General features: G+C 44.0%; 1 protein-coding gene across 3 annotated transcripts; it reads right to left on the reverse strand.

The window, feature by feature from the left end:
• Positions 1–19,128: 19,128 nt before the first annotated feature.
• On the reverse strand, positions 19,129–110,953 carry Kirrel1 (kirre like nephrin family adhesion molecule 1). 3 transcript variants are annotated; one of them, XM_038311755.2, is made up of 16 exons: positions 110,829–110,953; positions 77,960–78,105; positions 39,017–39,181; positions 37,189–37,338; positions 31,864–32,021; positions 30,307–30,457; positions 29,706–29,811; positions 29,397–29,545; positions 29,083–29,210; positions 28,334–28,508; positions 28,153–28,253; positions 26,550–26,748; positions 25,210–25,317; positions 24,946–25,085; positions 24,317–24,394; positions 19,129–24,104 (listed from the first exon to the last, which is right to left on the reverse strand). In XM_038311755.2, the coding sequence occupies exons 2-16, from the start codon at positions 78,090–78,092 to the stop codon at positions 23,628–23,630; spliced, it is 2,418 nt and encodes an 805-aa protein (XP_038167683.1). In that variant the 5' UTR covers positions 78,093–78,105; positions 110,829–110,953; the 3' UTR covers positions 19,129–23,627. The 3 variants fall into 3 exon arrangements, with proteins under 3 accessions (XP_038167683.1, XP_038167684.1, XP_038167682.1); XM_038311756.2 differs by having other exon boundaries at positions 28,334–28,460; positions 77,960–78,102; positions 110,829–110,944; XM_038311754.2 differs by having other exon boundaries at positions 77,960–78,102; positions 110,829–110,944.
• Positions 110,954–144,179: the final 33,226 nt, after the last annotated feature.

The following is a 144,179-nucleotide window of genomic DNA, read 5'->3' on the forward strand; positions in this document are numbered from 1 at the left end:
GGACTGGAAAGGGAGGGGGAGGGGAGTTAAGGGAGGAGGAGGAAAATGGGAGGTGGGGAGGAGGTGGAAATTTTTAATAATAAAAATAAAAAAAGGAAAAAAGAAAAAAGAAAACACGACAATTTTAAACATATAGAACCTGCTAGATGGCTCAGGGGTAGAAACACTTGACTACAGACCTCATGACCTGAGTTTTATCATTTGATCCCACAGTGACAGGAAAGAACCAACTCCCTAAGAGCTGTCTCCTGACCTCCATACAGGTTGTGGCACACACAGACAAATAAATAAAAATGACTACTTTGAACATCTATGTACTAACATGGATACACTATTTCATGAAACAAATACTAGATATAAAACCATAGAGTAATCCAACAGACAAATAGTGGGTGTCTTCAATAAGCCAGTCTCGCCAATAAAGAGGTGATTTTGTTGCTGTGATAAGCACCATAACCAAAGGGCACTTTGGGCAGGACAGGGTTATTTGGCTTACAGGTTAGAGTCCACCACTGAGGAAAGCCAAGACAGGAACAGAGTAATACTACTTCCTAACTTGTTCTCCACGGCTTGCACAGTTTTCTTCTTTTCTTCTTTCCTTCCTTTCTTCCTTGCTTGCTCTGGTCTCCCTCCCCCTCCCCCACCCCTTCCCCCTTCCCCTCCCTTTCCTCTCTCTCTCTGTCTCTCTCTCTCTCTCTCTCTCTCTCTCTCTCTCTCTCTCTCTCTCTCTCTCTCTCTCTCTCTCTCTCTCTCTCTCTCTCTCTCTCTCTCTCTCTCTCTCTCTCTCTCTCTGAAAAAACATTGAGTCTAGTTTTGTGTTAGTCAATTACTCCCGGGCATGAATCTTGCCCTGGAGTGTGGTCAATATACTAATTGTCACACCAATAAAGAAAAATGATTCTCCCACTCCCAGAAGCCATCAAATGCCAATAGCACCTTGGCTATGGGTGACAAGCCCTTCTCTATCAGGCCTTGTGCATGATGTCAGTCTCTTGTGAGTTCACATGTACATCTGCCTTGTCATGACTAGAAAATGTTGCTTCCTTAAAATCATCTACCTACCATGTCTGGCTCTTATAATTTTTCCACCTTTTTTCTTCAAATATCTTTGAGTCTTGAGGGGAGGGATATAATATAGATATCACATTCATGGCTGAGAACTCTGAATTCTCTTTTTCTCTGCATGTTGACAGTTCCAGGTTGCTGTGTTAATTGCCAAGTACTGCAAAAAAAAGATGCTCTGATGGAGGCGGAGGTTGTAGACAGAGACTGCTTGTGCATTTCCCAGCTGCCCAGACCTGAATAATCACAGAGAAACTATATTAATTACAATACGGTTTGGCCAATAGCTTAGAAATATCTCTAGCTAACTCTTACATCTTAAATTAACCCATTTCTATTCATCTGTGTATCACCACAATGCTGTGGCCTACCAGTAACTTCTGGCTGGCAGCAGGTATCTTTCTTCTTCGGCAGCTACATAGCATCTCTCTGAGTCTGCCTACTTTTTCTCTATATCTCTGTTTGTATTTCCAACAAGACTTTACTCTACTAAGTCATTAGTCAAAACAGCTTCTTTAATAACCAATAGTAATAAAACATATTCATAACATACAGAGCAGAATCTCGTATCATCTCCCCTTTTCTGTCTAAATAAAAAGGAAGGTTTTAACTTTAACAAAGTAAAATTACATATAACAAAACAGATATCAAGCAAGAATTACAGTTAAAATATTTATGTTACTTTATCTTTTATCACAACTAAAGAAAACTATAATTATAACTATCTATTCTTCAACTGTATCAAAGACTCCAGAAGAATATAATATTACATAAGTAAACAGGAAGAACATTGTAAGCAACTTCCAATACCAAGACTTTGTTTTATTTTTTTAAAACTATTTACTGGCATTGGATGGAGAAAATGACAGAGCCCCACATAGGAGCACCAGACTGAGCTCTCAAGGTCCTGATGAGGAGCAAAAGGAGGGAGATCAAGAGCAAGGAAGCCAGGACCGCAAGGAGTGCTTTTACCCATTGAGACGGTGGGACAGATCTAACGGGAGACCACCAAGTCCAGTCGGAATGGGACTGATGGAACAGGGGACCAAACCGGACTCTCTGAATGTGGCTGACGGTGGAGGAGGACTGAGAAACCAAGGACAATGGCAATGAACATGAACTCTACAGCATGGACGGGCTCACTGTGAGCCTTGTCAGTTTGGTTGCTCACCTTCCTGGACTTAGGGGGAGCTGGGAGGACCTTGGACTAAACATAGTGAAGGGAACCCTGATGGCTCTTTGTCTTTGGAGAGGGGTGGAGTGGGGGTATGGGTGGAAGGGAGTGGAGGGAAGGGGGAGGAGAAGGGGAGGAGATGGAAATCTTGAATAAAAAAAATGAGAAAAAAAATAGGCTAAAAAAATAAAACTATTTACTTCTTTTTATAGCTGTCTATATTCTTTTTCTCTCTCTCCCAAGCCTAGGCACATTTTTTAAACATGTTAAGTCTCATTCAAAGGTCTTTTATTGTCTGAATCCATCTTTATTATGTACCTGTAATCTTTTTCTGACCAGGAACACTTCTTAAAATGCTAAGCTGCTTGGCTAGGACTAAGGCTACGTTTCCTTTTGCCCAACCCAGTTCAACATGGCAGAGGTATGTTCACTGCTAGTTACACAGCTCACTGCCTACCCCAGCTCCAGGGATGCAAGGGGTCTATGTTGTCATTAAACAAGTTGTAGCACTATGCTCACAAACCCCATTTAAGTGTTCCTTAGCCAGACCTCCTGAAAAAGCCATAGCTGTTCATGCCAGTATGAACTAGGAAGACGTCTCTTAAAGGAACCATGCCTCTGCTCACTGCCAGCAAATAGAACCTATCTTTAAAAAAAGATACTACTATCAAGAAGTTGTGCTTAACTTTGTTCTTTTATATCTAGAATTTTTTTCAAGCTTTGTCGGGTTTTATGTGAATGTAGCTGCCCCACATTGGTGCACCATTTTGTAGCCAGGGAGTGCTCATTTCCTGGCCACCCAGACCTAAATAATAACACAGAAACTATATTAATTACAAATCTGTTTGGCTAATAGCTTAGGCATATTTCTAGCTATCTCTTACATCTTAAATTAACCACTTCTATTAATCTGTGTATATGCCCAAGAATATTATGGCTGGATCTTGTGGTAGATCAATTTTCAGCTTTTTTAGAAACTTTCAAACTGATTTCCCTTTTGTTCTATGTTAGTAGGACAAAGAAGGGACTCTTTGTACCCTTAAACTTTTGAAATGTGCCTTTTTATTCATCAACTTCATTTTGATATTTCTTCACTACACAATTTACTTCTTGTAAGCATGATCTTTATAAGCACATCGGGCTTTTAAAATTTAAAAAAAAAAGAAACCTTGAAGACCCCACCAGACAACTCTTAGGTTTAATAAACAAATTCAGCAAAGTAGCAGGACACAAAACCAACGTACAAAAATCAAAATGTCCATTTATACCAATAAGAAGTGCACTGAAAAAGAAATCAAGGAAATGATTCCATTAACAATTGTTTTTTTTTAAAAAAAAAAAAAAAATCCAGGGGCTGGAGAGATGGCTCAGCGGTTAAGAGCATTGCCTGCTCTTCCAAAGATCCTGAGTTCCTGATCAAAGATCCTGAGGAACTACATGGTGGCTCACAACCATCTGAAATGAGGTCTGATGCCCTCTTCTGGCCTTCAGGCAGACACACAGACAGAATATTGTATACATAATAAATAAATAAATATTAAAAAATTCTCACAGTTATCCTAACCAACGAAGTAAAAGACCACTACAATGAGAACTTTAAAAGAGATTGAAAAACACATTAGAAAGTAGAAAACCATGCTCACAAACTGGAAAAAAAATCAATGCTGTAAAAATGGCTCTTTTTAAAAAAGCAATCTACAAATCCAATGCAATCCCCATCAATATTCTTTTTATTATTATTTTATTACTTAAAAAAAATACCAACTGAAATTCCCACTCCCTCTCTTCCTTTTTCCTGAAGACAGCTCTTGTAGTATTGGAAGATGCATACAAGCTGCCAAGAGGGAACAAAAAAAAAAGCAACCAACAGTTCTAGCTAGCTGTAAAATCTGTGAACCACCACAATGGCTAGCCTGACCAGTTATCTGCAGTGGTACCGCAGTGGTACTTGAGTGACTACCAGCTATCTAACTGGCCTGAAGGCTACTCAATAGAAGAGATTCATGCCTGGTGCTGTAAACCTAGTCAAGCCCTGTGTCTAGAGTGGTCATCGATACCAGAGAAAAGCCTACCGTTGCCATTTCCTAAACCAATTACTTCTAAATATGTGTCCATATATCCACAGGTAAGAATAGCTCTCACTCCTCATCAAAGAAGCTGTCTTTACAGCAGACAGAAACCATTTCAGAGATCAACAATGGGTAAACCACAGGAACTCAGCAACCATGGGGTGCCCAGACCTAATTGATAAATCTACAATGCAACGCTTATATTAAGGCTCAGGGACGATAGAGGAAGAGGGGTACAGGCTGCTGCACTGGGCAGTTATCTCTTTTCAGACATATGCCTGCCCCAGAGCCCTCTCCTCTTTCTACACCAGTCTACCCAGCCCTGGCTCCTGGGTGGCTCTCCCCAGATTGCTCATGGAATCCCCATCCCAGAGAGCAGTCTTGGACTCATGAGATAATCTCAGTTTTCTGGAAGAATTCCCCTAACACAGAATCATACCTTAACATTTTATAGACCATCCAACTCCTTACTTTACTCATAAGAAAACTGACAGAGTGAATAAAAGTTCCAGGGAAAACTTCTATCTTCAGCTGAGCCTTCTACCAGATAATTAAATGGTTAGAACTTTAATGACTATAGAGACATTAACAAGTTACAGATCCATAGCCTAATTACAACTTATCTTTGGTGACTTTTAGCTCCCTAAAATTTTTGCCTGTCTCTATGCTGGACCTAAAATCTAGCAATTTTTTAAAAGAAGGTTTTTTTTTGGAATGTATTAACTTAATAAAAACCCTAGGTTTTGTCCATCAAAAGGCCAAGAATCCCATCAGACGGCATCTGAGACCTAAGATAGAGGATTCTCTACTTAGCTGTAACCTGCCTACTTAATGTTACAACCAATATACTTTTAAATGCCTTGAATTATGATTTTCTTTGTTCTGCTATTCTAAGAAAAAAATTCATTAAACTGTTGGAACATGGAATTTTTGGTAACCTAAGTCTGTGTTCTGCTGATGCTAAAACCACAGCATTCATCTTAAAGGAAATAAGAGGTTGTTTATTCAAGAGCCATTTGGAGTGACCACAGCCCAGGAATACAGCTTTGGGTTACCCAAATTTCATGTTCCAACAAAGAAGTTGTTTCATGAAGCTTAATGGCTTGCAGAACAAAGAAAAGTCAAGTTTAAAATACACTGGTGGGGAGATCAAAGAGGGGCTACTGCAAGGTGGGCAGAGTTTTCTGGTATACCTCAGATGCTCTCTAAAGACATTCTTAGCCTTTGGGTTGGTGGAGGCTGGTGATCTGCTGAGTTAATAGACTTCAAAGGTTTTTATCTATTAGTTACAGGATGTTAATTCTGACATGGAGGTAGGCAACGTATGTCTATTCCAGGAGCTAACATTAGCCCAAGACGAGGTAATTAGCCTCTGGGCCGGCAACATTCCAACCTCTCCATATCATTGCTGTTCTAATCAGTCAATTCTTTGCAGTCATTCTTTGCAGACATGAATTCTTTCCAAGAGCTCTCTTTCATGGTTCTAGGGCCTTGGTCACGTATATGTGGTTCTGGAATCAACACTGCTTAGCCTCCTTGAAGTGATGGCTGTAGTTTTGGTTTTTTGCCTTTATTTTGACAACAGTGAACACTTAAGTTACTCATCAGGGCATACAACACTTCATGGAATCATCCTGGGCAGAATGAAGATATTCTAAACAGAAATCTGAGCCCCTCCCTTTGTCTGCCAGAGTAATAAAACACAAAACACTAAGCAACTGGAGTTTTCAGTAGTCCTGCACGAGAAGGAAGAAAACTGGAGCCTGGTGCAGCCAGAAGGGGCTTGTTTGCTAGAAGGAGATCACATAGTTCTAACAACCTATCAGACACCTTACAGGGGGGACAGGAGCCAAGACAATAATGGAGAGAGCTACACCTTGACCAGGATTGCTTAGTTATGCATACTTCTTGCCATTTACTTAAACCTTAAACCTCATGTAAGGGCCCAGAAAAATGGGCTTTGGAGGATCACTGGTTTCCTTTGTTCCTCTTTCTAACATGATCACTTGAACAAATATTTACTACTTTTCACTGTTGTTTATTTGGCTTAGTGAGGGCAGGTTGCTGAGCTTGACTTTATTAAGGTTTCCAGGGTACAAGTAGTAACACTAACTGTTCCAATAGCAGGCACATGAATAGCAGGCAGGCATTGCCAGCTATCTAGGCATTTGCACAGAAATGAATGCATATTTCCCTCCAATACTTGGAGAGAGGGTTAAGGGTGGAGAAGATAAGCATGAGGCTACTGGATCTGATGGCCTCAGCCTCTCACAGTTTCTTCCAGAGTTATCCTGGATATTTGCGAAAGTGGAAGCAAGCAATGCTGTCATCTCTCACCCAGAAGGACCACCACGAGGAGGTATCAGCCTAGCAAGTCAGTCTAGGTTCCTCTCTCTCTCTCTCTCTCTCTCTCTCTCTCTCTCTCTCTCTCTCTCCTCCTCCTCCTCCTCCTCCTCCTCCTCCTCTTCCTCCTCCCCCTCCTCCTCCTCCTCCTCCTCCTCCTCCTCCTCCTCCCTCCTAGAAATCCTCTGGGCTTTAGTAAAGAACAAACTTCTGGGAGATGAGGCAGTACAGAGCAAGCACCCACAAAAGATTATTTACCCTTAAGATATGTTTAAGAGAATTCTCATCACCTAGAAACTATGGAGTACATTCTAGAGGTATTCATTCATATATGACAATAGTCAGGGTCAACCAGGAAACAATGAGGAGACAAAGGCAAAAGGAGAGATGATCCACTCTGAGCAGGAGCCAGCCAAAATCCCCTGTGTTCTATTTTATTTTAGTCATCCTTGTATGTCTCCTGACTCCTCCCTGAACACCAGCTCTCCAGCACAAAGAAGTGATAGGAAGGAACAGGGTGTGGATAAGTGAGAAGAAAAGACAAAGTTTCAACAGCTCAGAAGCAAAACGATGAGGGCAATGAAAAAGTAAAAACACAAGAAGCAAAGCTGGGGAACAGAACTTATGGGAGGGTATGACAGGGCTATGGAGTTGGCAGAGAGACGGGGACAAGTCTAGGAGCACCAGAAGATAGAGTGAGGGGGTTCAAGCATAGGAGTGAGGCCAGGCAAGCGGTAAACAGCATTCTTCTGGGTCTGCCATTAGATGGGTTCCAGTCTACCATGCTGCAGCCCAGCAGAACTTACCACAGACAGTATACTACCCAATTGTCTCCAAGATGGGTTCTCCAGGCAGAGAGCAAATTTCCTGCTTCTTGCATAATACACCAGGCATGTATGGAGATCTGTGCCCCTCCACCCAACCCCTGCTGAGTATTGCATCATGTCCAGGGGACTTGAGCAGTACTTTAAATTTAATTTCTGGTGTCTCCTGACATCCCAGTCCTTGTGCCCAGTCCATACGAAATGTGTGAGCTGCTTTCTGCCCCAGGAAAATCACACGGGGCATGTGTTGCATTGACTGTCTCTACACCATCTCGCTTTCCCTGTCCTTTTCCATGTGAAAAAGCTGCCACTGTTTTCATTTACTGGGTTCCTGTGCAGAAGAAAGCAACCTCCTTCCTTTGGATCTCCTATCCCAAATTTTAGCAGAAGTAATGGCTCTCGCTCACTGCTAAGCTGATTCTCCATTTTGACTTCAAGTACTCAGTGCTTGCATCTTTATTGTTTTCTGCATGCAGAAATATTGCTCTAGTTTTTGAGCCACACATTCTGCTATCTATATCCTCTGAACTCTAGAGGTGTCCAACAGTACTTCCTCTTTGTAATTCTTGTTCTTTCATGATCTATTTTATAGGGGTGAGAAGAAGAAATTGAGCACCCCTGTACAAAAAGAGGACACTGAAGAGGGCAAAGGGGTGTGTGCATAGAGATTTCCTTTCTGACACAAAGATGGGGACACCAAGCTGATGGGGACACCAGTCTTATGGGGAAGCCTGAACAACTGTGCCATGATCTCCAGTATGCTACATAAACCTCTTCAGGGCTGGAGAGCTAACTTAGCAGTTAAGAACACTGGTTGCTCTGGCAGAGACCCTGGGTTCAATTCCCAGCAGCCACATAGTAGTACACAACCAACCCTAACTTCAGTGCTAAGTGGGGATTTGATGCCTTCATCTGACCTCCATGGGCACCAAACATGCCTGTATTGCTTAGACATACATACAGACAAAACATTCACATATAAACTAAAAATGAATAAATCTAATAAAAAATATTTAAAAGATTCTCCAAGGATGACTTAATGATTAGAATGTCTGTGACTGTGGAGAGCTGGAATGTTATATGTCAGGAGCCAAATTATCTTGGACTATTTTTAGACCCCTTCAGCTACTCATTGCCCATCTCTGTGTTTGACCTACTATCCAGTGGCTACTAAATAAGTCCTTTCTGAACTTGGCAGACCACTGGCTTCCACCAATTCAAAAGCTGAGAATCTCACGAGGTAGCTTCTGAGGCCTACAGTGCAGACTTCCCTGCTTCGCTGGAACTTGCCTGCCTGATGTTTCCATCTATTTATTTTGTTGCTGTTATTTTTTTAAGACAGGGCATCAAGTAGCCCAGGTTGGCCTCTAATTTGCTATATAGCCAAAGATGACCTTGAACCTTGACCCTCCTGTGTCTGTCTCTACAGAGTGTGCCACCATGCCTTGGGAAACATTTGAGCAATGCCACCACACTGGAAATGTAACTGGCTTGGCAGAAACAAAGGTGCTCTAAAGAAACACCTGTGCTGAGTCTGACTATCAGATTACTGAAACAATGAACCTCAAAAAAAATGAGAATTTTCCCAAGAATCTCACACTGGGAGAAGGAAAAAAAAAACACCTCCAGAGGGAGAACTAGAAACAGATTCACACAGTTCTAATAACTTGTCAGAGCACCTTAGAGGATGGAACAGACAGAAGGATGGGATGACAGGTCAAAGGTGGTGGGACTCTTTAGATGGACATATCCTTGACTCTCTAATTAAGCTAAGGTCTCACTTTAGAACCCTGAAGATGGACTTTGGGGTTCCCTGGGTCTTTTCATCCTACCCCTTGAAAGGTCCACATTAAACATCCCCCCTTTCCCACATTTCACTCTTAACTTGGCTCTTTTAGTTGTCTTATCGAAGATGGATGGCTGTACCAAACCTGAGCACAGGTTGTAACCTAACCCCCATATTCAATAACAGAAAGAAGAACAAGGAATCCAGTGACAATTCCCCCTAAGTTCATTAAGAGGCCGGACATGACATACAGGTTTAAATAGAAAACAAGAGGTGCACATGGCTGAGCCATGCTAGTAAGGCATAGACCTCATCTTGATGCTAGTGTCTACTGCAGAGTGGTCCATCCAGTTGTCAGAAATGTATGACATCTCTTTCTGGAAGATAAGCTGTTCCAGCCTTTTCCATCTTCTCACATAAGATCCTGCTGGGAATTTGGGTTTCTTGGTGTCCATTGTCTCATTGGTCTGATAGTTGAACAGAAGGTCTGTGTCTCTAGACTGTCTTTGCTCCTGCCAGGTCAGTTAAAGAAGGAGCAAAGCCCAGTGTAGGTTTTTATAAAAGTGTTTGTGAATTAGTTAGGAAACACAAAGTTGAACAGACAAAAAGATTTCAAGGAGACATCTAACACTCGTTCATTCCAAATAGCTTCATAAGAAAGTGAAAATTAGTGTGCCTCTTGTAACAGGAAGATGCAAGTTGTTCTAAGGTCTAGGAAGAGGCTCAACCAATAATGGAGTTGCAGAAAAGGAATTCTGTTCATGGAGGCCCACAAAAAGCTGATTTCTGTGATTCATTTTGTCCCTGCCCTGACAGAAAGCACAGAGAATCCAAGAATGTTGTCACATCAGACTTGATTTTGAAGGATTCTTCCTGCAGCACTGCCATGGACAGTATCCAGCTGGAGGTGGAGAAAACTAGATAAGATATTCTGTCATTAATGTAGAGGAGAAAAAAATACAGCCTGAGTCAGGTAGACAGGAGGCAAAGAGAAACAGCCATAGTGGAGTTGAATATGGAGGCATGTGGGCATGCAAGGGTAAAGGAAAGAGAGTGGCCTTGCCTTTAAAGACCAGAGTTAAAGGGATTTGGGGGTAGATCCTGTCGTTTCTGAGGTTCTATACAGAGGAAGCAAATGTGGATGTTTGACCTTTACAGAAGCCATGCTAGAGGTTTTGGTATCATTCCTGCAAACTTGATGGCACAACAATAAAATAATAGATGAGACAACCCTCAAAAGTGTGGGAATCGAGAGAGAGAGACCAGTGTGAAACTGCAGAGCACCTATGTTAAAGGACAGATAAGGACAAAAGAGACCATTTATGCCAGGAAGAACTGGTCAGAGAGATGGGTGACGCTCTGAGGGGTCAACAGAGCAAAAGAAGGGTGATCTGAAGCTTTGCAAGCTGCAGGCTAGGCAAGAAAAATGGTCAGAAAAGACTTTTAAAGAACAACAAAAGTATCATTGAGTGTGTTAGCTTACCTTCAGGGTTGTCTTACATTGAGATACAACTTTGGAAATAACAAACAAACAAACAAAAAACCTGAAATGTGATGATTCCTGCTCACTGGGATGTGAATTAATTAGTCATATATAACAGAATGAAAAGGGAAGTATATTGTGGATATACCCTTTCTTTCTTTTTAGTTATGGTTTTGAATTTCGAGACAGGATTTCTCTGTGTAGCCCTGGTTGTCCTGGAAATCACTTTGCAGACCAGGCTGGTCTCAAACTCAGAGATCTGCTTCCCTCTTACCCCCAAGGTTCTGGGATTTTTTGCCTGCCAATAAACTTAGTTTTTATATTTGTAAATTTATTCACTTCAGAATTCCTATATAAATGTGGCACTTTGAATTTTTCTTTGAATCAGTTGAAATATCTTTCTATAAAAACTCCTCAGGTGTTGGTGATTAAACATAATTTGACACAAATTCATTTTTACATTTATATAAGTTATTTAAATTAAAAAAGTATTCTACAATAGAAGAAATAACTGAAAAGTCACTATTAGGTTTTATAACTACCAAGATAGCTGTTTGATTAGCTCACAGGAACAGGAAACAGTATAGTGTTGAGTGAATGAGTAAATAAAATCATACTTTTAAAACCTAGGCTGGAAGAGGAGAGAGGAAGTATTTTCCTGATGTCCAGAAGTATTTTCAACTTGTAGGAGGAATGAAGGGTTTGCTTTTTGCTTTTAAGGGCATGGTTTTATTTTGTATATTACAGTCAGTCCCTCCAACTGTCAGTACTTCAATAAACTCTACAGGGTATAAAAAACTATAAATAAGAATTCCGAGAAAGAATCTGATTGACTGAAAGAACAGCAGGGACGTGAAGAGGTTGGAACGGTGCTGATACGGAGCCTAATTATTTTGTTTTGAACTAGTTTCAGCCCTCTTAACAGCCATTCCTTGCCCACCTCTGTGTAGAAACTAATATCCCGTGACTAATGGATAAGGACCTTTTGGGATCTGGTGATACAGCAGGCTATTAGCTTCCACCAACCTCAGAGCTAAATTTGTCATCAGATAGCATGAAGATGTTCTATTTTTACTATACCTGCATCTCTCACCTTGATTCATCTCTCACCTTGATTTATGGTGGGGTTTTTTTGTTTTTGTTTTTCTGTTACTATAAAACTCTGAAAATTGCTTCCATGTGGCAACGTGGAACCTGGTGTTTCCCAGGATGTGATTACTCAAATTTGGTTCCAAAATAAATCATTTTTATTTTTATTTCTTTTGGGATTTATTATATATACAGTGTTCTGTCTGCATGTTTATTTGCATGCCAGAAGAAGGCACCAGATCTAATTACCGATGGTTGTGAGCCACCATGTGTTTGCTGGGAGTTGAACTCTGGAAGAGGAGCCAGTACTCTTAACCTCTAAGCCATTTCTCTAGTCCACAAGTTATTTCTTATTCTTTTAAAGATGATAGCTGTGTTTTTACACTGAAACCATGATAGTGTAACTCATGGAGGAAGGGGAGGGACTGCTGAGGTTGCAGAGGCAGAACACATAGTTTGGTATGGCGGCCTTTTGTGAACAAGTAGCTCCTGTCCTGAGTCTTTTTTTTTTTTTTTTTTTTTTTTTTTTGAGGATACAAAGGATCTCACTATGTAACGGAGACTCACTGTAGACTGGCCTGGAACTCACAGAGTTCCACTAGTCCCAAGTGTTAGGACTAGTCATAAGAGTGATCTACCTGTGTTTCTCTTTTCTATGATGATCTTGAAGACGAAGAAGCAGAGTGTGTGCTTAGAGTAACAGCTCACAGTAGAAGCGCATCATAGAGGGAAGGTCTTACAGTCAAAGATCTGCATGCTTCTATCGGGGGGCCTTGAGTACCAGCCTCAGTACCCCTTCTGGGCTCAGAACTGGATGTCTGTGGCAGGCAAGGATCTGAGGGTAAAACATTAACTTAAGTACATTAGCTCTGCATCTTCTTTATTTTTCTTGCGCAGGGGAAAAATGAAATGAAGAGGGCGTGGAGGAGAGGAAGAATAAGGGGAGAGTAAGGGGAAGAATAAGGAGCAGAAAGGAGAGTAAGTGGGAGAAACCGAAGTAGCGAGGAAAAGAAGAAGAGGAAGAGTAAGGGCTGATCTCCACGAGGTTTCCAGTTTTCACAGACATAGTCATAGGCAAGGACAATGATAATATGAGGGGGCAGGTAGAACCTGACAAAGCAGTACTCCAGAACAGGTGACCCAACCCAGGGAAGAGCCAGCATTCAAGGGGAAGTACTTGACATTCCAAACCATTAGATAAAGTTACTAAACATCCCCAAATCCTGAATTCACCCTTTCTCCTCATCTAATCTCTTTGGTGATAACCAGCTACGGGGACATCCAGATTTATTTGTTAGCAAAGGTGGGGCTTGCTGCCTTCCTGCTCAGTGCCTATCTTCTATAGAAATTTCTGTGTGGTCCGTTAGAGGGTAATTTTGTGGGGTTGATTCTATGTAAGTTTAACTGTTAAACAAAGAGTGAATACCATTGTTCCAAGGCCTCATGGTGTGGGGAATGGAGCAAGGTCACTCTGCTGCCTGTGTTGAAGTCACACTTCTGGGGCGTTCTGGGAATGAATCCCATTTTGAAGGGAAGAATTATGGCTTGACAAGGATTCCAGAGATATGACAGCAACTTTTCCAAAAGACAAGTGTTACTGCAGCTCTGCAAAATGTGGACATGAACGGATACACTTCGCGCAGATCTGCCTATTGGTCTGTCAGCTGTCCAACATGTTCTTCTTGCACTGATTTGCAAGGAATACTGTAGATACAGAAGCCATGTGACCAGGCCTGGAGTAGCTCAGTGGTAGAGCATGTGCTTAGCGTCTATGAGGCTCTGAGTTCAATCCTGCAGCCCCGTCACCCCAAAAGTCATGTGTTCTAAATAAAAATAAATGGTTTATAACATTTGAACTTGTTCTGAAAATCTAGTTTGTCATTATTCCAAACTAGAGGACGCCAGGATCACAGACTCCAGATACAGTGCTGCTCCCCTGAACTGAGAATTCTTCAGCGTTAGTGATATTCAGGTCTCAGTGCTAGACCTAGAGGGTCAAGTGATGGTCCTGCTAGTCTTGACAGTTTATTCTTTTCTAATCTCTACCACTGTTCCACTTTGAATAGAGTTTCCTTATTATTTTGTGAATTATGTACACTTTTATTTCATTTTTAATAAGATACTGAGAATCTAGAAATGTTCAACCTGGACTTTGACCACTATAACAATGTCTTCTATCTTTCTACCTCAGAGTAATTTTCAAAATCCCCACACAATCTTTTCTGCCCCACTCTTCTACCAGGCTGTCTTACTACTTTTCTCTTCAATGCTCCTCTCTGAGTCTTCTATACTCATTCCTGCCTCAGGCTCTTTGCAACTGCTAGTCCCTTTGTCTGGACTCATCTTCCCTCTAGACAAATGCCCAGCTTACCTCTCTTGTGAAAGACCTTACAGACCTTTTCTGGCCAAGCAGCATAAAACAGCCCACTCTCCTGTCTACCTCCTTTGCTTACAGCATTTTATCTTTGTGTCCTCAGCACTTCCTTCTTAGTGGCCATTTATTTATTGTCCATCCCCCACTATCTCAGTGCAGTTCTATGAGAGCAGGTTCTGTATTTTGTTCCTGATGTTATTCCAAGGGTCTGAAATTGGAACTAGCATATGGTAAACAGGCAATAAATAGTTGTAGCATCAATGAATAAACGGTTTTATCAAAGAGGAAACCTAGACTGGGGAAGGTCAAAGGTTTTCCCCCAAAGGCACAGGAACTGGAGAAAATGAGACAAACCCAAAGCATTCAGATTCCATACTTTATACAAAGCCTCACCATGTTCCCTGATGGCCCTGATGCTGAACCCATGTGTCTTCTCTGAGGCTAAGGGATTTTTGTTTAATTGGGTCAGATGGCCCCAGAAGCACTTCCTGTTTTGAGGTTCTGTGTTGCATTGTTAGGTATCTATTTTGATGAGAGGATCATGGGGCCTCTGAGAAAAAAACAGGTTTGGGGGACCCCTCAACCTCTCCTCTAGTGTTATTCTGAGAAGCCAGCCTCTGCTAGAGATGGTAAAAGGATGTTATTTGAAAGGGGGTCTTCACCAGTATGTCTTTGGGGAAAGGGGGACATTAATTTGACTCTCAAAATATTAACTGTGCCCCAGGCTGAACATCCCAGAGACCATCAGGAAAATAGGGCTTGTGCAAGGGAGGACAAGACAAAGCCCCCAGCCTGGTTCTGGCTTGGGCAGGTCCTGTTCTTCCCAGGAGGTTGCTTCTGTGCTGCTAATTACACTGAGTAAAGGAAATGGGAAAATGAGTGCTAATGAACTGATTTTTTTCTCTTTCTCCAGGTGCTTTCTTTGCAGAGAACTGATCCTTTGAATTTATAACCCTGGGGCCTGGCAAGATAGTACCTATTAAGCCCAGCTGAGCAAGCACATTCTACCACCAGGTAATGGCTACAGGAGCATTTGTATTAGGCAGTGGGCTGTGTGGTATAGGATGACGCTACCAAGATGGAATGTTCTAATGCTCTGGCCTTACGGGCCCCAGACAACTCATATTTGGATAGCATCCTGCAATTTACAAAAGACTTTTATATCTCTCATCTCACTGACTGCTCGCAGCATTTTCCAGATAAAGGCAAGGTAGCTCAGAAAGCTAGGGCCTGTCATGTATCACTCATAGCACTGCTTAGCTTTACCCTACTCCTCATTTTGAAGTTCATACTTCTCTTTGAACCCTGGACAATTGCTGATACTTTTCCTGCTATCGCTGAGACAGGAGCAAATGATGGTAGGCAGGTGCCTATCACACCTCCTTATAGTCTGAGAAAATTTAGCATGAAGGGGGTTTCAGATTCTAAAACTAAGCAGTTTGGGTAGAATGGAAACTATAAACAATCTATTTCACAGAAGAGGAGAGAGATGCAGAGACCTAATTTTCCTGAGAAACAAATGCAGGATTTTAGCACCATGTTAGCGAGGATAGGATATGTTGGCTCATAGTGAGGAGTAATCACAAAACATCAGAATCTTGGAAGCTAGGGATATTTGGGGGTAGAGCTCTGTTCAGCATACACAATGTCTTTGATTTGATCTCCAGACAACTCCCAATTCAATATCTTAGCAAAGTAAAGATTAATTTCTCCCTCAACTCCCACATTTTATCATGAATTGACAAAGGGACTCTGCTTTACCCAATCACTCAGGGGCCCAGGCAGAAACCATTGCAAAGGTCACCAATTGGAAATGAAAATAGGTACTTGGATGCTCTTTTTCTTAAAAGGCATCAATTCGTCAGCAAACACAGAACAAAGGCAGGCACTTCCACCTCCATTTGTCTGCTGTTTACCCCTATTTTTGATCACCTGTTAACCATCCAAAGAGTGTCTATCAAATCTATTTTATTCCCTTCAAGTTTGAAGGCAGAGACACATTATTATCTTAAACCTTCGGTCACCCTGAATTCACATGGAAATCCCCCAACCCCCATCAGATGAGGGAAACTATCCACAAACGGCAAGGAAGCACACTGGGGCAGAAGTGATCATCTTCAATGAATATGATCGATCCTTTTAAGTGGTGGCAATGATCCGAACTTCTTTGGACCACCTTACAGAACCAGAACTGAAAAAAATTATCAACCAGATCATACTTTACCAGGATTGCTTAATTAACCATATTTCTTGCCCATCTACCCCAATTCTTCCTCTATTTAACCTAAACCTCATGTTACTACTTTGTAAACTTGGGAGTCCCAGGGTCCCTTTATTTTTCTTCATAACTGGATGGCATTGAAAGGATCTCTCTTCTTTATCACTACCCATCTGGTATATTGGTATTGGCAAGAGTAGCTGAGCCTACCATGTTTGGACTGATGGAATCCAGGCTTTCACCCTAGAAATTCTGACAATACAGTTAAAGAGTTTCTGCCACTAGATCAGGAGCAAAAATGGGAGCAACAAAATGTTTTGACCTGGAAGTGACATATCACATCCCTATATAGCATATTGACCTAAAATAATCAAGTTGGCATTGTCTGTCAGTCAGACAATAAGCAGAGAAATCTCAGCATCAGCAAGCACTAGTCCTGGCTAAGGTTGGCCTTACCAGAGCCAAGGATCTTCATGGCCAACTTCACCCAACTTGAGTGCTGGTTAAATTCCCCTAGGTATGGTATTTCATGGATTTGACCCATCATTCCTTCTTGTCCTCCAGCACACACTGAACAACTCCACTGTACTGGGGGTAGGACACTAATTATTGTGGACTAGGTGTAGAGGCACTCACCTGTAATCCCAGCACTCAGGAGGCAGAGTCACAATTACTACAAGTTCCAGGACACCCTGCTCTGTATTGTGAGTTCCAGGCCATCTTGTACTATAGAGTGAGGGTATTTCAAAATAGACATACAAATATATGATAAAGAAATGCATTGCTTTTGCCTCCAACTGCAGTTCAAGGTTTATCAGACGTGTGACACATGCCTTTAATCCCAGCACTTGGGAAGAAGAGGCCAGCCAGGACTACATAGTGAGATCCTGTCTTAAAAATGAAACAAACCAAACAAAACCCTCTAAGCAGCAAAGAAGCAAAGTGCTAAAGTGTCATGTGCCAGTCACAAAACTCAAAGCAGATCAAAGCAGAAGTTAGACATGAGTAGACCAGCTTGAGGCTTCTCGGGGTGGAAACGAAGGTGATTAATAAGTACCTTTTTAGGGTAAGGCCTTTGAGGTGAGCTTTCAAATAAGCAAACTCTGGGAAAGAGGTCAATGGTCGCTCTAGGGATAGACAACAGCAGGGAAGCACAGGGCAAACAAGGCACAACCTATCTGACTGGGTTGAAAGGTGAGTGTGAGAAACAAACGTGAGTGATCTGACTCCTTGGGATAACTTGAAATCAAATCCTGGTGGATTTAGAGCTTTACTCTTTGATAAGAAAGTGTAGAAAGACATTATCTAAAGCTAGGCCAAGAGCTTATGTCCTGAGTCTGAAGACCTCACAAGGAGGGAGTGGCTTTTAAAGTGTCTTAAGGCTTGGTGATAAAGGCCATGTCTTTATTATTTGCCCTTGAGCCTTAGGTAACTTCCATGAAGGACTGGAGTCAGGATGAAACATAAGGCATAGAATTAAGTATAGTCCTTATGACCTTTTTGGGATTCAGTAAGTTTAGGCCTTTGGATCTCCAAGTGGGGTGCTATGCATAGTATTGTGTCACAGTAAAGCTGGCCCTGGGCAGGGTCCTGGCCCTCACAGCACAGAAAGCATCCTACCCAATACCATTTGGCTTATCACTTGGGCTTCCACCTCTATCAGTCTAACTTTGCATTTGGCCCCACCCCAGCCCCATCTTCTTTTTGTTTCTGGATCCAATCAATGCCACTGCTGCTGCTTTAAAAACAATCAGACATATAAACAAAACCCCCAAAACTGTGTTGATTCAAGTGGTCTCTAGATTCGCTCTGTATCTGGGTCTCATTTCTCCAAACTCCAGCCCCTGTGGCAGCTGCTCTCTTCTGGGATAAACCTTCTGTGGTGTAATCTGCAACCTTTTGGCAATGGCTTGCACCTGCTCCCCTGCCCCTCCTCAACCCTCTCCCGCACCCAGGGGCTGACACCTGATGGATGTAGGACATGAACTTTACCAACTGAGCTATATATCCAGCCTTGCATTCTTTCTTTTTTTTATGTCTCACATTCTGTTTCTAGTTGTGTTCTGCATTCTTGTATGTAAAATGTTCCAAGGAACAGTCTTGACTTTTCTTGGTCATTAACCAGAGGAGAGCATTTACATCGCTCTCATGACGTCCAGCTTCAAAATCATTACCTGCAAGCAGTTCTGCCAATCCTGAAACACTCCTGTGAGGTGAGCAGTATGAACCCCAGTCCATTAGGTAGCGTGTGCGCTGTGCCGTTGTGCGCTGTGCCATTGGCTCCTGCACTCTTTCACAACCAGCTTGCAAGGTCAGAGACCTGCAGATTGCTTTTACTCAGACCACAGCATCTGAATATACAAAACAACACAAATGTGCACTGACTCCCAGTCCCTGTGGGATTTGGGCTGCCTAGGCAGAGGCTCCTGTTTCTTCATCCTCACAGTCAAGCCCAACACTGAGCATTTGGATGTCACAAAAGCAGAGCGAGCCAGAATTGGCTAGAGCTGCCAGAATTGCCCTCAGGCTTCTCTAATGCTCACAAACTGAAGAATGAAATGTCTTCACATGGCCTTGAAGTAAAAGTATATAACTTTTACAATCTCAGTCTTCAACTTTCCTCCCCAAACCTGAACAATTTCACACAAAACTGAGCAGGGTTTTATAGTAAACAAATGCTCATATATTAAATAACACAACACATGGTACTTTTTAAAACATTTATATTTATATATATAAAATTAAATATATAATATATAGTGTGTTTGAGGCTAAAAATATAGTACACAATATTTTTTTTAAAAAAAGAAAAAATGTCAGAATAGGAAAAGGTGTGAAGGACACACAGATACATAATCTATGATGGTTTGTCCTAACAAAAATACTTTTTTCTCTTAGTTATCATCATGGATCCATTTATGATGAGAATTTTGGTAGCGAAAATTCAACTGGCATTAGAAATGGAGATTGCAATCCCAGGAATGACTGGGGTAGACAGTTTGATGCCCAAAGTGCTGGGCTGTTAAAAGTGGAGGCAGCACGGCCTTCTTGGTCACTTTTGCTAAAGAGCCTACCTTTGTTGTATTACCAAATTGAATGCTCTCTCCCAAGAGTCCTGGTGTTCTCAGGGGCCATGGACAGCTCCTGAAGCCAACAGAAGAACCTGACAACCAGTTTGCAAAGGCCAATGTTTGGGGATGGTAAACAGCTAAGATGGAGGGGTCTACTAAGACCAGTAAGTGGCATTCTATGCACACAAAACATTACAATTGTAAATGGCAGGTTTGCACCAGAACTTCCTGGTATAGCCTCTGTCTTCTGTGCAGCAATTATTTTCCTCTGGGAAAGGGCCCTGGGGTTCCCTCACTGATGCAGGACAAATTTAATGCTGTATCCTCCTCTCAAATCCATACTCTGCCAGGCCAGATGCCTCAGTCTTCTCCACTGGCCCAGTTGCCAAAGATTACCCAGCACTAGCCAGAAAGCACTGCCTTTACAAGAGAAGGAAAAATAGCAGGGGAGATGGGACAGATGCAGGGAGAAAGAGATGCTATGCTTAGGGGACAGTTTTATAGTCCTTTCACAACAGTCAACAGCTCACCAATGGAGCCTTGAGGTCTGTGAACCTCAGTGTTATATTACCAGCTATTCCCTTGGCTCTATAGGTGCACAGCGGGCCTGGCTTAGATTCCATATAAATAAAATAGGAGGGAAGCCAAGTTCTTCGGGGCCTGCAGTGGCCTTGGGAGGTCATGTAATTCATCCATAGGAACAGAACTGCTCACACAGCAGGATGAGGCAGTGAGTGAGCCAGTAGACTCCACATGTCCAAACAGGGTCTTTGACTTTAACAGGAGTTTCTATTAACCCCCATTGCCTAACATTGCTATGTAGTGGGCCAAGTGAAGTATACAGGGGCCACCAATTCCATCTTAGGGAACCCAGGAGCACCCACATGTGAACAGAACATAAGGGACAAAATACAGGTCTGTGTGCTCCCTCCCACAGGGCAGAAATTCCTGTCACGTAGGAGGAAAGCCATTGCCAGCATGAGGAAAGCCTATCACCCATAATCATGTGAACAGAGCTCATCTTTCTCATTCTGACCCAGACATTTTGTGAGTTGTGCACTGCTACCTTCCCTGACTATGTTCCTTTCTCTCATGGCAGGCTTTGTTTGCCTTGTGTGTATTCTGTGGTTAGACTATGGGAGTCCCAGGACTCAGTAATCAGGCTGGGCTCTCTAAAAAGAGTAAGGCCTAACCAGAGCCACAAGAACTTTTTGCATATGCAAAGTTTGTTAAAGTCACTAAACCCCTTCTTCTACCAGCTCCCCTTTCAGCCTACAGGAAGGTGTTAGCCACTCTCACTCCTGACTTCTGGGACCATAGGCTTCAGCTTGATAAGCAGGGAGCGCTGCCTTTGCCAGATGACCATCCCTGAAGACCATGTGGAAGGCAGCTTCATTATAGCCTATGTGCTGCTGCAGTCTGCATCCACAGCAGAGGAAACTGAGCCCTACCATGACCACAACAACCCAGATTGGTCCATTTCACTCAGGGTTAGGGTGAAGCTTGTGGTACAGGCAGGCCTCCCCTGCCCCAACCCTCACCTGGACTGCTTACTTTTCCTGAGTTCTTTGGATGGATGGGCAATCCCCAGATGAGCACAGCCAACACAGAATAGTTGTAGGTAAAGACCAGAAAATTGGAGGCAACAAGAACAGAGGTCAGATCATGGTTACTGAGCAAATGGCAGCTGCAGAATGGGATCATGGATCTCTTGACTCCTTATTCTCTCAAATAAAGCAATAACACTTGGGGTGCTTAACATCATCAAGTAACAGGGTACAAATATGCTGGTACCAACTGGCAGGTGGTAGAGTTCCGTGATTAAGGGGGCCTTCAACTACCTAGACATGCAATCCCACTGGCCATTCAGCCTGGCCCACCCCTGACTCCGATTGCAGAATATGAGTGGCAGGAGACGAGACTGTCTCCATTGCTGCTCCCTGTGCTTGATACCCACAGACTTCCGGCAGGGCTTGACTTTAGTGATGCTCTTGTTTGCATGGGAGGGATCTACTGCTTAAATCAGAGAGAAATATGAGAATCAAGCCAAACCCCAAACAAGATGATTGTTTTAGGGAGTATTGCTGCTTAAAATGCCACTCTACTTAGACTTTAAAGTGTTCAGATCACCCACAGTTTCAGGTGTCAATAAAATTTAAAAACTTGCATGAATTCATATTCACAAGAACCTACTCTGTAAACACATTGCCTTGCTGACTTCTCATGAAAAGGCTCTGCAAGTGTGAGTCTTCTGAACTGGAATACAGCGACAAGCCTGTCAACGCTACAGAACAGGACCACTCTGTGTGGATGTATTTATTGGAATAGAAGAGGAAGCAGAGGCTGTCTGCCAGGTTGGAAATGGAGCCCTTTACAACCCAGTCCTTCTCAGAAAGGAGATAGTCACTCGACAGCCCCATCTATAAGGTTAGTGATGGACCGTGGCTGATGAGCATGTAACTCATGAAAGTAAACATGACTGATGAGTGGTGACCAATGTGAAAAGGCAAGGAGAATTCTGAGAATACTCCCTTCCATCTTGTAGGTCTCTGTAGGAGGGTGGACAGTTGACTCCAGGATGGCAGTAGACTCCAGATGGACAGAAGTTTCTTGGGAAACTGAGGCTGAAACAGGAGTTACAGATTATCTTTGGTCAGAAGGTGGTAGACGAGAAGTGGTATGGAATGTGTGTGTGGTTATGTGTATGCTGCACGGGAAGGGAAAACATGGGTTATGGAATGCAATGCCTACAGTGTTCTTCTGCACTGGGGATTCCTTCTAGATCAGTAAAAAGTTTTTTGTAGAGCCTTATCTCTCCTTGGATGCTAACACAGGACAATCTGAAGCTCACAAGTTCCTGCTTTCTACTCAGGGACAGCATCACAAACCTGACGCTCAAGGCACTGAAAATGGAAAACATCTGATTGGCCTAGGGGTGGGGTAAGGATGAGACAAAACCAAAATTTGTCTGGATAAAGCATTTGCCATGCTACCTGCAAGGTGAACTCTAACTAGGGTGAGTCCCAAGGTAGGATAGCAGTGTTCAAGGTTCAGGACTGCTTAACTCTAACATCTAGGCAGGTCTGACCACTGGATGTAAAAAAATAAGATTCAAAGTGCTTGGAGACTCAGAATAATGCAAGGTGTTAGGAGCCTGCTGGAGGACAGGTGCCCCTTTTCGTTGCATAGGGACTTGTGCATGGAGGGGAAAACCCCTACAGCTTTTCTTTCCAAATGAGGGTTTTTATTGCCTTTGAAAAAAATAGCTCCATGACACCTCTGCCCTACCTTATTCTCCAAAGCTCAAAAGTTAATACCAAAAAGTGGGACGGATAACATGAAGTAGTAGAGCTGTGTGGTTCCACTACTGTTGGATCTGGGATCTGTCATGCAACACACAGTGGTCCCTGGCCAGCCGACCAGTACATGGTCCCGACCATTCTTCGCTCACATCCAGGACACATCTGGCTGGTCCACCACAAAGTTAAAAAGAAGGGGAGAAGTGCTACTGGGGATTTCTGGAGCCCTCTGCACTCAAAGAGTCACAGTAAATAACCACAGTAACTGGCATTTTGATCTCAACTGACCAAAGATTTGAACCCATTGTCCCATCTGCAATCCCCTGAGATGGGAAAGATGAACACAAGGTATGAATGAAATCAAGAGCGGGACTTGTGGACTGCCCTGCATTCCAGCTGTCTGGACTAGAGCCACCTCGGACAAAGCTTGCTCACTTCAGCATATCTCCATGCCCACTTATGGGTGATCAGAGGAGCAGGACAGAAAGGAAATGATAAAATTATGTGCTCTCTTCTCCTTTCTCCTCCTCTCCTATCCCCTTCTCCCCCAACCCCAACCTCCACTTCCCCGTGCCCATGCTTGGGTCAGGTATGAATCAAGGTCAGTAGAGACAGCCTCCTGAAAAAGAGCTCAGCAGGCCTGGGAGACTGGGGCATGCCCAGAGCACCGTCCTTGGAATGGGTGTTACTGGGAGACCTGCTCCTTATTTGTGACAGCAGGAGGAGGAAGGCTGGGTCCTAGAAAGGAGCAATGAGCAATGTCCCTGAATGTCAGGGAAGACCTGGGAAGCCTTCTCCTCTGCCCCGCAGAGATACCCCAGCCAGATTCCAGCCTCTACACATGAGTTTGCATGCGCTGCTGAAATCGCTGGCCATAGTCTGAGTGCTGAGAGGTGTAGGAGAATCGAGTGGCTGTGGCATACTTGCCAATAGGGTCATAAGCTTCATAGGGGGTCCTCTCCAGGCCAGAGGGTGGGGCCTGGGGGTAGCCTAGACGGTAGGTAGGATACCCGGCTGCCCCAGGGAAAGGATGGGAGTTGAATTTCTCATAGTTCTCATAGGACAGCTGGCTGGTTGTATCCGTGCCACCTGGAGCAGAAGGGCCAGAAGGTGAGGGCTCTGTGCCATAGTCAGAGGCAGGGGCCCGGCTATATGTATTGAGTTGGGCATAGCCACTGGAGTGGGAGAGGCGAGATGACGGGCGGCCATCAAAACGTGTAGGGCCAGGGGCACGGTAGTCCGCATACAGTACGGCCCTGGAGGACGGGCGATCTTCGTGGGCACGCACATTGTAATAACCATTGGTAGGATCCTGAGGGTGGGGAGGCAGTGAGAGAAGAGGATCAAAGTGTGAGTGTCCTCCAGTGTAATGAGATCTCAAATGGTCTTCTGCCCGTGCCCTCCCCACCCCATGTTCTTCTCCTCTTCTCACTCGGTATCACTCTTCTGTTCTATCTGCAGACCTCCCCCTGCAGATCCTCCTATCCCATTTCCCTTGTGCCTTGCTTTAATCCCTTTTCCCACCTTCATCTCATACTCTTCCCGTGTATCGATGGTGTCACAGCGCAGGTCCTGTTTCAGATCCACATCATCCTTAAAGGACTAAAGGACAGGAGTGTGTGTCAGGAGACAGACACTGCTTTTACCTCCTCCCCCACCTTTGCTAATTCCATGTCCAGAGACCATCTGCTAACGGATGCTCTGGGTTAGGGTAGACTTGTGTCTCATGTATAGATTGAAGTAGGAGGACACTAGAGACCTGGCTTCTAGCATTAATTTTGTTGCCAAAGTGTAATATGACATCTTGAGTATGCCATTGCTACTGTCAGGGAGCACATCTCAGCAATGAGGAAAGTGAACCAGAAATACCTACAAATTTTCTTCTATGTGAGGGAAGGATGAGGCAAAGGGAGTTGGAGGGGAGAGGAGAGTAGTTTTACATACGCACATGACAGTGTATATGAGTAAGTGTGTGTGAGGGTGCCAATGTAGTGTGTGAGTATGTCTATTGGTGAGCAGGCTGGTACATAGGAGTTGGGGTGGCGAGAGCAGGTTAAACTCACTGACAAAGAAGTGACAGAAGCTATGAAAAACTCATGGGGCTGTTTTTGGGACTATGAAGAGCCTAGGCCAGCAAGAAACATGATCCTCACCGAGTAGATGGCCTTCATGACCCGAGTTGCTGTGGAAATGCTGGCAGCATCATCTTCCCGGTCAGAATGCATTGTGAGTGGCTCCCGATTCACCGTCTCTACCTTGATGTCTAGCTTCCTCAAGGTCACATCCTTTCGACCTAGGACAGGGAGGTGTGGCTAGGCCAGGTGCTTTCTGTTGGTCTCTGTGGCATTGGCTTCTATCCCCCACCCTGTGATGTGACCCTGAAGGGTTTGTTGTGGCTGTGAAGCGCCTGTACTCACTGCCTTTGCGACGTCGGTAGAGGAAGAACACTAAGGCAACAAAGAAGAAGATGACCAGGATGCCTACACCAATGGTGGCCCCAGCAATGATGCCCACAGGTAACACCTCTATAGACAGGAGGAGAAAGAGTAGGAGTAAGGATGAGCCAAACAGTGACCTGAAGACTTAGCCACAAGATACAGTGACAATTCTAGATTATGTACAAAGCTAAATTTTGCCTGAGCTGGGCAGTGATGATATCTGTTGGATCACTGGACAAGATCTGGCTGAGCTTGGATCTGTGCTTTCATTTGATCAGAGTTGATGTCTGGGCAGTGTTCCACCCTGCATCAGTTTGCCTCATAGCCCTTTCTTCCTCTATTTGGCCCACCTACCCATGAAGCTTGGTCCCTCCCTCCTAAGTTGGGCTTTTGTCTAAAGTCAGCTCTCTCCAAATTCCAATCTGCCATGTCTGTTTCAACCTCCTCTGTGACCTTTCTTGCCTGCAAAACTGTCTATTCTATCTGCACTGCCCACTTGTGTCTCCAATGGTCCTCTTTAGTGCCTCTGCTTCCCTTAGGTGATAACAATCCCAAGAATTCTCCCTTTGGCCTTCTCTCCAGACTCCTGCAATGTGTCTGCCCCGTTGAGATCCTTACCACATTACTCTTCTCTGTTCCCTACATTCACCCTTCTGGTATCTTTAACTAAACCTGAACTATTGGCTTTCCTAGATATTTTCCAAGAATCCCTCAGGTTCTCCATATCTTCCTTTCCAATGACTAGTTCTCAAAAACAAGCAAGTGTTATTTTTCCTTCACCAAACATCTCTGCCAAAATCTAAATACCTCTTTCATCTTGCCAAGGGTACCCAGAGAGAATAGATCTCCTCTATAAAACTAAGGATGCTAAAAGGGTAGGGGAACAGTTCATTCCTCTCAGTAACTCACTGACATAGGTAACGTTAAACTGTTGCATATATTGGTTAATGTTTCTCCATCTGGATTCATTTGTTTCTACTATATAAGTTCCTTCACTTAGATGAAAATTTCTTTGTGGGCAGAGATGATGCCAGGCTCACACCTGCAATCCTTCCTTCAGAATTTGACATAAAGATGTTCAAGGAACATTCGCGAAGTAGATGAACTAGCTGAGCACTAAAGTCAGCTTCTGGTGGAGAGGACAGGGGGGGGGGGGATGAAGAGGGGGAGGGAGAGGGAGGGAGAGGGAGAGGGAGAGGGAGGGAGGGAGGGAGGGAGGGAGGGAGGGAGGGAGGGAGGGAGGGAGGGAGGGACTGAGTTATCTTGTTTTAAAAGAGAAGATGAAAGTCGAACTATCCTGAGTACTCCACATGGCTAACCTCTTTCTTCCAACTGGATGATGGCAGTGCCTGGCCCGAAGCTGTTCCAAGCAGTACAGTTGTAGTGGGTCTGGAAGTCAGCCTCCATGACGTTGTTGATGGTGAGTGTGGACAGCACACCACTTCCTGAGTTAGTCCTCTCCACAGTGTAGCGCTCCAGGGTCCCCACCTCTAGGAAGTTCTCCTTCCATGCCCAAGCCTGGGGTGGGGAAGGCAAAGGGCATTGGAAGAAGCATGTGCCCCCAAACACCTCATCCACCCTTGGGTAGCCTTACAGCAGCATATTTGTTATCCCCAGGCCCAACAAATCTTCACCCCGAAACAACATGTGTCTCACTGCCTACCACAAATCCTTGACACTGAACTTCCACTCCAGAAGCTAGGGTTCCCACACAATAGACATCAGATTTCTCTACAGAGACCCCCTAGTTGAGACTTACATACCAAGTGTGGATGTAGGGAGAGATCCAGGAACCTGCTTCTATGGTAGTCCCTGCTGTACGTATGACATTGCATGGTATTTTGTGATGTGGAGGCAGTTGAGCCAATATTTGGGTTTTGGCTGTTGCAGGAACTTGAGATCCTCCTAGTCCAGGGCAGCTATGTGGCCATGCTTTACCTGTGTAGGTCTCAGTTTCCTCAGCTCTGAAGTCGTTCATTCCAGCCAGCTTAGAGCAATGTTCAGGCTTGTGATTCTAACTGCGCACAAGTCTATCACACCAGCCTTAACATTAATCAACCCATAGAAACTTGTCTGGCTCTCTGGAGATGCATCTGCCTGCTCTTAATTATGAGCAGGGAGTCAAGAGGAGTGTCCCCAGGCCTTCCATCCCTGACCTCCCCAGCTGAGGCATTACCAACTGTGTGTTCTCACGGCAGAAGGGACGCTAAGGAAGAAGAATAGCTAAATGTTGGCTCCTTTCCAGGGATCACTCCCAGCTTCTATGAGGCAAACCTCCTGGGACCCAAACCGCCTTCTGCCTAGGCAACTGTGATAATGAAGTACCCCTGAGCAGCCCTGGAGCTAGCCAAATGGTCATTAAATGTGATAAGGGTTTTGATGGTTAGTGGCCACAGGAGGAATTAATTGTTTATAGAATAAGGAGTGAAGAAAAGAATGAGGAATGATCAGAGACTGGTGGAAGGAAGACAGGAAAAAAGAGAAAAGAGTGGGACAGGTGGGAGAGGGGAAAGTGATGGGAGGGAGGGGCAGGCTGGTGGGAGGGGGAAGAAGGAAGAGGAAGGCACAAAGAAAAGACTGGGAGGAGGATGAGGGAGGAGAAAGGACCTTCACCAGGAACGAGAGGGAACCTATCGTTCCCTGATTCCAAGGAACTGAGTTCTTTACAACTACTGCTTTAATGACATATATAGGGCTACAGTCTCCTCTTCACTGAGTAACAAACCACTAATCTGTCCAGGGTCACACAACTAAGGGAAGAGGTAGAATTTGTAACAGGTAAAATGATACAGAAACTAAAAAGGCAGAGGATTCCAAGATGAGAAAAGAGAGAGGAGATCAAAGATGCAAGTCAGAAGAGAGGAGGAGAAGCTGGGCAGGAGGGAACATCAGGGCTGCCTGCTAAGCCTGCCCAGCACTCACAATTCGATCCGGAGGTGGGGTACTCCCAATGAAGCACTCCACCTTGCCACCGTCACCTCGCACAGCAAACTGCACCGCCTCGCTGGAGATAATAGGGGGTCCTACAAGCAGGAAGACACAGTCAGCCCAGACAGAGGCTGTAGTGCTGGTCCATTGGGTCTCACCCACCCAGGGCACTCACCATTTACATAAAGTGGTACCTCTCGCTCAGCCACTCCGATTCGAGGCACGATGGCCCGGCAGGTATAGGTGCCAGCATCTGCCTGGGTCACTGACTTCAGCAACAGCTGATTGCTGTTACTCAGGACCTGGGCAGAGAGATTAGCCTCGAGTGGGGAGCCAGGAAGCCTGAGCCCCTAGGTTGGTGAGGGCCCCGCATCAGAGGCATGGGAAAGAAAGCACGAAGGGCCACAAGTGAATTCCCAGAAGGCAAACGAGCTCCTGAGTCTGCTTGATCTGTGCCCCTGACTCTAAGCAGGCTAGCAATAAGGCACCATCGATACAAGAGTGAGCAGATGTTGGCTACAACTGTAAAAGGATACAGTCCTCTCTAATGATCTGTCAGGGAAGACAGTTTACTCTGAAATTCCTCTATACAGTTCTGGCTCAAACTGCCTAATATGGGTCTTTAGACTTATGCACTTCAACTTTCTCCTCCAGCTTCGCTACTTCTCCGTGCACCATGCATGCAGTGAGTCTCTGACGACTGCCACAACACCACCTGCTCCCTTCATCCTCTTCACCCTGAGTTCTATGCAAAGTCCAGGAACGGGTACAACTGATTGCAAGTGTTCTCTCCCAAATCCCAAGACCCTAGAAATGTTTCAGTTTTGATCTGAAAAAGCAAGCTTAACCCCTCCCATTGTCTTAACTGCTCCAGGATGTCTGTGTCCCTTCCTCCCAGCACTCAGCAGGCAGGGAGAGGTTTACCATGTTTGAGTCCTTCTTGGTCCAAGTAAGGGTTAGTGGGGGGTTCCCAACCCAGACACAGGTGAGGGTCACATCAGAGCCAATGTCTGTGGTTGTGGGCTTTGGGTCAACTACAATCCGTGGGGCAACTGAAGAAGAGAGAAGTGGCCAGTCAGAGTCACAAGGGTCTGAGTGTCAACTCCAATCTGTTCTTTTTCCTTTCTTGTCTACTCTACCTCCCCGTGTTTATTTCTATCTCACCAGTTTAGTGAAACTTCCCCTCCCTTGTACCCAAGGACCCTTTATCCCCTGCCTCTGCCCTTCCAGCTACTCACAGTGAACATTCACCAAAGTGCTGACGTTGGTGCTCCCCACTTTGTTGTAGACCTCACAAGACACAGGCTCCGTGAAGAAGGAATAATCAACATTTGTCTCGTAACGACTCTCATGGGCATCTTCAATCAAGAACCCCCCTTTGGCCCACCTAGAGAATGAGGCAACACAGATGTGAGGTCAAAACTTGGGACTGTCTCAACTACACTCAGGGACAGTGGCCTCCCTAGTAACTCCACCACCACCACACCAGCCTCAAGGGCCTGTCCATTTATCACCGACATGGCACTCCCAAACCCCAACCCTTTCACCTGTAGCCCAGGATCTCAGGGTTGGCTGTGGCCTGGCATGTAAAGATGACTCGTTCGCCCTCCTGCACTGTCTGGGGTTCAATGGACAGAGTCACTGTAGGAGGATCTGCAAAGCAGGGCATAGAAAGTCAGGGTCATTTTGTCCCGAGTTTCTCTCTTTCCTTCGGTAACAAATGTATTCATACCACATTGATGTGATATATACCTTTACAAGGTATCACCCCCACCCTTTCTACACAGGGCTCTGGCCAAGAATGATACTGAAGAAACCAATTATCTAATGGATGTAATGACCAAATATGGCCACTAGGTGTCACTGCAGATTAGCTTAGCTTACTGTAAAGAGCATCGCTAACTAGAAGGGATGCATGGAACATTTGCCAGGGATGCTCTTGTGCCATAATTTCTTTAACATTCACAGTTTCAATAAGCAGATATAATGCTATACTCAGTGCTCCATCTACCAACCATTATTGCCCATGGATCAAACCAGGGACTAAGGGGATTGTTGGTCCTGGGTTTCTTGGATCTTCATTCTGAACTTATAAAATTGCCTAAATTCTGTCCCCACCTCATGCACCCTATCCAATACCCTACTCACGGTGTACATCGAGCTCAATGGATGTCTCCTTGCCATTGGGGATGGCCTCATTCATGCTGCGACAGGTGAACACGCGACCGATGTCCAGGTCTGTGGGGTGAATGAGCAGCTGGCTGATTGTAGTCTCCCTTTTCCCATCCTTCAGTAGTTCCTGGGGAGAGGGAAAGATAGAGCAAGACTAACGCCCCCTCCCCTGCTCTCTAGAAACCAACTAAAGACTCCCTTAACAGTGCAGTTTCTTCCCCCATTCTTTCTACTTTAAAGAAGTAGGCTATTTTAAAAAGCTCTCTGAAATTTGCAGAAAAATTGAACAGGAAGTAGTTTCCCTCTCCTCCACTGTGTGCCTCATTATTATACCTTACACTAGTGTGGACAACTTATAACAGACACGTTGGTACCTTGCTGCTAACTGAAGTATACGGTGCATGTAAGGGTTTACTCTCTGCAGTGTAATTTCCCTCTGTGCAATGTAGCCTTAATCCTGGAACCCTCTGAGCCCATGTTTAAGTTCTTCCTCTTCTAGGAAGCCTTCCCAGGATGGCCCAGCTCTGGGATCTCTCCTGATGGAACCGTTAGACTTAGAGTGTCCTGCATTTCACCTTAGGCACCAGTGCTGCAGTGGTGACTCAGAGTGTAGGGCCAGATACACCAGCCCAAAGACTCATGGGTCAGTGACATCCCAAGCCATTTTCCATATTGTCACCTACTTGAGGCAACCACACTATGGAAAAGAATAAGACATGCATATATCTTTGTGGGACCACAGCATCACCCAATCAAATCAAAACACAGTGATATTTTAAAACTCACAGTCTTAAGTGAATAAGCAAACTAGAGGAGTAGGCAATAAATGGCATTAACAAATCAGCTTGCCTGGCTGCCAAGACAATTTAAAAGAAGTAGCCTCTCCTCCTGGGAGAAAAACAACAGGTTTAATGGTAAAAATGTCAGGTCCCGTGGGGGGTCAAATAATCATTTATTAAATGGTACCACTGAGGCCAGAAAGAAGAGATGTGCCCAAGGCCACAGAGGTCACTAAGAGCTAAAGCCAGAATCTAAGCTCTCTGTCCTGGCTCTCCAGGAACACAGGGGGCAGTTTCTCATTGTGCCCAGCACAGGGATAGGTGCACAGACATGCTGGTCACAGCTGGCAGAATGGACAGAATGTTCCTCAAGTGCAGGTTCTGTATTCCACCAACATCAGCTTTGCCATGTGATTCCGGCTAAGTGACTAATGCCTTTCCCTGTCATGCCTTCCCCATCTGAGAAAGTGCATGAAAACCCGGGCTTCCACAGCTCTTTGTTGTGCTGAAGGAAGAGGGTAAAAGGGATCAACAGGGCAGTCGGGTACAGAATGCCAACTCTGCTGCTTGCTCTCTGTGTGACTTTGGACCAGGCACCCCTCTGTAAGTTGGAAGCAATGCCTACTTTATGGGACTCTTTTGAGTACCTAGCATACAGCGAGTACTTATGAAATGGCTGTAACCCTGGAAGTCCATTCCCTTTAGGAAAAGAAAGATAACTGGAGCTGGGCCCGGCGAGAGAGCAGGTTCTCACCGTGGTAGCCACAGCCCCCTCCTGCTGTGTCCCATCACGGAACCAAATGATGTTGGCAGCAGGCTTGGCATTAAAGGCTCGGCATGTGAGGTTGTGGGGGGTGCCTGCTTGCAGCAGAATCACAGGGCCGCCATCAATCTTTGTGTCCTCTGGAGGAACTGGAGGGAAGAGGAGAACAAAATTAGCTCAGGATGCAGCCAACGGTGCTCCTTGCTCTCAGCAGATCAATGCCACCCTAGCCCCATTCATAACCACTATATCCAATGCTTCCGCAGGGGCTTCACTCAGCCCACGAGCTTTCTCCGCTTGCTGGCTACTCTTTCACAGCTGCTCTTATTGTCTGATACTGTACACACCTCTATTACCCAAGGGTGTTTGCTTCGGATGGAGGCAAATCTCAGGTCTGGAGTACAGACCACACCTGGGGGAAGGAAAGGTGTTTCCCTTCTATCTCTCCCCTTTCATCTGATCCCCTGCCTGGAATGGCCAGATGGGGAACTCTGTCCATTGCAGCTTTAGCAGGTTACTTTCTCCATAGCAGTTAAGACTGTGCTGTTTTGCTCAAGCACCTCTAGAGGCTACAACTGTCTGTGGCGAGGATTCCAAACCCTGTTTGTCTCCTGTTTTAGGGTCCGCAAGCCACACCCTGTAGTCCCTTACTGCCTCACTTTGCTTCTGCTGTTTTCTCCACGGTGTGCCCTCTCTCAGAGTGACTGTGGAAGAGTGACCACCCTGGGCAAATCCCAGGCAAGGTGGAAAGCTTCATGTGCCCACCTGTGGCAGTTTTCAGCTGTTTTCTCCCCAGCGCTTGCTTACTATTGGTGACTGCCTCTCTCTGCCTCGGTACCCTTGGAAAAAACAGGTACAAGTCTTACTGGCATTTAAAAAGTCTCCACTGCATGGTTAAAACAGGCCTTTGCTGTGTGCTTAAGGAACTGAGGTAGCTGCTATACATCTGGTTTTAAGAAATAAACTTTTTTAAACCACTGCCACGGGCTTCTAAATGTTTAGGATGAGTTCCCCAAGGCCAACAGTCCTAAGTTCTGTGAGGGCAGGGGCTCTTCTTCTTCTTCTTCTTTTTAAATAAAGTATTTATTCACTTACTATTTTGATACAGAAACTCATTATGCGGTTGATGTTGGCATTGAATTCATGATTCTCCTGCATTCACCTCCCAAGTGCCGGGATTAGAGGCTTGAGGCATTGCATCCATTTCTTTCTATTAACTCTTATACCAGCAATATCAGTCAGAACTTGGTGACCAGGAGGCCCTAGGGGCCATCGACTGATCAGACCATTGATAGGATAAAGTCAGAAAGATTTTAATAATAATCTAGGTCCACTCGATGTTCAATATTCAGAAATGAGCAAGGATTTGCTTTTCTTTTTGAGAAAGACACGGGAGACTGAGAGGTAACTTCTAGAGGAGACCCTTGAGGGGAGACCTTGGGAGGTCTGTGAAGCTGGAGGCAGACAAGGCTGTCTCAGGGTGCTGGAGGTGCAGTTGTTGACACCGATTTCCACTCTGGCTATGCATGTGGAGTGGCAGAGTGGAGAAGGAATGGAATTTAGATCAATGCCTTTCACATCCTGGCACCTCCATTTACTGCCATGGTTCTTGGTTGAACCCCTAAAGGCACTGAGTTTGTTTCCTCCTCAGAGTCCTAACAAAGTCCCTTCCCTGAGCCTATGTGAGGTCAGTGAGGTGCTGCACACAGAGTGTGGCATGCAGGGAACTTGTGATGTGTAAAATGTGCTGCTTTTACTGTGACGAAAGGGTTTAGGCTTCTACCCACCGAATTACTCCTGGCTCTCCCACCGCTTTCCTGCTCCCTGGTTTATACAATTCCAGTAATAGGGGCAGAGCTGTGGTTGTAAATAGAAGAAATTTGAGAAGTGGAGAAATGGGGAGGGTCTTCTGGTCTGACTGGCTCTCTACAGTTGTACCTTGCTACCACACTCAGGAACTGAGCCTCTATATGCTCAGAGATGTTGGATCCCTGCTACAAAGAGAGAAAGCATTTTCTCCCACTGGTCTTTCTGCCCTTGTCATGTTTCTCTTCCCTTTGCTTGGGCAAAGACCATCTGTCACCTCTGTCACCAACTCACATTTCTCTAGAATTTTTCAAAGTCTTTGCTGTCAATTTTTTTTTATTGATTTTATTGAGCTCTACATTTTTCTCTGCTCCCCTCTCTTCCTCTCTCCTCCTCTTTAATCATTGTTTATGGTCCCCATGCTCCAAATTTACTCAGGAGATCTTGTCTTTTTCTATTTTCCATGTAGATTAGATCCACGTAAGTCTCTCTTAGGGTCCTCATTGTTGTCTAAGTTCTCTGGGATTGTGGTTTATAGGCTGCTTTTCTTTGCTTTGTGTTTAAAAACCACCTATGAGTGAATACATGTGATAATTGTCTTTCTGTCTCTGGGTTACCTCACTCAAAATGATGTTTTCTAGCGCCATCCACTTGCCTGCAAATTTCAAGATGTCATTATTTTTTCTACTGTGTAGTACTCCATTGTGTAAATGTACCACATTTTTTTAATCCATTCTTTGGCTGAGGGGCATATATAGGTCTTTTCCAGGTTTTGGCTATGACAAACAATGCTGCTATGAACATAGTTGAATACATGTCCTTGTGGCACAACCGATATCCAAAAGTGATTTTGCTGGGTCTTGAGGAAGGTTGTTTCCTAATTTTCTGAGAAATCACCACATTGACACTCAAAGGGGTTGTACCAGCTTGTATTCCCACCAGCAATGCAGAAGTGTTCCCTTTTCCCCACAACCTCTCCAGCATAAGTTGTCATCAGTGCTTTTGATCTTGGCCATTCTTATAATTGTAAGGTGGAATCTCAGAATTGTTTTGATTTGCATTTCTCTGATTACTAAGGATGTTGAGCATTTCCTTAAGTGTCTTTCAGCCATTTTAGATTTCTTTGTTGAGAGTTCTTTGTTTAGGTCTGTACTCCAATTTTTATTGGATTATTTGGTTTTTTTTTTTTTTTTTGATGACCAATTTCTTGGGTTCTTTGTATATTTTGAAGATCAGACCTCTATCTGATGTGGGGTTAGTGAAAATCTTTTCCCTTTTTGTAGGTTGTCATTTTGTCTTGTTGACGGTATCTTTTGCTTTACAGAAACTTTTCAGTTTCAGGAGGTCCCATTTATTAATTGTTTCTCTCAGTGCCTGTGCTATGGTGGTTACATTTAGGAAATGGTCTCCTGTCCCAAGGCATTCAAGTGTACTTCCAACTTTCTCTTCTATGGGGTTCAGTGTGGCTGGCTTTATGTTGAGGTCTTTGATCCATTTGGACTTGAGTTTTGTGTATGGCGACAGATATGGATCTATTTTCATTCTTCTACGTGTTGATTTCCAGTTATGCCAGCACCATTTTTTAAATATGCTTTCTTTCTTTCATTTTATATTTTTTGCTTCTTTGTCAAAAATCAGGTATTTAAAGGTATGTGGATTAATATTCGGGTCTTCAGTTTGGTTCCATTCATCCTCCTGTCTGTTTTTATCTTTGCTGTCAATTGTAAACCATGAGACAACTGACAATTTCTAACATTTACCCAGTGTTTACCTCTTGTTCACTAAAGCACCTTGTGCATATGACTTCATTTAACCCTTATCATAAAATATCAAATCTCAGGAAAAAAGTAGGAAGGTTGGAAAGAAGGAAAAAAGGAAAGGAGAAAGGAAGGGAGGGAAGGAAAGCAGGCTGGTAGCATTCTGGTGTATTTCCATGCCAGTGATCAGGGTCACAGTACAAAAATGACCAAGGGGCTGGAGAGAATGTTCAGAGGTTAAGAGCACTGGCTGGCTGCTCTTCCAGAGATTCTGAGTTCAATTCCCAGCAACCACATGGTGGCTCATAACCATCTGTAATGATATCTGGTGCCCTCTTCTGGTGTATAGGCATACATGCAGGCAGAACACTGTATACATAAATAAATCTTTTTAAAAAAAAAATGATCGCCGGGCGGTGGTGGCGCACGCCTTTAATCCCAGCACTCGGGAGGCAGAGGCAGGCGGATCTCTGTGAGTTCGAGACCAGCCTGGTCTACAAGAGCTAGTTCCAGGACAGGCTCCAAAGCCGCAGAGAAACCCTGTCTCAAAAAACCAAAAAAAAAAAAAAAAAAAAAAAAAAAAAAAAAAATGATCAAGGCAGAACTTTAACCCAGGGTTTGAGATTCCCAGCAGTCTAGAGCTCCTTCCATTGCTAGGAGTCCCCCCCCCCCATATTCTCCCTCCCCCAAATAGGAGGGAATTTGGCATGCAGACTCATTTATCTCTGTTCCTTTCTCTTTTCTCTCGACTTCAATGACTTTGTGCTGGAGAGAGGGCAAGGATGAGAAGTGGAAGTCAGAGGAAAGGGAAGAGGGACTCACAGGCAGAAGGATCCATGCCCGAGAAAGCACAACAGAGGCACTGAAACCACTGAGCTGAGGGTGGGGGGGAATCTTAAGACCTGAAGATAGGCCACTGCTGGCTTCACTTTTATCCTCTCATTATTCAGATGGCCCAAGGCTCACTACAGTGACATCTACTCTGTCCCCCTGTACACTGTGGCTGGAGATCAGTTTTCAAAAGACAACCCCATCAGGCCACTCCGGCTGCAAACAGGCTGGTCTCTGGGTCCAGCAGAGAAATGGAGAGGAACAAGCAAAGTTCCCTAAAGCACAAACCCTACTCAGTATAAATCAGGAAAAGTACTGCTCTCCATCACCACAGTCCTCAGTGCAGAAAGCCTTGTCTCCACAGCTGTACTTCACATAGAGCTCTGGGTCCCCAGTGTGATTGGGACAGAGGTCAGAGCAAAGGATACCAAACTTACAGAAACCATAATACCCAGTAAAGGCAAGGACAGCACAGCCTCCTCCACTCTTGACCTGCTTTTAGTTTGTTTTGTTTTTAACTATAATTGACCGTGTGTGTGTGTGTGTGTGTGTGTGTGTGTGTGTGTGTGTGTGTGTGTGTGTAAACACACCTACTTCTCTGTATGAGCACCACACATGCACATGGCCGCAGAAGCCAGAAGAAGGCATTAGAAACATCTGGAACTGGAATTCTCGGTGGTAATAAACCACCAGATGTGGGTGCCAGGCACTGAACTCAGATCTGCAAAAGTAGCAAATGCTCTTAACCACTGAGCTATCTTTCTAGTCCCTCAGTTTTTGAAGAAGTTTGTGTAAGGAGTTGTTGAGAGAGAACCAGGGAGAGTAGAGACAGCAGGGGGAAAGGCAAGGCTAGGAAGAGAGGAAAAGGTTGGGACATTAAAGAGGGAAATGGAGAGGGGAGAAACAGATTGGGATTCATTACTGAGCACTGTGAGTTTGGCCCGCCGGGAGCGCAGTGCAGCCTCTGTCGCCTGGCACTCATAGGAAGCATCGTCAGAGAGTTCGGCATCTATGATCTCCAAGTTGTATTGGCCAGCGTCCGCAGAGCCCACGACCCGGTACCGTGGCCAGGCTGCAGGGACAGAATGGGGAAGATCAAAGTAAGACCCAGTCTTGAGACCTGGACCACACTGTCCTCTCTACCCAGGGTTCATCATCTCCTCAGATCCATTCCCAGTCAATTCTCCCCACTTTGCCTTCTCCTGGGCACCTCTGGCAGGTGAGACTTTGATGCACCAGACACAGACTCCGTAACTATTAAGCAGGAGGGGATAGTGAGGAATAAACAGAGAGAGAGAGAGAGATGAGCAGATGAAATCTCCACAGCTGTTTACAGGTAAATGTTTCTCACGATGATAGCAAAGGAAGAGGAAGAAAAAAACAGGCAAGCAGGCAGGAGAGTGACGAGAAGAGAGTGTGGGCAATGGTAAGCACAGGCCACCTCAGCACTTATGGCCCACCTCTGTGTGGCCTGCAAGGAGAAGAAGGAGCAAGGTTGGCTGGCTCCTCAAAGGAGAACCCAAGTGAGATTTCTGCTCCTTTCCCAAAACATAGGGTGAACCTCTGTATCTAGTCTGCCCTACCCACCAGCTCCCATAGTCTGCTTTGCACTGCCCCCACCCCAGAGGCTATGGATTCTTCTGACTGCATATCTATTGACCTCTATCTCTCTCATGTTCCCTCTCATCAACAATAGATCCATCACATTCATTTCTTTCCTTTTATAGAGTGTGCCGTGCAGATTTCCTCAACCTAGACCCACAGCAAATAATCTCACCACCCTCAAAATTAGTAAGACCAGAAGTCTTATTATTATATAGTTCTTCACCCACTCACCTCATTATGGTGCTTCATAACTAACAATGTTATCCTCATAAAACACATCCTGCCACTTGGTGTAAAAACCAAGAGTGCACTTTTAAGATAGACAGACTGTGACTGTCAAACCCGCTCCACAAATCAGCTAACCAAGACAAAGAGAGCAACACAAAGTGGTTTTCCTCAAGTCATTCAGTAGGCAAGTGGCCGAGGGGTAATGGGAGCCAAGTATCTCAGCTCTTTACCCTCTCTGCTGAGAAGTATTTCCAAGGCTCTCTGGACTTGCTTTGGGATATAGGAAGTTAGGGTGTTTGTCGCTGGCTGAATTTTTGTGTTTTCTTCAGCACTGGCTACATACCCTGTGCTTAACAAATGCTCATGGAATTACTAAAAAAGAAAGTGCTTAGGCTGATGTTAACAGCAAAAGGTTGCAAAAAGGAGACATGGACTATGAAGGGGGAAGAGAAAAGCATGAAGTACTTGATAGGCAGACAGAGAATGGAGAACTGTTGTAATTATATTATAATTTCAAAAATAAAAAAGAAAGGGTAGGCAGTAGCTCAGCATACCAACTATGTGGGGTAGGCTGGGCAGGCCTTTGCTCTCCTTGCATCTCCTCCTGCTTGACCTGCCCACAGCACCCCAGTGCTGTCTCCCTGACTGTGTCTGTCTAGAGCTCTCCTAATCCCCCAGGCCACACACTACCTCTCTTGAGCCAATCCACAATCTGAGGAAAGAGAGAGTTTCAGGGTAAAATTGACAGACCTCAGAAGTAAAGAACAGGATAGAGTGAAGGTTGGGTAGCAAATACAGGAATCTAGGCTAAGAGTAGGGAATAGGATTTCCAGATGCTGGGTTATGGGTCAAACTCAAGGCCATGCACCATGATAGCATGTACTCTAATAAAGGTACAGTCCCAGCCCACCACTCACCTTTTAGGCCCTGGCCCATGCCAAGAGCCAGCCCATCCTTGGTCCATTGTACAATCCCAGAGTAGTTGAGGAGCACACACGGCAGCACAGCCCGCTGTCCAGCCACCACAGTCTGATCAGCTGGCTCCTGGCTGAAGCGAGTCTGGGTCCCAGGTAAAGCCAAAACTAGCAGCAGATAAAAAGAAGGGTGAGGAGGGCTCCACTAAGGTCCCTTGCAGGATTCTACTCTTATCCTGCAATCTGGGGCCTTGCCTTCCCACACAAGATGTCATGTGCTCCCTTTACTCCTCCCTCTCAGGGCTCCAGGGACAGGTCTAAAGTTCTGGGGGGTTTCGCGATCACAGAAATGGTTTGGCATTACCTAAAGGTCTTCGGATTGGGCCTGACCCACTTTTGAACACTGAAGCCCAGAGAATCACACTTATCCAATGATCACCTACTGAACGAATAATTGAGCGAGGGTTAGACTTTAAGCCCTTGCTGTCTGGTCCAAGGCTGTTTTTTAAAATCTCTTCTGCATCTGATGCCTCCCCTTAGACACTCAGGTTCGTGGGTGATACATTCGTAACAGGTGACTATAATGCCACAATCCCTTCCTTTTCATGCAGTATGAACCAACAGATGTCCGGCTCTATCATGTACAATGTGTCTACTTGAGTGCATAGACAACTCCAAGGTGATAGCACATCCAAAGCCAAATAGACCTGAACCCACTTGTCTGCATACTGGCTCTGTTCCATGCGTTTACCCTTGACCCAAGGGCTGGAACACAGGGATGAACCCACCAAAACATCTGCATGCACATACCCTCCTTCATCTTGGGAGCTAAGACAGTGTGGGACTTTGCTCTATTCTCCCTCGAGCTCCAGGAGCTACACATGACTGCCTGGCTGGCAGCTTGTCCGGGAGCATTTGATGAGAGAACTGCAGAGTAATTGCCTTTAATTGTGGAGTCTGAATGGAGTAGGGAATTGGATTGCAGATTTCTTCTCTCTTGCTCCCACCAACAGGCTTGCTTCATCATTGGCTGGTCCCAGTGGTAGGGCACGCTACACACTGGGCACAGTATAATGTGAGCATTAGTCTCTTATATTGGACAATAGGGAAGGAGAGGGGCTGATGAAGGATCAGCAAAGGGTTAAATTGGAGGCTTCCTTGCCCTAGCTCCAACAGGTCACACAAGACAATCAAAATAAGCTCTCTTCAAAGCTTAGATTCCTGGTTTATCTTTTCTTCCAGCTCAGAGTCTATAGAGGCCACAACCCCCTAATCCACGTCCTTTCAAACCCAGCTTCTCAATTCATTGCTCCCCAAGTCAAGACCTCCCTTTCATCCAGTGTATAGGTTTTACCCCCCTTCTTAATCTGGAATCAAACACAGGGCCCTCTACCACTGAGCAAAAGCCAAACCCTGGGTCCTAATCAACCCACTCCTTTCTTCTCTCCAGTTCCATTTCTCCCCTTCTTTCCAAATTTGTCCCCATATTCTCCATTCAGGAAAATCATAGCCTTTTGTGCAAGCACAGATTGTCTCATCACTCGATCTTGTGGCAACTCTATCTGCAGGGTTTCCTGTCCAAAGCTGTCGGGGATCAAGCCCATGTTTTTGTCATCAGGAGGTGGAAGACAGTTTGTTGGTGGAAGTGTTTTCCCTATCTGTTCCATGAGAACAGAACCTCTCTCTCACACACAACACAGAGTGGGGAACTCTCTTCTCTTTCTGTGTCTCCTGGGATCAGAATAGGACAGCACAGGAAGCACAGGAAGCAGGCTTTTCCCTTGGTTAAATGCAACAATGCAGCTCTTTGGATCTGCATGGGATCAGGACGTTAAAAAAAAAAGTGTACCTGCTTTTTTATTGTAAGTGGCTCCCCAACTTTGCAAACCTAATTTCCCCAGCTTGTTTCTTACAGGAGGAAAAGCTAAGTATCTTTCACATATCCAGAGAAAGAAAGACAGGTGCTGAGACCCTGCAGGCCAGGTCAGCAGCCTGGTGGTACTAATTCAAGCATTTGCACTCGTTATTATTTAAATTTATTCATATTCTTGCATGTTCTCTAGTGCAGCTATGTGCAACAAACCCTGTATCCTGTGTCTCTTCCTCAAGGCTCCCAGAGCCCATGGCAAGGACATGTGACAGGGGTGACCTGTCCATAACTTTTCTACATAAAGCCTGGAGGCTTCTCCAGAGGACAGTGGGCAGCTGGCTACATGTTTACTTGCAATGAGGTGCTGTATGACCCTGCAGTGGTCATACATACATGCATGAGGTGGGATGCACCTGGAGTCAGGAGACAAGGTCTTGCTGGAGTGAGAAGTAGGCAACCTGGGCCTGGTTCTTCCTTACCTGGATTTCCAGTTGCTCGCTGTAAGATGACAAGGCTGGAGTAGACTGCCAAAGACCCTTTCTGTTCAAATACTAGGAGAATTGGCTTAGGAGAAGACTAAGGTTTCCATGGTCCCTCTACTCCTCTTCCTAACTGGGTAGCCCTGGCCAAGTTACCTTCCAAAGTGCATTTTCTTATTTGGGAATGATATGTCTCCCTCTCGGACCACTGTGAAGCCAAGTGTGGTGGATGCAGGTCTACCAAAGTCCTTTGCAGTACCTACTAAATAGCCATGACCATTATTTATCCCCAAGCAGTTAGACAACTAGATGCACACAAAGGAGACACTTGGGGGAAACATAAGAATGAGTAACAGAAGGGTGGTGTCTGTTTTTCTGTGAATTTTGAAGTAAAATAAATTTTTGAATCAGCACTAGTTGAAGCAATTTGGTCTAAAAGCAGAGTGGAAGCAATGGTGAGCAGAGCCTAACGATGAAGGAAGAGGGGCCCTTAGAATTTGAATCTGTGAAAGGACCACTTTCTGTACCAAAGTCACAAGCAGTGGCACATGTCCCCAAACAGCCCTGCAGCCAAGACAGAACACGAGGAGAAAAGACGCCATGGGTGATACTTAAGTCAACTAACGATGAGGGAAAACACAGTCTGATCTGATTAAGTTCTATTCTCTAAAGTCTACGTAAGTTGGATATAGGTCACCCTTCAGGTCCCCACACAGGTCTCTGAAAAACACTCCTTCTTTGAGATTCAAATACTCAGCTCATCTGGGACGCCTTCCGTGACTACATGCACTGCCTCGGAGCCTATCTATTAACTTCTTTTTTCTGCCACAGTGAGGACCACACTGCTCAGGTCACCCATCTCAGCGCAGCCTGGGGCAACTTTGTCACTCACAGCCCTAAGTCACATTACAAGTGCCTGCTGGAACATTTGGAGCTGTGACACAGGGGTGTGCTAAGTTAGTCTGTTCACAGATGGATTATTAGGAGCCAATACCCAAGTCCAACCTTGTGAAACTTCTTCACAGAAAGCAGAGCACTGCCCTCTCCCTCCACTCTGCCCCATCTAAGTGAGACTGAAACATGCGAGATGTGGAAGCAATAGTGTGTTCTCTCCTGTGAGAGGAACCCTGAAAACTGGATATGGTGTAGAGCTGAGAATGATAACTCAGTCTAAAAGGTTCTGTTGTGGATGATGAGGGGAAGTGGACAGTGGAAGAGAATGTAGTTGTGCCCCAAGAGAAGACATAAGGTATTTAAAGAGGAGACATAAGGTGTTGGTAAGTCTTACAGTGTCAAGAAGTGCCAATAACCTAGAACGTGTGACCTAGCGAGTGACAAATCACAACTCAAGCATGCCTCCGAGGTCCTGGGTACATGAGCTACCAGCTAAGCTTAGTGGAGCCTGTTCTGAACTGAGAGAAAAAAATCTCCTCATCCATGTCCAGGAACAGAACCAGCATAGGATAGCAACGCAGAGAGAGAGGCAGAAAAGCCATGGCCAGACAGGCGAGCACAGACTAACCTCTGGCTGCAGCATCAAGTCAGCAGCCTCGCGCTTCTGATGGTATTTAAAGGGAATTTTCACTTCCATCCTGCTCCCTCCCAAACTTCAGACTCTATTACAGATGAGGCAAACCAGCTCCAATGAAGACAGATCAACACACACACACACACACACACACACACACACACACACACACACTTGATAGGACATTAACGGAGTTACTGACACAAACACTGAGAAACAGCCAAAACAGCTAAAGATAGACATTCACACAAAGGCAGAGGGGAAAGGAATAAGGAACAACCAATATGTCTGTAGTGTCCTAATGGGGCCAAGGTAGAAGAGAAGACAGGGGAGAGTTACCTATCAAGAGAAACCAAGAACAGAGTGACTCCAGACTTACCTACAGAGGTGAGGTTGGCTCAGCCTCTTCTTCAAAAAAGTTACCTAGTAAGTACCCACTGTCTGAGCAACCTTTTCTTTCCTACCTCCATTGTGATTTCTAGAGACTCATCTTGGGTTTTCCCTCAGGGCAACAGTGAATGGAGCAAATGAAGCAGGGAAGGGATTCACACTGGAGAGGTAAGGGGAGCAGAGGGACTGATTCCCTGCCACCATACCTCTGTCTCATTCCTAGATTGCCTTCCTTCCGAGTTAACTGTCCACCCTGAGCACCACTTGTAGCCACAAAGCTCTTCTAGCCTCCTTCCTTTATTCTCCACAGCTCTGTCTGGGCTTCTGGTGAGAGAACACACCACAACCTGCCCTGGATTAAAAATCACTCATGTGTGTTTTGTCTTCCTGCTCTCCTGTGAGCCCCTGAGAACAGAGGTTTTGATTTATCATTTCTGTTCATTCAGCCCCAGCAACGCTCCATAATAATAAATACCCCCAATTATAAAATGCTGACTGTGTGCCGCTCTGATGTCTTACAGACACTGTTCCTAGCATTATAATCCTCTACACAGCGGTACTTATTAACTGCATTTTAAAGAAAGGGGAGTTATGGTCTGGCAGAAATGAGATAAAAACAGGCGTCTCAGCTCCACAGTCGCTCCTGTTGGTATTCTGTCACATTCTAGGAATATCCAATCCTGTAAATGAGTTGAATTCATGCCTCAGCCTGAGAAAGAGCTACTGGTAGCCTTCAGTTCTGCCCGCCTGCCATTTCTGACCTCCACTTTACAGCGTAGACTTCATCTCCAGCCTGTTTACCTCTTGGGTAGATAGTGGCACTTGGGTCTGGGGTTTGGCCCCACAGCTGTGTAGCATTTGCCTTGTATGCTACCATAGGCATAGGAGAAGCTTGGCATAAATGCATGGAGGGAATGGTGAGCAGTACCCAAGGTCAGTCTCTCTCCCAATCCCAGGGAGTTTCAGTGGCAAACAAAATAGCAGTCTTTAAGCCACCAATGACAACCTGTAGTGTGTGTGTGTGTGTGTGTGTGTGTGTGTGTGTGTGTAGAAATAGGTCCTGCATATGAAAGACTTGCTGTTGTACTTAAGACTCGCTGGTACTGTTTACCAAACTTGAGGATACCAAAGCTCCAGTACACTGGGTGGTTAGGGTTCATAATAAGAAATCACAGCTCAGAGACACCAGCACACTTCCCTGAGCCACACAAATGTTAAGGTTGGGATACAGTAAGCACAGAAAGAAACCAAGTTCTCCCAGGGATGCTATCTCAAGTAGTCCAGTGCTGTCTTCTCCTGGGACCCCCTGGAACAGACACTGATCCCCAGGTCTCTATACTTCCTCTTGATGTTATCTCTGCATTCCTTCATCTAACACATTCTTTCCCCTTCTTCATGACTCAGGTCTGTCCTTCAGTTCCTTTCTCCATTATCATCCCAGCACAGGGGAGCACGGTCAGGTCAGTCTTTGTTCATGAACAAATTCCCAATCTCCTTTTATCTGCTGAGCCTAGCAAGGACAGAGAGCTCAAACCTCTTTTTGTTGTTGCTTTTTTTTTCTGGCACTGGGCATTGAACCCAAGTACTCATGCATGCTAGCCAAAGCTCAACCACTGAGCTACACCCCTTGCCCTCAAACCCAGTTTTGATAGAGAATTAGGAATTGACCTAGAGTTATACTATTTATGATGGCCATGTTTATAACTTCTCACAATCATAAACTTCATATGGTCACACATAGGCAAGCAAGCACATGTGTTCACTTTCCTGCCCATGCAAACACCTCTTCTGTGTCCTTGTGTGTGAATACACATCTGTCTGCTCGTGGGCAGTCTGCTCTCTGTTCTGGAGCATGTACCCTTGTAGCTGGCGACGCTTGTTCATTTCCCGGCCACCCAGACCCAAAAAATCACATAGAAACTGTACTAATAATAACACTGTTCAGCCTATTAGCTCAGGCTTCTTATTAACTAACTCCTACATCTTAAATTAACCCTTTTTTATTAATCTGTGACTTACCACGAGGTGGTGACTTACCAGTAAGGTTCTGGCTGGCAGCTGGTGCCTTTCTCCTTCAGCAGCTACATGGTGTCTCCTCCACTCTGCCTACCTCCTCTTTATATCTCTGTTCGGATTTCCTGCCTGGCTTTATTCTACTAAGTCATTGGCTGAAACAGCTTCTTTAATAACCAATGGTAATAAAACATATTCATAGCATATAAAGGGTAATCTCACATCATGCCCTAGTGGTCATGTTCCCAGAGCCTAGCCTGAAAGGACTAACCAGAACCAGAGAGAGTGGGGACAAGCACAAGGAAGCCAGGGAGTTAGGCAGCAGGAGAAAGGGGTGGTGGGGGCTGAGCCCCATCGCCCTGGATTTATCAAAGAGCAGAAATGAGCCCCGTGGGATGAAGCAGTCCCTGAGCATATCACTCCAGACCGTGCTGCCTTTCAAAGCAAAGCCTTTGATTCACACTGACAGTCTAAATCTCTCTCCTGTTTTCTCTCTCCTCATCTTGACAGGATGTCCTTCCCCATCCCAGCCATTCACTTACCACAGAGACTTGCATAGTGGATTCTCTGAGAAAAGAGGATTTCAAGTCTGTGGGATGGGCCAACAAAGAAGGAAGACAAAAAGAAAGAAAGATTTGTGCTTCTGATGGAGGAGAGAGAAGAGGAGGAAGAGGAGGGAGAGGAGGAAGGCCATAGACAAGGGCTGAGGTTGGTCAGAGTGAGGACAGATAACATAAAAGAACAGAAAGCTGGGTTGGACACCCTGAGGCAGACCGTTGGACCAGACGCTCCAGAAAAGAGGCTCTGTGTCAGCTCAGCTGAGCAGGCAGGAAGAATCAAGGCCTGTTGTTTCTGTTTTATGTTGAGCCCCACGTAGAGTCCTTAAAACAGATGTGAGTGCCTTTTGAAGCCATTGCCTCTTCGTCTGACAGAAGAAGGCTTCATTTTCTGAGTTAGAAATCTTATAGATGTGCTTGGAGGAATGGTTAAGTCCAACCAGGTGCTAGGTGTAGACAGACTCATGTCAAAGCATCTACCACCCTGTCCACAGAGTCGCCCAGTGTCACCTTCCTCTTCACCACCTTCCTCCTCCCAGGCCTTTCTCCTCCACACAACCTGTGTGACCACAGAACTCCAATGCCATCTCCAAATCTGGGGGGTAGAGAGAACAGCCAAAGGGTACTTTTTCCAGGCACCAGATGGGATTTTGCAAATGGCCAGAGCCTGGCCTGTTTCCTGGCATGAGAGCAGACTACACAGGCCAGCTGGTATTTGCTGTGACAGAAGAGGAGTTTATGAGTCTGGACCAGTGGATCCATCTCCCAGAGTGACAGGAAGAGAGCCCTGAAATACAAAGGGCAGAATGGGGGCAAGGGACAGGCTTTACACAACTCTGCCAGGGAGAAGCAAAATTCCATGGGTGGACCTGGTCTTGGCTTTGTCACCAACCTGTCTAACTCTGGGAAAGACACACCACTCCTCTGGGTAGTAGCTTTTAGGTATAACAGGAAGAAACTGAGTAATTTGGCCACAAGAACCTCCTGACTTAGGTTCTAAGACACTATCATCCTTTGCCCAAGCCTTGAGGCTATGCACCCAGTCACCTTCGGAATAAAGGAAGCCTGCCTGTCTGTGCCTATCTTAGTATTCTTTTCACAGTAAAGTGTATGGGGACGGCTGGGCGGGTGTAACAACAGGACCTAGACATGATACCCAGGCTAGGAGGCAGAGGGCATTCTTTGTCTTCCTCTGTAAGCAAGTCCGACATTCCCACATTCCCTCCCACAGGGTCACTGTGAATCAAAAGAGCAGAGAGAAAAGGCAAGCATGGACTCTGAGGCCATCTGCTGGTTTGGGCCAACTCACAAGGACACTGCTCTTGAAATGAAAAAGGCTGGCAGGTGTGGCTAGAAACAATCCCACCTGTCCCATCTGACCTCCAGCCCCTAGGTACCTGGGCCAGACCTGCTCTGACAGCTCTATGCAAATATGGACTGGCAGGGGGCCCTGACAATGTTTTATAAAAAGTACAATGATATGGAGAGCCAAGTGGGGTTGGCTACAGCAGGTACAACAGACAGAAGCACAAAGTGGGTGGCTCTGCTAAAAACAAAACCAAACCCTGAATTTCCATTTGGTTCCAATAGGCAAGGAAAGGGAGGGAGGGAGAAGAGGCAGGTGGCCAGCAAGAACCCAGAAAGTGGAGAGGGAGAAGAGGGGAACTAGAATAAAGATTAAAACTAAGGCTGTAGATGAATTCGTAGAGCACTCGTATGGAATATATGAAAGCTCAGGGCTCTATCCCAACACTCCAGAATTCTGGCAAATCTGGCATGGTAGTACGTCTATACTCCTAGAATTCAGAAGACAGAGAAAAGGCTATCAGGATCTTAAGGCCAGCATCAGCTACATAACAAATTAGAGACCAGCCTGGGCTACCTGAGACTAGCTCAGAAAAAAAAAAATAACATCAGGCAATGAAAGAGAAAGAAAGAATAGCGGTGAAGTGATACTATATTACAAAAGAGAAAAGAAAGAACATAAGGACAGAAAAAGACAAAAGAGAAAAATCAGAAATAGAACCCTGAACATGCAAAGCCTTTCTGAGGTGAATCCAAAAATGAAAAACTTAGGTCCCTAAGGCCATCTGCAAGAAAGAAAAAAAAAACAAGAGGAACAGTGGCCTGGAGGTTAGGGTTGTAAAGGGTGCTGGTAAAATCCAACCCGATAAATGAGAACTGGGGGTGGGAATCACAGGGAATAGGGAAAAAAAACTCCAAATCCCCAGTGGTTTCAGAACTAGTCTCTCAGTTATAGTGTCCCCTCTGTAGAGTTGGGTATACCACAATGTGTGCTTGTCCCTGCACTAATAGAATTGCAGTATGGGGGTGGAGAATTTTGTTGGAAGCACTCAGGCACCAAAGGAAGAGCTGATAGATTAAACAATGGGAAGCAAGTCTCAAGAACCAAGTACTGAAGATTGTCAGGGAGAAGAAAGGAGAATGAAGATAGTGGCAGAGAAGTTGCAAGGAGGGAATTGAAGAATTCCAGAGATGGGAGCCAAAGGGAAGACAGGCATGAGTTAAGATCACCAGCTGTGACCTTGTCTGAAGGTTTGGATGCCTTAGATCAAAGAAAAGTGGGGATGTCTTTGAGAACTGGAGTGACCCTTGCAAGGATTATACAAGGAAAGGAAAAGAAAAAGAGATAGGCAGTATCTGGGGCAGATCAGGTCCCTGCTTATCAGGGTCCAAACCTAGCATCCTCCTACAAAAGTACTCAGGAGGTCTAAGCCTCACTCTCCAGGCATTTAGATCTCATTTCCTACCTGTGTGCCCCTGCCTCGGTACACACATTCTTCCCTGGTTCTAATTGCATGGCCCCTTTTCCATGGAGCCATTTTCTCAGGCACATGGGTCCCCAAAGTACTGGTTCTGGCCCAAAAGACATCCTCTGCCTGTTTGAACATTCTTACTTATTGCTGTAATGAACTTTTAGAGTCAGAATGATACCCAAGTCCCCCTCACACACCTGAAACCTAAGAAGAAATGTAGTCTAGGTCCCTCCACAGATGTTTTCTGGAACATTCTCTCAAATAAAAGTCTCAATTCAGAGACTCAGAAAGGTCTAGACAGTAAGAGGTTTTCCTTCACTTAGGCACTGAAAAAATCAGAAGGAAATCCAGGTCTTGGGACACCGGGCTAGCATTCCTGAGAATACGTCTCTGCTTCTAAGTTTATTACATTCCCACTCCCAGAAGATTCGGGATAGATATTAATCTCCTAGAATCTTCAACCCATCATTACTGATGCCCTTTGTAGGTGTCTCAAGCGCTTCTAGAAGGATCACCATAGTCTGTGAGTATAATCAACCAACAGAGAAAGGCATGGGTCTTAACTCCATGAGTACTTGATTTGGCTCTTCACACAAATGGCTATAAAAGATGGAGGAGATACTATGCATGCCCACAGCCTGGGTGTGTCCCAAGATCACATGACTGTACTACATAAAATACAGAAACACATGAATGACTGTGGGTTCTGGAAACAGAGCATTCTAGTTACACAAGAACATTCTGAATTCTTTTTTCTCTATTTAGAGACAAGGTCTAACTCAGCTTCCCACGGAAGCTTTGAACTTTCAGCCCTGACGTCTCAGTACCCAAGAAGCTTGTATTACAGGCCTGTGCCACCACCACCAGCACCACCAGCACCACCAGAGCAAGCTTTCTGAAAGTAGAAAGTAGCGCGCTCCCATGACTGAAGGCGTTAGTGATGAAGCAGGTTGGCTGTTTCTCAGTAGTGTTCTAGAAAACTCTGGCTATACTTATGATTTCCATTTTTTTTCTTGAGGTAAACATCCAACAAATAATGAACCATGATCATCCAATCAAGGTAGACTTGAAATGTTAAGGAAAGGGACACTTAATCATGACACCTAAAGGGAAAAGAACAGATCAGCGATGATCTAAGAGGGCAGTCAAGATAAAGTGAAGGATAGACCTTTAGGCAATGACTTCACTATAATAGGGTTGGGCCTTGGACATGATCAAGCCTCACCTAGACTTAGACCTATGCCCATTCTGTATTTTATTCTGGACCTGTGTTCAGATGACGAGATAGAAAACCCCTTGGAATAACAGATATAATCTAGATATAATCTCATTCATCTTCTGAAATGACTTGCCTTACATAACTCAATCAATAGTTATTCAATTATTCTCATTAATGGTTAAATTATGTATGTCAATTAAATATACATTTATTCATGTAACATATTTATTGAGTGTCTACTACCTACCAGGCACTGTACTGGACTTAGGATACAATGATAGACTTGGTATGCCTGCCTTTCCCTCATTAGAAATCCGCTAGACAGAGAGACAGACAGACAGACAGACAGACAGACACACGCACACACTCACACACACTCTCTCTCTCTCTCTCTCTCTCTCTCTCTCTCTCTCTCTCACACACACACACACACACACACACACAGAGGCTGACAAGTCTTCACCAAAAGGAAAACCACGCACCCTTCTGTCTAAAACCAAGGCATAGTAGGCTTTTCCAATTAATCTTCATTAAAAAGATTCCCCACAAAGGCACTTCCAGAAGGCCCAAGCTGAGGTTATCTGGATCAGTCTTGTGCAAAGTGAAAGCAGCACCAATGGGCTGTCAATTGATCCATCTAGCTATTCACTCTACACAGAGAAGAGGCATGGAATGTTAATTTGCTGCAGGGAGCTGGGGGAGCCTAGAGTGGAGGCTCTAAAACCAACTGTAAAGCAGGGTCCCAGCAGCCTGCACAGAGGGGAGAAGCTCAGGGATAGGCTGATGACTCCAAGGCAGGGAGCCACATGGGGAACTTCTGTATTTGTTTCTAATCTTTCTTCCTCTGCTTGCTTCAGTTTGCTTGTTAAATGGAACACACATACCCCAAGGGCAAAGGTGAAACAAGAAGGCTAAAATAATTTATCTTACCACATGATAGGGACGTGGTGACAACTGATTGTGGGCTTATGGCAAGAGTTCATGGAGGCATAATCTGAGACTGCTTGGATTCTAAACCTGGATCTCCAAAGAGCTTCTATTTCATAAAAGGTTTCAGACAGGAGCCTGATGGGACCCATGGCAGAGAAGATGTAGACATAGCACAGGACCATCCTCCAGGATGCTGCCTACCTCCTTCACATCTTCCTTGGCATCTCTGATTCTTTCCTATTGATATATTTTTATCACCCACTGTTATCTCAAGAAGGGGAGGTCTCTTCTTCCTCCATTTCCATAGTCCCTGGTCCCTGAAATAACTTAGAAATTTGATTTAGCTGCCAAGTCCTCCATATTGAGAGGCTTCTTTGATTGCTCATGACAGCCATCTCACAACAAATTTCACACCACGCTTCCTGGATAAGCCAATATTCCCTTGAATTATTTCTTTGAGGGGGAAGAGGGCAAGGTGCATTACATTCCAACAAACAGCCTGTGTTTTCCTTGACATGAGAGTCAACCCAGCTCACAGTCCTCAGATGAATGGGTAGATAGATTAATACACAGGAGGTGAAGTTCGCCCAGGATCACAGGTTGGGTCTGAGAGTAAAGAAAGGGTTAAGGAGGGGCTGTGTGGAGAGAAACCTCTAAGCCAGGCTCTCAGTGGGTGGACTGCAGAGTTTTCTGAAATGTAGAATAGAAACAGTCTGACCTTTGCTCAGAGAGTTCTGGAACAAACTACCTTTCTCCTGAAATATTGGTATTTCATCCACCCACTTCCCACACTGGATGTAGCAGTACTGTTACTTCACTGGGAATGAAAGAAAGGGTATTTTTCTGCTTCAGGCACTCACTCTAGCATTTCTCATCACCCTCTCCCTTGGAAGTGATGGTTCTATGCAGAACTACCTGTTCCTGGTTGGATGAGCGTGATTCCTCAAGGGGTCTGCCTTAAATGGCCAATGAAGGAGATTGTAGGACATTTCTCCAGATACAGAGGTGTTGGGGATGGATGAAGTGGGAGTGTGCTCTGAAGAAATGAACTGAGGAGGATAGGCAGAGTGAAACAGCAGGAGATGGGGGAAAGTCAAAAGGAGAAAAGGGGAGAGACCAGATCCCCTAAGTATGGTGAAGACACACACCCAATAAAGATAGAAGGATCCCGTGTGTGTAAAGAAGTAGAACTGAGAGTCTGGGACTGCAAGGGGCAGTGGTGAGGGGAAGGAGAAAGGGAGTGGGGGAGGCAAATAGGTGGTCCTAGAGACTCTAAGCAGATTAAAAATAAGGAGTGAGACTCAGAGAGATTCAACCACAACCCCAGGAATGCAGACATACTGCTGGGGGAAGTAGAGGAGAAGAGAAGGGGAAAGGGCTGATAGCTAGGAGCAGAAACAGATGGCCACAGTCAGTAGAAGGATTTCAGTCAGTTCTGCAAAAGCTTCAGGCAGCATAGACAAGCTTGAGTAAACACTGGGAGAAAAGAATTAAGCAGAGCTTTGGAAGAGGGAACTTACACAGAAATCTCTTTGATGCCACCACTATGGCCACACATTCCTGCTTTAGTCTTTACCCCTGGCCCAACCTTAACTCCAACACAATCAAACCTTAAGTAGAATATATTTGTCTTGAAGGCAACACATCTCAAGCAACCTTAGCACCAAGAACAGCTTGAGTGATCAAAAGGTGTTTATTGAATCACTAAAATCCTAAGGCATGCCTTCATCTTCCAAGTCACCCTAATATGGAGTCTGATGTCAGATGCCAGCTCTTATGCCTTCTTACCCTAAGGCCAAAGGCCACTGTACCTATCTGCAATTTATCTTTAACTAATTCCACCCCATATTTTTTCTGCCCCCACATACCTGGATGGATAATTTAAATCACAGAGGCCATAAAAGTCAAAGATAAACAGAAAATAAACTTAATCTGGAAGCCACATCACACTAGAAATGCAGATGTCTAGACTCTCAGGCTACACGGACAGTGCTGTTCCAGTGGTTTGGTCCTAAAAACTGGGAGTAAATAGGGATCTGGGGTCTGTTACAGAGATGCGAGGCTCAAGACAAAGGAATCTGAGCTGTGCGAGTGAGGTAGACAGAGGCAAGTCTGAACAGAAAGAAGTGTCAGCTCCAGTTGACTTGGCAGAACCTGACATCTTGCCTCTAACTCCTTTCCAGCCCTGTGCTGTACAGGTTGCCAGCAGGAAGGCTGTGGTGAGGAGGGTGCTGACAGCGTACTGAGCTACTCTGGAGCCTCTTCCTACCTGATCCTGCCTGACTGTGAAGCAGTCTTCTCCCAACTCCTCCCTCTGATATCTCCAAAGAGCAAAGCTCTCCACATCTCTCGGGAGCTGCTACTGTGGTGTTGGGAAAAAGAGTGCTCTTGTCGCAGCCAAATCTGATGACTGAGATGTATGACAGATGTGCAAGGTTTGGGTCCTCAGCTCATGGAAGAGGATGATGGAGTTAGTTGTAGCTCTTTCTCTAAGGGTTGAGACATCAGTTCCCAGATGTCATCTGGAGCATACATTCATTAGAGATGTCACTCTAGCCAAGATGTCAGGGAGACTGAAAATTTACTCTGGCTTCCAACTGTTCCTTTTTCTTTTCTTCATGTATTGGTGTTCTGCTTACATGTATGTCTGTGAACCATGTGCATGCAATGCCCAAGAAGGCCAGAAGATTTCAGGTTCCCTAAGGCTGGAGTTAAGGACAGTTTGTTAGGCACCTGTGGGTGCTGGGAATCAAACCCTGAACCTCTAGAAGAGTGGCAGTAGTCTTAACCACTGAACCATCTCTCTAGCTTCCAACTATTTTTTGATCTAAACTACTTTGTGCCCAGAACACCTGCACTCACTTCTAAGTCCGGAAGCAAGCAGGATCAAAAACCAAGTCAAAATCTCCAGTCCTTGAGTGGAACCAGCTATCAAGGCCTGTGAGGAGTACTTGGAGGGAGGGGAGTGGAACCAGTGCTCTTGATTAATAACCTCTAGGCATTTCTCAGAAACAGAAGTGGGTCTTGGAAGCCTAGGGCAGGAGAGGAAGGGAGGAGGGAGAGAGACTGTTCAGAACAATAATGAACTTTTGATAATTTGCCAATATGGTGTCCCCTGAAAAGAAGTAGAATCAGAATTACAATGGGCTTTTGAGGGAAGCAACTGTTTCAGAAAGGGCAGTGTGGGAGACGGACAGTGTGGGAGACGGACAGTGTGGGAGACGGGCAGTGTGGGAGACGGGCAGTGTGGGAGACGGGCAGTGTGGGAGACGGGCAGTGTGGGAGACGGGCAGTGTGGGAGACGGGCAGTGTGGGAGACGGGCAGTGTGGGAGACGGACAGTGTGGGAGACGGACAGTGTGGGAGACGGACAGTGTGGGAGACGGACGGACAGTGTGGGAGACGGGCAGTGTGGGAGACGGGCAGTGTGGGAGACGGACAGTGTCTCATTGGGGAGGGAACAAGGGGGAAACCGGAGTCACCATAGTTACTTCTGTGTCTTCTTTATTCCTTGGCTCACCCTGGAATTTCTCTAGTCTTTGGATGGATGATGGGAAAGGATTCAGTGGTTTGTAAGTAGGGAAGAATTCTGGGTACAACAAAATGACTGGAGAGGACTAAACAGATAAGGTTTCTTACTTCACACCTGCACAAAAGGCACAGAAGGAGTGGTAAGTGACGACCATTCTAGATTGAACCCTTATAGGCTTGGGGCCCCAGAGCAGAACACCATGAACAAGGTAAGTATCTTTTCTTTGTCTGTAGATATTAGCTGGTTCCTGTGGAGATCTCAACCCATGGGGAGCATCTCCTGATCCCAAACAAAGGGGAGTGTCATCCTCTGCTGCCTGCACTTAGGCCACAGGGCTGGAGGCGGGAGCCTATTCCATCAACTTCCAAAAGATGGCAAAAGCAGTAGGCTCCTCTGTATCCCAGACTCTGCCCACCAACAGGTGTGCACTGTGGTTCTGATGAGGAAATGAGGAATGCTGGGCATTTCCCAGGAAGAGATACATTAAGAACACAGGTACGGAAAAAGACTGGGTGGGGAAAGAGAGGTCATAGCTCATATTCTAGAAAAAGGCAGAGACTTAATGGTGCCCTCACTGTTCCAGAAGGAGAAACTGAGACACCAAGGGTAGGCATGTGTTTGAGATGAAGAGTCAGTCCCTGAGCCCCAGCCCAGATGGGCAGCACCACTGCTCAGCTAGCTGCTTTGGAAGATGTAAAGTGCTATCTAAACACGGTGCATTATAAACACTTTAGAAATCATATTTCACAGCTACCCGCCTGAAGCTGGAAGATGAATTCCTCCTCCTGCTCTCTGGCAGGAGAATTATCCCTGGAGCTAAACATGGCAGCAATGATATGTGAGTGGGGCTAAGATAGAGAACTAGGCCAGGGTGGAGGAAGCAGCATCAGAGGTCGGTCCTGGGTGCCTGAACAGACAGCCGGCTTGATCTATCTTGCTTTGCCATCTGGCATGGTGATCATCTTTCAGAATGCAGAAAGGGCCTGAAATCCAGGCTTTTCCCTCCCTGAAAGCAGAGCCTGTGCCGTGGAAGGAAGGGTTAAAAAAGGTAAAGACTGATATACCTGGTGGGAAAAACAAGTACTTGGGGTCCTACGGGCCCAAGGTCTGCCATTACCACTGCAATGAATGGAGAACGATGTATAGGAGAAGGGTTGAGTCAGATGGGGAAAGAGTATCCTAGAAGGGCATGGGTGGCCTCCAGACATGCCCAGAAGTGTACAGGGGAAAGTGATGACAGATATAGAGTGGCTAGGCCCATCTGACTGAAAGGAAAAAAGTGGAAAGGATGGGGTGGGAGGAATATATCCCTGGAGAGAAGTGAGGAAGCAGGCATGAGCTATGTCCTATCCTCATGGAAGAAGTCACAGCTATGGGCAGTGGACTAGGTGGCTAGGAACCCCTGCAAGCAAAACCCAGTGCTTGCTTATGCACAGGAAACCAGAAGGCTTCAGCAGAGGATACAGAATTCACTGCCACTGTGTTTAAAGCCCTAAGCTCAGGTCTTCTCTGAGAGTGCTGAGCTCCTCTTTCTGAGCTCCACTGGCATTGCAGGCAGCTCGTAATTAGACACAGGGAACAGATGAACCAATTTTCAATTAAAACCTTATCTACAGGGTGCACAGATAATAAAGGTGGGTATGTTTGATTCTTTCCTTAGCCAGTCTTCAATATTTGCAGTGCCTGGAAGGAGATGCAGAGGGGGTGCCTATGCAGCCCTGGTAACATATAAATTCTGCTCATAATTACATGACTTTCAATACCACAAGAAGCCAATAAAGTGGTTTTGAGGCACACAACTTACTGGCATGCTGGCCTTCCCCAGATGGCGCCTAGATGGTGGTCTAGGGAGGGTATGTTGCCCAAACCTCTGAGGTGGGGAACAGCTGTAACAAATACAGAGCTCTCTATTGCTTTCTGCCAGCATCTCTGCAAGACAAGCCTGCATCTCTGACAGAGTTACAAAAGCAATTCAAGGTGTATTTCTCCTATAACAAAGTAGAAGGAACCTCAGGGAACCAAGGAGTCAAACAGTTGTGGATAATGAGAGCAAATATTGGGTTCTAGGAACTTAGCTGCCCTCCACCATTGCTGGCTTGGTATACTTCCTTGGTCTTACATTCTCCAGGTAGGTCTATCCAGGTTAGGTAACCAAGGGTTGTTTGTTCACTTTCCTGCTTTTGCTTTGTCTTTTAGAATTTATTTATTCATTTTATGTCTCTGTGCGCTCCACCTCTACGTACACCTTTATTCCAGAAGAGGGTAGCAGATGCCACTATAGATGTGTCACCGTGCAGCTGCTGGGAACGGCACTCGGGTCCTCTGGATGAGCAGCCAGTCTCTGACTGCTGAGCCATCTCTCCAGCCCCCCCGCCCCCTTTCCTGCTTTTTGAGGGTGGTAGAGTTGTAAGCCCTTTGGCCTAGGTTCAGTAAAGTGAAGGCTCAGAATCTCCGAGTTTTAGTTTCATCAGTGATGCAACAGGGATGACAGATAAGTCCAGAATTGAGTAGCAGAAAAGTCCACAGAAAGGACCCTGAAGAGGCCAGTGAAATGGTCCATGAAAGGGAGGTTCCTGTGTGCGCACCTGTAAATCCCCATGTCCAGAAAGGAGGGAACCTTGTCAAGAGGTGTGTCTCTGCTGATCTCACTGCTCTAACGCCAGCACAACTCTGTTTATTGTTGAATAATTGTTTATTGATGAAGACAGAGGAAGTTGGGTGGATTTTAGTAAAGAGTGTGGGGAGAAAAGATCTGCTGGGGAGTAAGGGCATATACAAGAGTGCTTGCCTAGCACGCATACAACTCTGAGTTCCACACCAGTACATGCCTCAAAAACAACAGCAAAAATTTCATTGGAATCAGAAGACCTGAACTGAACAAGCACTCCACCAGTAAGTGGGTACCTGGGCCAGCAACACTCCCCTGCTCTATGTCTTCACCTGTAAAGCCTAAGGGCTGGACAGATCTTAAAAGTGATGATCAACACTCAGATGTCAGAGTGCTTTGGAAACCAGAGAAAGGCACTGAGAATCACGATAAATAATATGACCATTCCTCAAGCACATTTAGTGCCATGGGGAGGGGATACTGCCCTGACCTCTAAGGTGGAGAACAGTTTTAACTTGGCGTGTGTTTAAGATAATCAAAACTTGAGTAATAATGTAATAATAATGATGACACTTGCTGTAGGGCCCGGGTCTACCCTTGTTCCTGGGGCTCATCTTGAGGACAGTTTCTGGTCAGCTAACTAAGCATCCTGTTTGTCCCTGTGCTCTCTCTGCCCCGCCAGGTGATTAGCTGTAGGGCATCGTTGACTCTGTCGTTGGTATGGTAATTTCCCACCTGCCTGGGCGGAAATCCTTGCACAGCAGCGAGGTATATAAGGATTTCCCCAAAGTTAAATAAACAGCTTTCGGCTGATCTCCTTTCGAATGACCCAGGTCTCTTTGTGTGTTCTTTCAATCTCCAGGCCCTTGCCCGACTCGCGTACGGTACAGTGGCGCGCGAACTATACGGAGGGGGTAACACAGAATCGGATGTTACAACTTGCATAAATATCCCCACAGGAGACTCAGTGGTGAGAATTCTTGTTTATAACTTCTGTGAGCTGTCAAATTTAACCAGCCTTCCAGTTGGTCCTACCCTCACCTTCACTTCAACCCAGCTGACCACTCGCTCCATCCCTTCTGGCTCATGGTTCCAGAGAGAGAGAGAGAGAGAGAGAGAGAGAGAGACTCAGAAACCGAAACAGGTGATCTAACATACTGCTCTTCACGCGGAGCTTATAGCCAACACTATAGAGATAAAAGGGTGGAAAAAGCACAGCCTCCAGGTATTAAGAACAATAAAGCTCTAATCAAACATCAGCTCTAGTATGTAGGAGAGAGATTATTAATTATTTTTTTTTCGTTGCCGTTGTTCCTAAGACAGAGCTTCACTGTGTAGCCCAGTCTGGCCTTAAACTCACAGTGATCCTCCTGCCTCAGCTTTCTGGGGGGCTAGAATAACAGACATGGATCACCACACCTGGGAAGAAATTAGCAATTTCAATGGTGATAGAAGAGGAAAGAATAAAGAGCTGGACACAGTGACACACACCTGTAATCCTACTACTCAGAAAGTAGAGGCAGGAGGTGAAGGTCAGCCTTAGCTACACAGAGGAGGAGGCCAGGACTAGACGGACAGCTCAGAGGTAAGGGCACACACTGCTCTTTGTAGAGGACCCTAGTTCCCAACACATGGTGGCTTACAACTTTCTGTAACTCTCGTTTCAGAGGATCCAATATCCCCCTCTGACATCTATGAGCTCGTGTACACATGCACTACACAGAATTAGGCACACCCACATACACATAAAATAAAACATATTTTAAAATAAAAAAAGTTGAGCCCAGTTTGGGTTACAAAAGACCCAGTCTCTGATAATGACGACGACAATGATGATGATGATACAAAAAGAAGGAAAGAGTGAGCATGAGAAGTCTGTGAAGGACAGGGTGAGAACCTGAGCTAGCAGATGTAATATAGTATGTGCCTTCTGACAGAGGCAGGTGGGACTGCAAGGGTATTGTCTGGAGAACAGTGAGGCATGGATGGCTGGGGCACACAATGTTACAAATACAATAAATCTATTTAAAAAGTAAAAATGTGCCAGGCAGTGGTGACAATTGTCTTTAATCCTTGGGAGGCAGCCTGCTCTGCAGAGCGAGTTCCAGGACAGTCAGAGCTACACAGAGAAACCCATCTTCAAAAACAAAACAAAACAAAAAAAGTAAAAATGCATCATTATTGTGACAGTGTGTGTGCGCGCGCGCGCGTGTGTGTGTGTGTGTGTCTTGTACTGTTATAGGATAGAGACAAGAAGTGGAGTGCCACATCTCCCGCTCTGAGGGATTTACAGAAGGTAAATACAGGCAGTCACATATAAATACAGTATGGGGTTCAAAGTATGAAAGGTTGGCAGAGAGAAAACGTCAGCCAGTTAACAATTTGAAATGTGGGAGGTGCTCACAAAGCACATAGACGATTTCCGGGGAAAGTGTCCTTCAAGCAAAACCTAAGTAAGAAAAGGAAGGATGTGTGGCAGACTGCAGCACCTGAGAATGGTTCTCATTAAGAGATGGGACAAGGGACGGGGCAGAGGAGATAGCATTATCAGATCCTATGGACTCTCACATGCATCAGTTTGGACTTTCATCTCTAGGGGTAATAGAGATAACCTGGTATAAGTTGGGGGAAAAAATAAGTACAGCACAGAGTAGCCACACTTTATCTGAGGGGAAACCAGAAGAGTTTAAAATTAAGACTGGGTACAAAAAAATAGGAGGAACATGAAATATGTCAATCAGCAGGGTTTATGGATTGAAAGAGTGTGGAATCTGAGAGGAGACGGTCAGTCCTTTACAGTTTGTCCGAGCAGACAGCAGATGAAAACATTTACAAGAATCCGGGTGTGGTGGAGAGGCAGAGGTCAATGATGTGTGGGTGGCCGAGTAGCCACCTAAGGACTTCATCCAACAGATGACGGGAGAAGGGAAGAGGTTTTATTAAATTGCTCTTATACCTTTCTCAGGAAAAGAGTAAGCAAGAAGGGAGAGAGATTGAAGACAAAAGAGAGAATGGAGGAAGAAAGAGACACATCTCTTCACTGCATTCCTCCCCAGACAGGAGACAAGCAGGAGTCAGAGGAGGCACAGCTCCTGCAGTGCTGGGGTTGCTATGCCTGTGTATTGGTTATCGGCAGTGCTGAGTTATGAGGTTTTAAAGGGATTTTATGCATAGTAATAAAATGGCTACTGTTTCCATTTCATTAATGTCCCCTTCATAATCTATAGATATTTGCTATGTGACCTTGAAACATTCAAAACATTAGCTTACTGTCTATTTTTATAGATGGTGAGAGCTGCAAGTGGGAGCAAGGAATCAGGATTGTCATGTTCCCTGTGCTTTAGCTCAGACAAAAGAGAGGAGGGGAAGCTCTCTGGGGCTACCATGGGTGCAAAGGCAGGACTCCTCTGAGAGATTGCCTGTGATGCCTTTGGGATTTCTACCCAGTGGTCTGAATAGTTGATTTGGTTTAGACAAAACTAAGACATGAGGAGCAAGCCTTCATTTGGAGCTACAGGGAACAGACTGTCCCTTCTCGGCAATCAGGTCTGTGTTGGAACCACGTACAGTGCTGTTTATCTGTGAAAAGGTATTTGGAGAGCGGAAGCAAGAGGATCATGAATTCAAAGTCACCTTCTGCTACTCATTGAGTTCAAGGCCAGCCTGAGCATCATGAGACTTAATGTCTGACTATATTCTCCAGAATTGTGAGACTTCACATTTGATGAAACCTACTGATCTAATCTGACCCTTTACTGTACAAAAATAAAATCATGTCAAAAGAGGAGACATGACTCTCCCGGTCTCAAGTCATAGAATCAGTTAACAGCAAAATCAGAAATAAGTGTGAGTTCCCATAGGATCCTGTTCAAGTGTCATCTCCATGCCAACCACACCCTGCTGTTCTGTCCCTGCAAAATAAACCTGCATGAAGCAAATGATGCAGATGTCCTACACCGCAGACACAACCCTCTCACCTTCCACTTCCTCTCCTGATGCTGACTTTGGCCTTAAACCTGTAGAACTGTTGAGTACTTGATCCTCAGCCAGAGACTCTCAGGAAGTTCTTACATAACTTAGATCTAGCCAATAAGAATTGTGGCACTGTCTTTGATGGCTCTCTCTCATTTGTCAAGGGCCATGACTTCTGTGATGTGGGAAGAATCTCAGGTTTCCTTAAAAGATTAATTAATTAATTTAATTCCTTAAAGATCCCTTAAATCTTTCTGTCCAGAGACCCTGCTACCTCTTCACCCTTGTTTAAACCTAAGACTCATCCAAGACTACCTCATGACACATATCACAGATACTCCTCCTAAGTATATCCCAATTTTAACACTTCATCTTTGCCCTCACCCAAGTGGTTAACATTTTTTCTACTGCTCCCCAGGACTGTTCCAATACCTTCCTAATGGTTTCCTACCTCCAGCATGGTCCTCTTAAATCCATTCTCCACACAGCTGCCCGAATGATCTTTCTAAAGCACATGCCCAGTGATATCACCACCCAGTATAAAATCCTTCAGTGGTTCTCCAGTGGCTTTAGATGAAGTACAAATCAAGTTAGGTTTTACCTCTTCAGCATCCTCTTCCACTTCTTCCCGTTTGAGGAATCTCAACTTGTCAGGCTCTTGCCCACATCAGCAGCATTCTACTCCAACATCCACCCTTGGGAAGCTCCCTGCCCTTGCCCCTTGCTCATTTCTATTTATCCTTCGAGATGCAGTTCTGGCTTGGTGCCTAGGAGCCTTTCTAACACTCAGCCAGGGCCAAGGCCACCACAGAGTTCTTAGGGATCATGTGCACCTCATTACTCTGCAAAACCTTGGTGTGCTCTTAGAGGACATAGTGTTAATCTGCCTTGGTTCATAGCCGTGATATCTAGGTCTTAGTAGACACTCGCAGGTAACATTTGTAGAATTGTTCCCTCTCCTTTTTCCACATTTTACAAATCTCTTTATTATGACTTCTTACTTGCTAGTCCAAGTTTTTTTCTTCCTAAATACAACCCAAATACCTTCTCTCTAGAAAATCTTCCCCAACAAGCCCAGCCAACTGCTCCTCTTGGAATCCCTGAGCTCAACTGTGCTATGTCCCCTTAATATGTCCACCTTGTCTTTCTCTGAAGAGTGTGACCAACCGCATTGGACTGTTCTGTCTATGATTTCTTCAACATACTAAACTGCTTCATTCTCTTGTCAACAGCATACCAGCTCCTATCCTTGCAATTAACCTTCTACCTGGAGAACAAGGACATTGCTTAACTCTTATAGCAGCACCAGAACAGAGATTCACTGCAATAGGGCTAACTTGTGGTTGTTCAGGGACCTGCCTTGAGCTGCCAAATTGAACATTTTATTATTTTTGTATGTATACAAAGGTGCACAGTTTCTTTCACTTTGTGGCCATTCCATGTCATCTCCCCAAGTCTCTTTTTGGTGTCCTGTGACTCTAGAGCTATGAATTCAAAGAGGGTAGGACATAGTCTGTGTCTTCCTCGTAGATCCAGCAGGTTGAAGCCCAGAACAATCAGGCTGAACAGAAGCTTTCCTGTCTTAACTCTTCCCTTTTCTATCCTCAGAAAGGCAGCAGAGTGCAGTGTCCAAGCAGCCCACTGGGCCAGTCAACCGGGGCAAGGCGCTTGCTTTGTAAAATGAAGAGAATGCCAATTTCAAATGAGGTACAACTAGATCAGTCTTCCTGCTTTCTCCTTCTTCCTTCCGCCCTCCTTATTTACAGCATTTTAAGGACCAACCCTCTATGTTATTTAAACTAGACATGTCTCACAGCACACCCGAGGAACACAAGGTCAACTGGTCCAGGAATTATGGAGAATGGCACAGTTCGGAAACCTAAGTTCCAAAGACCTTCTTGAAATAAGAAAACATGAGCCATGGAAAGGGTTCAGGTGGAGGAGGTCCCGGGCAGAGGACAGAAAACAGGCTTGATGGGAGTGGATTTAAGGGAACAAAGCTGGGAGACAGAAGTAAGAGACGTTTCACATGACACGCAAATGCTGGACCCATCTAAAAGGCACAAGACAACAGACTGACTTTGGCAGGGCTGGAATGAGAACTGAAAGTGCTCTACAAGCGATAATATACCACCACCCATTGTCTACCAGACATCATTTTTATGAAAGATGTGCCTACATAGCCTAGCCATCCAGAAAACTCAACAGACTTGACTGAGATGGACCCCCATTGTCAGAGAGTGGAATATCCTTAGCCAGGAATTATGCCAACGAGCCATATCCTCACTCCCCACCCCAGTCAGGTCAGTATTTCCATCCCACATTACACTACTTGTCTGAGTTCCTTTCCACTATTGAAAAGAGCTGGGCTTTTGCCTTGGTGCCTCAGCCAGTGCTGATTCCACAGTAGCCACTGAGTGCAGATTAACCAAATGAGAAAATAATACATGCAAGGCCTTCTAATTCAGCCTGTACTGCAATCCTTCTTTTTGCAGTTTCTGAGCATCAATCCTAGTTTTTCCCCTGGGGTCACATAAAATGAATCTAATTCTCTTCCACATGATAGTTCGTTAAGCATGAGAGAAGAGCTATGACATTCCCCCCGAGTCTCCTTTACTTCTAACCAAATATCCTTCATTTCTAATGCTGTTGCTGCTCTCACATGTGTCTTCTTGTAAATATGCTGCATCGTCTTCTCTCTTAACCCCAGAGAGCCTCTGCCAAACAGAGGTTAGGGAACCTCTGTTCTCCGCAGAGCAAAAGCACTCTGGCAGAACTGGGCACACCATCTTACCATCCCTCACAGTCATCCCAGTTCATTTCTCCCTGAAGTCCTGGGGATAGAGTTCCTCACTTCAACACTAGCCCCACTTGGTCCTCCTCTTATTGGGGCTGAGTATCTATTTACCTCTTTTCCATGTGCAGAACTAGTCTCAGGCATGTTTGTACTCTACTGTTGAGCCTACCCCTAGTCCTTAGGCATCTTGCCTTATGGGCCACAGTAGAACTTTCTAGTTGAAAGCAGGGGTTTTCCTCACTGGTCCTGCAAGAATCCCCAGACATAATTTTTCTGTGACTCCATACCCTCTGATATTTCCTTCTCATTTTTTAAAATTATAATATAATTGCATCATTTCTGCCTTCCTTTTCCTCCCTTCAAGTCCTCCCATATATTCCTTGTTGCTCACTTTCAAATTCATATGCCATTCTTCCCACTGATTGCTGTTATATATGAGCATGTGTGAAACATATACATATTTCTAAATACAACCTGTTCAGTCTGTATAATATTACTTATATGTTTTTAGGACTGACCATTTGATATCGGATAAGCAATGGGTGTGCTCTTCCCTGGAGAAGACTATTTCTCCCCATCTCAGCATTCTTCAGTTGCCTGTAGTTCTTTGTTGAGTCCTCCAGGACTTTCCTCTGTTCACATTAGCATGCCAATTGTTCTTGTTCAGCTGTTCTGTTGGTGAGTGTTATGGTTTAAATTGAGACTTCATGGGTGTAGCTTCTTACAGTCCCAGGAAACACAATTTCACAGTAAAACTCTCTGTTCCTCTGGATCTTATCACCCCCTCTTCCACAACCATCCCTGAGCCTTCCATACAGGGGTTGTATTATAGGTGCATCCAATGGAACTGGGACCCACAAACTTTCATTTTGATTAGTCATGTTCTCTGTTACAAAGAGTTTCCTTGAGAAGGAGCGAGGATTACAGTTATCTACATGTGTTTTCAGGGTTGTTCTTGGGCCTGTACTCTCCTTTTGCTAGTGTGATGAACTCGTCTAATCATATAGCCTACAAATACATTTGTACATATCTGTGTAATATGAGGGCAGTTGTGGGTGGAGGCCAGAGGTCAACATTGGGTATTCTTTTCTATTTTCTGCCTTATTTTTTGAGAGATGGCCTTTCACTGAAACTGCAACTTATATATTTACAAGACTAGCAGACCAGCAAAATCCAAGGATCCTCCCATCTTTTTTTTCCCAGTGCTAGGATTACAGGTTTGTACTACCATACCTGGCATGGGTACATGAGTACTAAGGATCTGAACTCAGCCATATTTGTATAGCAAGAATTTTACTGACTAAGCCATCTCCCCAGCCTTAGTTACATGACTTTAAACATCATTTCTTCTGATGTCGTATCTCTGCTCAGAACACCCTCTCAAGACCCAGGTGCATCTATCAAATGGCCTATATAGCACCTCTAGCTGGTTTTCTAATTAGCGTCTCACACTTAACTAAGCTCCTGGGCTGGAGATGCAGTTCAGTGGTAGAGGATATGCTCAGCACACAAGAGGCCCTGGATTTCATCCCCAGCACCATCCTCCAAGTCAAAATTGAGCCCCTGGTCTTTACCCTGCCCTTGTACATAACACATCAGTACATAACAATTCCACTCCTCCAGCATTTAAGACAAAAAAAAAAAAAAAAAAAAAAAAAAAAACAGCTTGGTTCTACCACACCCTCCCCACTGTGACATTCTGCTTTACTGTCAAAGCAATGGAACTAAGCAACCATGGACTAAAGTCATGAGCCAGAATAAACTTTTTGCCCTTATAGTGGCTTAAATATTTGTCACAGTCACAGAAACTTGATTGACTTAAACTGCAGACCAGCCGTGCTACATCCTAGACTTCTGTTCTGTTGCTTATTGCTCTCCATGACTCTTACCATTATCCAATGTACTCGCATAATTGTTACTTTATCCACTGGATCTTTCCTTTATAGATCCAAGAGGCAGGTATTTTCTTTTCTCATTTTAGTTATTACTATCAACACAGCACTTAGAAAAAATATTTAAAGCATTAAATAGATAGATTAGACTGTTAAAGTTTGCCTTCTGACCGTTTTTTGTAATTTCATTTTTTGTTTGTTTGTTTGAAACAGGGTTTCTCTGTGTAACCACTTCACTCCAGCTGTACTGGAACTCACTCTGTAGACCAGTCTGGCCTCACACTCACAGAGATCAACCTGCCTCTGCCTCCAGAGTGCTGGGATTAAAGGTGTGTACCACCACTGCCTGGCAAAAAGTTTTATTGATCCACTTCTCATGCAAGTGCGTACCAGAGCCAGGCGGTTGTTGTGGAATATTACTTTAACCATGTAAAGATGTGTTCCATTTGTTTATGTTGCCGAATGTTACTTTAACCAAGTAAAGGTTGTTATATTTGTTTATGCTACATTTGTTTAGTGATGTAAGATGTGTTGCTTCACTGGCCTAAGGCACCTCACTGAAACCCAATAGCTAGGCAGGAAAGGGATAGGTGGGGCTGGCAGCAGAGAGAGTAAGAGGAGGAATCTAGGCTCAAGCAGGGAGGGGAGAGTGCTGGAGGAAAGAAAAAGGAGACACCCAGAGCCAGACAGTGAGACAGCCACAAGACAGACAGACATGGGAGAAGCAGGAAATGTAGGACATACAAGAAGGGAAAGAGTCAAAAAGCCCTAAGGCAAAACGCAGATGAATTAATAGTTAAATTAAGTTATAAGAATTAGTGAGACAAGCATAAAATAAAGCCGAGTATTCATGATAAGTCTCCATGTCTTGATTTGGGAACTGTTTGGTGGTCCAGAAAAAGCCTGCTACTGGTGGTGTACACCTTTAATCCTAGCAGTCTGGAGGCAGAGGCAGGTGGATATCTGTGAGTTTGAAGCCAGTCTGATCTAGAGAGCTAGTCCTATGACAGCCAAGGCTCCGCAAAGAAACCCTGTCTCAAAAAACTGAAGAAAGGTGGGCAACCATAACTGCCAACACAGTGCACAGGACCAACCCCTCCCGAGGAAGAACTTCACAAGAAGTCCAGTATTGGTCTGGAGGTAGGCAGAAGTGGGCTTGCTTCTGCTCCGCCACACTTGAGTAGTTGTCTTTACACTGTGCCTCCAATATATGAAAGTAAGTATTGCAGACATGGCTTGTTTGCACACAAGGAGGGGCCATGTCCATACTATTCACTTTCTTATATCTAGACACAACATTGCCTCCACTTTCCAGTTCAAATCTTATGAGTGAATGTTTTATGTCGTTGTCTCAGTGATTCCTAATATCCACCATGAAAATTCATAACATCAATGCCATTATACTTATGGAAATGTAGAGGTGAAAAGGAAAAAGCTATTGGAATGGAAAGACAGGATTAAATACAGGGTCTTCCTGCCATGGAGACCATGAGCTTGCTGATGGATTGCTCGAAGCTTCACCACTACCACTATGTACAAAGAAAGTTAACTCCACTGAACCTCGGTACTTTTTCATCTATAAAGTGCAGCTGTAAAGACTAGATGAACCAAAATATATGAAGGGCTTAGCCTTGTATGTTCTATGCAGATGAAGCTATTAGCAATAATTATGAAAATAAATAGGCATGAAATTTCACTAACCCTGTTATCATCAACGCCGTGGTTCTCAGATCACATTGATCTGGCGAATAGTTATGTCTTCCCCTGGTGGAGTGGAGCACATGGTGCACCCGAAGGAACAGCCACCACCCAACCTGGCATGGGAGTCTGAGTGGGAGCATGAGGCTCGACCTCTGCTCCCTATGGATACTCAACCCATCATACTCTCCAGGCCTCTCAATGGACCACATTTTCTGCTCTGCTCCCCTTTCTCCCCTGAGCAGTGACCCAGGAAAGCCAAGGCTTTCTTTACCTCCATGGGGCTCACCAGTCTCAGGGAAGGTGATGCAGAGAAAAGGTCTCTAAGCTTCGCCAGGCTTCCCTAAGACAGAACATTCCCAGACACAGAGCCCTTTATCCTTGAAAGGGAGCAGCCAGGCAGAAAAACAAAGGCCATATCTGATTCCAACAGGCTGAAGACCACAAGCTGGGGTAAGAAAGCTTGCAGAAAGGGCCAAGAAAGGGGATAGGGTGAACTGGAGGAGGCAAGGGGGAGGGGCTGGCATCAGTCTTCTTCTTCTTCTTCTCCATGAGGAGGTATAAGAGAGATTGCACATCAGTGTCACAGTTCACATTCCAGGGAACTTCCCAAGCAGTCTCTGTACCCAGACACTCCAGTGTGGCTCTCACGGTCCTGTGTGTATCCTGCTGCTACCCTTAAAACATGCAGTCCTTTATAGGCAGAAGACAAGAGTAACAAAAAGGGGCAAAGGCCAAAGTAGGCTCCCTGCATGTGTGCCACCTGGCTGCTCTCCACTTCCTTTCCTACAGAGCAGGAAAACTGTCATCTTCCAGTGATGAAGACTTTAGTGTACACAGTTCACAGAAAGCCTGGCTCCTAGTAGGGATTCAGTGACCATTATAGTAATATGAAGATATGGAGATTAGCAGGTGGATCCACCCCCTTCAACTCCTGATGGAGGAGTGTCTATGTGTTACTTTCATTATTAATAAAGAAACTGCCTTGGCCCTTTAAGAGAACAGAAAATTAGGTAGGCGGAGTACACAGAACAGAATGCTGGGTAGAAGGCAGTGAGGGAGACGCTTCAGGCAGTCGCCATAGTTAGTCTCCATGCCTCTCCTCTCCGACATGGATGCAGGTTAAGATCTTTCTGGTAAGCCACCCCTCGTGGTGCTACATAGATTACTAAATATGGGTTAAAGCAAGATATGAGAATCAACCAATAAGAAGCTACAGATAACGGGCCAGGGGCCAGGCAGTATTTAAATGAATACAGTTTCTGTGTAATTATTTTGGGTGTAAAGCTAACCATGCAGGAGCCGGGCGGGACGAAAAGCAAACCTGGCTGCAGCGCCTCACTACAGAATGGCACCCATGCGGATAACTGAATCCACAGAAAGCTTGAGAAAGCTTGGGAAAGAATAGAGTAAAGCATGTATTCTTGTTCGCAGCAATTTCTCGGGTTTGGCTCTGCTTGCTAGAGGCTAGCAAGCTCTCTCATCTAAGAGAGACTTCCTGACTCAGCTTTAGCTGCAAAACCGTGCAGCTCTTTTAAGAGGTCCTGCCACGAAACACTTAAATGGTGTTGATGAAAAGCTGAACGTGTGTTTTTCGTTTTTTAGCTGTAGCAGGAAAAAAGCTGTGCCGTTTTAAAATGCCAGCTTTCTGGGCCATCCTACCAGGGCAAACTCTGACTCTTTCAAACAGGCAGTCCTGACTATGGAGATTTTGATTGTTGTTTAACACTGTTGCAGCTTGCTTGCTGGCAGGGACCTTGAAACACTGTAGAGTTGTGGCAATAAAAATGGCTACAGGGGGGGTACCTCCGCCATGAGGCTGAAAAGCTAAGGAATGGGCTGGATCTAGCTGTCAAAGCCACGGCTTTAATCCTACCCATATTGCTCAGTAATTTAAAGGCTTCTATGGTCAGAAAAAGAGAGAGAAAGATAAAGTAAAGAGAAATTCAAAAACAAAGAAAACCTTTAAATGATTTATAGTGTGCTAAAAATATACGCAGGCTGAAGGTTAAAGTTCTTAAAAGTAAAGAAAGAGAGTAGTTGGGTGTGGTGGTACACACCTTTAATCCCAACACTTAGGAGGTAGACGTAGATTGACCTCTGTGACTTCAAGGTGTGGTAGCACATGCCTTTAATCCCTATGCCTGGGAGGCAGAGACAGAAGGATCTCTGAGAGTTCAAGGACAGCCTGGTCTACAGAGTTATTCCAGGAAAAAGATATACAGAGAACCTGTCTAAAAAAGTAAAAGCAAAAATAAAAGAAATAGAGGTTAAGTAAAGCCGCTTAAAGATGGAAAATACACAGAGAATCTTGATACTGTATGCTATTATGCTCTCTTTGAATTGTTTTAATGCTGAGGAAGGAGCAACAGCTACTAAAAGATATTTGTTTGTAAATGCTACTGAACTAATCCAAGAAAGATATCTTGAAAATACCTTGACTTCAGAATTTGGATCTAAGGATATGATACTTTGGAAAAGAGATTCTTCTTTTGTTTTTACAGAAAATGAGACTCTGTGGATTGCTTCTATCCCAATATGGTATGATAGACCACGCCCCCCTGAAGGTTGCTGTGAACACCTTCAGAAAATTACTTCACCCAACTGATGACTGAGATGAACCTGGCATACAGGTTACATCATGAAAGATCTGATTAACAGCGTCCCCATTCAGCAGGAAGCAGTTTGGAGAGAAATAACTGAGCCCATATTCCCAAATATTGTTTATAAATGTTCTTTTACATTTAAAGGGGGATATGATATAGATATGAATAATTTGCATTGGTATAGATTTTGCTTTATTGATAGAGATTTAAGGTCAATTTTGTTATATGTATATGTATTTTTGATACTGATTAAGATATTGTGATTGTGTAGTTCATTTTAAAAATGTAATGTATAATTAAGAAATATAGGTTGTTAATGGATAATCATTGATAATAGTAAAGCTTATAGTCATGTTAGATTTTCTAGATATATAGAAATATATTTCAGTTAGATAGGCATTCCTAATATCTTTCAAAGACTACAGAATATTCCACTTAAACTTTTAATAACTTAAGGCTTTTCATGACAATGAGACATATCAGCTCCTGGCAGCACCAATCTACTTCAAGAGGAAGATGGGCATCGAAGAGGATCCTTATGGAGTTTGATAGCCATTTGGGCAAGAAACTGCTCTTGCCTGGACTATTGCATAAACTGAACACAAAGAACCAGCAGAGAGAGGACTGCTGAACTTGCCTAAAGGTGAGATGATTCTTTGGGATTCCTGATTCATGAAAGAGTCTGCAAGACATTCTGCAGGACACAGCAGATACTGACTGAACTGCCTTTGACATTTCTTGCCTCATGGAAACATCTGCTGGAAACTATGGGCCTGTAGGCTGAAGATGGATGCCCCAATGGTACAGAGGAACTTTGGGTGACTGTCCAGGCAGTGAGATGTCTCTGTAATTTCTAGAGTTTTGGAAGTAGCTTACTTCTTGTTCACCTAGGTAATATTATATCCTTCTGGAGTCTTGATGGCGTTGAAGAATAGATAGATAGTTATAGTTGTTTTCCTTTGTTATGATAAAAGATATATATATATAATAACTAATTCTTACTTGATAACTGTTTTATTATATGTAATTCTGCTGTTAAAGTTAAAGCCTTTTTTGTTTAAACAGAAAAAGGGGAAATGATGTGGGAGGGTCTTCTGTTTTAATAAAGAAACTGCCTTGGCCAACCCTTAGGTGGGTGGAGTAGACAGAATGGGAAGAAGGAAGTGAGGTAGATGGCTCAGTCAGATGCCACGCCTCTCCTAAGTTAGTCAGACACCATGCCTCTCCTCAGGGAGAGAGACGCGATGGAGCCAGCCACCAGGTCAGACATGCTGAATATTTCCCGGTAAGACACCACTTTGTGGTGTTACACAGATTATTCGATATGGGTTAGTCAGGATGTGAGTAAGAGGCTGAAAATAATGGGCCAGGCAGTATTTAAAAGAACACAGTTTCCGTGTAATTATTTTGGGTAAAGCTAGCAGGGTGGCGGGACGCAGCCCCGCCGTTCCTTTCTACAAACTCCCACCTCTCCTACTTCACACGAGGAACCTAAGGCCACAGGTAACAGAATGAAATGAAGGAAAAGCTTCGGGCCCAGGTGAAAGATTCTGAATATCCTGCCTGCCTCCCAAGGAAATAGGAGGTGAGAGAAGAGCACAAAGGCCACCCTTATCCCATGCCTTGACCCTCTTACCTACAGGTCACCTGGCCACCTTGCTCCATAGCTACCCCTATTTGAGTCACTTTCCCCAGCGGAAGAGTCACAGGTCCCTGTCATGAGCTCCTGGTCGTCTGGACTGCCCTCTGTTCTTAGGGTTGTGAGAGGTTGTCTTCACTCTCTCCCCCCTCATTCCGTGCTTCCCGTAACAAGGTATGGTAGCAGTGCAGGACACTACCATTCCAGTACACCTTGGCTCATGTATGTCTTCAAATGAGTACAAGCTGGAGCCATGACCCGGAAACCTCAAAAGGCGCTGGTCCTCTTTCCCATTCTCCTCACTTCTTCCCCTGGTGAAGGGTTTGTTTGTCCTGCTTCTTCACTGCACTGTCAGGCACTTTGCCTGTCCCTGCTGTCAAATGCAGAGCAGCAGCCCAGTTCTTACTCCACTCTATTCCTAAAGGCTGAACCCAGGAACTGGATTACAGAAGGGCTCCAGTAAATATACTGGTTAAGGGAGCAAATATGGTTAAGGGAGCTAAAGAGCGAGTGAATAAACAGACCTGAGTATGACATCACTCCCCCAGACCCGGGCAAGAGCAGAGGAACTGTCCAGAGGGAAGACACACCGGGGAGACCCAGCCCCACACTCCCAGCAGGAGAACCCCCTGTGCATCAACTGTCGCCTTTCCTGGAGCTCTACTTTTAAGTACATGAAGAATAGTGAGGAGATAGCATGGTTGCCAAAAAACAGAAACCAAACACATCAAAACAAACCGAAGGAAAAACATAACAACACTACCCACAAGTGGCAAACACAGTTCTCTCTCAAGAGTAAGCCAGACTCATTCCCTGCCCCTGGGACCTCCCTCAGAGCTCAGTACACTACACATGTAGCAACCTCCAGGCCCTCTGGAAAGAATGCCCTGAAAGAGGCAATTCATATCTCATAGGACCCGACAGTTCTTACATCTTAGACATATTTACACATGGAGTGAAGACAAGAGGGGAACAAATGTGCGAAGCCGTAGGGTCTCCTCCAGGCAGTAGCCTTAGGGATCCTGGGAGATCCAAGGGAGCAGCCCAGCTTGAACACTGAATACAGCAGCAGAGTAGGAAATGGCCCACTAGCTTGCTGGGCTCCAACACACCACCTCATCTCACCTAGCCACTCTTCATGCCTTCTGACCCAAGGCAGAAGTCAATGCCACTGTTTCATCCACGGGCCGAATGGAGGGACAGAGGGGCAGTAAAGAGAGCCAATCCAGGAATCATCTGCTGGCATCTGATACAGCAAACTAGAGGAGAACGGTGCTGCAGCATCAGTAGAGGGAAAGGGATTTCCAAGTGTTTCCATTTTACACTCTCACAGACAGTTCCCAGGCACCATCAGCAAAGCCCAAGCTTAAGTTCAAGGCCAACCTGGGATTCACAGTGAGTTCTGGGATAAACTGGACTACAGAATGAAACCCTGTCTCAAAAATAAAACAAACAAATGAATAAAACAGACACCCAAACATCCAGATACTGGTCTCCATCTAGCAGTGACCTGGTCTACCTGCCTCATCATGACATCAAAGAATCATGGTAAAAAGAGCCAGGTGTGGATTTCAGACATACCGTCATTTCTCCTGACATTATAGCTTATCCAGAAAATAGGGTCATTAATTCCTATTTAACAGACCTCTATGTGAATGAAAGTAACAGTTCAACAGAAAGTTCAACAGCAAATAGAATATTCCACAGGGCCTGTTACAGAGAACAGAGAACAAATGAATAACTTCATTCTCTTCCCCTCAAATTCTCTCCTTTGTCCCTACCGATCCAAGCCTTCACCTTCAGTTTCCATTCTAGGGCAGGTTTTTATTCCATTCCCAATCCCTTCCCTCCATTGGTGGAGGGAAAAATGCCATGGCAGGACTGTCGGAAGCTCTGCCGTGGAGCTGCATGTGTAAGGACAGGACTGTCTGAAGCTCTGCCATGGAACTGTGTGTGTATAAGTGTGTGTGTGTGTGTGTGTGTGTGTGTGTGTTAGTTACGGGACTGTCTGAAGCTCTGCCGTGGAGCTGTGTGTGTGTAAGTGTGACAGGACTGTCTGAAGCTCTGCCATGGAGCTGCATGTATAAGTGTGACAGGACTGTCTGAATCTCTGCCGTGGAGCTGCGTGTGTAAGTGTGACAGGACTGTCTGAAGCTCTGCCGTGGAGCTGTGTGTGTAAGTGTGACAGGACTGTCTGAAGCTCTGCCCTGAATTTTTGCGTTCATGGAACTCCCTCTCCCTGAATCACACTGCCTCAGGCTAAGTTCGAGGGGGCTGTTCTCACCAGGTTCCTTCAGAAAGAAAAACAGGGTAACTAATTGGACCTTAATGGGGTCAATGAGGCTGCTAGACAGGAGACAAAGGCAGGCGCTGCTAAAAGTTACTACTTCAGTTCTAAGGGTCTAGGACCAGACACAACCCATGAAGTAAAGAAAAGAAAGGTAAAAGCACAAACAATTTTTTTAAAAGGCAGAAATAAATAAATAAAAGTACACACATAGACACCACACATAGACACCACACATAGACACACACGTATACACACACATCTACTCTACAGACACACATACACCACACACACATACACACAAACTCACATATATCACACCACAATACATATGCACACACAAACACCACACACATATACACTACACATATGCACATACACCCCACATACACACTCCATATTTATTAGCTAGAATATACATATAATTCAAGTGTTGGTTTACTTTCCCCAGCATTCCTGATTCCCCTTCCTTTTTAAAATTTGTGTGAGGGCTGGAGAGATGGCTCAGAGGTTAAGAGCACTTACTGTTCTTCTAGAGGTCCTGAGTTCAAATCCCAGCAACCACATGGTGGCTCACAACCATCTATAATGAGATCTGATGCCCTCTTCTGGCCTGCAGGCATACATGGAGGCTGAACATTGTGTATATAATAAATAAATAAATCTTTAAAAAAAATAAATAAAATTTGTGTGAATGCTTAGTCTGCATTTATGTTGGTGCAATGGCATGCATGCCTGAGACCTATGGAGACCCAAAGAATGTGTAGGACTCCCCGGAAGTGAAGTTAAATGCAGCTATGAGCCACCACACCACGTGGGTGCTGGAAATTGAACCTGGGTACTGTGAAAGAGCAGCCAGTGCTCTTAACTAGTGAGCCATCTCTCTAGCCAGCTTTGACCTTTTTTTAATGAAATAAAAAGAATTCCTTTCTATGTGGTAGGATAGAAAACAAAAGTATGGTTTTCCAGTTTATCTGGATAGGCCCAAACCCATAAGAATATGTCTGCTTTACCTGCCTATGGTGCAGGTCATCATCAAAGACCAGACCAATGGAAATAGCAAGAAATAACAATTGCTTACCTTGATGAACAGCTGAACACTCACAAATCACTTTCACATCCATTTTAATTTTGAGTCATGAAATCTCAGCCCTGGGCAGCTGAATCTCAGAGATGCTCAATGAATTCCCTGAGCTCTCAGTGCTGCAGAGAATGTAAACCAGAGCCCACCTCCAATTCCTCCCAATAGATCGAATCTGAAATGTCCCCAGGGGCCTGTGTGTTGAAAGTAAGCTGCCTTGTTTGTAAGACTATTGAGAAAATGGTGTCTCCTTCAGGAGATGGGACCTATTGGAAGAAAGTCGGGTGAAATGAGCGGGGACCTGGGATTGTAGCTTCTCCTCGTCTACTGTATTTGCTTCCTGTCACCCATGGCATGAGCAGCTCCCTCTGATAGGAGTCCCTGCTAGGACAGACTGCTTCAGCATAAGCCCAAAAGCAAGAGAGCCAACGAGCGCTATTGTCATAGGCATTTTGTTAGAGCAATGAAAAATCCACACTACTGCTGCACATTCTCCTCCTGTCAGACCACACTGGAAAACAAAAGAGCTGGTAAATAACTAAGATACTGAAGAACAGCTTTTCAATTAGAGGCGCTGCTTAAGATCCAGCTATAAACTTCTGGAATAGGAAGAATGCCAAGTGCCTGGATGGGCATCAAAGAATGAAAAGTGTGAAAGGTGAGTCTAGGAAACTGAGGCAGCTAAAATTTAAAAAAAAAAAACAAAGAATGACACAGTTGACACTTCAGCTCAGTAGTCCAACACTTGGCTAGTATGCATGAAGCAATGGCTTCAATCTCCTTTACTAAAAGTGAAGAAAATTTCATCTATCTCTGAGCAAGAACTCAAGGGTGTGCTGTGAAGGGCTGACAAGAGAAAAGACTGCAGTGGCAGAACTCAAGAGAAGGAGGTGGGGGCTAGAGAGACTGGGTGCTGCATACACTCAGTAGGTAAGATACCTGCTACTCTTGCAGGGACTGCAATTTACTTCCTAGTGCCCATGTCAGAGGGTTGGCCTCAGCTCTATGGACTCCAACACCCTCTTCTGGCATCCTCCAGCACATGCAGTCACACATGCACATACTCACACATAATTTGTGTATGTGTGAATAAGTAAATAAATAACACCTTTACATTAATTAATTAATTAAATGTATCTTTACAAAAAATGAAAGATATGCTGCTTTATGCATTTATTCAAACTCTACTCTGTGCCAGATAGAGGCACATATGTCCTTTCCTTGGCACAGTCCTTGGCACAACTCATCACACTTCCTCTGCATTTCTTGCCCCTAACTGGGCCCCATTATCAGGGCAACAGAATCTTTGTTACAACTTCTCAACAGTTTCCAACAGATCTTTTCCCCCAATTACATACCAAATTCCTAATACTTAATTTTTGTCCTACCTTATGCTCATGTGTTTTGCATGTGTGTATATAGTATATATTGTATGTGACATATGTGAAGTTCATGTGTGGTAAATATGTGGTGTATGTGAGATGTGTGTATGGTGTGTATGAGATGTTCATAATGTGTATTGGGCAAATCTTGTTTATGTAGCCCATGCTGGCCTTGAACTTCTGTAATCTTCCTGTTTTAGTCAACAGATTACTTACAGGTATGTGCCAACACACCTGGATCATTTGTATGTTTATAAGGACTTTTCAATTTAGATATTTTAAATTTTTCACATCTACATATTTATTTGTGCATTGCATATGCATACAAACACCTGCCTCCATGCACATGTGAACACAAGCTTTCCAGGAGTTGATTCTTTCCTTCCACCATGTGGGTGAGTTCTAGGGAGGAAATTCAGGTTGTCAGGCTTGGTAATAAGTAGTGCCTTTACCTGCTGAGCCATCATGCTTGGCCGATCTCCATAATTCACTGGGTATCCTCAAAAGACAACACAGTCTTTCCCCCCATGGTTTTGTTTTGTTTTTGTTTTTGTTTTTTGTATTCAGTGCTCAAAAGATTATCAGCATTACAAGTTCACAAAGATTCCAGAAGTCACCCAACCATTCAGACTCATTGTATAGGTACCCCTCCCTGTTACACACCTGAAAGATATGCACCATCTTCTAATGTGAAAACTAGTGGCTCACAAGGAAAGGTGATGGTAGGGTGCGATTGATTGCATTTGGTGTCTTCTGACTGACATATCAACCCTGGGCCCAATAAAGTGCCAAGGAAGTACCACTGGTAAATACAGACCAGCTTCAGTTACAAAAATTGAATCTGAACTCTCAGACCCTCGAGGATATTTGCATGTGTGTGTGTGTATATGGTGGAAAGGAGAAAAGAATAAAGAGAAGGAAGCAAGAAGTAAAGAAAGGAGAAGAATAAAAGTATCTGCCTGAAAATGGTGCTGGAAACAGAGGGACGCTTCGCCCTTCACATTCTATGCTAGGGAGACATCCCACCTCCTGGTTCCCATTATACAGCCTCCAGTTCTCTTCTCATTCAGGGACCTGCAGCACAGAGCTGGCTTGCTGATTGATTCAAGTTTAATTCATTTATGTAATATCCCTGTTCAGAGCAATGTCTAATTAACACTTTTGTTGGGGGGAATAAAACCTCTCATATTCATTAATGAACAGGGGAAGGGAGGAGAAGCTTTCCCAGGCAACAACCGAGAGTCTACAGGGCTGTTTGCTGCCTCCGTCTTAGAGATGTCTTAATGAGACATGTCTTCATAATAAGATTATTGCTCTCTTTGGGCTGGAAGAAGCAAATGGAGCTGAGATCAGTTAGAGGAATGGACAGTCAGTAGTACATGAGTCAGCACACACACACCTAATTCTGATTTTGGAACCTTGATTCTGGACCTTGACTCTGGAAGCCTAACCCAGGGAAGGGGTCACTCTCTGAGCTGCAGGATAAAATTCCAGGTATGAATCCACTTCTTCCTGGATTCCTCAGCCTCCCCAGGCTTTGCAGAGAGAAATAATATCATAGATTTGTTTATGACTGCACAATTTAGAACAGGGCACTTTATAAATATTAGTTCACATTTATAAAGAACAAAGAGCAAAGAACACCAACACTATCTAATAGGCAATGTCTCAGAGAAATCGAGAAACTCACCCAAAGTCACAGAGATGAGATAAGCAATGGCTAAGCGTGGAGCCCACATCTTCTGATTCAGAAACCTGGGCTTCTTGGGGAGCAGGCTTGATTGGCAGTTCATTAGACATGTGCTATAGCTCTCCAGAGGCATTCCTAAAGCCCTGCTGGAATGAATGCAAAGAAGGCATTAAGGTATGAACTTCAACTTCCAGTGACAGAGGACTCATCTACTCATCTAAATTCATCATGAAATCAACTATGTATGAGTCTAGGGCTTGAAAGATGGCCCAGTGGTTAAGAGTACATACTGCTCTTACAGAGGACCTGAGTCCAGTTCCCAGGACCCATGTCAGGCAACTCACAACCACCTATAACTCCAACTGCAAGAAATTTGATGCCTTTGCAGGCACCTGCATTCACATGCACATATCTATACACAGACACACAAGTACATATAATTTCTTTAAAATACATTTTAAAATATTATAAAATTATAAATTATGTTAATTTTTAAAATCATAGTAAGAGTTTAAAGTGCGGTTGGGGAGTGGCCCACAGCACTCAAAGGACTGTCAAAGGTGTCTATGGCCCCACTATAAGATTCAGCAATGTGAGGTCCATCTTTGATCATGCTTTCTACTCTGGGTTCTAATCCCAGTGTTCATATAAGTGACCTCTGGTGATCTGTTTACCCTGTTCAGTCTTCTATTTTTATGCCTGAAAAGGAAGAAACATCAACCATGCTTTGCCCAACACATGAGGATCTGTTGAGGTTCAATATGCACAAAGGGTAAGAAACTGCAGCCAAAAGATGACACTGAAAAGGAACTATTTTCACAGCTTATCATTCTACATTTAAAATATTTGAACCCATGTGCATTAGCTCCTGAAAAGATAAATTAAAATTTCACAGGAATACTGTAACCTACAGGTTACACGTTTTATGCATATAATCTCACTGAATTCTCTGGGCGGTTCTGCATGGTAGAGATAATTTTTCCAATTGAATATGAGGCAACTGAGGCTCAGCAAATTCAGGTAAGTCAGCCAGTGTCAGATATGAGACTGAATATTCAGTAGTCTAGGGTTACAATTCTTTTCTTTCTGATTTCAGAGCTACAAACTCATAATTCCCTGTGTTAATTATAGATGCTTATTCTATCTTAAAAGCTCAGTGTCAAGAGATGAAAATGCTATATGTTGAAGAATAAATTTCAATATATTGCTACCGGTGGGGGCTGAAACTTTCCCCATCATTATCTAAACATAGGACTCCTGTAACTATTTGCCTTACAATCAGTTCAACTGTCCACTGGCTGCCTATAGAAAACTGTTTAAAAATGCACTGATGTGTATACACGCTTGGGGAAGATGGTGGTAGCTTTTTTTTTTCTTATAGAAAGAGGGAGGGAGAATTAGGATGGCTATTGAAAATATTGTCCTGTGGGGCTGGAAAAATGGCTTGGCAGTTAAGAGCACTGGTTGCTGTTCCAAAGGTCCTGAGTTCAATTCCCAGCAATCACATAGTGGCTCACAAAAGTCTATAATAGGATCTGATGCCCTCTTCTGGTGTATATGAAGACAAAACACTCATACATAAAATAAATAGATAAATATTTAAAAAGAAAAGGAAAATGCTGTCCTGTGGTCTGGCAGTATGGAGACATAACCAGGCAACTTGCCTCACACAGTCTTGAACATACAGAAGATTCTTCCTTCAATTCTGCTGCCTACTGCCCTATACAGCCAACCCACGTCAATGCCTCTGGCTTAGACTACAGTCCAAGGCAGGCAAAGGTGGGTATCTATATCTCTTCATATGTCCACACTGAGCCAGACACAGTTATGTGCTCAGTAAAAGCTTGTGTCGATAACCACCAAGATAAAGATCATTTATTTTAGCTTCAATGGAAGCAAAGCCCTTCTGCACAGGCTAAGTCTCACCACACAGTGCCATACAATAAAACACACACTAATGCTTGGAGAAGGTTAGGGTGAACAGCTAGCCTACTGGAAGATGGAGATAATATACCTACTCAAGGAACTATAGTGGAAATTAAACACAGAATTGTGAACTAAAGGGAAAATCATTATGTATCAAATACCCTTTTTAAAAAAGGAGACTAGACACTAAGGATGCAGGATGCATATTACTGTTCCAGTACTTGCCCAGCATGCACAAGTCCTTGGGTTTGATATCCAGCCAAAAATTAAAAGGAGAAAAATAAATTTTAAAAAATTGTTAAGTGAGAAAATCACTAAGATGCTGTAGTCCTCAAAACTTCCAACAGGAAACTGCGTCCTGGGCTTTGGGTCCCCAGAGTCATAAAAGCTTTACTCAGCATGGCCACCATGCCTTACTAAAGCCTGGCACATCAACAAATACCCTAGAGAGAGTCCTAAAGCTTGCTGTACCAGCTTTGGGAGCAACTAAAGATGAGAGGAATAGCCCAAATTCTTCCTAAATTCTGAATTGGCATCAACTCATTTCTAACCATTCTAGAAGGGGCATCTCACACAGCTCCATAATGCCACCTTCTCTGCCACTGCCACCCCAGCATTAGGTTGGCTTAAATAACAGAGTAGTTAGAGCAATCGCCATGCAGTTCACTCTGAAGACTCGGGGGACCATGAGACCTTGAGCAGGCAGACAAGGCCAACCAAGTCACGGATTGGCTAGGGTAAGTTTTATAAGAGGTCAAGGTCAAGGCTCAGTGGTGGAGAAAGACAGAGCAGACAGAACACTGCATCTGGAATGTTACAAACCTGCTGGCAGAAGCAAGCGGGCCTCACTTCGGGGACTATGGAGTAAATAACAGGAGCCCTCCTGAGAATGGACAGGGGAGATAAGAGCACTGGTCTTTTCTGAAGTTTCTAGACTACTCCCTGGGGCTTCCCCAGCCCTGTCCCAAAGACTGAAATCCTATATGTTAATTTACCCTGGGGAAATGACAGCTCCTCCAGACATTCCAATAAGACTTGATTTCTGCTTCTCAGAGCTTCCTAGTTATGCTACCCACATACTAATTCAGCATCTCCTGTCTTGCTCCGTGAGGGCCTACTATGTACCAAGTTACCAGCTGGTTCTGCTCCACAACAGCTGTATCCTTTCTGAGAAAAACAAATAATAGACCACCAGCCAGTCTGATTCTAAAGCCACTGTTCTGTCACATCTTATCTGTGACTTTGGATAAGTGGCTTAACTTCTCCATGTGTGTCAGGTTCCTCCTGTGTAAAATAATGGGGCTAATTTAAAGAAATCTCCTAAAATCACTGTGAAGGTTAGAATATTAATATCACTTAGGAAGGTACTACCAACACATGGTTAGCGCGTGAGGAGAGCAACACGCAGACATTTACCCAAGATCCAGCACATGATTACAATCAAGTTTATCTGACTTTAAAACTCATGTTCTGCCCAGTTTTGGTCTCATCTCTTCACATCTCCCAAAGCATGCTGTCTTCCACCTCTAGAGCAGCATCTCCCAACCACCTTTGTGAACTCCAGGGGACCCCAATGGTGTCAGAACAAGGAGAAGGAATACTTCAGTTTTCCTGCCTATCAGAGCATCAGCAGACACAGAGAAAAGGGATGGACATCACAGATGTACTGGAGAAGAAAGCCCTGATTATGTACTGGAGAAGAAAGCCCTGATTGCAGCCATTTCCTTTCCCCTGCTTCTCACATGGCCTCCAGCCTCCTTCTGAGGCCAAGATTCCCCTGAGAGAATATTAAGGCCCCAAACTCCAAACAAATAAGTGCACCAATCTGTCAATGCAGCCAGGTTAAGAGCAAATCTGCTTCTAGAGAGACCTAGGGGTCATGGTGAGGACCCTTGAGCCTGCCATCACTGTTAACCCTGCATGGCTGCCTGCTGCTCTTCCTCCTGCTGCAGCCCTAGCTAGTTCTGCTTCATTTCCTAGCTTCTGCAATCTTGTTCCAGACCCCTTTGTTCAGTCCCACCTAACTCTCCTTCATTGGTGGTGTTCTCTTTTCCACGTTCCCTTTCTTACTGTTTCCTCCCTTCTTGCTCTTATACACATGCCTTCCTCCATTCCTCCACATCACTAAACAGAGGTGTTTGTGTACAGAGGTGCACTAAACAGAGGTGTTTGTGTCTTGGTGAGAAAGCTTGGGAAACTCCTTGGTGAGCAAGGCTAGCATTAATGTATCCTAAGTGTGCCACTTGCTAGCACTGAACAGAAAGCCCAGTATGATTTAAAGTTCGTAGAATAGGGGCTAAGAAGTCCCTCAAAGATGCTGTTTCCACACAGAGGCACCCAAAGTCTTTCTGTAGTCATCAGAGGTCAGTTTGGTGACAGGTACCTGCCACTCATACCTAGGCTGCCACATCTGTTGTTAAGGGAGTCTAAATGGAGGACCTTGCTGGGATGACTTCTTCCTATTAGAGCAAGAAATTCCAACTTCTGAATCTCTTAGCTTCATTCAGTTGACCTCCAGTTAGAATCCTGAGGCCACGGAAGCTGAAGGGAGGGAGCCTGCCACAGGGAGAGGATCTACCCTCTTTCTCCCAGCCTGCCTCCTTCTTCAGTTCTCCTCTGGAAACTTCCACTCTCGTTTATGGTATTCTTTTTTCTTTCTTTTCCTTTCTTTCTTTCGTTTTGTTTTAGGGTTGTTTTGGTTTGGTTTTGGTTTTTTTGTTGTTTTGTTTTTGTTTTTGTTTTGAGACAGGGTTTCTCTCAGCTGTCCTAGAACACTTTGAAACTCACCAGGCTGGCTTCAAACTCACAGAGATCTGCCTGCATCTGCCTGCATCTGCCTCCTGAGTGCTTGGATTAAAGGCATGCACCATCACTACCCCGTTCAGCTTTCACATATAGTTTTCTATAGCTGGAGCCGAAGACCTTGCCACAGTCACCCTTAGGGCTCCAGCATACTTCAGATGCAGGTCCCAGGCCCTTGTCTCTACTCTTTTCCTTCTTTTACTTCCAAGCCCCCTTTCCCCAGATGATGTTAAAAGAAGGGGTAGCTTTCCTTGAAGTATTACTTGAGCATCTCTTTTCCATTTTCTGAAATTGCACTTCTTTCAAGAAGTCTTCCAATTGGCCTGACCATAAATATGAAAGAGATCTAAGGAATTATTTAACTCCATCTGTACTTATATATAAGAATCCAGGTGCCAGGGCAGTTACATACTTTGCTCAGTTTATGTGGTAGTTTGAAAGAAAATGGCCCCCATAGGCTCATATGTCTGAATAATTGGTCTCCAACTGGTAGAACTTTTTGGGAAGGATTACAAAATGTAGCTTTGTTGGATGAGGTGTGTTTCTGGGGGTGGGCTTTGAAGTTTCAGAATTACCACGTCATTCCCAATATTCCCCTCTGCCTTCTACTTGTGGATCAAGATGTGAGCTCTCAGCTGCTGCTCCAGCCACCTGTCTCTTTGCCAGCACTCCACCATCAGACTCTGGAATCTCAATTAAACTCGTTCCTTCATAAACAGCCGTGGTCACGGTGTTTTGTCACAGCAATGTAGAAGTAATGAATATAGTCCATGGGGAGTACCTGTTGCCAATGGGAGAAGACAGCCCAGTCTTCTCTATCCTGCCAAGCTGTCTGCTAGTCACGAAGGGACAACTGAACGCCCTGTCTGGTGGGCAAGACAATCTCATTATTCTGCCTCCTGTCCTCTACCCTAAAGTGCCTTTCTAGGTATTCAATCTCTTTGCTATATTTTATTTAAGTATTATTGGTCCTAAACAAAAAACTGACTTAACTGTGAGCTCCTGGGAAGCAGTAAGCACATTGTATTCACTTCTGTTTCCTCGGCAGCTAACCATACTTGGCACTCTACAAATCCCTGCCAAATGGATAGTAAATGAAAATATATTGTGGCTTTCTAAAACAACAGGTTTGCTTTAAAAGGAGGTTAAGGAAGGTTCTTTCTGGAAACAAAATGACAAGTTTGGCACAATCCACAAAGAGTCAACTCTTCTCACACTCGCCAGCATCCCAAAGGACAGTCGGGCTATAGAAGGACTGCTGAGGACACAACTTGCACTATTGCCCTTTCCAAGATCAAAGGGAAATGGCATGACCTTCCAGGCCAGGGACTTTGCATCTGGGTAGAACACTTCAAGGCTGCAGGCCAAACCCAAAAGAACTTTAGAAGACACCTGGGAACCCTATCATTGAGTAAGCCTAAATGGCTCTTCTCTGCCCCTCCCATTGTGGGTTCAAGATCTATCCTCACTTGACCCATAATGGACATATACAGAATAGGGATCCTGAGAAGGAGCAGGCTGGAAGCCAGCTAGGCCTACATCACTTCAGAGGAAGCCCTATAGAGGCCCTCACACAAGGCAAAGGAGTGTAATGAATACGGTGGATGGGTGGAAGAGCAGTGGCCCTGAAGAACCTGCCTGAATCTTGTCGAAGTCTCCCTTCCCTCAAGTTACTGCAGTCTCACCTCATCTAAGATCGCAGGATCATCCTCAGGGCCTTCAGTTTGGACAGAAAGGAAAAACCCAGGACAAGTCCTGGCTTTTAGAAGGCAGCACATAGGCAGTAGGGATGCAGGGGTATGTTAAGATCACTCCCCAGTGCAGTCCCAGGAGCCAAAGACAGTAGGTGGGGCTAAGAATGCATCTCAGTGGGCAGAGTGCTTGTCCCATGTATAGGAAGTTCTGGGTTCCATCTCCAGTCCCACATCAACTAAGTCTGCTGGCACATGCCTTTAATCCCAGCTCTTGGGAGATAAAACAGGACAGAAATCCAAGTTATCTTTGAATACATAGTGAGTTTGAAGCCAAGGCTCATAAGACCCTGGGGGAAACACACACAAAAAAAAGAGTGGGCAACACTTAGTTATATGAGAACCTTTGCAGAAATGGAAGCCAATAGTCAGGTCTTCCAGCCAGATTGGGTCAGAGTAAGCTGCGTGCTTTGAACAGGTCACATTTTTTTCCTGGTCTCCAGTTCTCAAACTCAGGGACCAGATCACCTCTAAGGTCCCTTCCAGAATTGACACCTAGGTACAGTACAGTAACTTATGCTATGAGATCACCTTCCTATGGATATCTATGAAGTTCTTCACATCCCTCCATCCTTCTAGCTTCATTTGAATGAAAATGGTCCCTCTATAATCTTTGCTTCTTACCCTCCTCCCTCTGGGTGACCAGAAATTGGAATGTGGCCTCTCTGGCAGCAGCAAGTTGACTTACTGTTCAAGAATCTATGGAAGCTACCCACTAAGAATCCAGGATCATAAGGCTTTACCAAGCCCCCGCCCCCTCCAGCCACAATCATGCACACACCTGGAATGGATTTCCTTCCCCTTCTGCAACCCAAAACTGTTGGCTCCTTGCTGTGAATTTAACCTCTTTCAAGAAGCCTAGCCAAACCAGCACCATCCATATCATAGCCCATCTATTTCCTGTCTCTCTGATGTTTAACACCTTGAGTTACATTATATGTATCGGCAGCTGCTTATATACATATATGTAAGCATGCATACATCCTGGTAACAATGGACATTCTTCTGAAAGCTGCAGGTTAGCAGTGGGGCTAAGCAAAGCCCTATATACTCCCTTATATAACTGCCATGCATAGAATACCCTAGGGCAACCTGGCAGCCTTCTCAAGGAAGATGAGGCTAGAGGAAGGTAGAAAATACAGATAAGACTTATTATGAGAAGCAAATGGTACTCAAGCAAACAAAAGAAGGAGAAAAAGAAAAGAAAAATGTATAAACTTTTCTTTCCACTCACAAAGTTAGTTAAAAAGAATTTCAGCTGCTAAGCATCAGTATGTCAGCACACCTTTAATTCCAACACTGGGGAGGAAGACACAGTCAGAACTCTATGAGTTTAAGGTCAGTCTGGTGTACAGATTGCGATCCAGGCAAGTCAAGGTTGCCTAGTTGAACTTGTCCATATTGGGTTTCACGGTCTATGTTGATGAGGACGACTGACCAGGTCTCTCCCTCAAGAGGGTACATATTTACAGATGGTTGTGAGCCACCATATGGTTGCTAGGAATTGAACTCCGGAACTTTGGAAGAGCAGGCAGTGCTCATAACTGCTGAGTCATCTTTTTGTCTCAAAACACACAACTTTGTCATGTTAGGAGTTTTGGAAGGCCAATGAGGTTAGACAGTTGATGCCTCTTCAACACTCTGGAAATTCAAACCAGAACAGTGAACTGAGTAACTAAGAAAGTTAACATGGAGCAGTAGAGTGGTTTCTACTCTCTCAGTGCATCCTGGGTCTTGGTCACCCTGAGAGAAGCAGTCTGAAGAACGAAAAGAGCTCATATTCCCATCCAAAAATGAACACCCAGCACATGGCATTTTTGACTCCATGTCTGTGGCTTTGGTTGAAATGACTCCTTGATGTCAGCCCACAATGGTCATTTTTAGCCTGTTGTTGGGGCTGGGTGCTCAATACTATAGGCTCCGCCCAAGTTCCAGAATCCGCAGCAACTAGAAGAATATTACAGTGGCTATGGGTCACTGCTTCTTCATTCTCAGACCCCACAAATCCTCTACTCTTAAAGTAGTTCTATCATCAGATTGTTTTGTTTTGTTTTGTTTCTTTAGGTTTTGGTTGGTTGGTTGGTTGGTTGGTTTAGTTTCTGTTTTTCAAGACAGGGTTTCTCTGTAGCTTTGAAGCCTGTCCTGGAACTAGCTCTTGTAGACCAGGCTGGTCTCGAACTCACAGAGATACGCCTATCTCTGCCTCCAGAGTGCTGGAATTAAAGGCTTGAGCCACTACCACCCAGCTCTATCATCAGCTGTAAGAAAACACACATCTTGTCATCTCATCTACCATCTGTCATGACACACCAGCAGGGCAGCACAGAGGAGGTCAGTCCTCATTGGGACTGGAACTCATGGTGGTGAATTATTATCAGCAACTATTATGAATAGGGAAGATAACAAACACATCACACAGTCTTCGTTTTCTCAGAGTACATGATACATGACAGTATAAAGAGCTGAGCTGGAAGAAAAACAAGACCATGCATTGAACACCCATTATAGAGATCTGCCAAATGGATATTCCAACCCCCAAGGACAGGGACAGTCACACAACAAGGTTGCTTTTCCGTTCAACACCCCCCCCCGCCCCCACTGCACTCACTCTGTTATTCTGCTATGAGGGTAATAACATAACCAAGTCACATTCTGTCCCCTAAAGAGCACAGAGCACTGGGGCAGTAAGCAGCTCGCCCTAGTTCAGCAGGGACAGAATCTCCCTAAGTACAAGCAGTTGTTCTGGAAGCCCAAGGGGATGAAGTGGTTATTCTTTGGGAAATGGAGAAGACTCCCTGGGAGCTTGCAAGATACCTCTGGAAGAGAGACACAGTCAAGGAACTCAGGATTGCCCTGCCCAGGACACGGAGAAGTGAGGTGCAAACAGACTTGTGTAACCCGGTGACCATGGCAGAGCAAATGCTGTCGGGGAAGCAGGCACTCCTCCTGCTTGCTCCACACAGCCATCCTTAGCTCTCTCTACAAGGAGCGCTTAGGGCTTCTGCTCAAGCCAGCTCCTTCCCACTCACTGAGACCTGGAGGGGTGGGGGACAACAACCGAAAAATTCACCCTGAGAACAAATCCCTGTCCACAACAGTCTATTTTCAACTTCAAAATTCCTCAACTCAGCACTAATTTTTCTGGGATTCTCAAATCTGGGACTTTTTCTTCAGGAGGATTGTTACAGTTAGGGCTTTTGTTCCAGCCAGCAGTCCCTCTAGACCCTTTTAACTGAGCTCGTTTTAAAACAAAGGGAAAGAGGCAGAAGAGGAGGCAGTTCCCTTTGCCTCCAGCCTCTTAGCCCGGCTCTGCTGCTCTGCGGTTAACACTCACCAATGATCCTACAAGCCTGGAATCTGAGGAATTTCCTGCCCCTGTGCTCCCTGGAAGAGCTGCGAGAGACCTACCAATTAGGCCTCCAGTTTCCATTCCTGCCTTCCTCCACCAGAGGACGGAGTGAAAAGCTGGTGGAGGAACCAGAGAGGACTGGGGTCTGTCTGTGGCTGAGGCGTTTGCACCCAAGGTCACTGCCTCCCTGTTTTCTCTTCCAATCACTCACACCTTTTCCTTTGCCTGCCTGAGGGAGTGGTAATAGGACAGGATCCTTCCTGAAGCCATCTTGTTTTTCTGCAGTTGTAACTCAGTGTTTTCCTCCCCCAGCATTACAAGAGTTAAGGCACCCCTCAGATGCTTATCCACCCTCTTAGGTCTACGTCATTCGCCCTGTGCCCACATGCTCATCATGTGTTGATTTCTTTGATTCATGCATTTGTACAGTGTCTGTTCCAGGGAATGGGTCACAGGCCTGCCCCTGGCAGTATATCTGTCTAGGGGGACATCTAAGAGGCAGAGGCCACGGACCTCTGTATTTTGGTTCAAGACAGAAACAGAAAGGCCAGGAACAGGAACTACATTCCCAAGATGTCTGAATGGACCATAGGAAACGTGGTGCCACAGCAGCTGAGTAGCAGAAACAAATTTGTCTTCTACTTATGTTTTGTTCAACCTAACATTAAAATCAGTTCCTACGCTCTCGTGACATATCGGTTAGTGGCTGGATTCCAAGTACTAGGGCAAAAGCAGCCTGGGGTTTAAAAATGTGCCACAAATAGTTTTTAAACTTACCCATACCCTTAGGAGCCCTGCTGGGAGCACAGCATCTGCATGTCCTGCTGCTGCCTGCCTCTGGAGTATGCCTCTCCTCCTTCCCTTCTGGACTTGAGAGTTCCCTGCAGTCCAGGGTCCTCCTGGGAGGTTGGTTGTTTCACTGTAGCTCCATCCCTTACCTAGAACTCCCTATAGAGCAAATATTCTAAGACTCCTGATTCTCCTGCCTCAGCCTCACAAGTGCTGGCTGTGAACCAGACCAGGCTAGCTGGTAACCTTCAGCAAGCAGTCCCGCAAGCAGCCCCCTACCGGCTTTATCCTAACAAGGTCACCCCTGAGTCATCTGCCAGGTCTTAGAAATGCTAATAGTTCCCTCTCCTCACCCACCCAGTTCAGGGAAGCACTGGAGGTAGTGATCTCCCTGCCCCCCAGTATCCGCCTAGCCCTAACCACCCCTTAGCAGTACTCAGCTCTGCTCACGGACTTCTCTTTCCCACCCACAAACATTAGGCAAGGAAAGTAGCCGGCCCTCAAGTCTCAGACCTCCCTGGAATCTCTGCAGACTCTTTACAATTCTGAGACAGTATGGAATTAAAATGGCCGCTTCCTGTCTCCCCTCCCTTCCCACCCAGTCTTTGGTCTCAACACACTCCGCCGGTTTCAGAGGAACCAAGCTCAGAAATCCTCCAATGGGACTATCCACTAATCTACAGATTTCCTCCAACTCACCTTTTGAAGGTCAATTGCCAGTTCCTCCACCCTTACCCTGCCCTCACATCCCCTACAAACAAAGCTTCCCTGTCAGGTTTTTGACCCTGATGAAGATTTTTAACCAAAATCACTTTCTTCCCCCTTTCCTTTCCCTCTTCTTCTCTTTAATTCTGAAGGGTCTTTTGTCTTCTAAGTCAAATAGCTCAGACTGAGAGGGCCGGAGATCTTTTCTCTATCTTGTAAGTAACTGGGAAAGAAACCAGGGAGGGAGCAATAGAGGAAGTGGGTATAGGCCTGCAAAATTCAAGGCCAGCCTGTACTATATGAAACTCTTCCTCTAAAAATAAAAACAAAATAAGAAGTAAGGCGAAAGGTACCAACTATAAAATTATTTTCTTCCTCAAAAAGATATTTACATAAAAACAAAGAGGAAGGTCTTGAAATGTGAAAGGAAAAGCAAGCCTGCCCTATCCCCAAAAGAGAGGAGGCAAAGAGGAGAAAACAAGGGAGGCCTGCAGACTCCTTGAGGAAAGAAGGTGCCCTTCATGGCGTGTATCCTCTGAGCAGCTTCTCACCTGGATGCCCACCCATTGCATGCAGGAAAGCTAGCAAGACTTGGCACACCCACCACACCTCCAGGGTCTCACATACAGCACTGACGTGTGAATATGGAGTTCAACAAAACGGCTCACAGCTCCTTCTTAGCGCTCCGCTACCCCCAGAGAGAAATAAAAGATTGGGGGAAAACCAAAGAATCTGCCTTGAGTTAAGGCAGGTGGCCCCGGATGAGAAACAGGTACTCTCTGCAGTACCTCTTCTCCCTACTCCATCTTCTATGGACAGCATTCCCTCCCTTTCTGGCCAAGCAAAACAATCAATGAAATGCTGCCAGCTCTCAGGGATACATAGGTTTCTCACCCTGAAGATCATCTATGGAAAAAAATCTTAATCCCAGGCAGGCTTTTACACCCAGAATACTTGGGTATGAGCAAGGAATTAGAGGCTTGCTTAAACAGCATTCAAGTCAATTCACAGAAGCAAACAAACATGGCTAATGTCCTCATACCAACAAGATGCGTTCATTAGCAGTGTGTATTGAAAAGATTAAAGAAATCGGGGTAGTGGGCGTGAAAAACATTAAGGCTCTCTCTTTCTACACAGTCACACTGGGGGTTAACTGAGAGCTCTCTGAAGTCTGGTCTGTCTTCACAGAGCCTCTAAAGCAAGGCTAGAGACGATTCATATTACCTGTTTCCATGAAACAGTAGTGGCATTTTCTCTGCTTTCTTACTACTTGCCAGACACTACACTGTGTTATGCAGCTTAACTCATTTAATTAGTTTATTTGTTCCATAAAAGATTTGAGGCAACATAAATAGACACATCTGGTCAGTAATATAAAAAATAAACTAAGAGAACAACAGTGAGTGAAAACAATCATTAGGAGGAAGAAAATCACTTAGGCTGCAGTGAAGCTGTGTGTGTGTGTGTGTGTGTGTGTGTGTGTGTGTGTGTGTGATGTACTGCAAACCTCATCAGAGAGGAACTGTGAGGGTCACCCTAGGTTTGAAGCAGCCAATACAAAGAAAAAAATTCAAAACTCCTGACATAATTTACAAATTTAAAAGCATTTTATGTATATGCATGTTTTGTCTGCAAGTATATCTGTGAACTATATGCAAACATGGTGCCTTCAGGCATCAAAAGTCACCAGGTCCCTTGGAACTGGAGTTACAGATGGTTGTGAATCACCATGTGGGCACTTGGAACAGAATCAAGGTCCTCTAGAAAAACAGCCAATGTTGTTACTGATGAGTCATTTCTCCAGTCCCAGGTTGGACACTTTTTGTATGTAAGGGTTAGGGGAGCAATACATCAAAGCTAACCAGAAGAATCACTACAGAACTTTCGCCAATGAAAAGATACTCACGTGTGCAGTCCTGGGCAGCACCCCTATCATAAGGGTAGTCAAGATCAAAGCAGAACACTGGGGGCACATGCAATATGCTCAACTTAGTCAGGGCAGATCTCAAAGGGGTCATGGTGCCTGGCTCTCTGAGAATAAATTTGAGAGTATTTCCGGAAATGGACTGCAGGTCCAGAGGAATCAGAGGTGACGCTAAACAGCCCCAACAATGCCTCCAGGCATAAGTGTTGCTCCTTTGGACCTTGGACAGGACAAGGCAAAAACTCTGCCACCCAAAGGCTAGGGCAAGGCTTTCCCTCGCTACAGGAAAGCAGAGGAACATTCCTGGTGACCTGTGAGGAAGGGATGGGGAAAGGATGGAAGCTCTAGGCAGAAGTAGCCATATCACAGGCCAGTCCCCTGACACAGGCAGGACCAAAGAACCCACAGTGTGTTACTTAATTATCTGTAAATGGTTTTTGTTCCTGTCTTTAAACATTTACTTCTATTGAATCATCTTCCTCCTTCTACCTCCCCTCTTTACAAGCTATCTTCTTTTCTGTGCTGTTGCCATAGCAACAACTCCAGGCATATAACTGCTCTCAGATTTTGAATAAAAGTTGAGACTTTTCTCCCCCTCCTTTTTTCCCCTCTCCTTCTAGAGATGAGGTTTGTCTCTCACTTCCTCTTCCCTTCACCTTCCTGGCTGCCTTCCACTTTCCCACTTAGCTGGTTTTGATCAAGTTCTATCACTTCCTCCTGTCCAAACCCACTTCTATATCTTTGGGCTTCCAAACTGGTCTTAACCTCCTGGTTGCCATGATAGCAAGAGTTGGGACCTTAGGAGGCATGGGGGCAAAGGTTGAAAAGTATGGGCATATCTGGGGAAGGTAGGAGATCTGTAGACAGTCCAGGACAGGGTCATCCTTTATTCCCTGGGATCTACCTAGGACATTATCACTTACTTCTTCTCTGAACCTCAAACCCTCCAGCAGATATGAGCAGCACGCTCCTTATATTGCCAACCACCAGACACCCAGACAGGACTTTGAATCTGCACAGGGACAGTAAAGCAGGGTGATCTGTGGAGAACTGCAGGAGGCAGTTTCTAGCATATGGTTACTGAGAAGGGACAGAAGCTATGGCGGAACCTGAAGTTCTGGGGCCTTGACGCCCTTATTCTCCATGTTCTCATTTTATTCATATCCTTCAAGGATTGCATGAAATCTTAGCTTTCAAACTGTACTCTCAAGGTCCCCGAGGCCTGGGAAATGGCTCATCTCCCAGGTATTTCAGGGATGGGAGGAAGGGTGCCAAGTAAGAAGGCAAGATAATGGCAAACATCTGAAGCCATTTTTTTTTTTTTTTTTTTTTTTTTTGCCATCCCCAGCAGCCAGGTTTTGTCCGATTAAAGCAAGGGTATCGTAGATCTTCCAACAGCCCTAAAAGGCACCAGAGCCTCTTCCATGAGGTGCCACATAATCCTGAGCTTGCCACCTTCCTAATCAAAATTGTGGATTGAGAAATAAAACAAGGCTTGAAGAGGAAGTTTACCATTTCCAAAATGGATGAGAGAACAAAACACTTCCTCATCATCATTAACTTAAAGTTTCTCAATTTTATGAAATATTGATCAAGGATATATGATGGGAGGAAGAGACATGTGGCATTTTTGGAAACCTCACAACTTGGGAAGCCAGGCTTTCCTTGGTCCAGCTCCTTCTCATGCAAGCTCAGTGGTCCTCAAGTGGAGGCAGCTCTGCTTCACAAGGCACTCTGGAAATGTCTGAGGATCATTTTCTGTCACAACTAGAGAGGGAGTGCCACTGGCTTCCAGTGCAGAGAATGCCCCCCAACAAGGGTCAGCTATATCCACTTAAAAGTCATTGCAATATCCTGAGCCCAAATTTCTTTATCCCTAGATTCACATTTTATACGAACACACATTTCCTAGTGTTGGTATGGGGACTAGATAGATACAAGTCCAAGACAAAAAAAAAAGGGCTGTCACTTATATTCTCTAGTCTCGGGACGGCGGGGGCAATGGACTCATGTTCTAGCTGGGACTTACATAAGGTCAGTCAGAACCCCAAGCCTCCTGGTTCCTTATCACTCTGCACCGTTAAATACTAAGACTCAACAAAACAAGAAGACTGACATAGATCACTTGGGAACAGCATTCACCTCAGAGACTACACTGAGATTATCAGTGTGATCTCTCTGTCACTCCATGTTGATGGCACCGATCTTCAATAAGAGCTGAAGTGTCCACACCGGTCACACTGGGAGGAAGGGGTTTCTGGATTTGAATCCAGCAATTTGACTCCAAATTCTATCTTCCTCTTTTCTTCCAGACATAAAGGAAGGACATGCTCATTCTGGATTACAGGAAATGCCTGGCAAGTTCCCCGTGTGCCACGGAGCAACCTGAAGCTCTGAAATAGCAAGCAGCTTTATCCAGGTGGAAAGTCAATGAGAAAGTCAAAACTCAGTCCCTCGGGCGGCGGTGGGGCACGCCTTTAATCCCAGCATTCGGGAGGCAGAGGCAGGCGAATCTCTGTGAGTTCGAGACCAGCCTGGTCTACAAGAGCTAGTTCCAGGACAGGCTCCAAAAAGCTACAGAGAAACCCTGTCTCGAAAAACCAAAACAAACAAACAAACAAACAAAACTCAGTCCCTGTCTGACTCCCACTCTAAACTGATACTCTGGGAAATAAGGAGATAGGAATGGAGAGATGCTACTCAAAAGAAGGAAAAAGGAAGATACAAAGGACCAAAGACCCGAGAATCAAAATTTCCAAAAAGTAGATGGGATGGAAGAGGAAGGAGAAACTGCTGGTGGCCATGAACATATGGGGAGCTGCCTTCAGATAAAAAGAAAGAACTAGAGAACTTGATGTTGGGGGAGGGGTATTTGGAAGGAAAGAAGATGCTGAACACAGGAAAAGGGGTCTAGGGAGAGATGGCTGCTGCCTGGCAACTGGTGACCTCACATGGGCATCCCTGTGGGCCTGGTCACAAGCTTTCCTGACTCGCTCCATCACCTAAACAGTCACCCTGGTGGAGAAGAGAAGATTCCAGAATCACATCCTCCTCATTCTCCCTACATTTCCACCCCATCCTCCCCAACCGCTTCCCTGATGTTGGCTAGCTGATCCTGAAGAACCCTAAGAAGAAGCCCACACACATCCACAGGCCTCTGTGGTCCCTCCATCTCTCCCACAGGCTGTCCTTTAAGGACAGTTGGGGTTCCTTTCTACTAGAGAAAGCTCCACTCAGCTCCTTAAATACTTTAATGATTCCACTTTTCCAATGAAGGAACACTATGGCTTTATGAAGGAGCCTAGGCTTCGCTGTTTGTTTTGTTTTGAAAAACACATAATCCTGGGCCGTGGGGAACTTGAAGTCTGGCTGGAAAACTGAAAGGTCAATACCTTAAAACTGGGTAGACTGAGCCTGTAAGCTGAGCTAAATGGGAGGGCTGGAGAGAAAGAGCTCAGCTCCATGCAGGGGCAGACACCAGGTCTGAGGTTCAGGGCAGAGAAGCCTCCATGGGAAACTGGTTGTCTTTACAGAATCCTGCAAACTAGAAGTAGAAGGCCCTGGTTTTCATTTCTTCCCTTCCCCCACAGCTCAGCTCTGGTTGCCCTCTGAGATGATTAAAACCAAAAGAATTTCAGTGTCTGGAATTCACTTTTCACCACGATGCCATTTGCTTCCTTTTCTCTCCTGCAGTTTTTCCTCTTGGGAGAGCCTTTTGCTTCACGCCTTTCTTCTGACTCTAAGAAGATTCCCAGTATACACTAATTAATGTTGTTTTCATTTGGGGGGGTGATTTAAGGAACAGGCAGTGGGGGGGTGGTGTTACAGGCAAAGGGGAAAGAGGAAGGATGGGCGGAGGGACCTTAATCTTGCTGGTTAAAATTCCCAGAAAAAGAAAAGAGACGAAATAGCTTTCAGAGAAAGAAATCGGCCAAATGTTTATATTCCCACAAGACTGCAAAACCTTTTCATAGACCAAAGCTAACGTTCAGAGAAAAGCCAGAACATGCTTTTGCAGGGAGAACATTTTATCAACATAAACACATAAACACCCACACCATTGGTGGGGTTCCCCACATCCCCATCTGCCATCTGCCCCCAGGACACTGTGTGTGTGTGTGTGTGTGTGTGTGTGTGTGTGTGTGTGTGTGTGTTTGTACATGCATACATATACATATTGGGGAGTCCTGCACATCTTACCCCCAAGGCCATATCAGATCTAAAAATGTATTAACATATCTGGTGCCCTTCTGGGTCCCTCCCTAGCTGGCTCTCAGAGACTACTAGCCTTTCTGACAGTTGCTCACAAAACAAAACAGAAGATTCAGGGCCAGTCTTTGATGAACTCCCCCTGGATGGCAGTCAAAAAACTGTGCATTCATAGAGTCTCAGAGAATGAATGACCTTCTCATTTTACGCTGAGAGCCCAAGTCACTAAGGTCATTCCATTAGAGGCACAGTGGGGCTAAACATCCCCATTTGTACTCCCAGTTCAGTAATATTTCCACAGTGCCTCCAAATGTAGTTTTTCTTATTATGTGCCCAGCAAACCAGAAGCTGCAAACCTTCTTCGACTCAGTAAGATAAACCTTCTGTTATACAGGCCCCTGATGCTTGAAGCTGATGCCCTTACACTGTGGGTGGGAGGTTAGCCTTAGCCGAACCGCTTGGTTTGTAGACAGAAAAGGAAAACTGTAGTGGGACAGAATGGCCAACCGGTAAGGGCTCCTCTGCCTACTGGCACGCCCAGAAGTGCTGGAGGGCGAGACTCTTAATGCCACCCTCCAACCAGGAAGTGGAGAAGGCCCTCCATCCCTGCCCTTTGCTAGGCACAGGCTAGCTGCATTTGTCCATGGTGACAACAGTGCCATGGTGCCATGGTGACAGCTGCCATTGGCCAACCGCATTTGACCACGCAGGAGAGACTCTGTATGTTAAACAAAATCATCTCAAACTTCTCAAGATTCTCATTTACCAAAAAGGAAACTGAGATTTGGAGAGGTCTTAATGCTGGTTAATAGTAAAGTAGTAGAAACCCATGCATTTTTTCCTGCAGACCAACAGCAGCAGACTGCGCTCATGGAAAGAAGCCCTGTGGTAGCACCTTCTTCTTCAAGACCTATTGAAGTCCAGGCCACAGAGACTTGCTTTTGGGATTATGTTCTGTTTTGCTTTTTTGTTTTGTTTTAAATAAACTTTATTATACAAAAGGCTTGCAAATTAACAAAAACATCACACACCAAAATTAACCAGACCCAAAGTCTACACACACAACTTAATGAACTTACACAGTTAGAACTGGCATCTGAAACAGAACCCTATGTGCTTCACATTAAATTGAACTCTTTCTGTGTCTAATACAGTTTACGGACTCACCAGCCCCCATACATACCAGAATTAGAACAGCAAAAACAACTAACTTTATATCCTCTTTCATAATTTGTGCCCATTACTTGCATTGATGCCTTTCTCATCTCCTTGTATTTAGCCTTTCTTGCTCTCTTTTCTTCAGTTATACTGTATCCACGTGTGTGTGTGTGTGTGTGTTACTTACTAGATTCTGAATATAAAAGAGAATATGTGGTTTATTTCTTCCTGCAACTGTGTGGCCTCACTTAGTATACATTCTAAACCCCTCTATTATCCTATGAAGTTTTTAACTTTGTTTTTCTTTACAGGTGAGTAGTATTTTATTTTTTATAGATAACAAATTTTCATTATCTATTCATCTGCTTATAGACAACTAGGTTGGTTGAAATTCTCTCTATAGTGAATAAAGCCGCATTAAGCATAAGATTTGTCAAGGAACAAAATGAGGGCCAGATAGGGAAACATGCCAGAGCTTTATGGCCCAGTCAGATTCCACATTGGATTCACTAGGAAGACTTCTCTCCCTTGTGTCTCTCAGATTCGCCATCTGAATGTGTATTGTTTATTTATCTTGGAGTCAGAAGTACAAGGAAAACCAGATGGTCATGTGGTAGCCTTTGGTCCAGAGGCCTCCATAGGCACAGAGCTCCTCTTCCTCTTGCCTTTGTTCTAACCTAGCTGTCAGACCTGGACATGTAGCTTATGCCAGTTACTCACTCTTCCTGAATGCAGCAGAACCCAGGAAGATTCTACTCAACTCTAAAATGGAGCAGTTAACCTATTGTGACCCACAAGGCACAGTCCCCAAGTGAAGGTGATGAGTGAATGTCTGGCCTCCCCCTCCATCTACACATACTATTGGGTTCATTCCCACAGCTTCAAACCCTCTGGTATGTCCTGGTCTTTCAAAAGAGAAGAGTTCATACTTCTGGGCCCCAATCACAGCCATGTTGCACCCATCTCAGCTGTCCCCAGTTTTCAGAGAGAATAGAATTCACTCAGCTTCCTCTACAGTTAACTCTAAGCTTTGTGGCAATGCACATCACCGCCCCAGGGCAAATGATGGGACCCACAATATAGGGACCCACAGTAGATAAAGACTATCACTAGAAGAGGTTTCCCCAGGCATCACCAACCTTCTTCCCACTGGCGGAGCCCTGATCCTGAGCTATGTCCCTCTTGCTGCTCCTTCTCTGTCCCTTTCTTCACCTGTCTCTCTTGCTGCCACCTCCCCCACCTTCCTTCAGCATGTGTCTATCTGTGCTCCCCTCTGCCTTCCCACCCCCTCCATGCTGCTGCTGCAGGCTTGGAGCAGGAGGTTATGAAAATGAGCTTCGTGCCCAGGAGACTGTAATTATCTGCTAAGTGTGGAAGCCGAGTGATTAATTAAGAGATAATAAAAAGAAAAGGAGGGTGAGGGGGGCCTGCCACTTCGCTTTGATGATAGAACCTGAGGTGAGCCAAGCAATTAGGGGAATCTTTATCGAGAGTTAGCTGTAATCCACAAATTATTAAGCACCAAATGCTTCAAGAGAGCAATGCATTCTTGTCTAGTGACAGACAGAGGACAGTAGGATTAAGAGAGCTGAGAACACCCATCCAGGGACAGGGAGAGCCAGAGACTGGGCTAGCAGTGTTGCTGGAGGACAGCCACTGTCCCAAAACAGGCCACAGTTAGTATTTGTGGAACTCTAGCCCCATGGCTGTCCTGCCTTCCTGCCCTTAAAAAAAGGGAATGCCAGGTTGTCCCATGGCTCACTGCACTCCTCTTCCCATGGCCCAGCCCTTCCTCTGACATCCCATACCATTCTAAAGGAGCAGAGATTGCTTTCCCCCTGCACTCCCTCCCCCCTCAAAAAAAAAAAAAAAAAAAACTGTGTGGGAAATGCATCACACAGGTTGCAGACAAAACAGTTGCATGGGCCACAGCTGACAAGACAGCACCACAGTGATGTGTCTCAGAGCTGCTAACTGTACACCCCTAATTGGGCAGATCGCCCTGGGCATCATGGCTTTTCCCATCAAACTCCCTTACGAGGCAGTCAGTCTCCTTTACCTTTCTCACAAGTCCAGTCCTCTATCTCCTTCCCAGTCAGGCCCCTGCTGTGCTGTCTCTCCACTTCTCCCAGGACCATTTTTCTAACTGACCATGACCCAGTTCCACTACATCTTTGGATCTTCTCCATTGCCTGTGCACAATAGACACTTCCTCTGCCCACATCAGTATCATATGGGACCCATGCAGGCACAGCTGGGCTCCGGACACTCCTGACTTCGGGAGGCCTGGACTAACACAGGTTCTGACAACAAATGGGCCTACCTTGCTATCCCCACCCTGCCACTCACAGAGGGAGATGAAGAGGAAGGTCCAGAGCTATGAGCCTCGTCCTTCCAGACCTGGCCAAGAACACCTGCATAAGGGCAGCCTCTGTCTGACTCTTAAAGAGATCTCTTGGCTCCCATGGAGCCTGGGAGTGGCTTACCTCTGACTTCTCAGGCCTTGCTTCTCAATAAAAGGAGCATGCCCTGAAGTTTGAAAAAATGAACTGACAGGGAAAACATATTCATCCTGCTATAGAGTACTGCAGGTGTTGCAACCTCTCGTTACAGTTTCCATTCAGAGAGGAAAGATTCAGGTTAGACAGAAAGAACATCCTATTTGCTAGGGATTATCAGATATGTGAGGGAAAGAGTGGACAGTGCTAATAAAATTCCTCTCTTCAAAAAAGGGTCAAACACTGATTTCCAACTTCACTTGAATTAGTCCCGCCTCAAGAGAGGCATCTTGGGAGTCTGAAGATGGTGTTCTTTTTTAAATGATCCCACTTGTTTTGTATTCTAGACCTCAAGTTCTTTTCTCTGTCCCAGGAAACCAAATATGATTAAATGCAGCCCTCTTTGTATCTTGCAAACTCGCCAGGCTTGTGCGGGTAGTCACTATGTTACACTTGCAGGTGCAGAGAGCTGCAGGAACACCAGTTTCCTGGGGTGAAAGAGGAAGGAGGAAGCAAAAAATCAGTGGGGTACCTATTTGGTTGTAGACAGGGCTCCTCCACAGAGTCAGTGGGCAAAGGAAGCAGACAAGGAGTGTGGTCTGCAGGTTGAGTATCTCTATGCAAGATTAAGAAGCTGGCCTGTTTAGAAACAGTTCCCACTGCTCCCCTACAGCCATGTCCAGGTAAGTCATAGCTTCCCTTCCTTCTCAATCACACATCTTGTTCATAACCCAATTTTTAAGCCAAAGCCAGTAAGGCTCAAGGTTTTTTTTACTAGAAGCTCTGTCAAAATGTTTCTCTCAAACCTCCAATGATAAATCACGAGGACTTAAAAAAATATGATGTGGAAATGACTGCTCAGGCATGGAAGTTTCCAGCAATGCACAGGCTGGGGCTTTCAACTCTGCAGTAGGAAGACTTGGCATGGACGTGGTATTGGAATTTGGCAGGTGGCAGCGGGGGCAGCCAGACAGGTCAGTTGGATGCTAAGGAAGTTCCCACATCTGCCTTCCTAAAACTAGCATATCGATGCCTTTTAACCAATGATCCATCCAAACTGTTTTAAAAGCGAGCTCTGCTCTAGATTCCCTTAGAAGACATCCTCTCAAACCTCAACAGGGTCGCTACAGGGATGTGCAGCGCCAGTGTCTTCAGCGAGTCCCACGAAAAAAACAGAATCTGCTTTCCCCAGATCCTTCTAAACTTGCGGGCTGCTGTCCTCGCACAATGAGCTGAGGCTTCTGGAGAGATGGGGTTTGAAGTAATAGTTAAGTTTACTGTCCCACAATGACTCTTCCAGGATGTAGATTACCTAGAAATAGATAAGTAACAGTTCTCCATTTTGGAAACAAAGAAGCCATAGCTCACAAAGGTCACTTAATCTCCAGACACAGAACACAGACTGAATTCTAAAGCAGGGTGGCACCCACCAGATTTCCCCTTCACTGAAACTTCAGAGTACAAAATGCAGGAGTTACCACATCTCTGCTGCCTCCCTTTGTACCACTAACACAGACAGCATTTGGTTCATCGCTGTTCCTCTCACTCTATTGTTTCCCTTCTTGGATTTCCCTTGCACTGTGAGCCCTGAAAAATCAAGCACTGTGCGTTATTAATACGGTTTAGTAAGTACCAGACACTCCTGCTTCATACATCATTTCATTCAAATTTCATTCAATCCCTACAATAACCCTGGGAGGCAGGGACAGCCATCTGCACTTCACAGATGAGGAAGCCAAGGCTTCAAGGGGCACAAAATGCTACAAAAAGGCTCATACTCCTACAGTCCCCTGGTCAGGAGGTCCTAGAAGATTCATGGTTCCCTGTTTCTAGAGAGTAAGCTGTGTTACATTATGACCCTGGAGGGAAACTGAAAGTGTGTGCAAACCCCTCAGATGTAGATATTACCGAATTCTCCGTGGTCTGCATAAATGGAGCACAACAGCCGTACAGACAGTCCAAAAGCCCCTTCATCTTGCCTTCGCCATGTATTATAATTACTTAGTTTTTACAAAGTCAGATTTTTTCCTTTCTTGTTATATCTGGCTCATTCCCACTTCATCCACTGACCAGTGAAGGGTGTGCACTGGAAGAGAGGGACTTTAGTCCAGTATCATCCACAAAGTCGGTAACACTGCCCTGAGTGCTCATTTCTGTCAGCATAGCTGCAGCAAGTGCAGATGAGAGAGGGCTTTGTGGGAACTATGGAGGCCCTCATTCCACAATGCAGTCAAGCTGGCAGATTTCCTCTGGGAGTTTGGACCAAGTCACAAAGCAATGGGTAAGTTCCTGGGGCTGGGATTATAGCAAAGGAGTACCACTGCCTAAGAAGGAAGTCCTCAGTTGATTAAAAATGAAGATGAAGAAAACTTCAAGTTTTCTAAGAACTCCCATCAACATGTCTAGTCCTGGGTTTCTGTTGCTTAGAAAATGCCTTCTCCTGCTCCCTTCTGTTTTCAGTCCTTCTGGCCCATCTTCTTCTTCCCTCTAATAAACTCCCAGTTAAATGAACAGAATGGGAACAAACAGTTAAAAGTGCTGCCTTGTGGTGGGGCAATGTTGGGTAATGGAGCACATTGGGCCTCAGGCAGTGCATGAAGAATTCGGGGAGAGGGAGTAATAATAAAAACTGGCTAAGCTAATTAGGAGGAGAAAGTTAATTTAGAAATCAGCTCTACTGGGCAGGAGTGGAGGCTGGGGAGAGGGAAGTGGACACAAGAGATTGGGAGACTTGAGGAAATGGTAGTTTATGTAAACTGCCTTTGTTCTCAGAAATCAAAATCCTTATGCAGAATGAAGACTCAGTCCTGGGGATTCCTTGGCTCCTTTTGTCTGGAGCAGGGGTACAATCAAGGGCCGTCCAGATCCCAGATCCCAGATGCCTTGTTGTGCAGCACTCTGAACCCAGCACTGCCTGCAGCATAGCGAGCAGTATAGTCAGCTCCTCCCTATACACTCCCAGCTTCAGGCAACCACCAGAAAGATCAGACTCCAACATTTTTCACATACTTCTCTTACAACCTCTGCCTTACAGGACTGTCTCTGTTTACGTATCCACCCTCCACACTGAGCACTGAGCCTGCCTCAAGGACAAGGACTAAATCTCACCTTTTAAACCCTAGGCCTAGGACCACCACAAAACAAAAACAGCTAAGATTGTTTACTGGCTTCCTCTTCTTTGGCAGGGCCCCTCTTCTGAGGTTCCCACTGGAATCCTGGAGCTTCCCTTCATGCTGAGGCCCTAAGAAACTCTAAGTAAAAAGAGCTAAGGTTGCCGGCCAACAGAAAAAGTCTAAGACCATGAAAGTCAAAACGTGGTGTCACTCAACCCTGGAAAGTATAGACTGTGCTCAAGTTCAGAGTAGATGGCATGGATTCGTTCAGCTTCTGGCATCTGGGTCAAAAGGCCCACCTCTTCCTGCCAAACTTTGCCTCCAGGCAGCTTTATCACAGGCAAAAGGACTCTGGGAGAACACCTCAGCTTCACAGTCTCCAAACTTAGGTCACAGACTGGGGACTTCCAGTGACACTCCTGTAGTGGTTTCTGTTCACTTCTGTCTAGCCAGATTGAGCTCTATTTCATTTATGTGTTTCAGTATATTATTTTTTATTTTACCATCAGCTTTACACGTCTCCATAGCAGCTCTACCAGCTTAAGAGTTTAGAGGAAGAAAAGGTTTGATTGAAAATGAGCCTGGGACCCTAACTTGTTTTAACACTCTTCGTTTAAAAATCAGAAGGCACAAGACTCAAGAGACAGAGGCAGAGGCTTCAAGAGTTTGCAGCCTACCTGAGTTACTAAGAGAGATATTTCAGAAGAAGAAATCCTAGAATCAGCTGGTCTTCCACTTCTTGAAGGACTGTCTGGGAGCCTTCTAAGCCCTCTGGGCTTTGGCAGCGTCTCAGCTTGAGAGCACCTCAGTGATGACATCCTCAGTGCTGTCCATGCATCTGTCAGTCAGTCTCTCCCCTTGCTACCCTTGCACACCTGCCTGGCTGACAACCATACCTCAACTTGGGAATGTGGACCTGTGGGAATCTTTTCTCTGCCTGCTACATATATATCTTTCCCGAACTCTAAGACCACTTCTCCCGGAGAGCCCTCCCTGAGCACTGCACCCCATAGCAAATTCCTCTTGTACTAAATGCTCCAGCTCTGGCCTTCACACAACTATAGTAGCCCCTGAATATCAACACAGAGAGTCTCTGTAGTTTTGGGTTTTAGTTTCTTGTAAAGAAGGAACTACATACTTTTTAAAAATATTATTCCACATAATTTGTAGCCATTTCCCAAATAGTTATACTAGATTTTTTAAAAATCAGTTGTCCCCATTTTGTGGAAGAAGAAACTGAGGCCCGTGGGGTTAAATAATTTCACATAAATAAAAGATAAAGACCCTTAAGAATAGAGATAGTATCTTACTCATCTTGCAACACACAATCTGCCCATAACAATATGATTCTATTTGTGGTGCAGGAGGCTGAGCTCAGGCGGGGCTGGCACATTAACATGTGCTCTGCCGTTAGGCTTTCGTACCAGTTCCAGAATGACGTTTGTGGTCAGTGAGAAAATACCTGTACCCAAGGAGCCACAGGATTCCATCACCCAGCAGCAGACTCTTACCATGTGCAGCGGTGAAAAGCTGAGGAGACTATCTCACAATACATCTCTCTGAAGGCATCTTCCCCATTATCTGTGTGGTTCTGACCATTAAGCCATGCCTAACTGCACATTTCTGGTAAGGGAGGGAACTAATTCTGCATTTTTTTCTCCACATCCTCCAGTTAGGATATACTCCTCATATTGCCTCAGAAGGAAATGCAGGCCACAGAGAACAAGCAATCCTGTCCTAAAGAAGAATTTATTATTCTTACGTCAAGTTAGGGAGCTGGGGAAAGAGATAACACACGTAGAACAACTTCCTGAAATAGCCCTGCTGGGCCCTGTGTGCTACATGAGACACAAAATTCTGCTCTCCCTTCTCTGCCTCAAAACTCAGACCCCATGGCCTTCTGGGAGATTCTGACACCACCTTCCCAGGGCTCAGACCCAGAATGAAGCCACAGTATTATCTCCTGAAAACTAATGGCATTTACTAGAGATTTCTAGTCCAGATTTAAGACCCTCCATCTTGAAGAGGGTGGCTGGCTGCAAGGCCCATTTATTTCAATACCATCCTAATTTTGTTGAATGGGTTTGAGAAGGGCAGAGACGGATGAGCACTGCAGTCCCCAGAGAAGAGAGAGGTTAATAAAAGTTGCTGAAGAAATTAAATGTGTAGGATGGAGACACTAGGAACGCCTTCCACATGGGAGAAGCTGATAGACAGAGGGAGAGCAGGATAGAAAGAAAAATAATCTTCAGAAGCACCTAGAAGCTGCAGAAGCTTTCATTCAGGGTGCTGTAAGAACTCCATCAAGTCCACACTGTCTGAAAATCAAGAATGGAAAGTCTAAGACCTGGGGATGAAAGACACAGAGGGGCAGAGTCAGAGTGCAGGGAACTCAAGGGCCCTAGCTTTCTCAGCCCGGCAGTGTGCACATCTATCAGAGGGAACACAGAAGAAGCAACATGAAATAGTGCCCCCCACAATTCAGCTACGGCTGGAAAGAAAAATGATGGGAAAGAAATTTTTTTTCATACTAGCCAATGCCTTGGTAAATGAAAGGGCCAGAACAGACATAGGTTTCTGTCCAGATGTGCCTGGGGAAGAGGAGTGCATGCACATGTAACATGGGACTGCACCTACACACTTGGATGTGGCAAATGTGTGTAGCCTTCAGGAGTGCCTTTCTGGGTCTTTCCCCATCCACCATTTTAATGTCACTGCTTGTCGGGCACTGGCTGTGTCCTTTTGGATGATCTGTTTAACTTATCTAGGCCTCTAATTGTCCATCTATAAAATGGAAGTAACACCTGACATTACTATTATATATAAAACACAAAGTAGTCTTCCTTCTCCACCCTGAGAGCCATTCTGCATCAAGACTACTAGGACTCTCTACTGCCCGGTCTCACATTTCAAGATCAAGAACACAGCAATCTCTTCTCTTCCTCCACTGAAACTCCCAGCCTTTTCCAGGTCAAAACCTCCTCTGAAAGACTGCCAGATTGCCTGGCCTGGAGCCCTGGGAAGAGCTGGAAAACAAGCAGAAGGCAGGAGGGTACAGTTTGGTCAGACTCACAGAGCACCGTCCCTGTCTTCAGAGAGGAACAGCTCCCAGAAACTGGGGAGATAGAGAAACGTGCCTCTTCTATATCTCCTCACGTCCTCCATCTGAGTTCTAACCCCTTTCACCAGCCGTCTAATTTCTCTGGAACTCCATTTTCTCCTCTACTAAATGGAAGAATAAAAAAAGAACCTGCCTATATCCCATGACAATCTATCAAATGTTATGGCACATGTGACACTACTAAAATCTTAAAGCATTACATAGTTCCAACACTAGAAGGAAGGCAGGAAGAGGGGGCAGGCCTGTAGCTTAGTGATAAAGTACTTGCCTAACCCAGGGTTTGATTCCCATCACACAACCCTCCCACCCCCAACCCTCTTCCCCACCCCACCCCCCAAAAAACACCTGAAAACATAGGAGGAAAAAGACTGGAGTAACGAGTAACACAAACCTCTTTTTGACAGGGATTAAGAGTTTACTCCCACCTCTGTATGCTGATATCAAACCCAGGATAACTACGGGTAGCCTAACTGAGAAACTACGGTTAATTACACAGCCTATCTCAGAGAACTGTTGTGAGGAAGAAGTCAGCAGGCCTAGGCTCTCCTCCTGTCTAATAGAGGTTGCCAACACAGATAAGCTTGTAGTGATAGAAAAGGACTTGGATCAGGGTATTAACACTCCAGAGATGCCCCTAGTTAGTTGTTTAACCTCTCAATTTTGGTTTCCTTATCTATGAAATGGCAGGAACATCAATTTTAAAATGCAACAGCAGGAACTCAGTAAAAGGTAATGCTGACATCTTGGTATGTTGCTGACCTCCCATGATCCCTTTCAGTACCTTAGGCCAGGCAGGTCCTGAGGTAAGCAACCAACTGAAAAGCAAAGCTTAGCACTTCCAGGTGAGCTAAACAGGACACCGAAATTTTCAGCCCCTATTGTGTCTACAGCCTCTACTGTGTCAACAGCCCTACTATGTTTAGAACTCTACCTACTATGTCTACAGCCCTACTGTGTCTACAGCCCTGCTGTGCCTATAGCCCTACTGTATGTACAGCCTCTACTGTGTCTACAGCCCTACTATGTCTATAACCCTACTGTGCCTACAGCCCTGCTGTGTTTACAGTCCTACCTACTATGTCTATAAGTCCTACTGTGCCCACAGCCCTGCTGAGTCCACCTACAGCCCTTCTAGAGGCTAGAGGTGGGAGGGTACAGGTTGCCCCCAGATTCCACTGAGTGCTTCAGCCTCATAGTCTTATGATTAAGTCTTATGACTAAGACTCTACAGAGTCAGCTTGAAGGGGGAAAGAGAGGGTCCCTGCATATAACCCATGGATTAGAAAGGCTAGGTTTGGAATAAACACAAGAGTATAAATCTTATTTGGCAGATAAAGCCCTTTTAACAAATAAGCAGCAGAGTACCATATCATAAAGAAAGAATAACCCAAAAATATAGAGTAGAATCTCCGAATGAAAGACACTACCTTGATAAAACAATCCCCTTCACACTTACTCTACCATGGACCAGAAAACAAATATCCTGCCCTAGCCCAGCTCTAGTTCCTGCTAATTGAGGAGCTCTCTGGCAAGGGAGACTTGTGTAAGTTTTGGAATCAGCTGGTTTCTATAACTACCTACCTTACATATCTGAACCTCAGCTTCCCATCCAGGAAAAAGGAATTAATTACTCAGCCTATCTCAGGGGACTGTTGTACAACTTAAGTTAACCTATATTAAAAGTCTTTAACACGAGAACTTACTAAATGAGCTGTGTTATTTTCTCACACTGAAACTCTGCCACTTTTCATTTTACCCAAAAGCTCAAACTTTTCCTGTTTGCCCTCCCCTGGTGCATCTCTTCTGCAGACCTTTCCTGAGAGCACCAATGGCTGGAGAAGGGATGAATTGTGTCTTTTAAGGTCTACCTCAGCCAGGTTCTTTCTATGAGAGGTGCAAAGCACTGGCTTACTGAAACTAGGGACCAAGAACCATAAGGGCTGGAACTGGAAGACAAAGAGAACTATGAGCAGGAAAACATAAGAGTGGTCAGCTCAACATGTTGAGTTCAGACACAAAGTCATAACTGAACACTTCTGTACCAGACAGCATGCCATGCACTCTCTATAGATTAATATATATTATAATCCATGGATTAACATATATATATGTATATATATATATATATATATATATATATATATATATATCATCACTACTTTGCATAGAACTAAACTGGAGCACCTAATGAGCACATAACTTCTTCAGACTTCGAATATGGGAGAGCTAAATATAAGTCTCGGATTTTTTTCTATTGTGTTATTTATTTCTGGGGACTTAAAATTCAGCCTCAACTGGTCTGAAACTTGGTACACATAGTCCAAGGTGGCCTTGAACTCACAGTCCTCTTGCCTCAGCCTCTTGAATACTAGGATTCCAGGCATACCAGGTTAAGACTATGACATCATCACCATTTTATATGACCTCCCTCCTGCATTGCAGCTCACTCATCAACTGGGTATTAACTCATCAATTGACTATATGCACAGCATGATGCCCCATGTTGTAGGATAAGAGAGAAGTGAAGACCAGGTCCCAAGGGATCTCAAAGGAGGTTCCCTCAGAGTGCAGTTGTCTGCAAGCATGGGATAATCAGGGGGCTCCATCATTCTATCCCCCTGGAAAGGCAAAGTGGGGCCAGCCAGCCACCCAGTGGCAATAAGGAGCAAAGGTTGAAAGAACTGGATGCCACTCCGCTCCTGCTCTGCCTGGGTGTTGCAAATGCATCCCTGTGGCACCCAGTACTTGCTCCCTCTGAGTCTGAGTAGAAGGCTGAAGATAGAGTCCAATCAATGTAGAGACAGATTGATTTCTGCCAGCTTTGTCTACCTCTATCCCAGCTCAGTACCCAGCTTTGGGCAGAAGTAGGACATTTGGAGTATGTGGTGTGCATGTGTATGCAGAACAGAGCTGTAGAATCCAGGCTCACTGTTCTATGCCAGGATATAAGTGTGCACCAGGAGCTAAATGCTGGGAACATAGGAGGCCCTTGGGCCTCTTTGTTTTACCCCTTGGAGCAAAGGCAGAACAGACAGGAGCTTGGGGGTGGGGGTACCACAGGAGCAGATTTTCCTCCTACAGCCAGAGCCACCAGCCTCTGGAGGCAGCTCCCACTGGAGCCATCCTGTCATCCCACATTGCTCTGATTAACTACAATCCTTCCTTTTCAATTTCTCCTCCCTGAGACTAGGGAGGGAGAAAAATCTCTTAGAAAATGAATAAATATTTCAATTTTCGGCATAATCAGTCTAGGGAGCTAGGGCATGATGGACACAGCAGTGGGGGAGGGAAAAGATAATGGTTTTCATTTAGATAAGATATGGAAAATTATTTAGTAAAAAATGAAAATAGATGAGGCTCATTTGAAATTATTTAAAATACAATTTCTATTCCTCAGCTAGACTGAATTTCCCCTTCCTAGCTCTTCTCTGTTCTCAATTTTATTGCACCTTCTCTTCCTCCTCACTTCCCACGGTCATCCCTCTGCCTTCAACTCACTGCTGACCACACTGTGTTCTCTCTCCCTGCCTCCGGATCAGCTGCTCAGTGTTCCCAGGTCCCCCCATTTCTCCCTTAATGGTCTTCTCCCCAGCTCTTTGCTGGGTGTCCCCTAAAGACTCCATAGTGATTTCCTCTCCCATGACCCCCAAACACGCCTGCAACCTTTTGTAGTTCTTGCTTTCACCTCTGACAGAGTCAAGAAGGCTGGGGTTCAGTTGCATTCCCTAGCCACACCCACCCACAGAGATGGAGGGGTACATGGCAAGCAATTTTTTCTGACCTATCATCATCAGTCCAGATGCAAGCTGCATGTCTCTCCTGCTTCCTAGCTGCAGCTTCTATTTCCTAAAGCTCATTCTGTCTCACTGGCAGATGAGGGTTGCAAGAGAGGGCCAGTCAGAAGCCTGCTCCCAACACATCAGAGCTGACACAGCTGCCCCTCACCCACCATCTTCTCCCCCTCCAACTCTCTCCAGCAGCCTGGCTGAACAGAGTCAGAACTTCACTTATCTTCCCAACTTTCTGCCAAGTGGCCAACCCTGAGGCCAGGCCTTCTTTCTCCTCCAGCTTCAATCCTGCTCTCATGACATGGATGTGTGCCTTCCCGTGTTCTAAGAGGGTCCTGGGGCTCCCGTGAAGAAAGGTGAATCAAGATCCTGAACTAAGCCAGGTTTGCCTTCAGAGCTGGAGGAGAGGGCTAGTAAAGAGAGGAGGGGTCCAGTGAATCACCCCACCCCCTACACACCACACACACACACACACACACACACACACACACACTATTCAGGAGAGGAAGAGAGCTGGCCAATGCCTGAGGCTCTTTCCAGTTGGCGGCCAGTCTCTTCCCAGATCACTCACCCACCCCAATGAGAGACCACCTCCTCCATTTTGAAGACTGTACATCTTTGTAGGCGACTGCCTATAAGAATGTCTGCCCAAGTTTCTTTGTTTGCTCCGTGGCTGGAGTATGTGGAAGCAATTCTATGTGAATAGACGTTATGGCCTTTGAACGTAGCATGCATGCACATACAGTGTAAGTTTGGTGCCGGGATGTGGGACTAGGTAAGTGTGTGTCGGCTTGGAAGAGGAATTTTTTGCTTCTTCAGAGGTGTCAGTTAATGTCTTTGTGTATGTGTCTGTCTCTGCGTGTGTGTGGTGGTGGTGGGGACGGTGTTTGTGGGAATGTCTCCATAGGTGAGTAATCTGTCTCAATGTCTCTGTTTGAAGCTATTTGTGTGTCAATTTCTACGTTCAGTTCGGGAGAGGAATCCAACAGTATTAAATCTTCCTTGGAGTCAGTTTCAGGAAAAAAAAAAAAAAAAAAACCCATTCCCGCAGACCCCAGGCCTGCCTGGGTTTTGGACCCTTGGTTCCTTCACAGGAACCCAGACCAGTGTACCTGAACATCCTCATCTCTCCCCTACGGTTTTATTTCCAACCTCGGTCCTGCCAGTTCCAAAGGAGCCTCAGATGTCTGCACTTTCCTGACCTGAAGTGAGCGCCTGGCCGGATCAACTCCCCTTCCAAACAGACCAGCAGCCCTGGTCAGGACTTCCACCTCTCAACCCCCACAGCCTCTAGGGCTGGGGGCCGAAAGCAGCCTTCCCTTTAAGGAGCAATCCCAAGCAGTTCGCAGCCGCACTGCAAATGAAGGTGACTCTAGACCGGATTGGGGTAGCAGGAGCCCTCAGCCTCATCTTCGCCAGCGCCCGTGCATTCCACGCGCTCCCCCCCCCCCCCCCCAAATTTGAAAACCCACCTCTTCCCCGCCTTTCCCTTGGCCAGGACCCAGGAGTCCGGTCCTGGGCCCGGGAGGGAGGGAGAATTGCCAGGGACTGGAGGATAGACTTTGAGCACTCGGGTCCCATTTCTACTCGGATCTCTGCTTTCGCGACCTAAGTTCTCTGTTCTCCCGCGCAGCCGGAGGAAGCAAGTTGGGCCGTTTCACCAAAAACTCCTTCGGTGTTCTCTGGATGGCTCCGCGCCCCTTCCCAGGACACCCTAGCCCATGGCTGGGGCTTACCTTGAGAGAAAGTGTCGGAGAGAGTGAGGATCCAGATGAGGAGGCTCGGCATGCTGTCCGCTTGCTGCTGGGCCCGAGTAGGCGCGAGCCGGGCCACCACTGGTTCCCTCTCCTCCCTCCCGCCCTTGCACACTCGGCGCACACTCGCTTGCCTCTCTCTCCGCCGGCTCGCTCTCCTGGCCCCTCCTCTCGTCCCGCAACCCCTAATAATTTCTGACCTCCAGTTGTATCTCTCGGGGCCTCACTCAACCTCCGCGCCGCTCTCTAGCTCTCTCTCTCTTCCCTCCCCGGCTCCCTCCCTCTTCCTGACGTCTGCTCTCCCTCCGACGGCGCCTCCCTCCTCTGCCCTCCCCTGGTCCCCCAACGCGCGCGCACTCACGCTCTGCTCGCTGGAACCGAGATGGGAGGAGAGCGAAGAGAAAGGAATTGAGGGCAGCAGCAAGGGTGGGAGGAGTAGGGAGAATGCAGCGTTGCAGCTCTGAAGCAACGACCGCAGGGCCCCTGTCCACCTGTGCTACTCCGGTGCCAAGACCTACTTTTGCCCCCAGCGGCATAACTGAGTCGGGCATAGGGTGGCAGCCTGGGCTGAGAATGAACCTCCATCAATTGGGTGACTGTGTTGGGAGGGGTGTGTTTGTGTCTTTCCGGGAAGGGGGGAGTATAAAAGCTTTAAGACCTCCTTTTCGTTCTAATCACACCCCCTCCCCCAGAATCTAACCCTAGATGCCTAAATTAAGAATTCTCAGATAACTAGAGAATTTTGAAGGGGAAGAAGCTCTCCCACCCCACAAAGCTCAGACTGGAGAAATCTTGAATCTGCCTCTGAGCCCTTTCAGCCAGCCACGTTGAGGCCCTCCTCAGCGCCAGGGTCCAGAGTCCGTAGCAGTAACGAAGAGGCGCAGTTAAACTCTTCTTTGTTCATCCCAGACATCTATCCATTCGGAGGGAAAGGCAACCAACTCGATGGCTTTCTCTTGTGCTTCCCCGAAGGCTTGACACAGAAGGCAGCCAGCGAACGATCTCTAAGCCCTCAGGGGCTTGAGGCGTGCACTAAAGTGGAGAGGTGGAGAACCCAAGTGGAAGGTCATTTGGAAGGAGGTGGTGCTGTCCAGAACCCGGTGTAAGTAGCCATCTTCTCCCCCAATCCCTAAATAAATCCTGCTCCCTGGGCTGCTGAGACTGCCTGAAGCCGGGACCCTAGAGAATGAAAATGGCGGAAAGAACAGGAAAGCCACCGGAATTGCACGACTTTCCAGTTGCGCAGATCTGGAGCGGTCTCCTCCTCTCACTTCTCAGACTCTAGATCGCCTGAGTCCCTAGAAGCTCCTGGCCAAGATAGCTTGATCTTGAGGCCTGGAACTAACGCGCATAGCTCTAGTGCCCTCTGCTGATACGAAATGGCCACAGTGCCTCCAAAAAGTCTTGACAATTAGGTTGAATGATCCATACACAACTACAGACAACTAGAGGACACAGAACACAGTAAATCAAACCAAACAAAACAAAACCAGATATTAAAAAGCTCATATTAAAAGCATAACACTCAAGGACTCAGAGAATTTTGTTTATGTTTAAAAAATGCTTGCATGCATAGGCAAAACCACAGTTTAAAAACAGGGATATCTAGTCTGGACATTAAGAATACCATTCCACACAGAAGACACACATCCATACAAATACATGAAATACATACCAGCACTTGGACATGTTAAGAATTTTTAGTTTATTCGTTCATTCAATAGATATTTCTTTTGTGTATCATATGGTCCAATCACAAAACTAGGCTTTCAGAATACAAGTACACAGATAGATAGATAGATAGATAGATAGATAGATAGATAGATAGATAGATAGATAGATAGATAGATAGATAGATAGATAGATAGATAGATCTGTAATCCTATCTCCCTAGACAAAGGTGGAGAATGGGCTGGACATCATAGCACACAACTTTAATCCCAGTACTTGGGAAGTAGAGGTGGGTCTATCTCTGTGAGTGGAGGCCAGTCTCGTCTACATAGGAAGCTTCAGGATAGCCAGGGCTTAAATGAAAGCCTGTCTTAAAACAAAACAAACAAAAAACAGAACTGTAAGTTCAAGGAGAACCCAGAAACCCAGCCTAAGTAATGACACACCGTTGCAGAAGAAGCACAAGTGATACATACAAGTTCTTCTTTCATTGTTTACTCGAGGGGGGTCAATAAAATTATAATGTCTATGTTATGTTAAATGCTATGGGTGACACAAGAATATAAAGGAATAGAGAAGGAAAAAAGGCGACAGGGTTTCTCTGTGCAATAGCCCTACTATCCTAGAACTTGCTCTCTAGACCAGGCTGGCCTCAAACTCACAGAGATCTGCCTGCCTGGACCTGCGCTACCACTGCCTGCAGGAGTGGCCAGGGAGAGTTGTCCTCCTGGAGTTACACTGCAGATTTGTCTCTGCAGGCATCTGAGGACAAAACATAGCAAGTGGACAGGCACAGACCAAGCTCCTCAGGGCATGGAATTCTGGAAATGAAGCAGAATTTTACTTTGCTGAAATGTATGCTATGGAGAGGCCAAAGCAGTGTCGAAGGAAAATGCTAGGAAGATGTCCCCAGCAGCCCAAGAGTTCTCTTCCCTAGGCCTTAGCTTGCCTTGTCCCCTCCGCCAATTAGCATGAAAGAAGCACTTTTCTCTCATCTCTAGACTCCTCCTCCAAGGTACTCAGCATCCAGGAGCCTAGCAGTCCCCAACACCAGTCATGTTAGGGTCTCCTGATAGGCTTTCATAAAACAATGCTGAGGCCTAGTTCTGCGAGGGTGTGTTGTTCTGGTGTGTCATCCAAGCATCACTAGTTTCAAACACACTTGACTTGAGTGAACATTATGGAGCTGAGTAGAGCGCAACTGCACATCCCCAGGAATCTGCCCTCTGCTCTCTACTAACCTACCTGCGAGCGTTACTGACCTTGTTTCACCTCTTCTTCCCAGGTCAACCCCAGCGAAGCTTCCCAGCTTTGCTCCATTTTCATCTCTCTAACACCAAGGCTCACAGTTCTGTCTCAGTGGCTTAACTGAGTCTCCTTTCATCAAAGGAGGCATCCTGAAACTCAGTCTTCCAGTATCAAGCGGTACTGTGAAGAGAAACCCCACATATCCCCACAAACTAGACACAGTACTTTCTTAAGCACAAGACACCTGGCTCCTCATTAACTTTAAGCTCCTTAAAGGCAAGGACTGTCCCTCTCCTTAGTCTAGAACTTCCTGAGAGTGGAAAAGAAGCTGTAAATCCCTTTTTCTTTTTCTTTTTCTTTTTTTTTTTTTGGTTTTTCGAGACAGGGTTTCCCTGTAGTTTCTAGAGCCTGTCCTGGAACTAGCTCTTGTAGACCAGGCTGGCCACGAATTCAGAGATCCACCTGCCTCTGCCTCCCGAGCACTGGGATTAAAGGTGTGTGCCACCACCACCCAGCTTGTAAATCCCTTCTTAATCACTGAGGGAGCAGAGTAGCTGAAAGTGGGAAATGTGGGTGGATGCTGAACCAGAGAGAGCAGAAGATGCTCTCACTCATGTTTACTGCAGAGATAGGAAAGAAGGGTAAGATTTTTATTCTCCAGCTGGGAAAATAATCTTGACCTTCCTAATGCCATGACCCTTTAATACAGTTTCTCTTGTGGTGACCCCCATCCATGAAACTACCTTTGTCACTACTTCATAACTGTAATTTTGCTGCTCTTATGAACTGTAATGTAAACATCTGAATTGCAGGATATCTGATGTGTGGCCCACAGGTTGAGAAACACTGTTCTACCAGAAACTTCTATTGGATGAGAAGCCTCAGAGGTCACTTTACCCTTCTATTGCTCTCTGCAGAGCTAAGCCAGCAGCCCAGAGTTTGGGAGACATTGCCTTTCTCTAGATTCCTCAAGCAGAGGCAGCTGCCTCTCACTGTGCCTTATATATCTGATAGCTGTACAGATTCTTCCAGATTTAGGCCTTGAGATTCCAGCTGCTATAACAGTTCATTTGCTCATCTTCTCATTTTCTTTAAGGTGCCAGCTTTTGGTTTACCCAGCAATGGGGCAGGAGCAAGGGATTGCCTTAACGACACAAAGGTGAGATTCCAGTCTCCACGGTGAGGGAACTATGGTGGGCAGAGGAGAACAAGCAGCCATTAAAGCATCCTGAAGCATTTCCTAGTGGCCAAGGAGCCCTCAGTCCAGATAGACCTGGACCCTGCAAAAGGAGTGGGAATATTCTAGGCATACAAACTGCTGCATCCTCATCTCGTAACTGCACACTGTGCTTGACATTTTGCCAAGGATTAGGGTCCTGGCAGATGAAATGGCATCTGCCCTCTACATGTGTGCAAAGCAAAGAAGACATTCTATGGATACCCAGATTTCTGATTCATTAAGACATAGCTGTCAGGAAGAAGTTCAGCTGAAGTTAAGCATCCTAGGCAGCAACAATTTAGTTAGTAAACAGCCATCTTCACTCAACCTTCTGAAGAAATCAGGGAACATGTTGGAAGATGGGTGTCAGAGCCTAAGTGAGGAAACAGCATGTCCATTAAAGAAGACAAAAGGCTTGGGCCTATGGCAACTTGAGTTAAATGTGAACTACCTAGGACATCAGTGACGGAGACCTTTCCAGATACAATTAAATCGTGTGTAGAACTATGGAAAGTAGAGAGCCTGGTTCACGGCAGTAGGACTTTGGGGATGTGTCCTTGTGGCATAAGACTCTGGCCCATTCCTGTTAATGATCTATTATGTTCCCTATCTACCATGATGTGAGTTGTGGTTCTTGGGAGATATCTGCCTTACCCAGCATCATTGACTGAAACATTTGAAATCACTAGCAAAAGCAACCCTTTTCCCTTAAGTTGTTTCTATCAGGTGTCTGGTCACAATGACAACAAGGCAAAAATATTGCAAGGAACCACCTACTGTGAAATATTGAATATTTAGGGAAAGATGGTATAAATGGTTGAAACTACTCTGGCTTTTAGAGGATAATATTGGCCAAGACACATTCCCCGTGGGCACCAGCATTGCCTGTAAACAACTGTCCTCCAGTCCATACCACTCGTGTTTAGTGGTTTATATTTCAGATCTACACAGGAGGACAATTTGTGTGAAATGGACCAGTTAACTCTTGTTAGGTGTAATAATGATTTCACTGTCTAATCTTACAGGAATTAGAAGCTGTTTCCAGTAATTGGTCCATCAAGAAGACTTGCTAAGAGAGACAACAGGTTCAGGGACCCCACAAAGAGGAATTATAGGGAGGAGTAGAAAATAGACATATTAGAAAGATGTAGACAGTGAAATGAATTGATGACTCAGACTCAAGGCCTCCGAACAGGATGAGACTTCAGACACCTTGAAGTCCACCTCCTGTGAGATGGCGAATGGATCTGCCAAACTATCTCAGAGCATATTAAAGTAAAGCTGGCACAAGAACCCAGGCCTTTCAGCTCAGGATCTGTCCCTGGATCTTGCTACCCACTCCATACCTAGGTGTCACTCCAAATATTTTATCAGTAGCAATAGTCCTTATACCCAAACAACTCTGACTCTTCTATACTGTTGTCCTGGCAGGTCTCTGAAGCTGAGCAATCAAGTGAGTAGGAGCTGAGGCACACTGGAGAGGTTGCTCTTCCTCCTCTTTTTCTTCTTTTTCTTTTTTGAAGACAGGGTTTCTCCATGCTGAAAATTGCTCTGTAGACCAGGCTGGCCTTGAACTCAGAGAGCCACTGCCTCTGCCTTCCTCATCTTCTTTGTGTTTTAGTTTTCATTACTTTTCTTTTTTCTTTACAATCACTTTAAATGTATTAATTTTATTTACTTATTTTTATTGAAAATTCATACAATATATCCTGATTACAGTTTCTCCTCCCCCATCTTTTCCCAGATCTCCCCATCTTCCCACCATTCAATTCCACACCTCTTTTTATCTTTCTTTGGAAAATAAACAGGAAAAAAAAAGCAACCAGAGTCAACAACAACAACAACAAAAGCCACAAGAAACATACACACCAAAAAAAAAAAAATAAAATTGGAAACCATATTATACTCGCAAAATACCAATAAGATTTTTTTAAAAGCCCAAACAAAGCAATATGAGATGCAAAAAAAAATTACAAAAATAACATTGAGTTTGTTTTGTGCTGGTCATCTACTACTGTGCGTGTCGTTTATATGCCTACTGAGACTTCACTGGGAAAAAAAAAACATATTCCTTTGCTGGTGGGTATCAATTCCAAACTGGACTTATGAATGTTGCTATGGTCTCTGTGAGTTCATATGAGCATCAGTCCTGTTGTCTGGAGACACGGATTCCTTGTGTAGTCTATCTCCTCTGGCTCTTACAATCTTTGACCTCCTCATCAGAATATTTCCCTTAGCTCTCAGGCAATAGGCTTGATGAAGACATCTCACTCAGAACTGGGTGCTCCAACATTTCTCATTCTCTGTACACTGTCCAGCTGTAATTTTTATATTGATTCCCATCTATTACACCTCTGAAGACAGTTAAGAGAGACACAGGTTTTTCAGGAGTCATTTTATTTACTGTCTTCCTTTAGCACAATAATATTATTTGGTTTTGTTGGGGACCAGCCTCAACAAAAACACCTCTTGCCGGGATAGGGCCATGGGGCTTTAGAAATATTAGTAAGAATATGAAGATGAGTGTGAAAGTAATAAAACATAAAAATATAGACTAGTACCTGGAGGGAGTCCCAGTGAATACTGAAATTGGTCAAGGTAGAAATAGGTTTACAGGTTTTCTCTGAGGCCCATGTACTATCTAATCTCAGGTTATGGGTCACCAGAGCAATGTCAGGTATGAGTTCCATCTCTCATGAAGTGGGTCTTAGTTCCAATCAGAGAGTGGTTGATGATTTCCAACTATTATACCAGTATATTACACAGGCAGGTCACCATTGTAGATCTCAGGTTTTGCAGATCTGTGGGTTGTTATCTTTCTCTTCTGATGGCATATAGAGTATCCTCTAGTATCATGAAAAAGTAGTCAGTAGGAGTCAAGGCTCTAGGTAAGCACCAACTCAACTTCTCTGTGTTCAGTGAGATATATGTGTGTTCTCTTCAGCAATAGGAGCTTATCATCAGTTTTTGGAGAGAAACCAATAGCCTTGACAATAACCTGAGTTGTTTTGTGGGATTCTATGAGGCCCTTTTTGGCCAACAATTCAACTAGATGTAATTCATTCATTCCTACCACTGGAAGTTTCCTTGAGTGGTGAACTATCTCTGGTTGGAGCATTCTCTCCCCATAATTTTCTGACTTCTTTTCAATTTCTTTCAAATGCATATATGTTGAGCTGGAGAGATGGCTCAGAGGTTAAGAGCACTGACTGCTCTTCCAGAGGTCCTGAGTTCAATTCCCAGCAACCACATGGTGGCTCACAGCCATCTATGAGATCTGGTGCCCTCTTCTGGCATGCAAGCATACAAGGAAGGAATGTTATATACATAATAAATAAATAAATCTTTAAAAAATGCCTTAAATGTGCAATATTTAAAAATGCATATATGTTTTAGGAAGTTTCTACTGAAGTAGGTTTCCATGTGACTGTTCAGATAGCACTCAGGATTAGTTGTCCCTCCTTGTACTCCCTGCATTCCTCTCCTATTCCCTCTCCCTCCCCTTTTAACCCTCCCATCTAGTTTTGCCCATATGTACCTCCATAACTATATATTCTATTTCCACTTTCCTGGGAGATCCTTGCCCCCCTAGTCACTTAACCTCTGTGGCTATATATATGCAGCATGCCTATCAAAGGCTCAAAAGCTAATATTCACATGTAAGAGAATACATACCATATTTGTCTTTTTAGATATGGGTTGAATCACTCAGAATGATTTTTTTCTAGCTGTAACCTCCGCTTGGCGGGTCAGCTATTCAGGGTCCCCTGAAGGGGCGCTAACCTGCAAGACATGAGCTGGAGAGAGGAAGGAAACCAAGCAAGATTCTATTGTCAAGGTCTCCGTTTATTGGGGTGAAAGTTACAGCTTATATACCCCTTGAATGGGGTGGAAATAGGTAGACAAAAACTCTGCTAGGGTAACTAAAGGTCATCAGCCAACACCTGGTGTAAGCCAAAGCATGTGATCCATTAACACTGGAGTAAGGGGCAGGTTCCGTTAACAGATGTGATCCATTAACATTGGAGTAAGGGGTGGGTTCCATTAACAGATAGCTCTCAAGATAGTTGGGATAAGGGGTGAGATCTCTGTAAACATCCTTAGGACAATGACCTCTGCTATCCCTGTAAGGATGATGGTCCCTGACAAATCTATCCTTAGGAAAATGGTCCCTGACATCTAGCTCCATCTATTTGTCAGCAAATTTCATTATTTCTTTTTTCTTTTAACAGCTAAATAATATTCCACTATGCACATGCACCACATTTTCTTTGTTTATCCACTGACAGACATCTAGGTCGCTTCCAATTTCTGGCTATTACAAATAGAGCAGCAACAAACATGAATGAGCAAATACTTCTGTAGTAAGATGTACCATTTTGGAGATAAGCCCAAGAGTAATATAGTTGGATCTCAAGGTAGATCTGTCTATTCACAACTTCCTAAGGAAACACCATACTGGTTTCCATGGAGGCCATACAAGTTTGCATGCTCTCCAGAAATGGATAAATCAAGTGTTGCTCTTCCCTACATCCTCACTACCATGAGCTGTCATGGGTTTTGTTTTATTTTATTTGTTTTTCCAAATAAGGTTTCTCTGTTTAACAGCCCTGGCTGTCCTGGAACTCAGGACCAGGCTGGCCTTGAACTCACAGAGATTCACCTGCCTCTGTCTCCTGTGCCACTGTCACCCAACATGTTATTTGTTTTATTAATATTAGCCATTCTGAATGGGGTAAGATAAATCTCAAAGTAGTTTTAATTTTCATTTCCCTGATAAGTAGGGAGGTTGAGCATTTCTTTTAAATGTTTTCCAATATCTATGTTTCATCTACTAAGAATTCCTTTTAGTTCTGTACCGCATTTTTAAATTTGGGTTATTCATTTTTCTGATGTTCACTTTTTGAGTTCTCTAAATATTTTAGATATAAACCTGATATCAGATGTGTAGTTGGAAAAAAAAAAAAACTTCTTTTGTTCTGTATCCTGCCACTTTGGTGACTTTTCTTACAGAAGATTTTGGTTTCATGAGGTCCTATTTATTAATTGATGATCTGTGTACCTATACTGTGGGTGTTTGGAAAGTCTTTTCCTATTCCTATGAGTTCAAGGCTATTCCCTACTTTCTTTTGTATCTATCAAATTCAGACTAACTAACTTTGTGTTGAGGTCATTGCTTTTTCCGGAATAAAGTTGTGTGCAGGGGTGACAACTATCAATCTATTTGCATTCTTCTACATGCAACTATCCAGTTTGACCAGCCATTTCTTGAAGATGCTGTCTTTTTTTCCAGTGTTAATTTATGACTTCTTTGTCAAAGATCAAGTGTCCATTGGTGTATGTATCTATGTCTGGGTCTTCAATTTGATCCCATTGATCAATGTACCTGTTTTTACATCAATACCATGCTGTTTTATGAGCTTACCTCTGTATCACACCTCGAGTTGGGAATGGTGATACTTCCTGCTGTTTTTTATTGTTCAGGACTATTTTAGCTATATTGAATTATTTTGTGTGTCTATAAAAAGCTGAAAATTTTTTAATTTCTATGAAGAATTTTGTTGGTATATTGATGGGGATTGCATTGGCTGTATAGATTTCTTTCAATAGAATGACTATTTTACTACCTCAATTCTATCAATTCAAGAGCATGAGAGATCATTCCACCTTCTGATATCTTTTTTGCTTCAATCTTAAATTTTTAATTATATGTCTTTCACTTTCTTGATTAGAATTACCCAAGGATTTTTCCCCTGAGGGTATTATGAAAGGAATTCATTCCCTGATTTCTTTCTCAGCCTGTCACTTGCATACATTACACATCGATTTACAAGTGATAATTTTGTATCCTGCTACTTTGCTAAAGTGTTTATCAGCTATAAAAATTTCCTGGTAAAGTTTTGAGGGTTATTTATGTATACAACCATATAATCTGCAAATAAAGATACTTTGACTTCTTCCTTTCCAACTTGTATCCTCTTGGCCCTCTTTAGTTAAATTATTGCTTATATTATATTAACTTCTGCTCTAGTTAACACTTACATTGAATAGGTATGAAGAGAGTGTATATCCTTGTTTTGTCCCTGGTTTTAGTGGAAATGCTTGGATTCTCTCAGTTTAGATTGATGTTGTCTGTGGACTTGCTGTAAGTTGCCTTTATTATGTTGAAGTATATCTCTTGTAATCTATTCCCTCTTTTATCATGAAGAGGTGTTGGATTATGTCAGTGGCCTTTTCTGCATCTAATGAGATAATCATATGGCTTTGGTCTTTTAGTTTCTTTATATGGTGGATTATATTTATTGATTTATATATTACATCAATATATATCATTGTTGCATCTCAAGGATGAAGTAGACTTGATTATAGTGGATAATTTTTTGATGTGGTTTGGATTTGGTTTGAAAGTATTTTATCGATAATGCTTGCATCTGTGTTCATAAGGGAAATTGGTCTGTAATTGAAAGACCTGGATAAATCCAGGACCCCCCTAGCAGAAAAAAATAGAGCCAAAAATCTAAGCAGGGAGGAAAGAATCAGAAATCTATGATTAGCTGGTTCAGTGACTGTGTCAGGAACTAGCTGAAGATAAAGTTAGATTGTAATCTTGATAATAATCTTGAGAAACAGGGAGTTTCCCCCTTGTGATTATCATTGGTATTTTGGAATACTGTGTTTCAGGAACTAGCTGATTATGACCTTGAGAGTGATCTTGAGAGGCAGGGAGTTGCCCCCTTGTGACCATCACTGGTATTTTCGGAATTTTCTGTGACACCTTCCCTACCCCTTTCAAGATCACTGGGCTGTGATTTCTTCCCTTAAAAACCCCTTCTCCTGGTCACTGGGGGTTGAACTCGTCCCCTGCGTGGGTTATGAGTCTTGGCCCCAGTGCACTGGTTCTCGTCTTGTCTATTTCTTGTCCATTAAACCGTGTGTGATTGCAGCAAGGACGGTCTCTCGTGAGTTACTGGGGGAGGGAGGGGTCGTGTTATCCCGAGACTTGAGTGAGAGTATCCCCACATTGGGGGTCTTCATAATTTTCTTTCTTTGTTAGGTCTTTGTGTGGTTTAGATATCAGGGTAATTATGGCCTCATAAAATTAAATAGGCGATGTTCTTCTGTTTCTATTTTGTTAAATCATTTGAGGAGTACAGGCACTAACTCCTCTGTGAAACATCAGATAAAATTCTGTGCTGAATCCACCTGGCTCTGGTTCCTTTTGGTTGGAAGAATTTTAACTTCAAACTCTATTTCACTAGGGTTTATGGGTTCATTTAAATTGCTTATATAATATTGATTTATCTTTAGTGGGTTTCATGTATCAATAAATTTATCCATGTCTTTGAAGTTTTCTAGTTTGGTGGAGTACAGATTTTTTTTAAGTATGTCATTATGGTTCTCTAATTTCCTTGGTGCCTGTTGTGATGTCCCCATTTCATCTCTAATTTTGTTAATTTTGGACCTTCTCTTTTCATATTTTAGTTAATTTTGCTAAGGATTTATCAATATTACTAATTTTCTTAGTGAATCAACTCTTCATTTTTTTATTTGTTGCATTTTTTATACTTTTAAAACAATCTTATTTTACATACCAATCCCACTTCCCTCCTCCTACCTTCTCCCTACCTTCATGCTCCATCCACCCCTTAGGTAAAGTGAGGCCTCCTATAGGGAGTCAACAAAGCCTGTCACATAATTTGAGGCAGGACCAAGGCCCTCCCCCTGTGTCTAGGCTAAATATGGTATCCCTCCATAGGGAATGGGCTCCAAAGAGTTCATGCAGGAGGTATAAATACTGGTTCAGCTGCTAGTGGCTCCACAAACTGCCCAAGCCACACAGCTGTCACCCATATTCAGAGGGCCTAAGTTCAGGTTCCCTAGATGTCAGTCCAGAGTTACCTGTTTCTGTGGGTTTTCCCATTATGGTCTTGGCCCTTTCACTTATAATATCACTCTTCCCTCTCTATAACTGGACTCTAGGAGTTTGGCCCAGTGTTTAGTTGTGGATCTCTGCATCTGCTTCCATCAGTTGCTGGATGAAGGTTTTATGATGACAATTAAGGAAGCCATTAATCTGATTACTGGGGAAGGGCATTTAAGGTACCCTCCCCACTATTACTTAGATTCTTAGCTGGGGTCATCCTTGTGTATTCCTCAGAATTTTCCTAGTGCCTGGTTTCTCACTAACCCCATAATGACTCCTTCTTTCAAGATATCTCTTTCCATGCTCTCCCTTTCAGTCCTTCACCCAACTCAGCCTTCCCAATCCCTCATAGTCTCCTCCCTGCTCCCCTTCTCCCTTTCCATACCTCCCTACCAACCTACCCCTTCTCCCCACATTGCCAATTTACTCAGGGGATCTTGTCTACTTCCCCATCCTGGGGGAATCCATGTATGTTTCTCTTAGGGGTCTCCTTGTTTCTTGTCTTCTCTGGGGTTGTGGACTGTGGTCTGGTAATCCTTTGCTTTATGTCTAATATCTACTTATAAATGAGTACATAGCATGTTTGTCTTTCAAGTGCTTTTTGTTTATTTCTATTTTATTGATTTCAGACCTGAGTTTGATTACGTCTTGCTATCTACTCCTTTTGGGTGTTATTTCTTCTTTATGCTCTAGAGCTTTCAGGTATACCACTAAGTTGCTAATATGAAATCTCTCTATTGTTTTAATGTAGGCACTTAGTGTTATGAACTTGTGTAGGACCCAGCCATGACAAGCTTAATAGAGGCCTGAGTCTCCATAGTTTACAAACCTAAGGCAATATCTGGTTCCAAGAAAGACCACAAACTGAGACCTACCAGGAACAGACCATCCCAAGGAAATTCCTAACATTCCAACCATTGTAGATGGGAACACCCATTGTTTTTCACCAGGACACCCCTAGACAAATGTCAGCCAATCAGGTGTCCTGAACCTTTGAAATCCCTCACCCTCCACCTTTGCTATTATAAAAACCCAACCCTAACTGAGCTGGGGGTGGGGGAGTGGGGCAATCCATTTACTCTAATACATTGACACACAGAGAGTCTGAGTTTGCATACTTGGGTAAAAATAAAGGTTCTTTGCTTTTATATACAGGACTCGGTCTCCTAGTTGATTTTGAGGGGACTCCATGATCTAGGCATAACACTTGCCTATTAGAACTGTTATGCCCAAATCTGTGGGTCCCCACAAAAGCCAAAAAAGCAAACCAAGTCCCATATGTAAAAGCAAAGAACCTTTGTTTTAATCAAGTTTGCAAACTCAGTCTCTCTGCATGTCCAACATATTGGAATATCCCGAGAGCCCCGAGCTCAATTAGAATTGGGTTTCTATAGTAGTAAAGGTGCAGATGAAGGGTCTCTGAGGTTCAGGACTCCTGATTGGCTGACATTTGTCTAGGGGTGTCCTGGTGAAGTGCTGGCAGGTGCTTCTATTTACAGTGCTTGGGATGCCAGGAATTTCCTTTAAACGGTCTGCTCTTGGGTGGGGGTCAGGTAATCTAGGCCTGCCAGGCATTGTCTCAAGGTAAATGATTGAGACTTTAGACTCCATTTAAATTTTTCGGTGGCCAGAGTTCCAGTTGGAGGAAGTAAGAGCTTCCTTTCTGCCCAGACTTAGATTATCATGGCTGCTCCTCACGGAACCACCTTCATTATGTCCCATAACTTCTAATATGTTGTGTTTTCATTATCATTCAATTTTTTTAAAAATATTTAATTTCCTTCTTGATTTCTGTCTTGACCCATTTTTATTCAGAAGGGAGTTGTTCTATTTCCACGAGTTTGTATGATATCTGTTTTTATTGATATTCAACTTTAATAACATGGTGACCAGATAGTATTCAGTGTGTTATTTCAGTTTTCTTATTTCTGTTGAGAGCCTTGTGTCAACAGGATGTGGTCAGTTTTAAAAGAAGTTCCAAAAGCTGTTAAGACAAAAGTATATTCTTTTGTGTTTGGGTGAACTGTTCTATTGATGTCTGCTAGTTCCATTTGATTTATGATATTATCTAGCCTCAAAATTTCTCTATTTTGTTTTGTCTGTTTGACCTCCTATCTATTAGCTAAATAGGGGTATTGAAGTCACCCATTATCACTATGTGAGGGTCTACATATAGTTAGAGCTGTAGTAATGTTTCTTTTATGGACTTGGGTGGCCTGTTGTTTGGTACATAGATGTTGAGTATTGCAATATCTTCTTGGTGCATTTTTCCTTTGATGAATATGTGTTCTTCCCTATCTCTTCTGATTTGTTTTGAAGTCTGTTTTGTCAGAATTTAAGATTGCTATACCTGCTTGCTTCTTCAACTTTTTCCTTCCTTCTACTGTGAGCTGTGTATCCTGATATAGTATATGTTTGTTGGATGCAGCAGCAGAATAGATCATCTTTTCATATATTCAATCTGTTAGTTTCTTTTTTTAAAGATTTTATTTATTTATTTATTTATTTATTTATTTATTATGTATACAACATTCTGCCTCCATGTATGCCTGCAGGCCAGAATAGGATGCCAGATCTCATTACAGATGGTTGTGAGCCACCATGTGGTTGCCGGGAATTGAACTCAGGTCCTCTGGAAGAACAGTTAATACTCTTAACCACTGAGCCATCTCTTCAGCCCTGTTAGTTTCTTTTTAAACTGAGGAATTGATACTACTAATATTGAGTATTATCAATGAGCAGGATTTTTTGATTCCCATTATTTTATTGTCGTAGTGTGAGTTCCCACTTTTGACTTACTGTTCTGGGATTATTTATTCTTTTTTTTTAATGGGGCATGCATTTAACCTCTTCAGGTTGAAGTTTCTTTCTAGTGCCTTCTCTAGAGTTGGATTTCTAGATAGAAACTGTTTAAATTTGATTTTATCTTGGAGTGTTTTTCTTTGTCTGTTATGATCAATAGGTTTGAGGGTTATAGTTGTCTGTGCTAGCATCTTTGGTCCCTTAGAGTTTGTAGAATATCTGTCTAGGCCCTGATGGCTTTTAGAATCTCCATTGAAAAAGCAGGTGTTGTTCTAATAATCTGCCTTTATATATTACTTGGTCTTTTTCTCTTGCAGCTTTTAATATTCTTTCTTTGTTCTGTATATTTTTTGATTATTATGTATTGTAAGGGAATTTTTTTCCTGACACTATTTGGCATTCTGTATGTTTATTGTACTTTGATAGGAACCTTCTTCTTTAGTTAAGAATATTTTTCTGGGGGCTGGAGAGATGGCTCAGGGGTTAAGAGCATTGCCTGCTCTTCCAAAGGTCCTGAGTTCAATTCCCAGCAACCACATGGTGGCTCACAACCATCTGTAATGTGGTCTGGTGCCCTCTTCTGGCCTGTAGGCATACACACAGACAGAACATTGTATACATAATAAATAAAAATAAATAAATATAAAAAGGATATTTTCTGTTATAAATTTGTAGGAAATATTTTCTGTACTTTTGACCTGAGTTTCTTCTCTTTCTTTTGTTTCTATTATTTATAGATTTGGTCTTTTTATAGTATCTAAGATTTCTGGATATTTTGTGCCTGGAATTTTTATATTTACTGTTTTCTTTGACTTAAGTATCCATTTCTCCTGTTTTGTCATCGATGTCTGAGCGTTTCCTTTATGTCTTGTACTCTGTTGGTAAGACTTCTGAAAGTTTTATTTGACTTTTACTAAATTTGTCGTTTCCAGTTTTATCTCAGTTTTGGTTTTCTTTAGTGATTTTATTTCTACTTTCATGTCTTGAACTGCTTCTCTTATTTCATTCCACTCTGTATTTTCATATATTTCATTAACAGACTCACTCATGTCCTCTTGAAAGTCCTTTGATGGGGAACCTCTGTCAGCCAATGATCTTTAAGAGGTGGGACCAGGTTAGGGTGTGACCTTTTGGGTACCCAGAGAAAAATGCCAGGCCTCCTAGGGTTCTCTTTCTCCCTCACTACACAATTGAGGTTGGACTTCTCGTTCCTGTTTTGTGAGTTTGCCCCTTATAATAAAGAATATACAATTTGTTTATCTTGGAGTTAGCCTGGATTTCTTCAACCCACGTCATTCAACACTTGGCATCAAATCTTGGGGCTTGGGGATTTGGATCCCTGTGGCTCCAGCCAGCCACCACTAGGCCCCGCATGGTGCATTTGGGTATTTGGGTCTTTCGACACTGACCCTTCTCTCCCATGGCTTCAGCCAACCCCCGCCAGGCCCCGCATAACTCCCTGCCCTGCAGCTCTGCAGCAGCAGCCTCTGGCCTCTGTGGCCTCTCAGAGCTGTTCTTGGTCCATCTTCCCTGGCGCAAACACTGCTGCTTCCCAGTCAGGCATCTCCACCGAGCACACAGTCTGTGACTTGCAGTGATGCAAAGCTCTGGCTTTTCTCTTTATCCTGGTCACCAACTCTCGAAATCACTTTTGATGGTAATAATAACTGATCTTAAGCATATTTTTCAGTATCTAAAGCACTAGAATCAATTTGAACTGTTCAAGCAGCCACATGACTACAACTGCGACACCTACTGGCCAGTAACAGTTATTGCACCTACTCCAACTCATTACAGGTGAGATTTATAAGGTCAAATTTATAATTTATAAAGTCAAGATGACAGATAATTTAATGATGCAAAAGTTCAACAGCTTTTTTATTTATATCATAGATGGTATTATGCAAGGCTTATGTGATTTCCCTTCTATATCCCTATATTTGATGCTAGGGATTAACTTTGCCTTCCATGTTCTCTCCTTAAAAAATGAGGCACTTTAAGAAATGATACAGTTTTTTACATACTGATAATGAGCAGCTAAAAGGGAAAATCAGCACTCTGGAGAAGGACGACCAATTTGTTGGACAAAACCCAGTCAGTGACAGAGGGTACTGAGACATTGTCTGAGAGAATTCATGCTGTTTAATGTATTAATCAGAATCTGTTGAACAGTTATGATAGATTGATAGATAGAGTGTCTCTCCAAGAAGGTAATATATATACTATAAAAATTACATCCAAGGATGAAATATTATCTCTACTGGACAGACTTCATACCTTGGAATCTTCAGTGAGGGCATTAGAACAGAACACTGCACAGGAGATAAAGACTTTACAAAAGGCAGTGGTACAAAGATTTGAAAAGATTGAGGAATTTGTCAAGATTGATGAGTAGCGACAAAAGATTCAAAGACAGAATTTAGCTTCATCAGTACGTACCACACTTCAGAATGACTTACCCAGAGTTCTAACTGCCTACCCAGTGATCTCCTTGGAAAGACCATCTGGCACCAAGAACCCTAAGGTAGTCAAAGAATATACATGGGAACCCATATGTATGAGTGATCTAAAAGAAATTAAATAAGCAATAGTTAATTATGGCCTACATTCACTGTTTGTTAGAAAAATGGTCAAAATGTTGGCTTCAAGCAATAAAAAACCTGTCCAATATTGATTTCAATTAATCACAGCAGTCCTAGAAGATAGACTGAAATTTCTTTGAAAGTGTTATAGGAGAAAAGAAGCAAAAATGTTAGAACAGAGAAAAGCAAAAGGACTTGAGTTTTCCCAAGATCAAATTCTGTGCAAGGGACATTACTCTGATTCTTGGGATCAGGCTCTTTATGACAACACACCTGTCCCTATGTAGCACAGCAGTCTTAAATGCTTAGGACAGGATTCAGGAACCAGGTAAGAGAATGGAATCATATATTAGGGTTAAATAGGGTCAGAGAGAACCCATTAGTGACTTTTTACAAAGATTAACTAAGGCTCTACAAATAGGAGTAACAGACCCAGAAGCTAGATGTGTACTCATTGAATCTTTGGCTTTTGAAAATGCCAACTTAGAATGCAAAAAGATCCTTGGGCCTTTAAGATCAGATCAGCACCAATAGATTAATGAATCTTACATACAATGAATGTTGAGACATTTGACTATAGTACTGAAACTTGAGTCAGAGAAACAATTTCCATTGGTATGAGGAGACACCAAAATACCAAATGTTTTAATTGTGGTAGAATAGGACATCTGAGAAGGGATTGTAGACAAGGAATTTCTAGGTATAATATCTCTTCTGGGAATGGCAAGAATAGGAAGATTCAGCCTTCTGATGTATGTAGAAGGTGTGGCAAATGTCAACATTGGATCAATGAATGTAGGTCAACAAAAGACAGACAAGGCAACCTGATACCACTAGAAAACTCCTGTGGGGCCTCTCCCAGGCCATCATGTCGAATGTGGTCCAATCATTCCCAGTTACTGTGGAGAACATCTCACCAGGAAAATTAAAAAATCCAGTGCCTACTGTAAAAAAAAAAACATACTAATCTGGATGATGGAATAGACATGGAGGATGAATCAAAAACTCTAGTAGGAAATAGAAAACGTATGTTCTGGCAGACTTCTATAAATGAATAAAGACCAAAGCTCAAAGTAAAGAGTGTATATAAATGGCATTTTAATTGAGGGCTTGATAGACATGGGTGCAGACGTACGTATCATTACTCCAGAATCTTGGCATTCAAATTGGCTTCTTCAAGAGGCAGATATTCAGTTCCTAGGAATTGTAACCTTATCTCAAGTGAAACAAAGCATGAGATGGGTTGAATGCATAGTGTCAGAAGAAGAGAGAGGAAGGCTGAGGCCATATGTAGCTAATATTGCAGGGAATTTATGGGGTTATGACCTACTACAGCAATAGAATACCCAGATTAGCATTCTTGCAGTCCCAAAACTTATGTTTCTGGCGAAGATATTATAAGGTATTATTAACAAGGGTCACCAGCCATTCAGGATGTACAAGAATACAAAGCAACTGAAAAACCTTCAAAGGTACTAAAGGCCTTGCCTTTAAAATGGTTAACTGAGAAACCAATATGGGATAGACAATTGCCTTTAACAGAAGAAAAGCTGCAAATTTTAGAAGGGCTGGTACATGAGCAACTAGATGCTCATCATATTGAAGAATCTACCAGCCCTTGGATTTCATCTGTATTTGTTGTTAGAAAGAAATCTAGAAAATGGAGAATGGTGACCGATCTTATACCTATCAACAAGGCTATACAACCTTTGGGCCCTCTACAATCTAGAATACTTCTGCCTTCTCTGTTACCAAAAGGATGGCCTCTTATAGTTATTGATTTAAAGAATTGTTTCCTCACTATACCTTTACAAGAAAAGGATAGGGAAAAATTTGCCTTCACGGTGTCTACTTGTAATAATTCTTAGCCTACTAAGAGATAGATACCAATGGACTATCCTTTCACAGAGAATGCTCAATAGCCCAACCCTATGCCAATACTTTGTCAGTCAGCCATCAGAAATAATACACAAGCAATTTCCTAAGTCTATAATCTACCATTACATGGATGACATTTTGTTATCTGATTCAAATGCAGATACTTTAGAACGAATGTTTGAAAAAATAAACAAAGTTTTGCCTAAATGGGGATTACAAATTGCTCCTGAAAAGATTTAAAGAGGAAATTCTGTCAATTACCTAGGTTACAAAATAGGTTTACAGAAAATTAGAACACAAAAGGCACAAATTAGGAGAGGCCAATTGCGAACTCTTAATGATTTTTCAAAGATTGGAAGATATTTCTAGTCTATGACCAGCTGTTGAGATAACACCTGACCTAATAATTCATTTAAACAAAGCCTTAGATGGTGACAAAGACTTAAATATTCCCAGGGAATTAACAGCTGAAACAGAAAAAGAATTGACGATTGTTGAAGAGAAATTACAGGAGGCACATGTGGATAGGGTGAATCCAAATCTTAATTGTATGTTAGTCAAATTGCCTTCCAAAATTTCCTCTACAGAAATTTTAATGCAGAGGGAAGATATTATCTTAAGATGGACCTTTTAACCACATAAACCAAGTAAAATGTTAAAAACTCATGTGGAAAAAGTCTCTGAGTTAATTATAAAAGGTAAATTGAGACTTCATCAATTAGCAGGTATAGACCCAGCAGAGATTATAGTGCCTTTTACTACTGATGAAATAAAAATGTTATGGGAAGACAATGAACCATGACAAAGAGCTTGTGCTAATTTTGGGGGAGAAATTAATGGCAATTATACCAAAATTGATAGACTTAACCTTATAAAGAGAACTACTTGGATTCTTCCTCAAATTGTATGTGATGTACCAATAACTAGAGCCCATACATTTTATACTTATGCAAATAAATCAGGAAAGGCAGGTTACAAATCAGAAGAATTAAGTAAGATGGAACAAAGCCCTTATAATTCTGTCCACACGGCAGAGTTATATGCTATTCTCATGGTACAAATGGATTTTAAAGAACCTCTCAATTTTGTTACTGATTCACAATATCAGAAAGAGTTATCTTACGTATTAAAACCACTGAATTTATACAAGATGATACAGAATTGACTTCATTGTTCATTCAGGTGCAAGACATAATCAGGAATAGTCTTTGTCCTATATACATAACACACATCTGATCCCATATGGTTATGCCAGGTCCTCTAGCACAGATAATTCAGAAATTGATCAATTATTGAATGGAAGTGTGCTGAAGGCCTCAGAGTTTTATGAAAATATCATGTCACTAGCAAAGGTTTAAAGAAAGAGTTTCCTATTACATGGCAACAAGCTAAGGAGATTATAAAGAGATATCCTACCTGTTCTTTCTATAACCAAATGCCATTACCTAAAAGGAGTAACTCAAAGGGTACTCAAAAGAATGAGATCTGGCAGATGCATGTGTTCTACTTTACAGAATTTGGGAAATAAAATATGTACACCACACCATAGACACTTATTCAGGTTTTCAGTGGGCAACTGCCTTGAGCTCATAAAAGGTTTATTCAGTAATCATGCATTATTAGAAGTTATGGCCATCATGGGTATTCCTGCACAAATAAAGACAGATAATGGTATCTTAGATACAGCATATGTATCTAAGAAAATGAAACCATTTTTTGCTTATTATAATATAAAGCATATTTAAGTATACTAAACAACCCTACGGGTCAGGCAGTTATAGAAACGTAAAACCGAACTAGAAAGAATATGTTTAACAAAGAGAAAAGGATAGAAAATACTCCCAGAAATTGATTACATAGTGCTTTATTAACCTTGAATTTTCTTAACGCTAATGAGAAAGAAACAACAGCAGCAGAGAGACAATAGAAAAAAACTTCTGAATTAAATCACCTGTGTATTTGAAGAATATGTTGACCTCACAATGGAAACCAGGAGATGTGCTATGTTGGGGAAGGATTTCAATCTTGTTTCCACAGGAGAAGAAAAACTATAGATATTACCAAAATTAAAGATTTGCTTTGAAAAAGAGAAACCTCTTGAGAAAGAGAAATGACAGCTCATCCACAAAGGTGACAACCATATAGGTAGTAAGGAAACCATATAGGGTTAGGGCAGGGTTCTATTCTTGTCTTTACAGGAAAATATACATCTTCAAAAAGTCCAGAGATCCTGGATGTTTGGATGCTGAAAAAGGAAAAAATAACTATCTAGTAAGGATCACCAAGAAAAAAAAAGGAATATGACTTATGAGGACAGGTGATCAAAATATATACTTTCAAATATATATATTTAAAATATATAGAGCTGGCTTTGGAGTTGGACAACAGCTATCCTTCTCTAAATCTAAGCACGGTGTTTAATGAAAAATTCAGAGTTTCTGTCTCATGTCAGGAGCCATCTGGTATGGGACAGAAATAAGAAATAATTTAGAAAAAATTTTACTTTCTCCACACCTATTTTGTCTATATCATATTTTTCATTGAATATATATCTATATGAATAATGTTTAAGTTTTCCACAAAGAACAGTAGGTTTTCCTACAGATCCTTTTCCTGCAATAATCTTTGAAGTTTCCAGGAAGAATTTGGGCCCCACAGCAACAACTCTACCTGGTTGAAATGACATCATGATGCTGACAGCGGTACTATAAGACCAGTTTTGGGGTACCAGCTGCTGAAATGCTGCACCTTCTTATGACGTTCTGGCCAGAACTTCAAATACGAACTTTAGATAAACCCTATCAACTACTCAGAAATTATTTGCAACTATACTAGACAGTAATCTTGAAACTTAACCATCACTTTACTTGTATAGGATCCCATAGAAAGAATATTACCCCATGATATCTGGAAACAGTTTTAGAAGACAATGTCCCCTCTTCCATCAAAGTTTGTCCTCAGGGTTAGGGACACTATTTAGAGGTTGATTATTATTTTATAAGGTAGAGGGTTGGGGTGGACAATGTAGGCCCAGAGATTAAAAGAAAAAAAAGGAAAAATTGAATGGGATAATAGATAATTTAGTGTGAACTTATTCACACTAATAATAATAATAATAGTGGGTAATAGAGTGAATAGTTGTGAGCTATTTTTATGGACATTTTACATTGGTATAGTTTCTTGTATACAGATACAAGTTCAAATTATAATTGTTATCTCTGTTTACAATATTTATACACCTATGCAAAGTTATCTTGTCAGATTGTATGTTTCTACCTCTGTTTAAGGCTTTTTGTATATTGATACAGTTTTTAGGATATATTTTCATATTGCATTATATAGTCCTACCTCTGATCAAGATACTTATACACTATTTACATTTTGAGGTCATTTTTCTCATTTACTGCACAGTTATTTACAGATTGCTTAATATTCTGATATGAAGTCTTAGTCTTTAATTTATACAGGTATTAAGTATTATAAGTCAATATTTATGTTTGTTATACATGTAGTCAGGTTAATTAGGTTCTTTAGGTACATAAATATTATATATTTTGCCTAGAAAGGTAATTTTTAACCACTTCAAGGATCTGTAGAATATGGCATTTAAATAACTTAGGGTTTTGTTGATGTGAGACACAATTACCCCTGACAGCACCAATATATTCCCAAGAGAATGTTGAACACTGAAGACACTCGAAGTTTTTCTTATTGCCATAGTTGGTTTTTGGGAAAGGAACTGCCCATGCCTCAACCACTGAAAAAGTACACGGTGTCAGGACTGGATAAGCAGGACACAAGGAACAAGACTGCCATATCTTGCCAAGACAGGGTAAGATGGTTCTGAAAATTTTCTTGACTCTGAAAATGGTCTGTCAGTTATTCTAGGCCTTAACCAAAGTTGGTCGCTCCAACATTGCAAATGAGACTCTGAGTGGCTGCTCAGGTAACTAATTGTCTCCATCATATACTGCTGGCTTTGGAAGCTGCTTGATTGCACTTCCTGCTTACTCAAGTATATTATCTCTCAGGCCTTCAATGGGGTTGAAGATTGGATAGTCATAGTTACCTTCCTCTTATGGTTTAGTCAAGCCATTTCCGATGCAGGACTTAGACTCTTTTTTTTAAGATTTATTTATTTATTATCTATATAGTGTTCTGTCTGTATGTATGCTTGCAGGCCAGAAGAGGGCACCAGATTGTAGACCCATATTTCTGTATGGTGTGGCTACCAGGCACAAAGCCATAGGCCCAATCTGAGGTGGTCACATAGCTCTGCAGACAAGTTGTCTCTGCCTAACAACAGCCAGGATGTGCTGCTCCTTCCTCTTTTGTTATTAATGTAGATCACCTGAGGAGAGGTGTTAACTGAAGCTGGTCAGGATGTTTTTTCCTTTGTAATTTGGAGGATATCTTATAGAGATGCTAATTCAGGCCTAGTGACAGCTAGCATACAGGTAGATGTGAACATGACAAAAGGCCATTCACCTGGTTACCTAGGAGACAGTCTAATGTATCCCTCCCCCACTCAATTGATGTGATGGTATATAAGTTGTTTGGAGAATAAACGTGGGAGATCATCAAGAGATGGTCAGGAGAAAAGATCCTGAGATGCCCTTCAATGATGACCGTGTAAGTTGTGTCTGATTATTCCTCACATCTCCGTACCAGTCTAGTTAGGGAAAGATAATTTTATATGTTGAAGCAACACAGGCTTCAACACCAGATCTCATTACAGATGGCTGTGAACCACCATGTGGTTGCTGGGAATTGAACTCAGGACCTCTGGAAGAGCAGTCAGTGCACTTAACCTCTGAGCCATCTCTCCAGCCCAAGACTTAGACTCTTTAGAATAGAATGTTTATTAAAACATTTAGCATGTGTCCCTTGCTTAATATTGTTTTTGTTGGTTATAATTCTAATTTTATATTTGATATCTGTTCCTATTGTATATAGTTTTGTATTGGGTTTGGAACTCTCATATTTAAACAAAAGAGAGAGGTGATGGGGAATCTCTGTCAGCCAATGATCTTTAAGAGGTGGGACTAGGTTAGGGTATGACCTTTTGGTACCTGGAGAAAAAAAATGCTTAACCGCCCAGGGTTCTTTCTCTCCCTCCCTCCCTCCCTCCCTCCCTCCCTCTCTCCCCCCTCTCTCTTTCCCTCTCTCTCTCTCCCCCCCCTCTCTCTCTGTGGTTCCAGTGCTGTATGCCCATATTTCTACATGGTATGGTGGCCAGACTCTCAGGCCATAGTTTGCACCTGCCACATAGGAGGTAGTCACCTAGTCTTCCACACTAACAAAGAGTCAGAATATAGTAATACTGTTCTGCTCTTTCTTTGTAATTATGAAGATCACCTAGGAAGAGGTGTTAATCCAGGCAGAGCAGCCATAATTGCAGAGTCCTGCTACCTGGGAAACAGAATGGTAATGAATTTCCCCCTGTTTACATTTTGGTATAAAAGTTGTTTGGAGAATAAACACAAGGAATTTTCAGGATGTGAACTCAGGCCTTCATGAAGGATCACTGAGAATCTCCCTCCTGAACAAGCTATGTGAGTTGTGTCTTTAATTCCCTCACCTCCCCTCTGATCCGGAGAAATAACTTATGGTCTGGGCTGGCACTGGACCCCAACAGCTGAAGTTGGGCTTCTCATTCCTGTTTCATGAGTTTGCCTCTCATAATTTGTTTATCTTGGAATTAGCCTGGGTTTCTTTGACCCACATCATTCAACAGTTCTTGAACATATTCATAATTGGTAGTTTGAATTCCTTGTCTTTTGCTTTTAGTTATATTGAGTTTCTCAGGACCTACTGTGGTAGGGTCACCGGGTTCTTGTGGAAATATATTGTCTCGACTGTGATGTTTGTGGTTTTGATCTGGTGTGTACACAGCTTCTGAGGCTGGGATGACAAAGGTGATTCTAAATATTGGTCTTATTTTGTCTTGGTTGGGTGGGTGTTCCTTTCCCTGGTTTCCGTCACCCTCTCTGGACATCAGGAAAGTGTGGTGGCTGTGGCTTACCTGGAATGGAGTGCTTCCTCATGTTGGTGGTTGGTAGAGAAGAACTGAGGTGGGCTAGGAGAAAATAACAATAGCGTCTTCAGGAAAGACCTAAGGGTCTTTCACATCTAGAGGTGGGGTCCTCAGGGAGTTGATATGTGGTGCATACAGGGGATTCTGCAAGTAGGGTGCAATAATACAAAGAATTGCCTGGAGAGACAATGAAAGGGCCAGGGGCACCCTGGATGTGAACCAAGAGCTGGTGTCTCCAGTGAATGGAGTTAAGGTGGGAGGAGGAGTGACTGTGAGCAAGTTGTTACCAGGCTTAGGGTGAGAATTAATAAATAGCAATGGAAGACAGGAAGGACAGTGTGATTCCCCTACCTTAGCTCCTGTCAGGTATGGTCACTGAGTATCCTGGGTAAAATGTTTTTAGATGTTGGGTTCTCACGCAAAGGAATAAGGATGGCCTAGAAGGGAAGGTTGAGCAGGTTCATAGGAAAGAGGTGTTTACACCAAGGCTTGGCAGACTCCCCAGAGAATGGAAGTAGGATAAGAGGAAAGCAGGCTGTTATAGGGCTGGAGATAAGACTGGAGGACAGGAAAGAGGGAAAATCACCTACTTGAATACAGACCCAGTGTGCTCACTGGAAGGCGGGGTCCCAGGTAGACCCAAAGGAATGGTATGGGCCAGAAGGGAGGGCTGAGGATGTCCACAGGAAGGAAAAGTTGTGTCTGCTACACTTTTCAGCCAAGTCCCTGTGAATGGGTATTAGGTTTTTAAATGCCACCAAAGAATATAGATTCTTGACCCTCAGCCTTCTTCAGTGTCTTCTCTGAAGACCTAACCCCATGCATCTTTAGATCCATGCATCAGGATTGTGTTTCATTGCTATGGTTTACATTTTCATCCAATGTAGAGCTGAAGTCGAGGACATAGCTAGGACTGTGGCCTGGAATAGTACAAAGCACACTGATACCATGGCTGACTACCAGTGAAACTGAGCAAGGTTTGTGTGAGTGGGAATAAAAGTGTTAGGCTTGCTGGAAAAACAAATATTTTATGTTTGGGTCTCTTTTGGGGTTCTTAGATTTTTGTAAAGTACATACAATTCTGTCTGTGTAAATGGCATGGAAGTAGAAACAAAACTGTCTGTAAGACAAAGGAGACTTAGAGTAGGGGAGGGAGAATGAGGTGGGTGAGCACATAGGATGAGTGTACTCTGAATTCTGGATACACATGTATGAAGAAAATGAGGTGGGTGAGGGCATAGGAGTGTGCTCCATATACCATATATATGTGTATAAAGAAGTTGTTTAGTTTAAAAACAATTTTAGGTGGATTAAATAGGTGGGGAAAACAAATTTATAAAATTAAAAAGACATTGGAATACATAAATAAATTATATATATATATATATATATATATATGTTGTGTTTATTCAACCATAGATTTAAGAAGGACCATTGTTTTAAACTACAGTTCTTAATGATGTCACCTCAATTATTATAACCCCCTAAATAGAAGCTTGCTAATGATTTTGGTAGAGGATAATTAACTCTTCAGTTTGTTTACCTTTCATCTACTTAGCCTTCTTCCAACTCTGTATCTAAAAGGCTTTCTTCATGCCAAGCTTGTGATAAAAAAGAGACTTTTCCTTTTCCTTCAGGAGCTCATGGTCCAGGGAGAGAGGTCTCACAGCAGCCAAGCTGTCTGCAAGTAGTTCGGGGAGCTCCAAGGATTCAGCTGGGGTTTTCAATGGTGCAACTGCTTTCGGGTCACCCTGACCCCTGTGACAACTCATCTGGGTTCTTGTCACTAACCACAGTAAACTCCCTGGTTCACTTAGCTACACTTGACTTGAATTGTTTTGTTGGTCTGTCATGGGTGCCTGGTATGGGCTGAAGAGACTTCTATTAATGTCTTTCCAGGAGAAGTATTGGGTCAAGAATGTATCTTCTACCCACCCACCCCACTCTCTACACACACACACACACACACACACACACATCCCTGAACTGTATCTTGTCCCCTAAACCAGTTTCTGCCTGTTTCTAACTTCTATCCTTTACATCTGACCTCTAAATCCTGCTGATCTCCTTCCTTCTACCTCAGCTGACACCACCTGATCAATGTTGTCATATGCTTCCATCTACAGAAATGGGAGCCTCTCCTTTCATTTACAACCCCTCCAGTCTACTCTGCGCTGTAAACCGTTGTCTTTCTTAAGCACAGGTTTACCTACATCCCCCTCTTTCTTTATAATCAAACACAGTATCCTGCCCCCAGCTTCTGGAGCTTGCTAGGGTGGATTTGCCTTCTCCACATGCTATCATTCATAACACTGCTGACCCAAGGCCAGTCCTATGAGGGGCAGCAGCAGGTCACTTGAGGCTTTAGTGACCCATTCAATTTGGCTCCCTGGAGCTCACAAGAATTTTTTGAGTTTGTGAAAACATAAGCTTTAGACATATACATTGTATAAATAGAAGCATATTTTTGTCAGAATGACTGTGACAGATGCTTTTGTAAAATGAAAACATTATGAAAGGCAGCATGAGAGAGGGATTTGATAACTTTCATTTGTCGTCAGACCTTTATAACTTGCAGGTATATACCTTAATAACTTGCATTTATATAACTTAAAATACCTTTTATTTAGAGCATGTTAAGAAGCTATACTGAAATTTGTTTGGTGAGGTTGTCCTTTTAAGCGGACAGAACCTCTCAGCTGTCAAACTGTGTCAGAGATTTTTGAGAAGAATAAAATTTTACTTGAGGAGTTATTGATTCAAAAACAGCAGAGAACATACTCGGTTGTTCTACCTAGAGCCTCTCCTTAGGTTTTCCGAGGTTGTTGTCTTTTGCTGTTTAGTGCAGGGCCTGTCAGGTTTTAGAAGATCCTGTGGATTAGAAAATTTGTAGGAAGACAAACCTACCTCTGTCTGAGCAGCTAGGCAGTTAATTTCATTTGATCCTTTGTCCACGTCTGGATCTTTAGTTTACGTGAAAGGCAGTTTCCCCCAGTGGTTAGCACTTTCACTTGATGAAACAACTTATAGATAGACATTGTTTCATGCCCATTTGTCTTCTGTCTTCTCTGAAGGAAATAGAGTGCTGCTGCTAGGAGCCAACCTGTCTTTCTGTTATGAAAAGCCTTTTAACAATTAAATATTTAAATGCCATATTTCCCAGATCCCTGAGCAGTTGAGGGCTATTTATCGAATATAGATAGGTTATAATTACAGTATAGAATCTGCCTAGAGAGTTGAGTCCAAGCTTGACAGTATTGGTTTCTAACTTAACAGGTGAGATTTATACTTGTGAAAGACAAAGAAGAAGTAACTGCAATAGAAGTTTAACAGTAGAACTGACAATAGTGAAGAACATCTTACTATATTTTAAAGCAGGGTTGGAGTACATATACAGTATTTTTGTAAGAGACCTTAAAAGTGACAGGTCATGCAGCTGGCGAGGGGCATGTGGAGAACCCGCTGTCAACACTCTTTGGCTAGGGGCAGAACCTCACTAGTCTCTGGCTCCTTCCTTTGTTAAGATCAAAGAAAATGGTGGCAGCCATGCTTGTCCATGTGGTATAATTCTTCAAATTTAACCATTTGCTCGTAGAAATTAGAAATGTCAGCCTATTTCCCATGTGTGAGGCAGAAAATATCCCAGAAAGAATCCACAGATCCTAGGGGCTCTGGGCCTAAAAAAATGAATGCACCACTCAGTGAGTTCAATGCTAAGGGGAAACCCTGAAAGGGGGCAGTCACCTGAGAGGCACTAGGCCTAAAGTGAACATTATCCCCAAAAGGCTCCATAGATCCAAAGGGCCCTGGACCCCAAAAACGAATGCACTGCTAATTGAATGCAGTGCTAGGACAGAGCCTGAGAACCTTGCTCATGGGAAATGTTAGAGGTATACTGACAGAAAGTTGGGAAGTGGGCTAGTAGAAGATCCAGGTTTAGGATTTTCACCTGCAGTGCAGCAGTGACAGAAACAGGGCTCCATGAAAGGAAGAGAGACAGATTCTACCGCTGCAGTGGGAGGTTGGGGGACACTGATGAGACTAGACAGAGTGCCAATAGGATGGAGCTGGGAGCCAGAGCTGAGCCTGCGAGACTGAGCGGGGCCTGGCATCAGTGGGACAGTTAGCATGGGTGTGATTACATGCCAAAATGGAAAAGCAGATTGAAAAACACAGAAAAAGTAGGCTGCATTTCCAACTAACAATCACTGGCAGAATGTAAGCTAATGATAGGCAGCTATGTAGCTTGATATCTGAGAAGGGGGTTGGCACAGTCTCCATGAGTAAGGCAGTAAGATTCAGAGACCAAACTCCAGCATCCTGGAAGTTCAGCATGGACCACAGCTCAAGCTGACTTTGGGTCATCACTCAAAGTTCAGGGCCCGTGAGAATGGGTGGGCACAAACCAAACCCCTACATACACGTGGAGTTGGAGGCCCAAGCAAGGGACGTTAAGCCTGATAGGAAAGTGGTTAACCAATACTGGGCCATTTTTAAGAGGGGAAACCTACCATTTGATGTTGGGTATAGAATTCCAATGATTTTTAAGTTGGGAAAGCAACCATATAGAAGAATTAGAAGGTTACAGGATCCCCGGCGGTCCTCAGCTGCAAGGGAGAGCCTGCCAAGTTAACAGCACCAATGTTATTATTCATAAAGGTGGGTGACTAGAAGTCAGCCCCATGAGGGGTGGTGACAGGTCACCCGAGGCCTCTTCAGGTACTCTTGGTGGGTGAGAGATCACGGCAAATGAGAGACAGAGTTTGGGTATAGAGTTTATTTAGTGAGTTATGGGAAGGAAAGGAGGAAATGGAAAAGGGGGGAGAGAAGAGAAAGAGGCAGAAGTTGCCTTTCAAGAAGGAGAGAGGGGGGGGGGTGAGAGATCCACCTACCTCAGTGAAAGAGGGAGGTAGGGAGTGAGCAGGAGTTGTCTCTTGAAGGGACAGGGTACCCAGGTCAGCAGGTTATACCCCAGCTCACTGCTCCCCGCACTCCTCTTGTCCATCTTTGGATTGCTCAGATATTTCTAACCATGATGCTATCTGTTCCCTTCTCTGCACAGTTCTCTACCAGAGCCTTGCCCCAAGCAGTCTTGTTTATCCTTCAGACCTTAAGACAAATATCCCTTTCCATAGAATCTTCTCTACTGAGTCCAGACAAATAACTATCTCACTATTGCCTTCAAGTCCCCTCAATTTCTACCAGAGCATTCATCACACTTGTAATCGGTTATTTCATGTCTGTTTCACTGTTGCTTGATAAGCGGAGACTGCCATCACTAAAACCTGGCACCTAGAACTGCACTTAAAGAGAGATTGTCCATTCTGTGTTGCTTAAAATGTTTCCTGGAATGTCTACACGGTTGGGTTCCATTGTTCAGAGACCTAGTAACTAGATTAGAAGACAAGCTTCCCCAGTAATTTGTCAAATTTCAAGAAATTATTCTTCCTTGGGGCTGAAACAGAAGAGCAAAAACAGCATAAAAGTTTATTTTCTGTTATTCAAAATATGTGGGAGAGATACATATTACCTATTACATGTTAAAAAAAAGAATCCCAGGGAGAGTAAACAAAGTGATAAATATAGCTGAGTGTGGGATGACATACCTGAGCACAGTACAGCAATTTACAGCCATGTCACATAGCCCTGAAGGGAATTTACAGTGTTGTAACTCAATAGTATTTCTACATGTCTTGCTGACGCCCACTTCAGTCTCCTGCTCAGAGGTGACTTTATTTCTTGCTCTTAAAAATATTTCTCAGGATTATCAGATAATTACATCATTCCTCCCTTCCCTCCCTTTCCTCCTTTCATACCCACCCACCTGTCCCTCTTTGTTCTCTTTCAAATTTATGACCTCTATTTTTTATTAATTGTTATTATACACACACATACACACACACATCTGTTTAGTCTGTCAGTCTGTATAATGGCAAATGTTACCTTTATGTAAGTTTTCAGGTCTGATCATTTGAATAGATATGCCAAAGTGGATAGGGTGGGGTGGGATGGGATGGGGGAAGCCCAGGAGGCCTCAACCCTGCACAAAGAATTACAGGCTACTAAGGGATGCTCAGGGCAGGAGAAATCATCTCCCTTGCTCTTTTGATGAAGCAGGATGGCTGGGCCAAATGGGGTTAAGACGTTTATGAGATCCGAGGAGAGGAGATATCATATTATCAGAATCTTTTCCCTTTCCAAGTGAATTCTTAACATAGATATCAGCATTTCAAAGTATGCAAAGCCTCCCCTGAGCTGCGGCTTTCATGCATAACTTTATTTACATACCAAGAAGCCCCCATTCTCTATCCCCTTACCTTTTGTCTAGGCAGCCCCAGGTTTCCGCCTTTTGTCCCTTATCCATGCATTCCCTTATGCGTGGGATGCTTTTGTTGTTGCTGTTTGTTTGTTTGCTTGCTTGCTTGTTTTTTCCCCTTTCTTTACAGATACTATCTTTCAGCACATTCAATCAGAGCACTTGGGAGGCAGACACAAGGATCACCGCAAGTTCAAAGCCACCCTGGACTACACAGCAAGATTTTGTTTCAACAGAACACAACAACAAAACCACCAAAACTTCCACATTCTTCAAGGTCCAGCTGTGGTACAGTGTTCTCCCTAAGCAATGATGGGACAGTGCGCCTTTTCCAGTGTCACTGGCTGTCTCAGTTACTGTTCTTTTGCTGTCAGAGACAACATGACCATGACAACTCTTATAAAGGCAAAACATTGTTTGGGGGCTAGTTTAAGTTTTAGATGTGAGTCCGTTATCATCATGGTGGGGATCATGGTGGCAGGCAAACAGGTGCTGAAGCAGTAACTGAGAGCTATAACCTGATCCACAAGCAGCAGGCAGATAATAGATAGATAGATGATAGATAGATAGATAGATAGATAGATGATAGATAGATAGATAGATACATAGATACATAGATAGATAGCTAGATGATAGATAGATGATAGATAGATGAGAGAGAGAGAGAGAAAGAGAAAGAGAGAGGGATGCTAGATTTCACATGTGGTTTTGATACCTCAAAGCGAATGCCCAGTGGCTCAGTTCTTCCAACAAAGCCACACCTCCTCATCCTTTCAAACAGCACCACTCCCTGGTGACTAAGCATTCAAATCTATGAGCCCATGGAGGGCCATTCTCATTCAAACCACTGCACGTACGCCATTCCTTGAAGCCACCTGTTTACTAAGAGTCACACACACACAGGTGTTTCATTTCCCCATCAAACTTTACCCACATATTTGAGAGCCCCTTCAGTCTGGCCCATGAAAGAGTCTTAGGGAATTATTTTAATGAGATACCTGTTTACTCCTTCTGTGGTCTCTGTCCCCCTGGGGCATCTACAACTGTCAGATATTGTGTTAGACAACACATAGGTCTTTGTACTTACAATCACCAAGGAGCATAATTTCACTTCGAAAAGGGGAACTGAGTCAGGAGCTTCCCAGAGGCGCACATCAAGTAGATGCAGTCATTGGATTTTGACACTACCATACCCCTTCTACTCCTGAACTCCACAGGCTGTGTATTTGAGAACCAGGCTTCTATCTAACATCCTAGGTATTGTGTTCTCAGTTAACGGGACACTGCCTCTTCACAGCTGTCAGGAGAACTATTGCTAGCATTGGGACAATACCTTTGCCAAAAGAGGAAAGTCTTACATAATAAGAAGGCATCTGAGGAAAAACATAGAAAGATATTTTATAGCCCTAGAAATGATGCCTCGTACAGGGGTCTGCAGGTTGACCTCCCATAACACCCACAAGGCGCATTTACATTCTCCCGGACCATGAGGAACAGCTGCCAGCAAGCTTTCATGGCTCTTTGGAAGATACAAGAGTGGAATGTGGCCACTGAAGATTAAAACTGCTGTCCCTGACTGTGATGAAATGGTTCACAGCCATTTAGAATTTAGTTGTTGCCAACTCTGCTATTTTGAGAATGGTTTCCAGAATGACT

Source organism: Arvicola amphibius, chromosome 14 (genome assembly GCF_903992535.2).
Source record: "Arvicola amphibius chromosome 14, mArvAmp1.2, whole genome shotgun sequence".
Lineage (NCBI taxonomy): Eukaryota > Metazoa > Chordata > Mammalia > Rodentia > Cricetidae > Arvicola > Arvicola amphibius.

Bases quoted from the DNA above. Each gene is read 5' to 3' on its own strand.
- Kirrel1 (XM_038311755.2), bottom strand. From the start codon at position 78,092: ATGCCTCTGGAGAGCTATAGCACATGTCTAATGAACTGCCAATCAAGC. The intron at 28,509-29,082 runs GTAAACCTCTCC...TCACCAACCTAG, and splicing joins CCAAGAAGGACTCAAACATG to GGGCTCAGGCTTCCTGGCTC. The intron at 28,254-28,333 runs GTGAGTGCCCTG...TCCTGCTTGTAG, and splicing joins GGTACCACTTTATGTAAATG to GACCCCCTATTATCTCCAGC.